Raw genomic sequence first — 121,896 nt, 5'->3', positions numbered from 1 at the left:
TTATGAACTGCAAGAGATGTCGCAAGTTAACCAAAAGCGCTGACGAACACGGAAGGGAGAGAAGCCACGGTTCCACGTTGGAGGTCGAGCCCCCAGGCATCCCTAGCACAATGTGCGTTGCAAGCCGTCGCCCACAGTCTCTCCACCTCACGGCGCCCCGCCCCCCGCCCTTTGACCCGCGCCGTTTCCGGTTGGAGACGTGGCTCGAGGACGCCATCTTGGTAAGAGGCGAGTCGGCGGCGCTCCTGTCAGGGGGGCAGCAGGTCCGGAGCGGCCGGTCCTCCCCTTCCCCCGACCCCAGTCCTAGCCGCAGTGGAGCCGGAGCGCGCGGGTGCGCCCCACCACCGCCGTCACCATGGTAAGACTCGAGCCGGGCTCAACTCCCGCGTCCGGCCTTGCTCGACCGTTCTTCCTGCTACCGGCCTGTGCTGGGGCTGGAGGAGCCCCGCCCCAAGGGCCGGGAGCCGAACACTTCCTCGGGGCTCTGGGGGCTTCTCCACCCTGTGATCGAATCCCCAGGAGATCCGAGGGACCTGACTGCAGTCCCTCTAGGGTCGCGCCCACACCCCTCCCCCGCCATCAGCTAGGCACCCACCTCTGCCGGGATCCGGGCCCTAAAGCGGGCTCGGGGTTTTTGCTCTGCAAGAACCTACCTCTTAGTGATGGGTCTTGGACCCCACGCTGCGGACCTGGCCTCTGGTGTCCAGCAGGTTCAGTGGGTGCCTCGGCGCCCCAAGCTGGGCTTCTGTCAGGGATTTACTTCGTTCTGTAATCAACTCACCTCTCGTCCCCGGTGTTCCGTAGGAAGTGGATGTTTGAAATATAAATCATTAGTGTTGAGGACTTTTTCTTTAATTTGTTCGAAAGGGAGAAATAGAGGCAAGTGGATAGGGAGGCACAGAACGGGAAGGAGTAACTTCTGACAGTGATATGGCAGTAATTGTAGGACCCAGCTAACCCAGAAACCTGCTACCCGCTTCTGTAGATCTTAGGTGTGTCCATTTGTTGCTGTGATTGGGTATACTCTGTGTATAGAGCATTGGGAAGATGGGAGCCAGTCATGGAGAACACAGGTTTTCTGTCTTCAAGGAGCTTATAGTTCAGGTGAAGTGTGGATGTGGCATACCGTAATCAGATGTCTCACAGGAGTGAGAGGGATTTATTCTTTGGGACCTGTTACTTGCCTTCAGTTGAAAAAATTATCTTCGTGTTCTCATCTGTGGTGGTGGTGGTTTAGTGGCTAAGTTGACTCTTCGGGGATCACATGGACTACCAGGTTCCTCTGTCCAGGCAAGAATGCTGGAACGGGTTGCCATTTTCTTCTCCCATCTCATCTGTAGTAGAGAAGGTTAAAATTAATGTTTGTAAGAGATGAAACAAAACATAGTGCTCACTCCACTACATCTGGCTTCATCACTACGATTTGTGAATATTTATGAAGTAGGAGAAGTTTTTTGGTTCCAAACAAGCTAGTAATTTTTAAAGTGCACTTCATGTCCTTTAATCTTTGAAGGAAGTACTTTTCTTATTTCTCTTTTTGTCACTAGATTAATAATTTGATTTAAAACATCTTCCTACGCACTTCATAGATGACAATATAATTTGATGCCAATTATACTAAGTTCTGTTCACAACCTTTTTAGATGAAAACTTGGTGAGGAGATTCAGGCTTGGACTTTAAATCACTTAACAGTTTTTTTCAGCTTCAGGCATATAAATTGCATCAAGCAGGTTTGTCTCATAAAACTTTTATGTTGGACATAAAATTTCCAAAAACTCCTTTCTTCATTTCCACTAGGAGGCTTAGTATTCGGGTAGTGATTTTAAAACTACTTTCTTTTTACATCTTGGATGTACATGTAGTGCATTTCAATAACATTAAAAGCAAAATTAAAGGCTTTATTATATAAACCAAATGTAGATAATCTTAACAAAAACCTTGTTTGTTGAAAAGTTTGGGAACGTCGTGCTGCTTTTTTCCCTAGTAGTATTTTTAATTCATCAATAACCAGAGGGCCCATAGGGCCCTAGGTGTTACATGGTAAACATAAAAACATAAATTTTGCATGTTATTTGGACACTGCATATACATACGGTTGTGTCACGTTTAAATATGCCTATAGTTCTGAATTATTTGGAACTTGGCGTGATGCAGATACCTACAGATTTGTGTACTCTGGAGAACAACTTATCTCAGTACATTCCGCTCTGTTGAGTCTTAAGGCATTGTTAAGTATTTTTCTGTGTAATATTTATGGGTTCCGTTCCTTTACAAAGAGATCCCTGGACAAAGAAATGTCCAAATAGGGTAACATTTTGCAAAGATTTCTTGAATCTAAAAGCTGTATCCAGAGTTCTAAAAGTTGATCTATAATAAAATTTTCAAACATGTAAGAAAGTTGAGAGCTTTACAGTGAACACCCATGTAATCACCAGCTAGTCTGTAATTAACTTTTCACTATTTTTGCTTTATCACACATCTAATTATTCACCCATCCTGTGGTCATCTTTTTTTTAATGCATTTTAGGAGCTTCACTGGTGGTCCAGTGGCTAAGACTCCATGCTCCCAATGCAGGGGGCCTGGGTTTGATCCTTGGTGAGGGAGCTAGATCCCACATGCTGCAATTAAGAGCTCATATAGCCAAATAAATATATATATATAAATGCACCTTAAAATAAATTGTAGATATCAGTATGTAAATGTTGGTTTTTGAATAGTGAATTTCCTTTAGCTTTAGTGACTGAACTTGGTGCAAAATGTCCTATACTGCAAAGTCCTCGTAGAGAAATAAAATGAACAAATGGAAAAAAATAATGATTTATGATGACTTTGTTATAAAATCAAGTACAAAAAAATCTTTTTTAAAATCTTTTTTCTAGTTTTCATCAAATTAATGAGAACATGTCTTATTTTCTTAACATTTGTCAGGTATCATTATAGTCAGTTTTTTTCCTTAATAAATTTATATTTGAATGAACTTGATATTAAGTCTCATTGTAGCCCTAATCTGTGAAGTCTTTGCTTATCTACAGAGTGCTGTTCTTTTCTTATTTACTAAGTATGGGGAGTGAGTAAGTTTATTATAGTGATCTCATTAAATATCAGTGATCACAGTATGTTCAGTTCCCAAGAATCATTAGTTACTAGAAAGCTAGATTTGGGTTTCTATGGCTGAGATTGGAGGCTGGGACAGGGGGCACTGAAATCCTACACAGTAATAACTAATTCCCAATTAGGGTGTATTTTTTTCTTTTTCATATGCAATACAACAGCTGCACACCTGTTGTATTCTTTATGTATCTTTTTGATTGTTGTTTCAGAGGAGAGCAAAGAATGAAAATAATTTCTTGAGTTTCTGTTGATTTGCCATCTTGTTTATTCTCCAAATAGAAAGTACACTGCAGAAACTGAGAACAGTGTCCTTTTATTTTTATACTCTACTACAAGTTTTTTGTTTTAAAACAGGAACTTGGTGATGAGCTTAAAACTCTCACTGAGTAACTTCTAGTTTTGGCTTTGTTTGGTGTTCTATGTTTTATTGTAATCTCCCCCGATTTGATATTATCTGTAATCACTTCATGCAAGCAAGAAAGACAAAATGATCCTCTATGACAGTTGTAGAAACTAGCCATAATATGATCATGAATTATATAGAGATCATCATTACAGTGAATTACAAAGAACAGAGTTACTGACTAATGGTAGAAGTGAGGAATACTGAAGCATTTAGAGGTTCGAGGAAGTCTTTGACTTTTTTCTTTAGGGAATTGTTCGTATTTTTCCTGTTATTTTTGGACCTCTATAGCTAGTGGAGATGAAGGGATGATATGGCAGCTGTCTGACACACATGTACTATAAACATACATATGATTTGTTTTGGTTAGGCAGTTTGCCTTTCAGCAGCTTAATATTAATGCAAAACATGGTTCCAAAGTAGTTATCACTGGAGCAGTGGGTGTGAAATGGAAGCATTGCAAATTTTCTGTTGCTATAGTTTTCAAATGCTTAGAGTTACAGTATCATAGAGATGCAAAAGCACTTTTGCATAAACTAACCTCTATTTTGGTCTTCCCTGGTGGCTCAGAAGGCAAAGAATCCACCTGCAATGCGGGAGACCTGGATTCAATCCCTGGGTTTGGGAACAGTTTGGGTTTTCAATTCCTGGAGAAAGGAATGGCTACCCACTCCAGTATTCTGACCTGGAAAATTCCATGGACAGAGAAGCCTTGCAGGCTACAGTCCATGGGGTCGCAAAAAGTTGGACACTTCACTTCAACCTCTATTTTAGGTGTATTTCAAGAAGCGATTAAGTGACATCTAATGTAATATAATTAGTGGTAGAGGCAGAACAGAAATCTAATTCTCCAGCTTTCTTTACTCAAGGAACTTGGATAGGAGAGTGTTGTTGTTTAATCTAAAAACAAATGCTAATATATTCAAAGTATTTTAAGTATATTAAGAGAAAAGTTGTCTAACAAAGTTTAACCTATTGGGGAACTTTATTTTTTAAAACAATCCTGAGGAGATCCATAACTCTGGACCCAGAGCTAAAACTCTGTGCTCCGGATGCAGGGGGCCTGGGTTCGATCCCTAGTCTGGGAGCTAGAACCCACATGTTGAAACTAAGATCTAGCATGCTGTAAGGAAAATGTTAAAAAATCCCTTGTCAGCTAAGACCTGGCACAGGCAAATAAATAATTAAAAAAAAAACAAACACAAGGACTCTTGAAAGTTTGTTTTAGGTCTAAATGCTCTTTTCCAAAAATGTAAAAAACAAGTAAAATAACTGTATAGAGAATTACACTTATTCACTGTTTCCCAAAGAAAATCAGGTCAAATTACAGTAGGAAAAATTAACCTACCTTTTAGTGTATACTGTATTTTAATAATTGGTAAACATTGATATGAAGAGAAAATTATTTCAAGGCATTTAAGAAGACGAATGTTGATTTAGAATAGGTTAAATTTATCTTGTTGACCATACCTCCCAACCAAATTATTAACTGCTGCGTTAACATGATAATAATGAATAGAAATCTATGTCAACTTTGTGGGAACTGTGATTGTGATGTCTTGGGTGTTTTGAAGTTGACAGTCGTACTGAGTCTTGGGCACTTCGGTCCTACTTTGGGAGCCTTATTTGCTTGTGTCTGAATAATGGAATGACTCATAAGAGAGGACCTACTATTTTACCCTACAGTTTCTTCATCTTTACATACTCAAATTTCCTGATTGATCAAAGCATAATTTAAGTAGTGTTTCTTCCATCAAATCTTCATGATCTTGTGAGCTAGAAGTAATCTCTTCTTCCTCTGAATTCCCATAGTGCATTACTTTACACATTCTGCCTAGTTTGGGTCTTATCCCTGCTAGGCTGCTGCCGCCTTATAATTATTTAGTTAATTCTTATAGTAATACAGCCAGAATGGAGATTGCCAGTACCTATAGTTAGCCTTTGACCATGCCCAATTGATAAAGCAAAGTGAATGGATTGCCCGCCTCCATAGCATACACCTTTCTGGTCACAGGTTGTCTTTAATTTCTTTTTCCCTTTAATGTTGCCTTGATGTTAATTTTTACCTAAATTCTTATCCATATGGTATGGAGGTGTTTTGAATTCAAGCTGCCTGAGAAGTACCCTGAAGCCTATAAACATTGTTTCTAATAGAGTTACTGTTATTAGATATATTAAATATGGGCTTTGTAGTTAAACAGCATATATATATAGGTCTGAAGGTTTGGTCTTAGCAATCCTTTCTCTGGGTAGATTTTTGACTTCAAGTGTTTAAATTGTGCTGTGCTTAGTATTTCTACTGTGGCTTATTTTATTCATCAAAACATTGTAAAATTCTCAGGTGGGGGAATCATACTTCTAAGACTGTGATTCTCAGCCTTTTTTTGGTGAGGAGGGCCTTTGTAAGTATTAAATTTATAATGTGCTCCCATTTATTAGTAATATTTCTCACTGCATAAAGTAATTTCTCTATGGATCATTTGAGGATTACTACTCTAGAGGATCTATGAATTTTCTGACATTAAACATAAAATTTTTTTAGGGAGTGTGTGTCCATTTTTAATCTGGTAAAATATTGCCAAATCCATAAAGGTAAAAATCCATTGCTTTGAAATGACAAAGGTTTTAATAAGGTGCATTTCTTGGTAAGTTTATTATTAATAATGATGCTGCTTTACATTGTGAGTATATGTGGTATAAGTTGTATATAAGTGTTGTGGCTTACAGTTTTATTATATTCATTTGGTCCTCATAATAACTTGTGAGATTGTCAGATGATGCTCCATTTTCTAAGGGAGGAAACTGAGGCTGAGAAGTTCAAACATAACTTAAATCAGACAGATAGTAAATAAAACAAAAACTAGGATCCAGATCTTCTCAATTCCAGTCATTTAACTTTCCTGGTATGTTAACTTGATTCTTTGCAAATTTGGAACACTATTTCTAATTCACATAGTCTTTGGGAAAAGAAAAAACCAATGTGAGATCATCTCAAATATGAGGAAATTCTTCATTTTCCTGATGAGAATATTAAGGAAACCTTTCTGGAGTATATAAACTTTTAGGACTGTAGCACAAATATTTAAAGTATTTAAAAATTTTCATATGTTCTTAAAGTATTTAATAATTTACTTAAATATACTGTTGATTTTTAAATTGAAAAATAATTCATTTTTTTTCTGTTCTTATGTTCATGAAACAATTTATCCAAATTCCTCACAGGCATCATTGTCACTAGGTGTGCTTTTTGAATTACGGTTTCCTAGAACTTTTACATACAATTTTTAATATTTAGCACTTTTTGAATCCATATATCATATTGATACTTTTGGAAACTGTATTATGATTCATAAAAACCCATTTGTATTACAGTAGAGCGATTGATTTTAAAAGAAATATTTATTGGGAATTCCCTAGCAGTCCAGTGGCTGGGACTCTGGGCTTTCACTGCCAAGAGCCCAGGTTCAGTCCCTGGTTGGCAAACTATTTTAAGATCCCGCAAACCACATAGTACAGAAAAAGAAAAAAAAATCATTACTGACATCCAACACATGAAATTGTGAGTTCTGATCCTCCGGATAATTTATAAATCAGATGGCGTTTTATTAGTACATGTAAAACTAGCACAGTTTGAGACTGAGGATAAAATCTACCCTACACAATTCATTTAGATGTTCAACGTAATGTGATTGAGAGAAAATCTTTAATATGAAAGACTGTAGAAGAATTTGAATCTATACAACTCTTTTTTTTAAATAAATATTCCATGTCTAAAAAATACTTTTAACGAGTAATTAGCCTCCAATTAAAATAAATAAATTTATATTAAAATACTTTTAATGGATATATCATACCTTAAATTTATCAATAATTTCTTAATGTCATTAACTGTTCATTCACTGTTCATATTTTCCCATTTGTCTTATAATTTTTTTAAACAAGTGTTTGAATCAGGATTCAAATAAGATTATACATTGAGATTGGTTGACATTCTCTTAAGTCTCTCTTAATCTATGGGTTTGCCCTCCATTCCTTTTTTATTCATGGACTTCCCTGGTGGCTCAGACGGTAAAGCGTCTGTCTACAATGTTGGAGACCTGGGTTCGAGCCCTGGGTTGGGAAGATTCCCTGGAGAAGGAAATGGCAATCCACTCCATTACTACTGCCTGGAAAATCCCATTGACAGAGGAGCCGGGTAGGGTACAGTCTGTGAGGTCGCAAAGAGTCGTACCCAGCCCCTGGTAACCACTCATCTACTTTGTCTCTCTGAATTTGTTTATTCTGGATGTTTCATGTAAATGGAATCATGTGAGATGTTGCCTTTTGTATCTGGTTTCTTTCATTTAGTGTAATATTTTCAAAGTTCATCCATACTGTAGCATATTCTTCATTCCTTCTTAAAGCTAAATAATATGCCATGGTATGGATGTACCACATTCTGTTTATCCAGTCATAGGTTGGTGGATATTTGGGTTTTCACTGTTTGTTTACTTATTTAAATACACAGATTTTTAGTTTTTTTGGCCCTGCCTTGTGACTTCAGGATCTTAGTTCCCTTACCAGGGATTGAACATGGGTCATGGCAGTGAAAGTGCCAAATCCTAACCACTGGACTGCTAGGGAATTCCCAGTTTTCACTTTTTATTATGTATTAGGTATTTTGAATAATGCTGTACAAATTTTTATGTGATGTAGCTCTTTTATGAGGGCTCCTATTAGGGCAGAAATCTTACTTTATTTGGATATATGTGTCAAATATGACACATACAAAGACATACCTGCTTATCACTCATAAACTAAAGCAGCAACTACCTTTTCTTTTTTCTTTTTCTGCCAGAAATATGCAGATGGTTGAAACATGAACCTCATATGATAAAAATTAATGTGAAAGCAAATTTTTGAGTATATTTGGTTTTATCTTCTAAACAAGTTTAAGTCTCTTGCTTGGTGATAATTTTAGGTCAGTTTCTTCTCCTTGAAGATTAAGGTATTACTATGTGTGTACCAAGGCTTCCCTGGTAGCTCAGCTGGTGAAGAATCCGCCTACAATGCAGGAGACCCCAGTTCAATTCCTGGGTCAGGAGTATCCCCTGAAGAAGGGGTAGGCTACCCACTTCAGTATTCTTGGGCTTCCCTGGTGGCTCAGATGGTAAAGAATCTGCCTGCAATGCGGGAGAGCTGGGTTCTATCCCTGGGTCAGGAAGATCCCCTGAGGAGGAAATGGCAACCCACTCCAATATTCTTGCCTGGAGAATCCCTGTGGACAGAGGAGCCTGGGGGCTACAGTCCATGGGGTTGCAAAGAGTCGGACATAACTGAACGACTAAGCACGCGTATGTACCAAGAATTATAGGAGTCCTTGCCCTTTTTTGAAGAAATTTTTCTTTATTTCACACTATTAAAAACATGAATGGGGACAATGTGGGGAATATAGTCTATAATTATGTAATATTTTTGTATGGTAACAGATGGTGACTAGGTTATCATGGTGAATGTTTTAAAATGTATAGAAATACAGAATAACTATGTTGTATACCAAAAACCAACATAATGTTGTAGGTCAGTTATACTTTAAAAATAGCCGATGCAATATTGTAAAGCAATTATCCTCTAATTAAAAATAAATAAATTTAATCTTATTGTTAAAAAAATAAACTCATAGAAAAGAGATCAGATTTGTGGTCACCAGTGACAGGGACTTGAGGAGGAAGGGAGATTGGATGAAGGTAGTCAAAAAAGTGCAAACTTCCAGTTATAAGCTAAGTACGTACTGGACATGTGGTGTACAATGTGCTCAATATAACTAACAGTGCTGTATCATGTATATATGAAAGTTGTTAAAAGAATAATATCACGAGGGAAAAAAGTTTTTTTCTATTTCTTTTTAGCCATGCCAGCCAGGTTACAGGATCATAGTTCCCCGAGTAGGGATTGAACTTGGGTACTTCGTAGTGAAAGTGTAGAGTTCTAACCACTGGACCATGAGGGAATTCCCTTTTTTATATTTCTTTAATGTTATACCTATATGAGATGATGGATGTTCACCAAACTTGTGATTTATATTAAGTCAAATCATTATGCTATACACCTTAAACTTTCAGTGCTGTATGTCAATTATATTTCAAACTGGAAGAAAAAATAAAATTAAAGATGTGAAATCACCATATACACTTAAAATACCTTAGAACTTTATATGTTAATTCTGCCTCAATAAAGCTGAATTTAAAAAAATTCTATAGCAACAACAGCAACAAAATAATAAAGACATGGAGTGGAAGATTTCTTTTGAAAAGAATAGATCATAACCTTGTTGCATTTTTATTCTTTTTTGGGGATCTTTTACTCCCCTCAGTATATTTTCTTGCCTCTTGCCTGGGTAGTTGTGATGGTAAATGATACATTTCTTAAGTACAAAACTATTTACTTATTTTAAAAAATTATAAGTATTTTGGGGAAAGATGACTGTTCTGGGACTTTTAAGGAAGCTTATTTACCACTTTTAAAGTAATCAACTGTAATTCTTATACTCTATACTTTTCCATATATCTAAAATATCATCTTGTATTTTTAAATATAAGATATAAAAATATATTTATAAAATACAAAAATATATTTTTGACATACAGAGGCTATTTTAGGGGCTTCCCTGTTATCTCAACTGGTAAAGAATCCACCTGTAATGCAGAAAACCCTGGTTTGATTCCTGGGTGGGGAAGATCCCCTGGAGAAGGGATAAGCTACCCGCTCCAGTATTCTTGGGCTTCCCTGGTGGCTCAGAGAGTAAAGAATCTGCCTGCAATGTGGGAGACACTCCAGTATTCTTGCCTAGAGAATTCCCATGGACAGAGGAGCCTGGTGGACTAGAGTTCCTGGGGTTGCAGAGAGTCGGGCACAACTGAGCAACTGAGCACACATATTTTTAAAAGAATATAATTTACAAAGCAAGATTCTTACTGAATGTATTTATTTATGAAGTAGAACTACTTTAAAAAAAACCCCAACTTTTGAATTCTATATAACTTTATGCCAGCATAATTAAGGTAAGTTTCAACATAGAATTGGTAGACTCAGGAGCATAAAATTGTATTACTCTCTTAAATGTGTTTCTAAACTTGCAGTTGTTGATAGGATTTATTCTTGAATTTCATGTGAGAAAATTTGCAGTGTTCATGGGAAGTATATCAGTCAGTAAAAATAAAGATCTGTTTGGTAGAAGAAAGTTATTTGTGCAAGATATAGATCAAACACTTTTTCACTATAAATTGTTTTTACCTAGCTGCTTGGACATAAGTGTGATGGCAATTGTCTCTCAAATACCCTGATGACCTATTCTTGATGGATAAGGACATTATGTTCTCCTGTAATCACTATAAAACTATATTGATGTTTTGAAACTAAAAGAATATCTACTCAAATTGACTAACTTGTTTTTTTTTTTCCAGCTGCTCACCTGTAGAGGAAAGATTTCTGTAAAACTGAGGAACCTGACCAATAGAATGTTAATATTTCAGAAGTTGTATCCTAGTATTGAGGCTTCCAATATGTGTAAATAGTCTTTCTGTTACTTGTCCTTATAAACTTCTGGGTTCCTGCAATGAAGAGACTATTAACACTAAACTTAATTTTCTTACTACTCTGCTAATGACATTTGGTCATATCTTCTTTGGTGCTTTGCTTTGTTTAACGAAATGCCAGACTCTGGAAAAAAAAGGCTATTGGTCTTGATCATTGCCCACTGTCAAAACCTGTGTGAAACATTGAGCCACTTAGTTTTTCATTTTACAGATTGTTTGTGTGTCTGGAGGTAAGTTAGTGTGGGTTAATCTAAGAGCAGAAGATAAATTTAGACTCACTAGATTGGTTCCATATTTTAGGTAAAAATGAAAGGAAAGTTTGGGGGCCTTGTATAACTATTCAGCCTGCCTGATCAGACCTCTGTAGAAATTTCTGTTTTTCCTTGAATAAGTTTAAGCTGTTTATGGGTCTGCCAAAGCAGAGAGCAGCCCAGTTTTGAGTCACAGGGGACCCATTAATAATGTGTGTAGACTTAGAAAAAATTATTTCTTTACTAAGTTTTTCTCTAGGTGTGTTATTGAAAAACAGGAGTAATAGCTTCATTTTCCTCTACTTCACCTTTTATCTTAGGAATGACATAGTATAATTAAAAGGCAATGAAGTAGAGTCTGAAAGTCAGCATTCTAGTAGTAGTTATATCACTAAATAACTGAGTGTGGCATTCTACAGATCTGAGGATGTTGAGAAAACACATGTTAAAAAAATGATTAGTACTTATTTACATGTTCCTTGCAGGTGCTGTTGGCAGCAGCGGTCTGTACGAAAGCAGGAAAAGCTATTGTTTCTCGACAGTTTGTAGAGATGACTCGAACTCGGATTGAGGGCTTGTTAGCAGCTTTTCCAAAGCTCATGAACACTGGAAAACAACATACATTTGTGGAAACAGAGAGTGTCAGATATGTTTACCAGCCTATGGAGAAATTGTACATGGTACTGATCACTACCAAAAACAGCAACATATTAGAAGATCTGGAGACCCTAAGGCTCTTCTCAAGAGTGGTAAGAGTCCTGTAATATTGGGTTAAGGTTTTTGAATTTTAGGTTTTTTGTATGAAACTATTTTTTCCCCAAAGCAGCTGATGCTTATCATTTTGCGTGTTCTATGCACCTAGTCCCCGTCCCAGCATCTTACATCACATCTCCTTTTACTGGATATCCTAAGACTGTAAATATTACAAAGGAGAGTATGAAAATTGCTCTTTTGTTTCCCAGTTCTCTAGCAGTAACTATAACCTGCCCTTGTGGTTCTGACACTTGTTTGGCCATATTTTTAGAGAATATTCTTTCGGTGAGACTTGCTGATGTAGCCACACACATACAAAGGCTGATGCCAGAGACTTGCTTAAAGAGTAGTGGAAGGAGCTAGTAAAGCGATTCAGGCATATTGAAATTTATGTATTTTACAGGATAAGAATGGGAAAGCATAACTGCTGATACATTCTAAATATTTCTTTTCCGTTGTTCCTCATGATTAGATTCCTGAATATTGCCGAGCCTTAGAAGAGAATGAAATATCTGAGCACTGTTTTGATTTGATTTTTGCATTTGATGAAATTGTTGCCTTGGGATACCGGGAGAATGTTAACCTGGCACAGATCAGAACCTTCACAGAAATGGATTCCCATGAGGAGAAGGTGTTCAGAGCAGTCAGAGAGGTAAACAGGGTCTTCTTTGAGACTGCTGGTTTGTGTCTTTCTTTTAGGCTTCTCTGTCTGACTTTCCTGTTTTTATTTACTAGTTTGGTCTGAACTCAAAGCTGCATCCAAGTATGTCTCTTTTCGTAGACTCAAGAGCGTGAAGCCAAGGCTGAGATGCGGCGTAAAGCAAAAGAATTACAGCAGGCCCGAAGAGATGCAGAGAGACAGGGCAAAAAAGCACCAGGATTTGGGGGCTTTGGAAGCTCCACAGTGTCTGGAGGCAGCACAACTTCTATGATCACAGAGACCATCATTGATACTGATAAACCAAAAGTGGCACCTGCACCAGCCAGGTATAATCTAGTGTAATCACCTAGAATACAGTTCTAGAATGGCAGATGAAGGCTATATGTGTGTATCTCAGAGCAATATCTGATTTCTAGGCAAAATAATGAGTGCCTTGATAAAGTAAGTTGTAATATTAAATTTGGCTGCATATTGATAATATGGGGATAAGGGAGAAATCTGATTGCGGTGTTTTTCCTTTCGTGTGAAAGAGAGTTGTTCTACAAATTTTACCGTGAAGCTCAATTTCCTATGAGAGTTGCCTTATATTGGAAGAAGAGTTATTTAACTGTTTAAGGGACACATACTTTTAATCTAGTGTTCATAAATGGATTTCAGGGAGAATCTAAACTACCTAAAATTATATGAAAAAGTTTGTTTGTACATAAGTATATTTATCTGGACAGAAGGTACAAAGTTTTCCTCAGCTCATACATGCTTATCAAAGTATACCTTTGGCCTTTGGGTGCTTGAAGCTTATGTGGCTCTTCTGTTTGTTTGTTTTCTGGTCATGCCCCTATAGCATGCAAGATCTTAGTTCCCCAACCAGGGAGTGAGCCTGTGCCCTGCAGTAGAAGCACAGAATCCTAACAACTGGACCAACAGAGAATCTCTGAAACTTACATGTTAGTAGTGATCCAGCTGCCAGTTCAAACAAGAAATAGTTTAGTGGTCCACTAAACACTAGGAAACTGTAGTTTTTCCCTTGAGGTAGTCACATTTCTCTTAAAGATCAGCTTTAGGGAAAGCTTTAGTGATAGGGAATTATTAATTAGTTTTTAACTTTAAATCATGTGTGAATTTTTTCTTATTTTTGCATTCTTCCACTTAGACCTTCAGGCCCTAGCAAAGCTCTGAAACTGGGAGCCAAAGGAAAGGAAGTAGATAACTTCGTTGACAAATTGAAATCTGAAGGTGAAAATATCATATCCTCCAATATGGGCAAGCGTACCTCTGAAGCAACCAAAGTGCATGCTCCACCCATTAATATGGAGAGGTAAGTGGTAACTTTTTCAGTAGGAGCACACCACATGGTGTTAAAAATTTTTTTATCTCAATACTTTATAAATTCTTTTTGTGTTTTTTAATTTTTCCAGATTTCAAAGACTTAAGAGTTCTAAACAGTAGGGTTCTACTGTATATTATCACACAGGGAACTACATTCAATATCCTGTGATAAACCATAATGGAAAGGAATATGAAAAAGTAAATATGTATAACTGAGTCACTTTGCTGTACAGTAGACATTAAACACAACATTGTAAATCAGCTACACTTCAGTAAAATTTTAGGTATTAACATGAGATATTCCCCCTCTACCCTCTTCGAACCATGGCTGGGGACTCTTAGCCATCTATTTTCTGTTTAGAACTTAACCTTTCTACCAACTCTGTGGTGGTTAAATTAAACAAAAAATAACTTTTCTTCATGCTTAGTTTATACTTTGTCTCTTAAAATGAACTTGAATTAGAGTACTAGAACAGTGATTAGCTCTGTATTGTATTTTGGCATGTCTTTCTCTAATTAGGACAAAAATTATAAATATCTTTAGTAGCAAATTAATGTGTTATTTTTGCTTTTTAAGTATTTAAAGCCAGTATAGAATATTTTGATTTGTCTCTTATCTCAGGACTATGGTACTGGTTGGTAACATTTTTAAGTGGTAGTTATCAAGTTCACATTTTCATGACTCAGATTTCTTGTCTTGAAGCCCAGACTTTCTACTGTTACTGATGATTTTGAGGTCAAGTGAAAGATGAGTCTGGGAGGATACCTCTATCAAGTGTGCTTCAAAGAGGAGTATATTGTGTGTCTTATTTTATATGAAATGAACAGGGTTTTATTGGGATAAATCTTTCAAATCAATAAAGCTCCTGTGTTATTCCTAGTGGTTGCTCTGAAGGAGACAGGTTTGACACTATTTTAATAAGATGTTGGAGACTATCATGTACTAGAGAGAGCTTGAAACTTTTCTGAATGTTGGAATACTTGAGCATGGAGAAAATGCTTATGAAGGTAAATGATACCATGCATTGTCTTCAGATACATGTCTCTGTGGTCTTGAGTCTCATGATTTTGTTTCTGGGAAGACTTAGAGGTTGGAACAGAATAAAGTAGGACGCCAGCATAGTTTTTTAAACCACTGAAGTTCACCCAGCTAAAAGCTGTTTTAGTGAGGAAGATGGATAGATTGTACTTAATAATGGCCCATAGCAGCAGTACCTTTTATTTTATTTATTTTAAAAACTAGATTATACATTCATGTAGTTGTTCAAAATTCAAAAGGTTCAAAGGATGTTGCACTAAAACTTCTTCCCACCCAGCCATTCAAGGTTCTCTCTTCAGATACAACTAGCATCAAATAGTTTTTGTGTATATCTTCCAAGAGAGATAATGTATGTATAGATGAATCAAAATATTGTATAATTTCTGCTTTTCTCTTGTTATACATAAGTGGTGGTGTACTTAACACATTTTCCGCTTGCTTTTTTCACTGCAGTTCAGTCACTCAGTCGTGTCCTATTCTTTGTGACCCCATGGACTGTAGCATGCCAGGGCTCCCTGTCTATCACCAACTCCCGGAATTTACTCAGACTTATATCCATTGAGTCAGTAATGCCATCCAACCATTTCATCCTCTGTCATCCACTTCTCCTGCCTTCAATCTTTCCCAGCATCAGGGTCTTTTCAAATGAGTCACTTCTTCACATCAGGTGGCCTAAATATTGGAGTTTCAGCTTCAGCATCAGTCCTTCCAGTGAATATTCAGGACTGATTTCCTTTAGGATTGACTGGTTGGATCTCCTTGCAGTCCAGGGGACTCTCAAGACTCTTCTCCAACACCAGAGTTCAAAAGCATCAATTCTTTGGCACTCAGCTTTCTTTACAGTTCAACTCTCACATCCATACATGACTACTGGAAAAACCATAGCTTTGACTAGATGGACCTTTTCAGCAAAGTTATGTCTCTTTTTAATACGCTGTCTAAGTTGGTCATAACTTTCCTTCCAAGGAGTAAGCATCTCTTAATTTCATGGCTGCAGTCACCATCTGCAGTGATCTTGGAGCCCACTGTTTCCTTCGTTTACCCATCTATGTGCCATGAAGTGATGGGGCCAGATGCCATGATCTTAGTTTTCTGAATGTTGAATTTTAAGCCAGCTTTTTCACTGTCCTCTTTCACTTTAATCTAGAGGCTCTTTAGTTCTTCTTCACTTTCTGCCATAAGGGTAGTGTTATCTGCGTATCTGAGGTTATTGATATTTCTCCTGGCAATCTTGATTTCACCTTGTGCTTCTTCCAACCCAGTGTCTCTCATGATGTACTCTGCATAGAAGTTAAATAAGCAGGGTGACAATAGCCAGCCTTGATGTACTCCTTTCCCTATTTGTAACCAGTTTGTTGTTTGATATCTGGTTCTAACTGTTGCTTCTTGACCTACATACAGATTTCTTATGGGGCAGGTAAAGAGGTCCGGTATTCCCATCTTTTGAAGAATTTTACAGTTTGTTATGATGTACACAGTCAAAGGCCTTGGCATAATCAATAAAGCAGAAGTAGATTTTTTCTGGTATTCTCTTGCCTTTTCTATGATCCAACGGATGTTGGCAATTTGCCTTTTCTAAATCCAGCTTGAACATCCAGAAGTTCCTGGTTCACATATTGTTGAAGCCTGGCTTGGAGAATTTTGAGCATTACTTTGCTAGTGTGTGAGATGAGTGCAGTTGTGTGGTAGTTTGAACATTCTTTGGCATTGCCTTTCTTTGGAACTGAAATGAAAACTGACCTTTTCCAGTCCCACGGCCCCTGCTGAGTTTTCCAAATTTGCTGGCATATTGAGTGCAGCTCTTTGACAGCATCACCTTTTAGGGTTTGAAATAGCTCAACTGGAATTCCATCACCTCCACTAGCTTTGCTTGTAATGATGCTTCCTAAGGCCCACTTGACTTCATATTCCAGGATGTCTGGTTCTAGGTGAGTGATCATACCATCGTGGTTATCTGGGTCCTGAAGATCTTTTTTGTATAGTTCTTCTGTGTATTCTTGCTATCTCTTCTTAATATCTTCTGCTTCTGTTAGGTCCATACCATTTCTGTCCTTTATTTTACCCATCTTTGCATGAAATGTTCCCTTGGTACCTCTGATTTTCTTGAAGAGATCTCTAGTCTTTCCCATTCTGTTGTTTTCCTCTATTCCTTTGCACTGATCACGGAGGAAGGCTTTCCTAACTCTCCTTGCTGTTCTTTGGAGCTCTTCATTCAAATGAGTATAGCTTTCCTTTTCTTTTTTGCCTTTAGCTTTTGTTCTTTTCACAGCTATTTGTAAGGCCTCCTCAGACAACCATTTTGCCTTTTTGAATTTCTTTTTCTTTAGGGATGATCTTGATCCTTACCTGCTGTACAGTGTCATGAACCTCTGTCCACAGTTCTTCAGGCACTCTGTCTATCGGATCTAATCCCTTGAATCTATTTGTCACTTCCACTGTGTAATCATAAGGGATTTTATTTAGGTCATGCCTGAATGGTCTAGTGGTTTCCCCTACTTTCTTCAATTTAAGTATGAATTTGGCAATAAGGAGTTCATGATTGGAGCCACATTCAGCTGCCAGTCTTATTTTTATTGACTGTATAAAGCTTCTCCATCTTTGGCTGCAAAGAATATAATCAATCTGATTTCAGTATTGACCATCTGGTGATGTCCATGTGTAGATCTTCTCTTGTGTTATTGGAAGAGAGAGTGTTTGCTATGACCAGTGTGTTCTCTTCGCAAAACTCTGTTAGCCTTTTCCCTGCTTCATTTTGTACTTCAAGGACAAATTTGCCTGTTACTCCAGGTTTCTCTGAACTTCCTACTTTTGCATTCCAATCCCCTATGATGAATCTTTTTTGGGTGTTATAAGGAAATTTTTGTCTTCAATTAAGTGAAAAATCAATTGATTGCTGGTAGAAACATCAATAACAGATATGCAGATGATACCACCCTTATGGCAGAAAGCGAAGAAGCACTAAAGAGCCTCTTGATGAAAGTGAAAGAGGAGGGTGGCTTAAAATACAACATTCAAAAAACCAAGATCATGGCATCCGGTCCCATCACTTCATGGCAAATAGATGGGTAAATGATGGGAACAGTGACAGACTTTAATTTTTTGGGCTTCGAGATCACTGCAGATGGTGACTGCAGCCATGAAATGAAAGACACTTGCTCCTTGGAAGAAAAGCTATGACCAATCTAGATAGCATATTAAAAAGCAGAGACATTACTTTGCCGACAAAGGAATGTCTAGTCAAAGCTATGGTTTTTCCAGTAGTCATGTGTGGATGTGAGAGTTGAACTGTAAAGAAAGCTGAGCACTGAAGAACTGATGCTTTTGAACTGTGGTGTCGGAGAAGACTCTTGAGAGTCCCTTGGACTGCAAGGAGATCCAACCAGTCAATCCTAAAGGAAATTAGTCCTGAATATTCATTGAAAGGACTGATGCTTAAGCTGAAACTCCAATACTTAGGCCACCTGATGCGAAAAAGTAACTCATTTGAAAAGACCCTGATGCTGGGAAAGATTGAAGGCAGGAGGAGAAGTGGACAACAGAGGATGAGATGGTTGGATGGCATCACCAACTCAATGGAAATGAGTTTGAGCAAGCTCCAGGAGTTGGTGTTGGACAGGGAAGCCTGGCATGCTGCAGTCCATGGAGTTGCAAAGAGTTGGACATGACTGAGCAACTGAACTGAACTGATAAATTTATGAAGTTAATAACAGAGCTTTGGTTATGTGAGAGAATATCATATTCTCACAAAGTATATTCTGAAAAATGTTTAGGGATAAGGGGCCATGATGTATATGATCTGCGTGTAAATGGTTCAGGAGAAAAAGTAAAATATAGTTACATAGAGTATGTGAATGATCAAACAAATGGGATAAAATATTAGCAACAGATAAAAAGGGGTATGCATATATTCCTGTTACCATTTTAATCTTTTTTTTTCTTTTTTGGCCACACCATGCAACGTGTGAAAACTTAGTTCCCTGACCAGGGATTGAACCCACCCACTCTATAGTGAAAGTGCAGCGTCTTAACCCCTGGACCACCAGAAAAGTCCCTGATTTTTAAATTTTTGACATTATTTTCAAATAAAAAACTTGGTCAGTTGTTCCTCTTTTTCTTGTAATTGCCCAGTATTCATTTTGTCGACATACTTTTATGTATTTAAGTCGTCCTCCTGGTGATGGACATTTATTTCTAAACTTTTGCTATTGCAAACAGTTTTTCAGTGAATAACATACATTGTTTTACACAGGTGCAGACTTACCTGTACGATGAAGAATTGCTAAACCAAAGGATATAATGCTTTATTTTATTTTCTATAGTGATAAAGTATTCTTTCCCTTGTTTGAAAAGTTGAAATGTAGTTGATTTACAGTGTTGTATTCTTTTCTGTTGTACAGCAGAGTGACTCAGTTATGCATATATAGATACAGGAAATCTTTTCCATTATGGTTTATCCTGGGAGATTGGATATAGTTCCCTGTGCTATACAGCAGGACCTTGCTTTTTGTCCATTCTAAATGTAATAGTTTGGCATACAGCAAGGAAGACCCAAAGCAATAAAAAATAAATTTTTAACAAAATGTAATAGTTTGTTTAATGCTATAAATTTTGATACATATGGCTGCAACACCTTAAAATAAGTTGCTGATGGCTAATCAACATCCCCAGAGAAAGGGAATTCTGGTTTTTACCTTTCTGAACAGATTTATTTTTCTTTCTCTACAGTGTGCACATGAAGATTGAGGAGAAGATCACATTAACCTGTGGCCGAGATGGAGGGTTACAGAACATGGAGCTGCACGGCATGATCATGCTTAGGATCTCAGATGACAAATTTGGCCGAATTCGTCTTCATGTGGAAAATGAAGACAAGAAAGGAGTACAGCTACAGGTGCATAGAGGCTTTTAATAAGGGATTATCAAGGCTGTTGTCTACTTAGCACAGTCTTGTGCAGCTGGAGTTCCTGTATGAACCATAGAACACAGATGATTATTTATTTTATGTAACTAATCCCAGGGACAGAGGAGCCTGGTGGGCTGCCGTCTATGGGGTCACACAGAGTCGGACACAACTGAAGCCACTTAGCAGCAGCAGCAGCAGTACCATTCTAAATGCATAGGAAAAAAGTTAATCTGTTATCTACAGTGGATGCCTTGAGTCGATAAATGCCTTCCCAAGCCCGTTGTGAGTGATTGACAGCAGCTGTATTAGTATGACCTTTTAATATTGAAATTGAGTGAAAGGTCATTTTGAAATCTAATAAATGACTTCATGCAGAGGTACAAAGAGATGCTTATCTGTTACTATTATGCAAAAGTAAATTCATTTAAGATTTTGCTTGAAGTATAGTTAAAGAAACAACAAGTTTTAAAATTTAATGGGCAGGTATTTTATTAACTGCTACTCTATAAACTGCCAGTGCTTGTTTTGTTAGCTGAAGGGCAGTATCTAATGGTATATTCGAAACGTACATAGAATTCTTAAAAATAAGTATGTTCCACCTATGTGGCTTCTTTCTAAGAAACCTTTATAACGGTTGTTCTTGGTACATTTTATTTACTTATTTTCGAAAATTTCATTTATTGATGGTTTGGGTGAGTCTCTGTTGCTGCATGGGCTACTCTCTAGCTATGGTGTCCAGGCTTCTCATTGCAGTGGCTTCTTTTGTTTCAGAGTACAGGCTCTAGGTCCACGGGCTTCAGTGGTTGAAGCTTCCAGGCTCTAGGAAATAGGCTCAATAGTTTTGGTGCACAGGCTCAATAGTTGTAGCTCACAGGCTTAGTTGCTTCATGGCATGTGGGATCTTCCTGAATCAGGGATTGGTCACCTGCATTGGCAGGTGGATTCTTTACCATTGAGCCACAGGAAGTCCTGTCTTATTTTATTTTTAAAAATTTTTGGTTGTGCTGTGTGGAGTATGGGATCTTAGTTCCCTGACCAGGTATCAAACCCACCTCCTCTTCATTAGAAGTGGGGAGTCTTAACCACTGGACCACCAAGGAAGATTGTTATATTTTATTTAGATAGTTGATCTTACATCTCTTGTCACAAGAACCAGGCCTTTTCAGAGAAGATGATTTTGTCTACTTTTTTCCCTGCCTCATAGTTGAATTCAGTTCAGCTCAGTCATGTTTGATTCTTTGGGACTCCATGGACTGCAGCATGCCAGGCTTCCCTGTTCATCACCAACTCCCTGAACTTGCCCAAACTCATGTCCATCAAGTCAGTGATGCCATCCAGCCAACTCACCCTCTGTCATCCCCTTCTCCTCCTGCCTTCAGTCTTTCCCAGCATCAGGGTCTTTTCAAATGAGTCACTTCTTCGCATCAGGTGGCCAAAGTATTAGAGTTTCAGCATCAGTCCTTCCAATGAATATTCAGGACTGATTTCCTTTAGGAATGACTGGTTGGATCTCCTTGCAGTTCAAGGGACTCTCAAGAGTCTTTTCCAACACCACAGTTGAAAAGCATAACCAACACACAGTTGTCTTTTGGAAGTAGTGCTTATATTATTTGACAGTAGCATTGCTGGCTCATAAACTGTATGTAGTCATCAATGCAAAAGTTTCTTCTTTTTCCTTTTTTCCCCTAATATGACTTCTTTAAAAAAGATTGGTCCATCTTATTTGGCCTGAGTTTGAACAACTTTAGCTCTCTACACAAAATTGCAAGTAAACTTTGCACAGAGCTTTTCCCTCTCCTTCGTTAGTGTAAGATGAGGACTACTGTGTGACAAAGATGGCGGATCAAACTTTGACCCTTCTCTTCTATTTGGCAAGCTTGGCCTCACCATGAGACTGCTCCCCCTAAAGTATTTTTGTAAAGGACTTGGCTGATGGTCTTTTAACTTTTTCAGTTACAAAATTACTAACTTGTTACTTACAAACAAAATGGTTTAGAGTAAAAATTACTTTATTGCTATTTTTAAAATGTCTTAAACCTTTAAAAGTCTTTCAGGGACCTCCCTGGTGGTTCAGTAGTTAAGATTCCACCTTCCAATGCAGGGGATGTGGGTTCAATCCCTGGTGGGGGTACTAAGATCCCATATGCTGTGGGGTTGCTAAGCCTGCTCACCACAATGAAGACCCAGTGCAGTCAACATTTTTTAAAACACAGTCTTTGAAGAAGGGAAATCTTTCTTCAAAATAAAAAATAATTGGAATTTTTTTACGCACCCTATTTTAGATGTTTAGATTATGGGCCATGTAAGACCAAAAGGAATTTATTTCCTGTCTTGTCATGTCTGAACCTCAGAAATTTTCTTTCCTTTCTCATTTCAGACCCATCCCAATGTGGATAAAAAACTTTTCACTGCAGAATCTCTAATTGGTTTGAAGAATCCAGAGAAGTCATTTCCAGTCAACAGTGATGTAGGGGTGCTAAAGTGGAGACTACAGACCACAGAGGAATCTTTTATTCCACTGACAAGTAAGTGCCTCTGGCCAGTCCTACTAAGCTAGTCTGCACTGAAAATTAGAAATAGCTCTACTTGTGCACTTTTATCCTTATTGCCATAATTCTTTTTGACAAAATGACCTTTTAAAATGGACTGTATTTTAGTGATTAGATTTAATTTTTAATATCTTTAATTTTGAAACCATTGTTTCTAATAGTTTACATTAGAATGTTTTAAGGCTTGCTGGTATCGGTTTTGATTTGCAGCCTTAACTTTGCTTCATTCTTTTCCTAATGTTCTAGTATACTTGCTTTGCTTTTGTCTTCAGTTAATTGCTGGCCCTCAGAAAGTGGAAATGGTTGTGATGTCAACATAGAATATGAGCTACAAGAAGATAATTTAGAACTGAATGATGTGATTATCACCATTCCACTCCCGTAAGTTCCCCATATAATCACTTTTTCTATAGTGAGCTTATGGAACTAGTCTTTTAGAACTCAGTTTTGGAGGCAACACTTAGCTGACTGTCCATGCTAAGATATATAAGATACAAAGGCCAGTTGTGAAAGAAGCCTGGTACAAAAGACTGCATACTAACTGTATGATTCCATGTATAAGGCATTCTGAAAAGGTAATACTCTTGGGACAGAAATCAGGCATTTGACTGCAGAGGAGCACAAGGAAGCTTTGGAGATGATGGAGATATTCTGTGACTTGATTGTAATGTGCTTGCATTACAATGTAATGTCAAAATGTATCCAACTGTATACTTTTGAAGGAGTGCATATTACTGACTTTAAAGCCAAACATACAAAGCTGGTTGTAGTTCTAAAGCTGTGTTTTCAGATGTTGGTCTTCAGTTTGTTCCTGTAGTAATGAAGGTTTCCAGAAGGAGGAGCCAGTTCTCTGTTTCGTTTTGCAACTCTTAAATAAGAAATTGAGTCTGTCAGACTGAATTCTTTTTTCACCTTCTTTGCTAAGTTACCAGCTAAAGATGAGAGTGATTTCAGGGTACTATTCTTGGTGAAACAAGATATTTGCATTAGTTTCAGGAAATTTTCTGACAACTTCATTGAGGTATGGTTGACATGCAATAAACTACATATGTTTAAATTGTTCAGTTGGATAAGTTTTGACCTATATGCACCTGTGAAACCATGATCACAATTAAAATAACAAAAATCCATCACCCCCAGAAGTTTAGTTCCAGTAAGTTTTGATGTATGCTTAAATGGCATACTTTCTAGGATCACCTAGAAAACTTTATCTCCTCACTAGCATTTCTAGTGACTGAACTATTATTATTTCACCATTGAATCCCTGCTCCTCTCCTTTGCCTCTCAGCATCCCCATGATTAAATACAGGGCTTAATAATGAATACCTAGTAAGTATATTCTTAGTGTGTTTTTACTATTAAATTGCTCAGTTATTATTACAGAGAAAATAGTTCTAATTTAATATGCAGGTTTATTCAAATTAATTTTAAATTAATTTGAATTAAAATTAATTTATAGTTTGATTCAGGTCCTGACATGGCCAGGTCTGGTTTTCGTCATTCTTATTTCCATTTTTTAAAACATGATTTATTACCAGTGTCCCCTTTAATGGGCTAATCATCTTAATTCTTCACAGCTTGGTTGTTACTTCAGAGCAATAGATGTCTGCCTTGAACCATCCTGAGACTTGGGCGTTGGTGACAGGTGTGGGTTTTATTTTGTCAAGATTTATTTTGCTAGACTATTTTTAGGATGCCACAAGTTTTAGGCCTCTCCATCTACCCTATAATTGTGGTTATGGTGGTTTCCTGTGTCTTAGTTCAATTTTGCAACAGTCTCCAGAAGAGACCCTTGGACAGCACTTTACCCTTTTGTCTAGAACTGATCAAATTAGAGCTCAGAACCAGAATGGGAACAAGGGGAAAGGGAAGAAACATATATACAACGGGGACCATAAAAGAGTTAATTGTGTTATCTCACCCTTTATCAAAGTTTTTCTGGTCTCCCTTATTTACCAAGCCCTAATGCAAACATTGGATGTCACTGGTGAATTAAAAGGTGATAAATTTAGAATGTGTAGGAGTAGGTGACACTGCCTGTCAGCCATGTGTGCGGGTGTGAAATACATCCTAACTAGCCCTGGTTCTCCTGCAGATTTAGGACAACTGTGTATCTCTCTTTCCCATCATGCTCACGTTTGCCCAGGGGCAACTGTTCTTTCACTTGCCAAATAAAAGTTGATTTCCTGGATTGTAAATCAAATAAACCCACTGGCATCAACTACAGTAAGTTTTGAAACATTCTGAAATCTTTTGAAAACATTCTCAGAGGTCCAAATTCATTTCCATTCTGAATAACCATAGGCATTTTAAGTTCTCCCCCACTGTTATTATCAACGTGTTTTTCCCCCCATTGGCATCTATAAAGAGAACAACACTATATTAAAATTGCTTCTTGACAGTGCAGCAAAGCATCAGTGCAGGATTTTTTGAAATATATCCCACTTCACACATTTGTCAGTCTCAGTCCCCTGCCAGCTCCAGATCTAGTCCATAAGTTGGAACACCTCATGACTGTGTGCTAATTACTTATGGTTGTATATATCTGGACCTACAGAAGGGATGAGTGAAACCCTTAGCCAGTGTAAGGGTCCTTGAGGTTATTAGGGAGTCTAATTTTTTCTAGGACTGTATAAAAGCAGGAAGAATTTGAGAAGCATAATCATATTTGGGGCTGGTTTTCCTTGGCAGAGTTTTTCTAACTCTGGACAACTAACTTGACATGGGTATTTCTTGTGGCAGATCTGGTGTTGGCGCTCCAGTGATTGGTGAGATTGATGGCGAGTATCGACATGACAGTCGACGAAATACCTTGGAGTGGTGCCTGCCGGTGATTGATGCCAAAAATAAGAGTGGCAGCCTTGAGTTCAGCATTGCTGGGCAGCCCAATGACTTCTTCCCTGTTCAAGTCTCCTTCATCTCCAAAAAAAATTACTGTAACATACAGGTATTCCCTTTTAATAGAAATCTTACACGGGGAAGGTGGTAGAACAGATGTTTAATAGGCAATATGACTTCATAGACAGAGCAGAAAATCAGAAAAAATGATGTCCCCCATGGATTCCATTGCTGTCTCATTGTATTGCGTGCGTGCTCAGTTGCTCCAGTCATGTTCGACTCTTTGCAGCCCTTTGGACTGTAGCCAGCCAGGCTCCTCTGTCCATGGGATTCTCCAGGCAAGAATACTGGAGTGGGTTGCCTTGCCCTCCTCCACGGGATCTTCCCGACCCAGGGATCAAACCCTAGTCTCCTGCATTACAGGCAGATTCTTTAATGCTGAGCCACAGTCTTGGTCAAATTCTTCACCTGCTTTATTTCAGGTTTTTTTCTCTAGATCAGATAAAGAAATTGAATGTGACTGTGTATAAAAGTATTATGGGTTGTGCAGGAGTCATATCTCTTAGTTGCCTGTGTTTTCAATAATCTCATGTATCTTAGAATCCATTTACCAAAGCATTCAGCACATGACTTATAATCCCTTTTGTAGTATTGTCACTTGATTTGAACCCAAAGACTGCTTCCCATCATTAATATGGATCATTATAAGCCATTTCTGCTGTAAACTCTGTCCTTTAGGTGAACAAAACAGTGGAAATCTGTGAACTGTTCCTTATTTATTTGTTTAGGCTGTACCACATGGCTTACATGATCTTAGTTTCTCAACCAGGGATTGAACCCAGGCCCATGGCAGTGAAAGTGCCAAATCCTAACCACAGGACTGCCAGGGAATTCCCTGTAAACTGTTTAGGTCATTATTTTTAACTCCTTGTTTTTCTAGTTTTTGAAATTGCATTACAAGCACTGAGTTTATATTGTCATCTTCCCCTCTGACTTGTTGATTTGCACTCTTACCTTTCCAGATGGTCTCTGTCTCTCCTCTAAGTGCTTAGGAAGTTATAATTTCCTCTGTCAGTTTTCTCTCTCCCCTGCCCCCACTCAGTTATTGGCTCAACCCCATCAGTATTGGAGCACATTGCTGAACCTGAGACATTTTCCTGTTAGGGACCATTTGAAGAACAGGACAGTGTAAATTGCTCCATCAGAACTTCATTAGAAAATGTGAGTCAGTGCTTCAAGTTTTGTGTTGGTGCCATTACAGGCACCATTGTTACAGGTAATTCATTAAACTGGATGTTTATTATTATTAATAAAAAGAAATCTCATTGGAACAACCCAGCCATATCTAGAAAATAAGTATGATAGAGTAGCTTAGAGAGACTTTGAGAGCACTTTTAACAAGTACTGTTGAATATTGCCTTTTGGGTCAGAATGTTAATTGGTCATCCTTATAGAATGTCTGTGACCTAATGGGTTTTATAGGGCAGGGCCTGGACAGTGGCCGCTTGCTCTGGACCTTTTACTTAATACCATTCTACTTGTTATCCCGAGAGTTATCTTTTCTGTCAAAGAACAGATTAATTATGTTGATGGGGAAGAGTGATGCTGTGAGCTACAGTTGTGAATTGAACTTTTTTAGTATTTCTGAGTTAAACTTTTAATGTTGCTTTAGTGAATTTAATCTGTTCTGTACTGAGAATTTAGCCAGCACCCTGAAGACCCGCTGTTCTTCTGCTTTACCTTACTCCTTGTTTGTTTTCCTAGGTTACCAAAGTGACCCAGGTAGATGGAAACAGCCCTGTAAGGTTTTCCACAGAGACCACTTTCCTAGTGGATAAGTATGAAATTCTGTAATACCAAGAAGAAGGAACCGAAAAGGAAAATTTTCAAATAAAGAAGAAGCCAACAGTGGCTGAAGAGTTTTTTCCAAACCCACAAGCCATTGGAGACCCTTTTTTTTTTTCAAACACAGTGCACGATTCTCTGAGCGCAAGGACCCTCAACTCACCCTCAGTGTTTCAGTGTCACAGAGACGTTCTTTGGCAAAGCAATGACACACCATAAAGGGAAAGGCTGCTGATTTCTTTGGCAGATTTACTGGCCAGCAGGAAAGCAAGCTCTCCAGAGAATGCCCCCAGTTAAACATTCTCTCCCTTTGCCTAAGTTGTTCTTTTATTTGAATCCTTAAATATATTATATTTCATACTTTGTTTTTAAAAAGTATTCTCTGCGGAAGATTTTAATCTTTCACACTTCTTTACCTTCAGTTTTTTTCTTTTGTATATCCAATCAAGCCCTGGGATCATCTGCATATAGGCATTGTATTTGGCACTCCCGTACCTCGGTTTTTGGACTATACAAGTGAACTGCTTGAGAGGTATGAGGTCTACACATTAAAAGATAAGGTTGTCTTATGTTGTTTTCCTATATCTATTCATCCCTCCATTCCTTTGCCAAGCTGTTTTCCTTTCAGGCTTGTCACTCTGCTTTAGAACACTACTATGAATCCTATTGTGTCGATAATAAAGACAGCTGAGAAACAGCTTTCAGATGGCATAGCCCCCCAACTTCAAGGTGTCCGGGAGGAGAATGGTCCTGTCCAGTTGTGGATTTCACACCGCAGGTGATCATGTTTGCTGCTGGTGCCACCCAGCCTTCGATCCTCCACATTTTGGGTGCTTCAGCTAATACATGATCGCTCATGGTCTTTGTAATCCATTCACATTCCTGAGATTCACCACCTTCCTCTTCCTGAATGTTCTCTAAATGTCATCAGCTTTTTCCTTTCCGTCTGAAATAAGGTTATGATTTTGGAGGCTGAACCCTCAGGGAGTCTTTGTGCCAATCCCGTGGGCCCTAAACTGTCAGGGAGACTCCAGTCTCACCACCGGGTCTTTAGCTTTTCAAGATGCAGCTGATTATATTGCTATATAGGAATTGCTGATAATACTCCTTTCTAGCCTCCTCAACATTTTTTTCAGCAGCCTGTCCTTCCCATCTCTGAAACCCTTCCTTTTTCTCCCGTACGTCTTTTCTGATGAGGATCATCGTGTAGTGGTTGTTTCTCAGCGCCCCCCTCATCCATTATTTCTTCAGTGGAGAAGACTGCATCAGCCAGCCTAGCTTTTAACCCATTGTTGCCCTGGGGATTGGTAGAGTTGTTGCCAGGCTGCAGCCACAGGCGGAGGAAGAGACAGATGACAGTAGACGACCTCCTGCACTTTCAGCTGGTTGGAGAGTACCACTCCCACTCTGAACAACATTTGGCCTTCCCTGCAAAGAGTGTACTGTACTGCAAGCAAAGCAGGCACACACAGATGGCCATGGATGGAATTGTTTGCCAAAGAAATTGCTGGCCTTTCCCTTCCCCTTAATCGCATCAGGGAAGAATCCTTATCTCTAGTTTGGTTTCCACATAAGGTTTTTTGAGGAAGGGGACTGGGACAAGAAATCTGTCATGTAGTTACGTAGACAAGGAATCTTATTAATTCAGGTTTGTTGGAGAGTTGCTTGTCCATATGATTTTTTAAAAGTGAGATTTAGTTTCACAAAAACTTTTTTTTCTGAAATTACTTTTGGGGTAATATTTAAAATGAGAGACATTTTGTAACCCTGTAAAATACATAGGGAATATAACATTCCAGTGTACACAAAGAAGGCAGATTCTTTAATCAAATAAAGTATTATAAAATGAATGTTTTTTAGACTGTTGACCCTCATACTTTGGTGTATTCTTGCTGATTCAGAATGATGTAATGGGATCTAAGATTAAAAATTAATGATATGTTTCTTTTAAGAGGAAATAATCTCTAAGAGTATTCATTACCTTTTCTCCCTGTAACAAGTATTGTGCCTCCTTGTGTACTTTTCTACATTTGAGAACACATACACATGTACTCCTGACAGTGTAGCTTTTGAATTTGATGGCACTATGGGCTTTTGATCCTCATTTTGTCAGGGGCAGTTGTAGAATCAGAGAAATGAAGCTTCATCTTGAAGGAGTAACCATAGGTGGTGATATTTTGGTGCATCCTCTTCTCCATTAGACAAACAGTGGTAAGAAGTAAGTGATGAGTGATGAATGCCTTGGAAAATGCCTCAGAACAGGCTGCTTCCTTACTCTATTTAAATTTAAAAACTATTGAATGTCACCAAATTGGAAGGCAAATCTCTGATGAATAATAAGTTTCTGGAATGAATAAGTTTTTATTTTAATGGTGAGAGGAAAGATTTTGAATATTTTTTCCTTAGAACTAGCAAGTATCTTGTCTAATGTTGCTAAAGTGTAGCTTGGCTCCCTGAGGCTGTAACGTTAGTCCAGTGAAATGAAGCACACCAAACCCATACCACACCCTCTGGCAGCTGATACCTCCATGGTGTCAAGTGGACTTTTTGTTGGCTGCTTGTGAGGGAGACTAACAAAATAATTAGATCTGACTGAGCATTCTGTTTGATGTAGGAGGTTTGTGGTTCCTGCTCTGGGTTAATTAATTCCACATAGAGGAGGTAGGGAGGGAAGTGAGTTCCTTTTAAGAAATGGTCTGTCATTGGTCTACTCAGTATCAAACCCCAGATCAATCAGCCCATGCACTGCTGCGGGAAACATTGCCCTCAGTTAACATCATACACGCTAGGTAGCCTCTCAGAGATTTCCAGAGTCGATACAGAATAGCTTTTTAAAAAGTTACATGGGACTTTTTTGGCATCCGGGTAGTTAAGACTGCCCTTCCGCTGCAGGGGCTGCAGGTTCAATCCCTGGTTGGTGAGCTAAGATCAAAAAAAAAAAGTTTATATCTGCAGGGCTCATTGGAGGAAGAGAGGAAAATAGAAAGTCCCCATCCTCAAGAAGGTTGAAACTGAGCTGGAAGCAAAAGCTGTACCTCCTTAAAAGTGTAGCTTTCTTGCTAAAGCAGACACACATCAACTGCAACCAGGGATACTCAGTGTGGGTCTCTTAAGGGTGAGGGCTTTGGTCTGGTAGGTTTTAAAGGAATTAAGGAAGCAAAAATGCAGAATTGACTCCCCTGTATTATGCACAACTCATTGCAACCATCCTTTCTCGGCATTCCACCTTTTTGCCCTGTTTGGTAAATATACCTGAAGCTGTAGAGCTGCTCTGAAACTCCTGGAAAATCCGCAAGTAGGTTGGCTGCTGTGTACTGCTCCTAACCCAAGAGCAGACAACATCTCTACAAGAGTCAGTTTCACCTCTCACCCTAGGGAGTTAGTGATTGATGAGGAGACAAGTCTTTAGGAAGTTTAGACTACTTTTCCAAACTGAGTTGTTGTCCCCTCTAAACACAAGAGGTAAAGCAACCAGGCAGTTTTTAGAAGCTTACTTAGGCCACTCCCCTATCCCCTACCCCCACAGGCCAGAAAGGAAAGTTTTTTGCCTTGCTGTTCATAGGGCAGGGGTTATGGGAAGTTCCCATAGGTGTAATTCTGTGATCAGGTTGATGTGCTGTTTGGGAAAGAAGTGTTACAAATTCAAAGCCCTGAGAGAAATGGAAATAGGTCTTGTTTCCCATTTTTTGCGGGAATGAATCCTTGTTCATTTCTGCTCATAGGAAGGTCCAGAGCCACAGAAGGTAGACTAGTCTTCCATCCTACGCAAAATTTCCACTCAGCTTGGAAGTATCTTAACTGTGAATAGAAATGTGGATTGCATAATTTCAAAAACAGGCTGAGAAGAGAGCTTCTGCTCTTTTCAGCGACTGAAGAAAGATTTGAAGTTTCTCCCCAGGTTGGATGCAGTGAGGAGTTAGTTACTTGGCATCATTGGTGCCACACCTACACTAATGATGCCTGAGTTCAGGATCCAGAGACGCCAAAAGGGATAGCTTCCTGGGTTAGGGTGTGTATCCACAGGGACTGCTTGCTGTAATGAGCACTAATCACCTCTTTCTGAGGCTGGAGGGAGTACAATTTGAGAGGAGGGACAGCTGGGAAATGTGCTGTGGCTAGGACAGGCTGGGTGTGGAAATCCACTCCTGACATTCATAACCAAGTGCAGAGGGCCTTCAAAAATCCACTCTTCCTTCCACACCCAGCCTTTGCCCTCTCCCCCTGCTTCCACCTCGGAAAGTCTGAAGCATGGTTGGAAAGCTGTTTTCTGCTTTCTTCTCTCTTCCTCCCCCTTTCTGAGCTTCCAGCTGCTCGACCTCTTGCGTAACTCTGCGAGAGCACTGAGTCTTTTTGATGGGCTCCAGATGTGCAGCGGGGTGGGGGTGGCGGGGGTGATGGTAGGTCTGAAGTCCCCTGAGTGCTCTAACTGTGGGAACCCAGGGCCCCAACACAGAGGGAGCAAGGACACACTGCACAGAGTGTTTGTCATGGGCTCAGCGGACTGCTGGGCTGGGGGGACAGCAGTTGGGTGATATTTCACCCCCTGCTTTAGCATCAGCTGCCTCCGTGGCAGGCTTGATTATTCCCCCAAATTCCTCCTGACCAAGACAGTAAGGAAGAGTTGGATTTATGAAGCACAGTTAAGTGAAAAGTCTGTGAGGCACCCCAATCTGAGCCTCAAATGCTGGGTCTTGGCACATAAGATACAACAAGTTTGGGGTTGGTTTCCTTTTCTTTTTATTTAACAGAATAGCCTGAAAATTACTGTTGTGATCTGCTTCATGAAAGATGGTCAGAGTTAAAATGCTTTTATGATCCTCAAACGGTATGAAGAAAGAATAAGAGCCTTCCACTCTCCAACACTGCTCCCCCACCCCCGGAAAGATCCTGGGGCTTCCTGATACCCATGGCACATGCTGAAGCCTGATAGTTTGACCTCTGTTAGCTATAGCAGGTAGCTGCAAAGAGCCAACCACCCCTTCCTGCTTCTAGTCCCGTTGGTTCCAGCCTCCAGCTGGCCGTGGGGAGGGTCCCCTGCTAGTGCTGGCCCTGTCAATGAGTGACCAAAGGTTCCTGCAGTTCAGCCTCCTGCTGTTCCTGGGTTAAACAGGGAGGGTGCACAGTAAAAGCACTGAGTCAGAACAAGATTTGTCCACCCAAAGAGGACAAATTATTTTCTGCTGTCCTCTGCTCACTGGAATGTCACAGCCTTGGGGGCTTTCTGCTTCGTATCCTTCAGGAAGGAAGAGTCTCAGGGGTCCCTCCAGTGCAGGTTTAAAAGGTCCAGTCTAGCTGAGTTCATATCCCTAGGTCCTCCTCCATCAGCCTCCTGGGGCAAGAGCTGGCTTTACAAGGTAAGGATCGGCTGTCAGCTTGGATTTCGGGTGGTGGTTGAAAAGGAGAATGACTTTCTCCCAGGGTCAGTTGCCAGGCTTCTCTAAGATTTTCAGGTCCTCCCCACCCACTTCTTCCTTATTAAACCCTTACTCCTACGGAGACCCAAACTGCTACAGGATGCTGTGCTCAACCAGTTTGAGCACCAGTTTGCCTCCCAACTGTAATCCCGGGCGTTGTGGTGGAGGTGGAGTGACACGGGGGCAAGATGATAATTCCATTCGGTTTTCCTATGCTCTACAGTTTGCGTGGCATTTTACCATGACTTTTTTATACGTATCTTTAGAAACGCCCCTATCTGGACGGTTATTAACTCCATTTACAGCTCATCCTGGCGGAGGGGCTTGGAGTAGGATGAGGAGAAGGGGCGACAGAGGGTAGATAGACCTGGATACCTTCAGCAGATATTCGGAGATGTTAAGAATATGTTGTACGGCTGCGACCATGAAGTTCACTAGGAGCTGATGGAGGATTCAGGCGTCTAAAGTGAAAAAAAAAGAGTAGGGGGCGGACTAGAGAAAAAAGGGAAAACACCCTCAGAAGAGCCTTAAGGCCTAGGGGTGGAGGGTGGTCCAGGAGAGTCCGGAGGGGAGAGCGAGTGGGGCCAGGGGTGCGCACTCGGTGGTGGTGGTGGAGAGCCCAGCTGCAGAGATGAACAAAGCGCGCGCTGTGCAGGCGTGGGGGGAGGTGCTGCTATGGGAAAGGCTGGGTGGGGGGACCTTGGGCTCCAGTCCCACAAGGGCGTCTCCTCTGGCTGGCCAGGCGGACGGGACGGGGGGACGGGGGCGGGGACTAGCGGGGCGGGGGGTGGGTAGGAAGGCGGGACCCACTTGCTCTCCTCCTACTCAGCGGGCTTCCAGGGAAAAGCAAGAGTGTCCTTCGAAGCCTGGGGCCGCGGCTGCCGAGCTGGGCGAAAGACCCGGTGTGCCCCTCTCCCCTCGAGGTGAAGGCGCTCCCTCCCGCTACGCCTGCGGGTCCCGCTCGCTGCGCGGCTGGGACGGGATAAGAGGAAGTCCCGGGGACCTGGCGAGAGCCCTCAGACCAGCTCTGGGCTGGAAGATCCAGGAAGAAGCCGGTCGGGGAAGAGGGGCGCCGCAGGTGAGTGTGTAGGGACACGGGGTCTTTGTGCTGAGCGGGCTCCGCTGCTCTCCCGGGAGCGGCTTGCTCCTGCCCTCCCGAGCCGCTGCCGGCGCCGCCGCCAGAGGGAGCGCTTGCGCTCCGCCCCCCACCCCCCCACCGCCGCCCGCCGCCCCGGGGGGAACGCGGATCCTTGTCCCAGGACTTTCCTGCGGGCGACTGGGCCACACTCGTGGGGTCTCGTCCGCCTGCTCCCCACACCTCCCTTCTCCCGCCGACAGAAGGACTGAGAGCCCTGCGCCAGGACAGCGAGGTCCCCTGGGGGCATCTCATCTCCCGTCCCGGGCTGAGCCGCCTTGATGGGACAGGAAAGGGATGCGGAGTCGGGCTCGGAGGCAGTGCTGTCCGGAAGGGACCGCTGGGTGTGTTCAGGGGATGGGTGGCACATCTGGGGCCTCTTGGGCCCTGCCAGGGCCCCGCGTCTTTAGGGGTCCCGGAGGCTGGAGGGGGGACCGTGGGAGCCGTGAGTCTCTGGCCCTTGCCACGCCCGCATAGTCCAGATTCGAATCCCTTGCGGAGTTCCCCCGTACCCCGGCTGAGCCAGGTCATCCGGGCTCCTCGGGGAAGGGGAAGCGCGCGGGCGGGGGCGGTGAGGGACTGGGAGGGGCCGCGGGGTTGCCGAGGCTTCCACGGACGCTTCCGCCGAGGCGCGCGCGAGCGGAGACTGGGCCGGCGGGGGACCCAGGGCGCCGGGGCGGAGCTGCATTCTGGGCCCGTTAGCTCAGCCGTCCCGGAGGCTCCGGGGACTGACTCATAGGGCCGGTTACACACAAACACAACCTCCCCCACCACGTCAGGCATCCCACGCGCAGACACACTCGGCGCCCCACCCGGCATTACCCACGCACCCTTCCCACCGCGCACGCCACGCGGACACGCCCGTCTCTCCGCCGTGACACGTGTGGGGCCCAACACACACCTAGACCTCTACCCACTCCGCACGCACGCCAAGCACCCGCCGCCCTCGCAGGAAGCCCACATCCACACCTGCGGCCCCTGCGCCCACGCAGCCCGCGATTCACACACCCACCTGCCGCTCACGCCCATCACACGCTCAGTCCGCACACACGAATGCTACGCGCGCGACCCCCTCCCGCAGCCGCCCGCGGGGAGCCGGCGGTGTCTGGGGGCCGCGCCTTTCCCGGACCGCGCAAACAAGCGGCCCCTTCTCCCGGCCCGGCCAAAGAAAGGCCGCTTGTCCGGCGTCAGCGGCGGGCGGGGCGGCCCAACACTGAGGCCTTGTCCCACCTGGCGGCCCTGGGGAGAGCGGCGAGGGGCAGCAGGGAGCCCTCCGTGAGGAGGCACCCCACCTCCACTCCGCACACAGATAAAATCACAGCCCCAAACTACACTCGCGCCTTGTCCCACCGCTTGCTCCAGCCCCGGCTGCCCGCCTACCGTCTCTGTCCAGAGCTAGGTCCCCAGGCCAGCCCTCCGGACCCCTTTCATTCCAGAGCCTCACCTCCCGTCCCCACGCCGGTCTCCTCCTCCAAGGCCCTGAGTACCTTCGACTGCTCCCCCGGACCGTCACCCCCTTACCTTGAGCACTCGTCTGTCCCCAGTCTCCCCCATCTCCTTCGTCCCCCAATCGTTCTCCTTCCCAGTCCCTGTCTCTCCTCCCCCGCTCCGCCTCCCCTGCGTCCCCTGGACTCCATCCTGCTTCCCACCTTCTTCCCCTCCTCCCCACCCTCTGCCCTCAGTCTTCTCTCCGCAGCCCTCCTTTTCCCTCACTCTTCAGTCTCCCTCTTTTATTTTTCCTCTCCAAACCCTTAATCTTCCCTCCCGTCCCACCCCTCCGCAGACCCCCGATTTTCCATCTCCTAAAGTTCTCTGAGGGCTTCCCAGGTGGCGCTAGTGGTAAAGAACCTGCCTGCCAATGCAAGAGATGTAAGAGACGCGGGTTCGATCCGGGGTCGGGAAGATCCCCTGGAGGAAGAAATGGAAACCCACTCCAGTATTCTTGCCTAGAAAGTCCTGTAGACAGAGGAGCCTGACGGGCTACAGTCTATGGGATCGCAGAATCGGACACGACTGAGCGACTGTCAAGTTCTCTGCGTCCTTTCCCCTACGTCCGGCCCCTGCCCGGCTCCAGCTCCGCGCCCGCTGGGCTCCCGGCCTCAGTTTCCTTCCCTTCCCAGCCCCTTCCTCTGCCAGCGGCCCTTGCTCTAAGGCAGACGCGCGCCGAAACGATCCCAACTCGGTTTCGCTCTTGGGCCGTGCAACGCCCGGGCTGCAGGGGACCGTTCTCGCTCCTGGGCCGGCCTCCGGCCTTTCTTCTGGGGCCCGATTTGGAGGCTGGACTTCCTCCAATCCCTGTTGGTTCTGGACCTTTCCAGTCGCTCGCCAGGGCCTCCCGCGCCCCTCGTTAAGGGACCGACCGAGTCCTCTGAAGCGGTGACTCTGGGAGCCCCACGCGGTCAGAGAGCTGGGGTCCAGGTAGGGCAGGGGATCCCCGGTGGCCTGGATGCCCGGGCGTTCGCGCTGGGCCGGGAGGCCGCAGGGCCCGGCGCGGGGTCACCTGCCGGAGCCCCTGCCTCGTCTACAAGGGACTCTCTAGACACCCGGGACTCTCTAGACACCCAGGCCTCTGCCACCTTGCGCCCGAGGAGGCGCTTGGACGTCTCAGCTCGCAGTGGGAGACCTCTACCGAGAGCCGGGGCTGACGGCGGCGCTTCCCCAGGCCCTCCTCCCAGAGAGCCCGACACGCACCGCAGGGGCCTTTTTTTGGCAGCGGGCGGGCGGGGTTTCCCAGGACAGCGGCGGAGGCCGGAGGGGTGAGTCGGCTGGGTATAATTACAGCCCCGGGGCAGTGGGCAGCCCGGTGGGACGGAAGCAGGTCGGCCGCTGGGGCCGCTGGGGGGCGCCCCGGCGCAGCCTGCTTGGCTCTCCCCGCCGGGGAGCGGCGGAAAGAGAGGGCGCCCCCCGGTGGCGGCTCTCCGGGCCGCGGTGCAGCCCTTGGGTCAGAGCACCGCCCGCGGGCTGGAACGCCTTGGTCTGGTGTATCTCCACTCCACCTGGATTGAGTTTTGGACCTGGAGCCACGGCCTCGCGCCTCCCTGTCTCTACATCTTTTCTTATCTTCTCCGTCTCTCCCTACACCTCTCTCCTTATCTCTTCCTGTTCTTTCACCTTATTCTCTTCTCTCCTCTCCTCCAGTCACTCTTTTCCCCCCATCAACCTCATTCCTTTACAGGCTTTATCGCCACTTGAAATCCTTGGTGTAAATAAATGAACACACTCATTGCTCCCTCACAGAGTGATGATGACAAACTTGACAGATGAAGAAACTGAAGCCCAGAAAAGTGAAGTGACTTAAGTTCAGGAAGCTCATACTAGTAATTGGCATATTTACAGTGCTTTGCACTTCACAGAGTGTCATTTGATATAATACCTGAATCTCTAGGGCTTTCCTTGTGGCTCAGCTGGTAAGGAATCCGCATGCGATGCTGGAGACCTGGGTTCCATCACTGGGTCGGGAAGATCCCCTGGAGAAGGAAATGGCAACCCACTCCAGTACTCTTGCTTGGAAAATCCAGTGGATGGAGAAGCCTGGTAGGCTACAGTCTATGGGGTCGCAAAGAGTCGTGGGACACGACTGAGTGACCTCATTTCACTTCACTTCACCCACTCCAGTATTCTTGCCTGGAGAATTCCATGGACTGTATAGTCCATTGGGTTGCAGAGTCCAACAGGACTGAGCAGCTTTCACTTTCTGAATCTCTAAGACATTCATCTTAAAAAAAAACACAACTAACTAGTAGTTTTATTGAGGTATGATGTTCATACCATAAATTCACTTAAGTATACATTCAATGATTTTTAATGTATTTACAGATCTGGGCAAACCATCATCACAAGTTTTAGAACGTTTCTATCATGCCCCCCAAATCTGCCCATTTATAGCCCATTAGATGGTCCCTCTGACAGGTCTAATGGGTTCACCCATTCCACACCTGGCCCCAGGCAAGCAGTAATCCAGACAATCTTCTTTTTAAATATAAATCATTATTCCAGTTTTATAGGGAACGAATTGACACTCAGAGAAGTTAAATAACATGTCCAAGGTCTCTCAGCTAATAAATAAGAAAGTCAAAATTAGAATTTAAGGCTCTTGCATCCCAGTCTAAAGCTCTTTCTGTTACCCAGTGATGCCTTTCCTTCACCATTGTTCATTGTTTTTTCTTACCCTCTTTTATATACACTTATATCCCTAACCCACTCTCTTGCCTCTCCTCCCTCAGAAAGCTGAAGGACTTCCCTGAATTGAAAGAAGCAGTACAGCCATCTTTGTCCCTGGAAATTCCTCCCCCTGGCCAGATCTCCTGGGGAGGTGCCAGGCCAGCTTGAGCCTTGGTGTAGGTTAACGGCCTTTGCCTTCCCTCTTCCCAGGCAGACTTGGGGTGGGCCTCAGGCCCTGTTCCAGCTTCTCTTCCTCCAGCTTGGGTGGAAATGGTGACGGAGACGATGCAGTCCAGGTCCGGAAGGGTGGAAGCTGGGAGGGTAAAATTAGTAACACTATTGCTAAGGCCTTTGGGCCCCACTGCCAGGGTCAGACACTCCTTAGAGTGCTGGCTCCTGCTCCCACTTCCTCTCCCAGTCTCTTAGAAGATGGCTGGAAGAGAAAGTGGAAGGGAATCCCGCCTTCCTGGGTCTCCCTCCCTCCCTTTGGTCACACTCTCTTCAGCTTCCCCAGTAACATTTCAGCAGTCAATAGGAAGTTTCTCACCTCAGTGAGCTGGCCAAGGGATGGGCACGTAGGCACATATTAGTACACAAAGCTCCTTCCTCACAGTTCTCAGGTACCAAAACTGTGATCCACGGAGGGGAAGGCTCTGGAGCTCTGGAGTCTATTTTACCTCTGGTTCTAAGGACCTCAGCTCCCTACAGTACCAACTTAGGTTGAGAACCCAAGAGTCCTATATTCTCACCACTGGGGGTTTTTATTTTTTATTTTTCCTGATTGTGGAGGGGGCGGGGGTTAAGATGCTTTCTGGGGAGGAGAGGATGCAGGAATTGAGACAGAGATGGCAGGAATCGTGGCATTTCCCCCTCATGTCTCCTTTAAGAAAACATCCTCTGAGACCCCTGGGGAAAGAAAAGGGGAGAGGCTGTGGAAGAGAGTGCCCACTCAGCCCTGCCACCTGCCTGGGGTCCCCTGTCTACCAGTGTCCCTGGAGGGGCCGTGTTGAGCTAGCTTTCCTCTCTAAGGTAGATTTTCCCCACCTTCTTGTGGCTTCAGATGCCCGAGGGTCCTCAACTGCCAAGGCCTGGGTCCTGGCTGTCAGAGGCAAGAGAGATCAGCATACGGTCTGGGCCCTATAGGACTTCTCAGGGGAGGGGTCAGGGCTGGTGTGGTGGGGTAGCATCCACACTGACCAGTGTTGTGGCTGAAGACGTGGCACTGCCCCTCTTCCCCCCTCCACGGCCCCCATCGACCTCCAAGCTCCTGAACTGCCTCCAGGTCTCCTCAGCAGGAGCTTGCTGCGAGCCAGAGCCATGGTGCCATTGCCCCCGCCCTGAGAACGCTGCTACAGAACCCACTCCTTGCCCCTTTCTGCTCTGGCATCCCTGCCTCACCTGTTTTCTGCTGTGTCCACAGGAGCTCTGGGGCCCCAGGAACATGGACACTCTCAATAGGAACCAGGTGGGCCCTGGATGTAAGACCCCGGGCCTGGTGCAGGTGAGAAAGGTCGGGGCCATGGGGCAAGAGGGAGGTCTGGTGGGGACAGGTCAGCTCCTCTCCCTCCCTGTGGTCCCGGCTCAAGAATGAGAGCCACACTACCTCCATGCTCGTTCCCAGGTCCCCACAGCTAAGTCTTTAGCTGAATTAGGTTAATTGGTTCACCCAGAAAATACCCTTTGAAAGTCAGGAAGTGGTTTACAGATTAACTTGGAGCTGTTTATCTGCTTCCGCCCTGCCCTCTCTTGTAATTCAGTTTAACAGGGGCAAGCCGTGGCCAAGTGGATTGCCATGGACAAGTCTACAGGGATAAGTCTTGATTGGTCCCCTCTATAGCAAATCCCCCCCAACTCTTAGCAAGCACCTCCCAGATCTCCTTACTTTCTCCTTGTTTCTGTCCTAATAGACAAAAGGGGTAGTTAAACCAAGACTTGAGATAAATCCAGTGGGACGAGTTAGTGGCCTAGATTCAGGTCTAATTACAATTTAACGGAATACTGCTCTGCACAAGATTTTGTGCTAAACCTTTCAATACCTACAGAGCCCTTTAGAGAGGGCAGGTGCTGGAGAGAGTGCTGATGTGACTGGGACTAGGGTGGTAAGGTGCCAGCCTGGACTCTCTCATGATGCTCATCCCCTACCTCCACCACCTGCAGAAAGGACCCTTGGACCTGATCGAAACAGGCAAAGGGCTGAAAGTGCAGACGGACAAACCCCATCTGGTGAGCCTGGGCAGCGGGCGGCTCAGCACAGCCATTACCCTTCTGCCACTGGAGGAAGGTGAGTCTGGGGTGCATCCCACTTGCTACCCCTCCATCCTTACAGACATTCCTGCTTGGAAATCCAGGCATGCGGGGGCCCCTCTTGCTACCTGCTGGCAGTGTTCACCTCCCCCAAATAGGAGGCCATGTCACAATGCCCACCCCACCCCTGCCCCCGAGCTTGCTTGCCTTGTCTGTGCCTCCCCAGACTAATTCTGGCTCCATGACCAGGATTAAAGATCAGCTTAGAAATCAGGAGAGAGCCCTGAAATAGGAGAGCTCATGGCTTTTGGCAACCAGTGTGGCTCTGCTCCAGGGCCATATCTAGCCAGGGAGAAGGTGCTGGTGGAGCTGGAGAGATGGGCAAGATGGGCATGGGGCACACCTCCGAGTTAGGCCCTGGCACAGCCCCCTCCACCTTGCAGCTTCTGCCCTTCCTGTCTCCTCTCCTGGCTGCACTTGTTGCCCGGGTGATACTACATTCCCGACATTCTCCAAATACCAGTCCAGGAGCTCTCTCCCTCCAGGGGCCAGGAGAGAGGGGGTGTGAGGAGGGCAAGGGTTGCAGGTGGTAGAAGGGAGGGAGAGGAGTGGGGAGGGAGAGCTGGAAGAAAAGATGGGGGAGGATAGGGAAGGAGAGAAAGGTCCTGGGGAGGAGAGCCTGGAGGGACTGAGGGACTTCTGCAGAAGAAGCTCCTACTAAGTTTGCGGATCCTCGGTGTCCTCTGGGCCTTCCTGTTTCTGGGGCCGAGAAGGGCTTATACCCCTCACTGTCTCCATCAGACTCAGGGGCGCCCCATGGGGCAGGCGGTGATTCTCCCCAGAGTAGGAGGTGGCAGTCGAGTCCCACCGTGGCCCTCCCAGCCCCTCCCTGCCTCTGCAGCCTGGACCGGACTTTGACAGTTGCCTCCTGTCTTCAGGGAGGACCGTGATTGGCTCTGCAGCCAGGGACATCTCACTGCAGGGCCCAGGCCTGGCTCCAGAGCACTGCTACATCGAGAACCTGCGGGGCACCCTCACCCTCTACCCCTGCGGCAATGCCTGCACTATTGATGGGCTCCTGGTCCAGCAGCCCACTCGGCTCACTCAGGGTAAGGTCTGACAGCTCTGAAGCCAGGGAGCCTCTGTTTAAAAGCTTGTGCGTGACAGGTGCAGGGGAAGCCTGCTGTTTTGGTTGCCATGGTAACTGCCTGAGTCTCCAAGTTGGGGGTGGGGTGCTCAGGTGCATCTGGATCAGGTGCGTTTCAAAACCCCCGCCAGCATCTAGACCGGCTTTTCTCTGGTCGTCCCACCCTACCTCTCACACCGTAGTGGGAAGAGAGAGAAGAGGTTCCACTGCCTGCTCTGGAGGACACGGGGAGCTGTGCAGCGGTTGCTAATGGTTGTTAGGTGAGAAGAGCTGGAGGAGCAACAAGGGGAACAATGGGAGGTGTTCTAAAAAGCCGTTGAGGTTGGAAGAGCAGGACAATGGGGATGGGACAAGGGCAAAAAAATCCGAGGACATGCTCACTCCTATTAAAACACTGTTGACAACAGCATCTGGGTCAGGAATGTCTTTACCACCCTGTTTCCCAAAGGAACAGGTCTCTGTGTGGTAAACGAGAGCTCTAAAAACTGGGCCTCCAGTTACTGTGGTGACAAGGCAGGTAAGGAAGGGCTTGGCCCAGGTGGCACTCTGATAGACCAGGTGTATTTGCCCTGGGCATCAGTGTATACAGTGAAGCATCATATTAGGGGGATGTGAAAAGTGGGCTTGGGTAGCCATAAAGGACAGGAGCTTTGGGCTAAGCCTGGCTGTAAGTAGGAGGACCAATGTCCTGGCAGTGTTTTCTGGGGACTCTTACCTCTTACTGGGCTTCCCAGATGGCTCAATGGTAAAGAATATCTGCCTGCCAATGCAAGAGACACCGGAGACGTGGGTTCCATCCCTGGGTCAGGAAGACCCCCTGGAGGAGGAAATGGCAGCCCATTCTAGTATTCTTGCCTGAGAAATCCCATGCACGGAGAAGCTTGCTGGGCTACAGTCCACAGGGTCGCAAAGAGTCATACACGTCTGAGCCACCAAGCACACTCACACCTCTTACTGGCAAGAAGCTCCTTGGCAGTGGAAATCCCACTCACTCCACTGTTTCCCTCTCTCCTGCTCTTCACACCCCTTGGGGTCTCTTCCTTCAAGGCTGACCCAGAAGACCTGCCCTGGGGTGTGTGATATGAGGGGACAGCTGACTCCATCAGCAGCAGCAAACAGACCCTCGTCTCTTCCAGAGGGCCTGTTATCTCTCGCTCTTATCTGACTCCACCCCCCACCCCCAAACTGGCGCTTTGGCTGTACTGCCATCTGGCTGCAGACTGTCCTCTTCCATTTCAAAGACAGCATCTTACCCAAGATTTGGGTACATGAGAGTGAGACAGCAGAGCAGCAAGGAGAGGCAGGGGCAGAGTTCAGAGAAGGCTGGAGAAAGAGCCCACCCCCAAATCCCTCATGTTCCTGGGCAAGAACGCTCTGCCCTTGTGTGTTGTGAGCAGGGTGGAGGAACCCATGCTCTTCCACCCAGTCTTTCCAGGGCAGCACTTAGCTTCGTGGGACGGCCTGGGCTGAGATGGAATTCTCAGGCATTTCCTGTGGCCCAAGTGACCCTCAACTCTTCCCCAGCCAGAAGCCCACCCTGCCAAGTATGTACCCTCCCACTCTCTCCTGACCCTAAACCCCCTTCCCTTTCCCTGCCTCCCACCCCATAGCCGCCTTGTCTAGGCTAGCCTGTCTCTGAAGCCTGGCAGCCTGGGGAGGGGTAGGCAGAGGCACAAAGGAACGGGTGTTCTTCTCCCCAGCACTACCCCTCCCCTGGGCTCCAGGAGCTGAGGGTTTCCTTGTCTCATCTCTGGAGCAAGGCACCAAGCCCAGCCCTGCCTGGCCCCACTCCGGACATTCTTGGGAGTGCGTTTCCCTGGAAACTGGGTGGCTCGGGGGTGCAAGTGCTATCTCTGTAACTGTGTAACTGGAGTGTGTTTATGTATCTCCGGATGTGTTTGTGACTCTGGATTTGTGTATCTCTGTGTTTGTGTCTTTCCCTGTGTTTATGGATCAGAGTGTTCAAGTGGGAGGCAGGGTAAACTCAGGGCTGGTGGTACCAAACTGTCCACGGGTGTGCTCCGTGAAGATAGGAGAACTCACTGACCACTGGCCTATCTGTGGGCATATGTGCAAGAGAACCATTTTCCCTGTCTTGTTCCCTGAGCCAGCCTTGGTCGGGGGCGGGGGGCGGCCCTCTGAAAAAACCAGAGGACTACCCTAGAAATAACAAGGAGCCCTCTCTGCCTGGGCTGGTCCCTGGCTGCATCATTCTGGGCACTGTGCCCAGCCATAGGCAACTTGGAGAGGCACACGTCATAACGAGCAGAGTGGCAGTGACAGGCTCTTTGAGCAGGAATATGTCTGGGCCAGGGGCGGGGTTGGGGGGAAGCAGGCAGAAAACAGATGCCAACGCCAACTTGAGTGAAAGCTCTGGCCATGGGGCCCTGATGGGAGGGAACCAGGAAGATCCTGCTTCCAGTCTTGTCCCCAGGTACCTTGGGACATCCCAGGAGGCCCTCTCTCTACAGAGCTGGGAAGACGACCAAGGAAATGAGGAGGAATCTCAATCTGGGTCAAGGCTGCCCCACCCTGAGACCACAGTGCCAGACCACATGAAAGATCCGGGAGGGGACCCAGTAGGGAAGGACCCAGAAAGCCACGCAGCGTGGGGCCCAGGCTGTCTAGACAGAAGGTCCCCTACCCTCTCGGAGCCATTCACTGCCAGCCCCTGCCTCTGAGCCTCCTCTGAGTCTCCTTCGCTCCCCAGGCCCCTTGCTGGTGGGTAGGGGCTTCTGGGAGCCAGGATTCCTGAGTAATACAGCTGCCTCCCTCTGGGATCCAGAACGATGAACCGCTTCCTCTTCCACCCAGCTGTCAGTTAGTCCTTCCGTGAAATAGGAGGGAAGCCTCCCACAGACTGTCCTCTGTGATGAGACTGATAAAGATCTCAACTAATAAAGCTCAAAGGAGGGAGAGAAAAAGCAAAAGCTCCTAACTCCCCACTTCTGTGTGCCTGCCTCCTGCCCTGTTTCCCCCTGGCAGTGTCCTCTGTGTCTGTCTGGGTCTGTCCAGCTGGCCGTCACAGTTTCCAGACCGATGAATCACATTTCCTGAGGAGGTTTTTTTTAAGCCTCCCCCTATTTTGCATTTGACCCTATATGGTTTTCCTTTTTCCTTCAGAAGGGGAATGAACTGCCTGTGCACATGTGAGTGTGCGCGTGCATGTGCGTGCATGCGTGTGTGAGTGTGCATGTAGTATGGCAGTGTGGGTAGGTGTTCAGCGAGGGTGGAAAAATTGTTTGATTGTTTCTCTAAGGAGGTTGACTTTTTTTTTTAAGTTATGGAAGGAAATGGCTTTTTAAAAATATTTCTTTATTGGGACTTCCCTCGTACGTAGACTGGTAGCTAAAACTCTCTGCTCCCAATGTAGGGGTCTGGGGTGTGATCCCTGGTCAGGGACCTAGATCTGGTGTGCTGCAACTAACACCTGGTGCAGTCAAACAAATAAAAGTATTTTTAAAATATTTGTCTATGTGGCTACTCCAGGTTTTAGTTGCTGCATGTGGAATACAGTTCCCTGACCAGGGATTGAACCCAGGCAAGTCCCAGGAGGTGGACTTTTGATTTCAGAGTCTCTCCAAGACTGAGTGGAAGGCGATGCCTGAGTGAGTGTGGAACCACAAGAAGGACTGGTGCCTGAGGGGTTGTGTGCTGGAGAATAAACGTGTATGAGACACATTAACCAGGGTGTTCTGTGTGATTCAGACAGAGCGTGCACAGTTGAGTGGTGTCTGGCGGAGCAGGTGTTGGTGTGTATTTGAGAGAAAATGTGTGGGGGTGTGTGAGCTCTGAGTGTACAGAGGACATCTGAGAGAACACAGCGTGTCCCTTAAGGTTCTGGTGTCCAGAGGCCAGGTCCTGGAATGTGAGGAATTTTCTGGGACTGAGGCTGGGTGGTGGTTACTTGCCTGGCCCAGAACCTCAGCATGGTCCCAGGAGCTCCAGGGGTGGGTGGCACTCTTTCCAGATGGATAGGTACCTCCTTGGGGTGGGTGAGCTCTTTGCTGGAGCTCTTTGCACACTTGGTTGTGGCTGGGAAGGGGTGAGTTGGCTTCTGGAACCCAAGGAAATGGGTTGGCTTGGAAGAGGCAGTGCCTGGGTCCAGTTTGGGTCATTAGGTGAGGTGAACTGCTGACAGTGTGGGGAGTGGGGGTCGGGGATGGGGGTGGGGCAGAGGAAGAGGTGTATAGGGTAGAGACAGGAGCTAGACTCAAGACTGTTCCCAGAGCACAGCCTCGGCCTGAACTCCCACTTGTCACAGTGGCAGACTGAGGGCCAGAGCTGGACCCAGTCACCTGGCTGGATTCCTGGAACTTTCACTCTTCTCCCTAATATATTGTTGTTCAGTCGCTCAGTCGTGTCCTACCGTGACCCCTCGGTCTGCAGCACGCCAAAATTCCCTGTCCTTCACTATCTCCCAGAGTCTGCTCAAACTCATGTCCATCCAGTCGATGATGCCATCCAACCATCTCATACTCTGTCGCCTCCTTCTCCTCCTGCCCACAGCCTTTCCCAGCATCGGGGTCTTTTCCAGGGAGTCAGCTCTTCACATCAGGTGGCCAGAGTACTGGAGCTTCAGCATCAGTCCTGCCAATGAATATTCATTCATGGTTGATTTCCTTTGGGATTGACTGGCTTGAGACGTCTCTCTAATACGTGGAGCCGAGGCCAGCCTGCCCACGCTGACCTGGGGGCTGGCCTGGCCCCTTCCCGGCGCCTCGGGCTCTCAGTGAGACCCCCGCATCTCCTCACTTCTGCCTCCTGGCTCCTCACGCTCTGGCCTCTGGGTCTGTCCCTCCCCTTTCCTTCTCTGTCCTCTCTCGCGAACGCTCCCTCCCTGCCGCACTCCTGCCCCTGCCCCGGGCTGCGGGACCCCGGCGGGCTCCGTGGGCGCGTGCCCCGCCGCGCCCCGCCCCGCGCCCTCCATCCCGCTCCCTCCATCCCGCTCCCCTCCGCGGCTCCATCACTTCCTCTTCCCCTCCTCCTCTCCTTTGTCCCTCCCTCCTGGCTCCCTTCCCCCGCCGCCGGTGGCCGGCCCGCCCCTCCCCGGGCATTGGTGGCTGCTCGCCGCCTCGCTGCCTCGCAGCTCCGAGCCGGGAGCCGGCGGCTGGAGGTCGGCCCGCCCCCTCAAAGGCCCGGGGCGGGCCGGGGACCTGCAGGGCCGGGGCTAGCGGGGGCGAGCCGTGCGGAGGTCCGAATTCGGTGGTGAGTCCTCAGGCCCCCGGCCGCCGCAGCCCCGGCAGCCTGGCGAGGAGCAGCTCGGGCTGGGAGGGGCGTCGAGGGGGTGGGGAGGCATGCCAGGAGGGGGATCGGGTCCCCAGCCCCACTTTGGGAGCCTGAGGCTGCGAGACTCGGGTGTGTGTGTGTGTGTGTGTGTGTGTGTGAGAGAGAGAGAGAGAGACACACACACAGAGAGCGAGCCCTGAACATATCCAAGTGGGGCGTCTGGGATCGGGGCCACTCCTCAGCGGGGCAGGCTTCATCTTTCCCAACCCCGCGCTCGGTGGTCGCCTCCGTGGGACCTGCCTCTCCATGGGGTAGAGGGCTCCTGGTTAGGACTAGGGGAGCCTGTCTTACAGCGAAGAGGGGTCTCTGATGGAAGGGGCCAAGGCCCTTTCTCTGGTCTTCCCCACACCCAGCCTCCTTTCGGCCAGTTCATTCTGTTTGTGTGGCCAGCAGGGCAGTTGACTGTTGCTCTGAGTGTGTGAGCCTGTCTGCTGTCTCTGAGTATGTCTGTGTGTTTCTGAGTGTGTCTGTGTGTTTCTGAGTGTGTAGGTGTGTTTGTGTGCAGGGTGCATCTCTCAGAGAAAGGACCCACCCTCTCCTTGGCCGGGTTTCTTCCCCTCCAGATGTGCAGCTCCTTTACCCACCTGCATGCAGCTGGGCCCTGAGCCCCTTTGCGGAGGGGGGACAGGAACGCAACTTTGCCTGGATGAGGAGGGGTTCTGGGGTTTCCTGCATGGGCTGACCTTTGGCAGTGCAGGGCAGGAGTGAGCAGAGAGAAGGTTTCTTCCCAGAAACAGGCTGACCAGGCCCCTGGGGAAACGGGACAAGAGTAGGGGTAATGCCTGGGGCCCCTGAGTGCAAATAGAAAGTTAATTTGGGCAGGAGCTGGGCTACAATCAGTCCTGCTGCCCTGCTGCCTGCTCTATTAATACAGATCCAGCTCTGCTGCCTGGCATCACCTATTTATAGCCCAGGAGGCAGCATGGCCACACCCCTTGTATAGAGGAGGGTGAGGGGCAGAGGAGGGACAGGGGACTCACAGCTAGAGGAGCCAGAGCTTAGGGTCCCTACCTGCCTACAGCCTCCTTGGGTGGGCCTGGCACTGATGGGCTGGAATCCACCCAGACTCCCCAGTCCTTCCCAGTCTGGACTGTGTGGTCAGGCTCCTGAGCTGCCCCACTCTGCCCCCACCCACCCCCCAGTCAACCCAGGGTTGAGTGGGTCTGTCTAGACCCTGCGAACTCATCATTAATTAGCTTGTTAAATGGCTGGAAGGAGGGGGATGGGAATGGCAGGGTTCTGTCTGAAACAGCTGTGGTTGTAATTAGGTGGACGGTGTGGCTGGCTAATATTTATTCCGGTTATAATTACTCTGTGATCAGCTCCTCTGATTGGTGGCTTGGCAGGGAAGTCTCCCTCCTTTCCTAACCACCCATCAGCCTTTAGAATTGTTTGTGCCCGCCCGCCTGGGAGGGCCTGTGGGTATACCAGCGAAGTGGGCGGTTTTGTCTACTATGTTATCTGCTGTGGGCTTCTCAGCCTGCTAGCCCCCCATCCATGGCAATACCTAGGATCCCCCTGACAGACTGCTGAGCTTCTCAGTGTGGGGGCCCGCCAAGGTACCCCACATGGCCCGGGATGCCCCATGCCCCTGTGGCCTGCCTGAGTTGAACTGTCTCAGCGTCCAGGAATGTAGAATTCCCTGCCAGTCTTAGCTCAGACTGGCATGAAGCTTGGGGTGCCAAGTGGCAGCAGATTGGGTAGACAGGAGCCTGGGGCCAGGGGCCAAGGATGTGGACAGATTGGAAGGGTGGGTGGTAGAGAGCTCCAGGTCTCTGGCTTATCCCAACAGAGCATCTTAGGCAGAAGCGCTCCAGCCCCTGGTGTGGCGGGAAGAGGAACTCTGCCAGACAGGGTTAGGTGCTGTGGGCACACCTGTTGCCATGCACACTCCTAGTGCCCCTGGCTATGTTTTCTGACTCCCCTGTGCCCTCCCCCTTCCACGCACTCGCACTTCCTGGGCAGGACTGGGCTTGTGTCTACTGCCTGGGAATGTGCTTGGCTGAGGCTGGGCCCATTGGCCTAGGCTTGGCTACACTGCAGGAGAGTCCACGGAGTGGGACAATGTCAGGCCGCAGAATGCTTCGACAGAGGGAGAGAGGGTAGCAGTCTCTCTCGATGGTCAGAAAGGGTGGCCGGTGCATCTGACGGATCCATGGTGTGTTTCCCCATTTCCTATCTCAGAGCTTGTTTGTGATCCTAGAAGTTGCCGCCTCTTGAACTGGCCCTTCCACCCAAGTGGCAGATAGATGGATCATGAGTCCATGTTGGGTGGGGGCATGTGAGGGTCTGTGTTCTCTAGAGAACCTTCTCCGTTGACAGAGCATTGACATACACTGTCTCTTAACTCTGCAAGTCAGTGGTATTGTTCTCATTTTTCTGCTGAGAGAATTAGACTCAGGGAGGTGAAGTGACCTTCCCCAAAGATCTCACAGGTGGTAATGAAGAAAATTTAGGACTGGGACTTAGAAGCCAGTGCTCTTTCCATTCGGCTGTGTGCTGTGGAGCCAGGCTGGGGCCTCAGGCATGGGCTGAGTCAGGGGTGGACCATGTGGCCGCTGGGAGTGCAGGTGGGGATGGCTCTTCGGAGCCTGGGTGAGCCTGCAGGTGCTGCGGGCTAAAGGCTGCCTCAGCCCTGCCCTGCCCCTCTGAGCGTGTGCTTTCTCTGCAGGCTGCATGTTGTGCCTGGGTCAGTCCACCTTCCTCCGCTTTAATCACCCAGCTGAAGCCAAGTGGATGAAGAGCATGATCCCGGCAGGGGGCCGGGCCCCTGGCCCCCCCTATGGTCCTGGCCCAGGTAGGTACCCAGTTGGGGCAGGTGGCTGGTTTGGTGGCACCCCGTGGACAGTCCTCCCCCTTGCCCACTCCAGCCACACTTGTAGTGTCAGGGCGAGACAATAGCCATGATCTGGGCTTGCTGCCACCTGCCATGGGCCGCTGGGGGAGAGTGCCAGGCAGTCTGGCCACGGGGAGAGATCCAAGAAGTGCTGCTTGGCTGGAACTGGGGAGAATCATGTGTCTGAGGGATGGGGGGGGCTCTGCCAGCCTGTGTCCCACTGCCCTGGACGGTGTCACCTCAGTGTCTGGGACCCTGACCCTCATATGTCACCACCAGGGATCCTCACCCTTGAGGGCGGCCTGAGGGGGCAGAAGGAAGCATCAGACTGAGATGCTGTAAGCTCTGGGGGGGGTTCCCACCTGCTTGTGATCGTATCTTTGGGCTCTGCCCCACCCCCAGGCCATGCCATGCCATGCCATGCCAGCTGATGACTCAGTGGAGCAGCTGCACTTTGTGTGTGAATTATTGATCCCTAGAGGAGAGTTGGTGATTGTCCCAGGGAACCAGCACAGCCCCCCACTCAGCCCAGCTGCCTTGGGGGTGGGGTGCAGACCAGAAGGCTGCCCATACGCCTGCCACCCCAGACTTTGCACAGGCATTCAGATGGCTGTGGGGTGACAGGGGTCATCGTGGTGCTGGGACAGGTGGGTATGTGTGTTAGGGACATCTAGTGGGCTGGCATCAGTGGTTTCTATGGATTGCCTGGGGATATGAGGAAAGATGGGTGGTCACTGGGATCACCAGTATCCATGGCAACTCCTCTTCCTTGGTCCCACACAGCCCCCATAATTTTGGACCAGACTCAGGCTTGCAGAGGCTTTCCCTTCTCCTCTGCCTCCTGTATACTAGGCCCTTGGGGGCTCAGAAGCTTGGGTTCCCAGTCCACTCCCTGGGTGGCTTTACCTTACTTTAGATTGTCATGCCACTCCCTCAGCTGTTTGGGACAGTGGTTCCAGAGACTCCTGGTTGGTTGACGAGGGCTGGGGCAGGGCAAAAGCAGGCTCTTGCTGGTGTGGCTTAATGGTCTAATTGGAGGCCCTAAGCTGCATCTAGTTGCTGGCCAGCCTGGCTTCCAGGAACTGGCCTTCAGGGCCAGGCCCCTCCCTTGCCTCTGATTGGATAAAGTGCTGCCGCACACACCGTCACCCAGTCCTGGAGGCAATGTGTGTGTGTGTGTGTTTTCCTGGGTCTCTGCTGCGTGTTGGGAGGCGCTAATGTCCTAATAAACGGGGACCCCCTGGAACTTCTGGCCCGCTCCCTAGCATGCCCCGCTGCTCTTTGTAGAATGCGTGCCTGCCTTTCTGATGGAGAGGTCAAGGAGGTTGGGGAAACCAAGACGGGGAGGAACCTAAAAGTGCCTGGCACTGTTGCCAGCTCTGTCCTAAGTCATAAAATGTTAGAGCCGGAAGAGCCCTCTTCCTTTAGAGAAGGCAGAACCAAGGGCAGGCGATTTGGGGAAGGTGGTGCAGCAGCAGTCAGTGGCAGGGCTGGCCCCAGGACCTCCGGGCTGCTCTTCCAGGGCCTTCAGGCTGCTCTTCCAGGGCCTTGGCAGTCCCGCCCTGCTCGCAGGAGGTGGGGGGCGCTGGCTCTTTTGTATATAAAGCTCCCTAGGGCCCAGGAGGTGAAGATGGGGCCTGAGGCTGTTTGCATTCCCTTCACAGAATCAGAAAGCCTGGTGAATGGGAACCACACCCCACAGCATGCAACCCGGGGACCCTCTGCCTGTGGCAGCCACAGTTCCCTGGTGAGCTCTATTGAGAAGGACCTGCAGGAAATCATGGACTCACTGGTGCTAGAGGAGCCTGGAGCTGCTGGCAAGAAGCCTGCCGCAACGTCCCCACTCTCACCAATGGCCAATGGCGGGCGCTACCTGCTGTCCCCCCCAACCAGCCCGGGTGCCATGTCTGTGGGCTCCAGCTATGAGAACACTTCTCCGGCCTTCTCTCCACTCTCCTCGCCAGCCAGTAGTGGGAGCTGTGCCAGCCACTCACCCAGTGGGCAGGAACCAGCACCTTCCCTGCCCCCGCTGGTGCCCGCCCGGTCCTCCAGCTACCATCTGGCCCTGCAGCCCCCGCAGTCCCGACCGAGCGGCGCTCGCCCCTCTGAGAGCCCTCGGCTGGGCAGGAAGGGGGGTCACGAGAGGCCTCCCAGCCCTGGTCTCCGAGGTCTGCTGACAGACAGCCCTGCAGCCACCGTTCTGGCCGAAGCCCGCAGAGCCACAGAGAGCCCACGGCCGGGTGGGCAGCTGCCCGTGGTGGCGATCAGCCTGAGTGAATACCCGGCTTCCGGTGCCCGGGGCCCAACCACCAGCATTCCTGGCAGCCCCAAGTTCCAGCCGCCAGTCCCTGCTCCCCGAAACAAGATTGGCACGCTCCAGGACCGCCCTCCCAGCCCTTTCCGGGAGCCGCCAGGCGCTGAGCGGGTGCTGACCACCAGCCCCTCACGCCAGCTGGTGGGCCGAACATTTTCGGATGGCTCAGCCACACGCACCCTGCAGCCTCCAGAGAGCCCCCGCCTAGGCCGGCGGGGCCTGGACAGCATGAGAGAACTGCCTCCCTTGAGCCCATCTCTGTCCCGCAGGGCTCTCTCCCCCGTGCCCGCCCGGACCACCCCAGATCCCAAACTAACCAGGGAAGTGGCAGAGAGCCCCCGCCCCAGGCGCTGGGCAGCCCACGGGGCTTCACCAGAGGACTTCTCCCTGACGCTGGGGGCCCGGGGCCGTAGGACACGGAGCCCCTCGCCCACACTCGGGGAGTCCCTAGCACCCCGCAAGGGCAGCTTCAGCGGCAGGCTGAGCCCGGCTTACAGTCTGGGCTCCTTGACTGGGGCTTCACCCCGCCAGAGCCCCCGCGCCCAGAGGAAGCTCTCCAGCGGGGACCTGCGCGTGCCTGTCACCCGGGAGCGGAAAAACAGCATCACGGAGATCAGTGACAATGAGGATGACCTCCTGGAGTACCATCGGCGGCAGCGCCAAGAGCGGCTTCGGGAGCAGGAGATGGAGAGGCTGGTGAGCGCGTGCCAGGGAGGCTGTGGGCATCACGACAGGGGCTCTGCCAGAGTGTGGGCGGGCCGGCTGGCAAGGAGGGAGGGGCACGTGGACAGAGCCTGGGCTTCCCAGGCTTCTCCACTTCCAGGATACAGTGCAGTGACCTGGATGCCAAAGCTTTGGTCCCCTGAACTTCCTTTGAAGTCTCTAAGGTTACTTCAAATGCATGCTAACTTTTCATTTATTCTGTAACACAGTGTTTGTTTTCATGTATAAGTTAACGTTTCACATGATTTATTGGAATACAGGGAAGCTCTAGGAAAGCACACCATGTGTAGGATGAAGCTTGGTACCTCTCAGTTTGAGAACGCAGGGCTTAATGATTAGAAGTTTGAGTCCAGAGAGGGGAGTGGATTTGTTCAAGGTCACACAGCACGTCCTGGCAGAACTGGACTTGGAACCCATACCTCCTGTCTTTCTCTCCTGTCTTCTCCAGGCTTTTCTTTAAAAAAGCCTCTGGTCCTGTTTTCTTGCTTCCCTTTGTTGTTGTGGTCGTTTAGTCGCTCAGTTGTGTCCGACTCTTTATGACCCCATGGACTGTAGCCTGCCAGACTACCTGTCCATGGAATTTTCCAGGCAAAAATACTGGAGTGGGCTGCCATTTGTTTCTCTTTGGCCTCTCTCAGTGGGTGGGAGCTGCTCACCTTGGCCTATGCAGGATCTGGAGATGGGGGGAGAAGCAGAAAACATGATAGGCAGCCCTGGCTGATCCGTGGCCAGTCTGTGTGATAGTAATTGTGTGTGTGTGTGTGTGCGCGCACACACATGCATGCATGGGTGTATTTGGGGGCTGGGTGTGGCTCTGGGCAGCTGTCCTGGAGATGGCATCTGAGCTGGCTGGGGGCTGGGATTCCCCAGATAGCACAGGGAGCATGGGGGCTCTGGCTGTCGTCTGTACCCTGGAGCAGATGCACAGGGAAATAGCTCCTACCCTCTCTCCCTTGTGAGCAGGAGGGCAGGGTCCCTGGGGCCCTGGGACCCAAGGATTGGTTTAAGGAGGAGAGTCAGAACAGAGGAGGTTTGTCTGGAGCCCTTTTGGAAGAAAGAGGCTGGGACAGCTTTGGGTGAGGTGAGGGTGTGGGACGGTGTGTGTGCTGGGGGGGTGGCGTCGGGAAGGACGAGGCAGGGCCCCCCACTCTCTTCCACGGCCGTAGCTTCTATGTTTTGGCCTTGGCCTAGATGAGAATGCTAGACCCGCCCTGGGGTCTCATCCTGGAAGGGGGACAATGAGCCTGGAGCAGGCAGAGTGGTGGGCCCAGCCTCCTTTAACTCCACTCAGCCTTCCCCCACCGCGCCACCCCACCCCCAGGTGCCTCACCAGCCCTGACCTGCCCCACCTGCCACTTTAAATCTGGAGGCTGCCTGCCCTGCTCCTCCCACCCCAACCGGGCTGCTTATCTGTGTCCTGGGGCAGGGGCGGGGGCGCTGGCCCAGCCTCCTGGGTGCTGAGACTCGGTTCCTGGTTTTCGTGCCATGGAACTGGGCAAGCAGCAGGAGGGAAGCTGGGTAAGTGTCTGAGGGGGTCCTGACCAAACCGTGGTGAGAGACACCAGAGGTGGTGGGATGCCAGGGAGTCAAGGGAGCCTCGGGGAGGCGCCAAGTCTGGGGTGTAATGAGTGGGAGATGGGGCATGCCTGTACTGTCCCGTCTTCACCTCTAAGGGCCCTGGGAGGTGTCTGGGTGGGCTTTGTACAGGGACGGGGCAGATGGAGTGGCTGGGCCAGGGACCCGGGCAGCAGCTCCCCGTGCTGGCAGGGAGCCGAGAGCTGCCAGGAGGTGGCGGGGAGCTGAGACGGGAGTAGGGCCGCGGCAGGGTGTGCGTGCACTGAGCGCCTCGCTGTGTGCACCGTGCCAGGCCCTGTGGGCCCCCACGTCTGCGTCCCAGCCGCGTCTGTGTGGGCGCCCACCTGTCTGTGTGCTAGACTGTGCTTATCCGTGTGAGTGTGTGCCAGTGTGCGTCCGTGCGTGTCAGGGCTGGTGGCTTTGTGTGCGCCTGCCTGTTGCTGCAGGCCGGGGCTCGTGCTGTGTCCTTGTGTGTCAGCGCTGCTGTGTTGGGGTGTCTCTGTGGGTCCCGGCGTCTTTGGATCAACGTGTATCCGTGTCAGCCCGAACACCGGAAGTGTTTGTCTGTTTTCTCACCATGGTCTTTAGTGAGAACGTGCTCACCAGTGTGCGCTCCTGAGTGTGTCCCTGTAAACCCACCTTGGGGCAGAACGAGAAGGGAGACAGGAAGGCAGGAGCTGCTGGTCACCTGGGCAGGGGGCACACAGCCTGGTTCCCCTCGCCTGCCTCGGGGGCACCCGCCCTCCCTCCATCAGCCTCCCCAGACGTTGGGGCCGGGTCTCTCCTGATTTGATTCTGAGTCTGAGCTCCTAGCGACCGCATCCAAGCTCCTGACAAGATGCCGAGCTTGGTTCTGGGCAGCCTCCTGGCCCCAGGACCGTCCGCTCATGCCCTGCTCTGTCTGCCCTCCCAGGAACGCCAGCGCTTGGAGACCATCCTGAACCTGTGCGCCGAGTACAGCCGGGCTGACGGGGGACCTGAGGCCGGGGAGCTGCCCAGCATAGGGGAGGCGGCCGCAGCCTTGGCCCTGGCCGGCCGGAGGCCCTCACGAGGCCTCGCGGCGGGCACTGGGGCCCTGGGGCGCGGCAGCGAGGAGCCTGGAGGCGCCGCCCAGCGCCTGTGGGAGAGTGTGGAGCGCTCGGATGAGGAGAATCTCAAGGAGGAGTGCAGCAGCACTGAGAGCACCCAGCAGGAGGTGGGACCCAGCAGGGGGCTGGAGCGCCGGTCTGTAGCTGGGGGCTGGGGGCCGAGGAGGCAGGCATGCGGTGGGTACCAAGGCCTTGCGAGGGGGCAGTAGCGGAAGTCGGGGACACCCAGGGCTGCAAGGTGTAGAAATGAGGAGGCAAGGAAGAGTGGCAGGTGCTGATGAATCTCCCAAGCCATAAATATGCTTTATGACCTACCTTTCCTCGGGCCCCACCCAGGCCTGGCTCTCAGTGTTGAGTCGTTATTCGCTGTAGCCGAGCCGTGTTGCTCTCCTTATAGGGAGGGGAATTTCCTCCTCTCAGTCCAGCTGCTCCTTCTCAGTGTCCTGAGACACAGCGATCCATTTTCTTAGTCTCGTCCTGGGAGGCTCTAGGCTCCCCCAAGCTGACGGCCCCCCTCCCCTTCAGCACGAGGATGCCCCCGGCGCCAAGCTCCAGGGAGAGGTGCTGGCCCTGGAAGAGGAGCGGGCTCAGGTGCTGGGGCGAGTAGAGCAGCTCAAAGTCCGGGTGAAGGAGCTGGAGCAGCAGCTGCAGGAGTCGGCCCGAGAGGTGAGAGCAAGGGCCCTGGGCGGGACTCCTCCCAGGCTCGGTGATCACCCCAAGCATGGCCTGAGCTGCCCTGAGTGGCCTTGACATGGACCCTGCTGTGGCCTGCAGGCTGAAATGGAGCGGGCGCTGCTGCAGGGGGAGAGGGAGGCTGAGCGGGCGCTGCTGCAGAAAGAGCAGAAGGCGGTGGACCAGCTGCAGGAGAAGCTGGTGACCTTGGAGACGAGCATCCAGAAGGAGAGGGACAAGGTAACCCACAACTTGGCCTGGCTCCGTGCTGGGCGCCAGCGGCCTGGGAGAGGAGGAGAGGGGCTCTTTACCCCTTACCTCATTGTCCATCCCACAGGGGCAGGGGGCCTTGTCCTCAGTGGAAAGTACCAGCGTGGAGGGTGCTGCCAGGGTCTGGGCTGGTGTGTGGGGTCTCCTCTGCCTGGGTTTCTGTTCTCCCTCTGGGTGCCTGGGTACCTGCCGTTCTGGGCCCTCCGTGCCCCTTCTTGGAAGTGTCGAAGCCCCTTCTTGGGTGGTGAGCACTGCTCAGGGGACCGGTGCTGGGGAGTGATTCAGGTCCAGTCCCCACATTGGAGGACATCCCCTCCAAGCAGGGCTCTGGGACTCAGGACATGAACTTTGGGAGATGGCCCTCGAGTCTCTGCTTCCCCTGAGCCTTCAGGATCTGCAGCCTCCCATCCCAGGGGGTCCCAGCTCCTGACCCTGCCCCTTTCAGATTTCCTGCCAGCCTGCAGGGGCCGCTCCATCCCACAGGGGCCGTGCCAGCCACTCCCAAGATGTCCAACAACGTGCCAAAAGCTCCGAAGTGGAGAGGGGCCACCACTTTCTGGACTTGACAGTATTTTTCCAAGAATTAATTTTCCTTCTGGATTTTTTGGAGAGTGTCTTCCTCCTGCCCCTCAATTTTGAAGCTCTTAAAAATTCGTTGACCCTCCCATCCTTTTTTAATTATTTTATTTTTTGAGCTTTGGCTCTGGCCCCCAAAACCACACTCCCAAATTCTGTGCCAAATTAACTCCATGCTTACCAACCAGGCCTGCACTAACGCCCTCTCTAATCACTGTCCTGGGCTCTCCGCATGCCCCTAACTGCCAGTGCCACCCACCCAGGCAGGGCTGAGCCGTGCCTGCTTTTGCACTAACTCCATGGGCACCTGTGTGCCCTTGGCCTCTCCCATCTAATGTTGCCTCCTTCCTTTCTTGGTGTGGGACCCCAGGGTTTTGATCAGAAAGGAATGGACAGCGGGTGCTGCTGAATCTTCTCAAGGGGGCATTGGCAGGAGGGGTCCAAGACTGGGGGAGGCTGGCTTGGCTGAGGAGCCTCTCAGCCTGAAGACCTCCTCTCAGTTGGAAAAGCCAGGGTGTGGCCTCCATGGCCTGTTGGCAGTTTCCTGCACAGAGGAAGGCAGGCTGAGTTCCAGCCATCGTCTGTCTTCCCTCCTGAGCAGAGGGGTAAGGAGGTCAGTGGTGGTGGCATGGCCAGGGAGGCTCTCTGCCACCCAGTGGCTACCCTTCTGAGTTTTCGTCTGGGGCTTCCCAATTGCAGATACTCTAACCAGAGGGTGGGAAGAAGGGGTAGGTCTCTTCCCTATAGGGCATCGTAGGCTGAGTCCAAGCCGGGGGAGGTGCTTGGATCTCAGAAACTGGCCTGATCATGTCCCCCTCTTCTGGATGGGGATGGGAACCTCATGGATCAGAGGGGTGGGTAGAGGAAACAGGAGGACTCCATGGTGATGCTCAGCATTTTAGCAGGAACCTGCTAGCCTCATTTCTCATTGCCCTGGCATTGCCTGGAGGTGTGGACTTTGCCTTCTCTCTGGGCCCAGTTATTTGAGGTGGTGGTGGTGTTGGAGATGGTGGTAGCCACGGTGGCAGCAATGGAGAAGGTTCCCTTAGCTGCCCCACACACACACCCCCGCCTCCGCCCCCGCCCCTAGCCCCAGCCCCTAGCCCCAGCCCCAGCCCCAGCCCCAGCCCCAGCCCATGGCCCCACTCTGGCTTTGGAATCAGTGATCACAGTCTCTCCTCTGCCTGTCCTTCGGAGGGGGTGACTCACCAGCCCCTCCCCTCATCCCCCTTCCCGCCCTCAGAGGTGTCATCTCACCCCAGACAGAGCCATCCACCTCCTCTCTGTACCCACTCCTGGGGCTCCTATTACCATGGCGACGGCCGAACTAATTGCAACCCTCATCCTGCTGAAGTTCAGGCTGCAGAGCCAGCACCCCACCCCCACCCTGGGCAGGAGTGGGGGAGGCTAAGGGGGTTGGGTTGGGGTCCCCTCCACTGCACTGCCGTAGCTTTAACATCCTCGGCTCGCAATTCACACCCAACCCCTGGATTTAACCCTCACCAATTCTACCCTTTTTTTCCAGGGCTAAATTTTGGTCTCTGGGCAAGTGGGAGAAGGGGAGGGGCAGGAGCTGAAGGCTCCAGGTTTGTGATGTGGAACCAGCTTTGGCTTTGAGCGGTTTGGAGAGAAAACAGAGGGCCTCTTCGTAGGACCCACCCCTCGCCAAACCTCTCTAGTTCAGGGGACTCCAAGAGACCAACATTTCTGCCCGGACCCACACCCTTGCTTCGGACGCCGTCGCCTGCACCTGAGTCCGGTCTCGCACCCCGGCTCCTTGCCTTCCCCAGTCTGCACCTCCTCCTCTTGGCTGTCTCCTCTTCCGATCCTGCTGCTCCCCCCACCCCGCCTTCTCGGCTCCCGCCCGCCCGCCCCGCGCCCCGCCCCACCCCGCCCCGCGCCGCCGCGGCCCAGGGCCGGAGTTGAGGAGTGTGTGTTCTGTTTCTCCCCTGTGCCCGCCCCCTCCGCCTCCGGCGACCAGGAGAGGGCGGAGCTGGCCGCGGGACGGAGGCACCTGGAGGCCCGCCAGGCGCTCTACGCCGAGCTCCAGACGCAGCTCGATAACTGCCCCGAGTCAGTGCGGGAACAGTTACAGGAGCAGCTGAGAAGGGTCAGTTTCACCAGCCCCCCTCCCCGCCCCCGAGGGCCGCCCGCCCGGAAGAGAGGAGCGGTGGGCCGGGAGCGCCCGGGCCCTGCAGTACCTGCCAGACGCCAGGGTCGGTGCTGTGGCTTGGAGGGGACAGGGAAGGATGGGGGTTTGGGGATGGAGGTTCTCCTTTCTGCTGCTGCAGGCCGCGCTGCCCGGGAAAGCGGCAGGGCCGAGCGGAGGAAAGAAGACAGGGTGGGGGCAGGGCCCCTCCTCCGTTTCCCCGGGTCCAGCCCCCAGATCTCTCGCCTCTGTGGCCTGGCCTTCCAGGCGCAGAGTGGGATCGTAAGCACCACCCGACCCCCTTTGTCACTGTCATTCAAGGAGGCCGAGGCCCTGGAGACGGAGACGAAGCTCTTCGAGGACTTGGAGTTCCAGCAGCTGGAACGGGAGAGCCGCGTGGAGGAGGAGCGCGAGCTGGCGGGCCAGGGGCTGCTCCGGAGCAAGGCCGAACTGCTCCGCAGCATCGCCAAGAGGAAGGTGCGCCCGCCCCATCCCGGGCACTGCCGGCTTGACCTCGCCTGGCTGAGCCTCGGTCTCATCCTCTGTAAAGCAGGAACAATAACAGGCTCTTGTGAGCATTAAAGGAGATGATGTATGTGGAAACAGCATAGGATGTGGTGATCATAGTAAGCACTCAGAAAACAACAGTAGCCGTTGTTCAGAAGCTCAGACACGCGCCCCCCCCACCCCCTCCCGTGGAAGGTGGATGGGACTCACATTCGGAGCTGGGCACTGGCTGGGCCGGGAAATGAGAGATAGAGATGGTGGACGAGGAGGAGGGGGCTGAGGAGGAGTTGCCCCTTGTGGAGCTCTCTGTCGGATGCTGAAGTGCTGGGACACAGACCTGAGATCTGGATATTAGAGCCAGCCCGGGGTCCTAGAAAGGCATCACTTGGGTTCCAGTCACAGCTCAGCCCTGGTTCAGCTGAGCTGTGAAACAAGGGGCTTGGGTATGGCAACTGTCTTGGTCAAGTCTGGTGCTTTAGTTGCTATAAAATCGACTCCTGATCTCAGCCAGACCTGGACAGGGTGATGGATGAGGATGTGTTAAGCAAGAGTTAGGAAGATGTGGGTGAGGAGACGGGCTCGGGGGGCCCAGGTGTGTTTGTGTACATGTGCACTTTGCCAGGCTGGAGAGAGTAGGTGGGAGGCGAATGCAGTGAGATTGGGGGAAGGGTGTCAAAAAGTGGGGCTTGATGGCTAGTCTGAGTTTGGTGGAAAGTGGGGGAGTCACTGAGCTTCCCCCTAAGTCCAGATCCCTTGCTTCTCTCCCTGAGCTGCTCTGTTTTGCAAATGCATTTGCCTATCAGTGAAATGAGCATAAGGGCACCTGCCTCATAAGAGAGCTAAGTGAAGTAACACATGCAAAGCATTTACCAGTGTTTTTCGGTCCTGACAGGTTCTCAGTAAATGGCAGATCTTGCCCGATTACCACTTGGTCTGCTTCAGTCTGCTTGGACTGACCCCAGATTTAGTACAGCTCCCTTCTTCCCTCCTTTCTCTCCTGTGTCTTGCTCTTCATGGTGCTAGTTTAAGGCCTCCTCTTTCAGGAAGGTCTCCTGGGATAAACACAGCTCGTTTCTACTAGCCCCCATCCTTCTCTCTCACTTAATATCTTTTCATTCCCTTGGCACAAGATTGTTGAGCCAGGCACTACACTAAGCCCTGTTGGGGATATGGAGACAGAAAAAACACTGACTTTGTCCTTGGATCAGACAGCTAGGGTGGGATGGTGGTGATGAGAGATACATATTCACCGGTATAGGCTGCGGTCCATGGGGTCCCAAAGAGTCAGACACGACTGAGCGACTCCCCTTTCACTTTTCACTTTCATGCATTGGAGAAGGAAATGGCAACCCACTCCAGTGTTCTTGCCTGGAGAATCCCAGGGACGGGGGAGCGTGGTGGGCTGCCATCTATGGGGTCACACAGAGTCGGATATGACTGAAGTGTCTTAGCAGCAGCAGCAGCAGTAATCCAAGGCAAATGGTGATATGGAATAATTTGAGCATAGAGCAAGGGGCAAAGAAATTGAGGGATAATCAGGGGAGATGTTGGAGAGAAGATAGCGTTAGGTCTGGTCTTGGAGAAGTAAGCTCCCAATGGGTGGAGAAGACAGGGCAGCATTCCTGGAAAAAGGCCCTGTATAAGGCCGGCCTGGGAGTGGACACCTGAACCGCCAATGGTACAACAGGGCCAAGCTGCGGGCATGCCAAGGGCTCAGGGTGGGAGGGAGGCTGGAAAGCAGGTCCAGGTCCAGGAGCCCTTGAGTGCTGGCTGAGGGGTTTTTGCTTTATCCTGTGATTAGTGAGAAGTCGCTGAAAGATTTTGAGAAAACTGATCTACCCTTATTCATGGATTTAAAGAAAATTATTCGCGTAATATACATTCTGGGCTTTCCTGGTGACTCAGATGTAAAGAATCTGCCTACAAGGCAGGAGACACAGGTTCGATCCCTGGGTCAGGAAGATCACTTGGAGAAGGGAATGGCAACCCACTCCAGTATTCTTACCTGGAGAATTCCATGGACAGAGGAGCCTGGCGGGCTATGGTCCATGGGGTCGCAAAGAGTTGGACACAACTGAGCAACTAACACACAACTAACACACATTCCAAAAAGGCTAGAAAATTCAGACAAACAAACGAATGAACCTCAAAGGCCATTATAGGAAGCTGTTTGTGGGGCGGATCAGAAAGGTAAGAGAGTGGAAATGGGCTGGTGAAAAAAGTTGAGGCCAGGAAAGCAGGGGGCCTGGCTTGGTGTGGTGGCAGTGGGTTGGGGGCTTGGGGTCGGTGCAGGACCATTCAGCATCTCCAGGATTCAGGACCTGTTGACTCTGGGGGCCGGGGGATGAGGGGTTTGAGAACTTTAGTTCTGGCCGGTATGCCTGGTGGCCAGTAAGAGGAGGAGCTGACCACACAGCCTGCGTTTTCTGGGGGTGAGTGGCTGAGTGGAAGTGCAGGTTGATTCCCTTCACCCAAATCCAGGGCCTCTGGGCAGGAGAGACAGCCAGGCCTCACCTTGGGCTGCCTCACCCATTGTTCCCATCCTCTCCAGGAGCGCCTGGTGGTCCTGGACAGTCAGGCTGGGCAGATCCGGTCCCAGGCTGTGCAGGAGTCTGAACGCCTAGCCCGGGATAAGAATGCTGCCCTGCAGCTGCTGCAGAAGGTAGCCCTGTCAGACTGGGAGTGAGGGGGGAGGAGGGCCGGTGCGGGGCTGGGGGAGTGGGAGGTGAGTGCAGGGTGCTGGGTGGAGACTGGCCAGTCGTGTGGGATCCCCCTTTATTTGGGGCTCCTTGCTTCATTCCCACTCCTGATTCTGCCCCTTTGGACTTGCAGGAGAAGGAGAAACTGGCTATGCTGGAAAGAAGATACCACTCGCTCACAGGCGGCCGGCCTTTCCCGAAGACCACGCCCACCCTCAAAGAGGTAACGTGGTTGGGTCAGCCCCAGCCTCATGAGCCCACGGGTCTCCTGGGAGGCTCTGGAGAAACAGGTGGCACCTTCGCCCCAGGGGCTGAGGTCTAGTGTGGGGACGTTTTCCTGAGCTGGAGGGATGCAGCAGGAATGGCTCTGAGGTCTGGGATCGGATCCTCCATGGCCGCTAGCTGCTGCTTTTCAGCTACCTCTCTGGCTCCCAGGAGCCTGCTGATCTTACCGTTTTGGGTGACTGCGTATATCTGGGGGATTCAGGAGCTGTGGGTGGGGAAGATGGCAGCTCAGGATGGGGCCGGGCAGACCCAAGTTGAGGGGAAGTGTGTGGATCTCGGGATCCTGATCTTGGAGCTCCCTGGGCTTCTGTCTAGAGCTGGGCTGTGGGCTCAGACGTGGGCATTGAGGCTCCTCCAGCCTTTCTTCCCTGAGTCTTTGCACGCCTGGCGTGTGAGGTCCCACCTCATGCCTGGCTTTCCGCCTCATTGCACGAGCAAGTTAGGCCTCAGGTAGGGTGGCTGGGCTGAGTGTGAGGGGCGAGGCCCCTCACCCGTACCCTCTCTGTAGGCTGACCTGCTCATCTCCGAGTCCTCAGAGGTGGGGCTGGGGACGGCAGCTCTGGGCCCCTTCCCAGAGTCTTCTCAGGCTGGGGCCTCCTCTGTTCCCTTAATCCCACCTGCTTCCACTCAGCTCTGCCTCAAAGCACAAGAGGTAATCACAGCTCACTGCCTGTCTGCCTGCTTGATGAGCTTCTGCCCGCGACTCCTCCCACTGGCCATGCTGAAGGGCACGTGGCAGTAATCCTTTGGCCAGAGTTTGTGGTTCCATAGGTGCCTGGGCAGCTCATGCAAAAATCAGAGCATCAGTTTGCACATGGTCAGCATGCCATTCATCAGTTGCCACAACACACTGGACCTTCCAGCTCATTTTCCTGTTCTGTGACCCCTGGAGGACAGTCTGCCTCTGGAGCTAGACCAGGGTGGGCTCCCCTGGGTGGGGCAGGCTTAGGATCCTGGGCTTTGATTCCACATGCATTTTGGGTGCCTGCTGTGTTCCCCAGACCTGGATAAACTCAGGATTCTAAGGATATGCTCAGGGAATACAGCAGTGTATGTCTTTCTAACCCACGATCTACCGTGTGAACATCTTTCCAAGTCCTAGCCTTTGCACAGTGGGCCTGTTTATCTGCCTGGGCTTGTAACTGCTCCCTGCTCAGGTCTCTTTCTCAGGGTCCACCTTGCTCAGGCCCTCATGGTGCCTCCAGAGGACCCATGGGGATGGTGTGGCTGGTGCTCAGTAGTGCATGTGTGTGCCCCACTGGGGATGCCCAAGGTGTTGGAGACAGAAGGGTTCTCTGGGAGCTGGGTCCTGATCCCCGGTGGGCTCGTGACTTCTTCATCTACCCCTTGTCCAGGGCAAACTCAGGAATGGGTGATCAGGGGGCCCATTGAGGGCCGCGGCAGGGCCTGGATGCCAGGGCAGCCTCATAAGTGGAGGTCAAGAAGAGCCTTCTCTGGAAGTCCCAGTGGTCAGGACTCTTGCTACTGAGGCTGTGGGTTCAGTGCTTGGTCAGGGAACTAATATCCCACAAGCTGTGCAGTGTGGCCAAAAAAAAAAAAAGACTTCAGATAGTTCTGCCTGCCCTTTTCTGCCCTCCCCCCAACCCCCCTGACAGCCCTCTGTGGCCACAGTGAGCTCCCCACCCCTGCCTTGGATTTTGTGTGGAATGGAGTGTTGGCTCTTTGGCATGAAGTGTGGTGTCTGGTGCCTGGCGGAGTCCTGTTAACCTGTTCTCTGCCCGTCCCTCCCCTCGCACTGGGCGCCCTAGGAGTATGTGAGCCTGGCAGAGGTTCTCCACCTGAGCTCCTGCTTGGACCCCCATGCTTCTGCCACTTCCCCCAGCGCACTCGCTCAGCCCCTGCCCGACAGTGAGGTACCAGCCACCGAGTGAGCCCACCTGTGCCCACGGGCCTGCTCGCGGGTGCCCTGTGTTTCCCCAGGGTGTGGGGCAGGGGGTGGGCAGCAGGGTCTGTTTTCAGCAGTGACGGAGAAGGGCCGCTGGCATAAGGGGAGTTGGGAGCGGTTCCCTCTCTTGCCTTCTCAGCTCCTGAGGGCTTGAGGAGGGAAGGCCTTCCGCTCCAGTGTGAGGGCCTCCTGCTGAGAAGACCCTGGCTTTCCTGGGCTCTGCAGGCCTCCTTGGCTCCGTGCTTGAATCCTACCCTTGGGCAGGGCCACCTCTTGGGTTCCAGTCCCATTAACCTCTTGTATTCCCTCCCGCATCCGGCCTTCCCCCAAGTACGTGACGCTTGAGCAGCTAAAGGCGATGTGGGGCACCTCGCCAGTGCCCACGGCCCCTGCGCTGGGCCTGCCTCCCTGGGCCCCTGCCTCCCAGGACCTGGTTCCCACCACCTGCCTTCCTCCCGCGCTGCCCTCTTCCTCCTCCTTCGCTTCTGTCACGCCTTCGCCCCAGGTTGGTGGTCTGTGTCCCTGCCGCCCGTGCAGCCCACTCGCGGTGTGGCTCTGTGTGTGCTTGCCCCCCACGCAGTGGTGTCTCCGCCCTCGGCCAGCCCCAGGGGCGCGCTGTGTGCCGGGCGGGCTGCGGCTGGCTGGCCTCATGGTTGGCGTAGTCCGTGTCTGTGGTCTGGGAGCTGTGCCCCGTTTCTCTTTGCCTTCAGCACGTTCGTGGCAACGGTTTCTCACTGTGTTTTCTTCTCTTTGTGCTCTCCTTTCTCCCATCCTCCCCGTTTCCCTTGCCTTCCTGTCTCCCCATAATGGCCTGCCTTTACCCTTCCTCCGACCTGGCCCTTTCTTCGCCCTTTCCTCCCTCCTCCTCCTCTCTCCGCTCCCCTCGTTTCTTGATTTCCTGACCTTTTCCTCTCCGTCCTTGCCCCCAACCCCGTCCCCTGTCCTCCTCCCCCGTGCCCCCTCCAGATGGAGAAGCTGCTGCTCCCCGCAGTAGACTTAGAGCAGTGGTACCAGGAGCTGATGGCCGGGCTGGGGACGGGCCCCGCTGCCGCCTCCCCTCGCTCCTCCCCCCCGCCTCTGCCCGCCAAAGCTTCCCGCCAGCTGCAGGTAACCCCTCCCTACTGCCCAGCCCTGCTCCTCTCGGCTCTGGGTACCTCCTTCAGACCCTTCAGCTGCACAGATGATGGGGGATTAATCCAGCCGGTGCAGCAAGGGCTTCTGGACCCCGAGCGGGAAGTGAGGGTCCCCTCGAGGGCGGCCGTCCTGGCCCTCGGGGCACGGAGGGCCAGCCTCCCGAATCCGAGGGTGATGCGCTGGATGGTCCGACGGAAGGGGGCTCGGCGAGCGGCAGGGCCTGTGCGGCACTCAGCACACCCACTCTGTCCTAGGCAGCTCTCACCCCGGAGCTTCTCGCCCAGTCCTCACATGCTCCTGAGCCTGTTGCCCCTGGCACTTGTGTGTCCTGGGAGAGTCGCCGGTCTTTGTTCTCCTGGTCTCCCCAGGGATGACTCTCGGAGGCAGGAGAGAGTGGGTCAGAGACTCTCAGATGACAGCCTTGAGTTCATGCCCCGGACTCAGAGTCGCCATGAGGGGTCTACTGGAGCCCCAAGCAAGCTGCTGACCGTGGTGTGGGGCAGGGTGTTCAGGCAGTCTTCTGCCCCAGGTTCCACTCCAGTGACCGGCCACGGTGCCTGATCAACCCCCTGCCCCCGCCCACTCAAGATTCGTTCCTAGAGTGAAGACATGGCACCTCGAAGACTGGTCTCAGCTGAAATTCCACGTTCCCTTTAGAAGGTGTTGGCATGGCCCTTCTATTTTGTGCCCAGCTGGGTTGAGGTTTTTACATGTTTTGATTCACGTAATCTCTACCACAGGCCTTTGAGGTAGATAACGAGAACTCTCATTTCACAGATCAAGCACTTGGGCCCACAGCAGATAAGTAATCTCTCCAAGGCCGCACAGCTAGGAAGTGGCAGGGGCAACACGGAGAGTCAGGGTTCCTGACTCCAAAGACTGCTGAGAGGGAGGCTGGCAGTTATTTAGCCTAGCCCTGCCCCCTCCTTCTGCAGATAAGGAGGCCGAGGCCCAGAGTGGGGAGGTGCGTGGCCCAAGGTCACCTACGCCGTTAGTTGGCAGAGCTGGGACCAGAGGGAGCCTTGGCCTCCAGTCGGCCTCCTGTAGAACTCAGCCTGTCGGTGTGAACTCCTCATGTGGGTTGATTTACAGTCCTTTCTACCATGCGGGGTTGGCCCCAAGAAGGAACAGCCTGGAAAGGAGGCTTGGCAGCCCCCAGGAACGTCTGCCCACTGGGCTGGCCCCGGAGGCTCAGTGCTGTGGTCATCGAGAGACCGAGGCCTCAGGGGCCTGGTGCTGGGCACCTTGGATCCCAGCCCGCTCGGTGCCATGGAAGTGATGCCCGGTGGGGGAGCCAGAGGTCCCTTAGCACATGCCACCTCACCCCTCCAGGTTTACCGCTCCAAGATGGACGGCGAGGCCACCAGCCCCCTGCCCCGCACCCGCAGTGGGCCGCTCCCCTCCTCCTCTGGCTCGTCTTCCTCCTCCTCCCAGCTCAGTGTGGCTACCTTGGGCCGCAGCCCCTCACCCAAGGTCTGAGAACAGTGGGTGGGCTGCGTGTGGTGGTGGTGGTGGTTGGGGGATGGGTTTGGAGATGGCCACACTAGGGAGGGACCACAGCTATCCACGAAGCCTTGTGGGTGGGTGGGTGTCTTCTGAGCCTCAGGTCCCAGTGCCCCGTTTCCTCTGCCCGCCCCCCCCCCCCCCCCCCCCGCAGAGCACTCTGCTCGCCCAGAACGGCACCAGCAGCCTTCCTCGCAACCTGGCAGCCACATTGCAGGACATCGAGACCAAGCGCCAGCTGGCCCTGCAGCAGAAGGGTGAGTGGCCGCCGCGCCAGCCCACTTGCTGTCCCAGGGCCCCTGGACATCTGCCACACCCTGTCACCCTAGCTTATCCACGCCCACACCCTTCCCAGGATATGTTCCCTTTACATGGGGAGCAAAAGGGATCTGGATTAGAGACCTAAAGAAGAGAGACTGCTGGAGGTTTATCCAAAGGCTAAGGGGCAGGGGACTCAGGGTAGCCGGGCTGTGGCGTCTTTTCTAGAGAGCCCAGCAAGTAAGGGGAGTGCTTGTTGACCTGAGTAGAACTAGACATTGCCTATCTGGAGGCAGGGGGTTGGACCTGACGACCTCCAGGAGCGCTTCCCTAACACGTTAGTTCGTGGGAACACCGGTTGCTCGTGTGCATTTTGGTTGTTTCGAAAGCCCATGTCTGTGCCTCTCTCTCCTCTCATCCCCTCTGTGTCTCTGCCCTGCCCTCTGCCCGGGGGCCCCCCCACTCCAGTCGAGTCGCTTCCTGCCGAGCCCCTCCCAACCGACGACCCAGCAGGTAGAGCGTTGGTCACTGAGGGCATTGCTTTGGCCGGGCGACCCCTGCCCGGGCCTCCGCATGATGGATTCTGCCCAGGCCCCCTCTGCCCGCGGGCAAGACCCCCAGGCTGAGCTGGGCTGGGGTGTCGGGTTGGCCTTGTGAGCTCTCCTGCCGCAGCGGAGCTCCGCCTCTCTCCCCTCCCTCCTTTCCTGCGCGCTCCTGCTTCTGCATTGCCGCGGGGTGTGCACTGATGAGGGTGCTCGGGCTGCCGGCACCCCTTCCTCCCCTCAGCAGCAGGGTTGGGAGCATGCGCCCTGCCCACCTGTTCAGGCCTGGGTTGTGAGCTGGAGCCACTGGGCCATCATGCCGCCGGGGCGCCCCCCGGGCAGGTTTGGGGCCCCGTGTGGACTCAGCATGCGGTGAGGATGCTGAAGCCAGACCGCACGGCTGTGGTCAGTTGTGCGGGCGATGAAGCCAGGGCAGCCGGACCCAGAGCTGCGGGGGCTTCGGGGAAGCTGGTGGGGGGCGAGGGGGCTGCTCCGTGTTACCTCTCCCCGCTCGCTGCCTCCCTCCGTCTGTAGTGCTGCTGGTGTCCTCCCTGGCTGGGTGGGGTGCCCACCGTGACATTCCCCCCCTCCCCCCCCCCCACGCAGGACAGCAGGTGATCGAGGAACAGCGGCGGCGGCTGGCGGAGCTGAAGCAGAAGGCAGCGGCTGAGGCGCAGTGCCAGTGGGACGCCCTGCACGGGGCGGCGCCCTTTCCCACCGGGCCTGCGGGTTTCCCGCCGCTTATGCACCACTCCATCCTGCACCACCTGCCGGCCTCCCGGGAGAGAGGCGAGGAGGGTGAGCACGCCTACGACACGCTGAGCCTGGAGAGCTCCGACAGCATGGAGACCAGCATCTCCACGGGGGGCAACTCTGTCTGCTCCCCGGACAACATGTCCAGGTACCGCCTGGCTGCTGATGGGTGTGGCCTCTGTCCTCCCCACGCCGGGGCCTCCACCTCCACCAGCTGCCTCCTCCCCCGCCTCCCTCCCCAGTGCCAGCGGCCTGGACATGGGGAAGATTGAGGAAATGGAGAAGATGCTGAAAGAAGCTCACGCGGAGAAGAGCCGACTGATGGAGTCGAGGGTGAGGCAGACCTGGGCCCTGGGGCTGGCCTCTGCCCGCTGAGGGCCTCCTCCCCTCCCGAGGCCTCTTCCCCACATTGTTCTCACCACAGTCCCTGAGGAAGAGAGTGTTTTCCAAGCCTAGGTTCCTCAAGTTGGGGATCAGGAGGCTTGGCAAGATGACAAGTTTCACAGCCCTTAGGAAAAGGGGAGGAGCACGGTAACCATTGTCCAGCTGTGAATTTCCTGCACGGGAACTTCCAGTCTTTGTTCGTTTCTGGAGACCTTTGGCCACCAAGAAAATTTTGATGCCTGTCTACCTGAGTGCCAGGTCACTCCTTTTGGAGATGGTTGGGAATTGGGGCTTGAAGGATGAGGACAGAGAGAAGGCAGATATCCAAGCCAGAGCAGAGGTGTTGGCTGCAGGCACGTTACAGTCCCTGCCGGTGGACCTGGGCTGGGACACAGCCAGGCTGGGGAAACCGTGCCCAGGGAGAAGGCTGAGTAAAGAATCCTGAAGACGTTCGGTCTCTACTATCCGGGGCTCTCTCTGTGTCTGGAGAGGAGAGTGGGGCCCTGGGAGCAGGAGACCAACCGGGAAAGAAAGCCTCTTTATCTTAAACTCCCTTGAAAGGAGGGCACATTTGCAAACATCTCTTGGCAAAAGGAGAAAAAGGAGATTTCTCTAAATTCTGAGCTGGGAAGAAATGGTAGATGGGAGTTAGTCATGTGAAGGTTGTTACCGGTGTTGAAGACATACAACATCACCTATGTGCTCTGTATTTAATGATTTGTTTTAATGACTTAAAATCTTTTGATAATGGCTTTCATAAGTTCTTTTTTTTTTCCATAAAATCTGAAGGTCAACTGTGAATGTTTGGAGTTTCAAAGGGCCTTCACTTAGTGATTAGGGCAGGATTGCTGAATCCATTCGATGTCAGAAAAAGTTGTTTCAATAACCCATGTCCTAGGAATTCAGATACAGATTTTAAAAGCCCCTCCCCTTTTTCTTTAATTGAGTGCTTCCATCCTGCCAGCATCAGTGATGGACATTTACCTACACGATTGCATTTAATTTTCCCTGCAGTCCAAAGGAGTAGGCACTCTTGGCCGCATCTTATAGAGGCTTAGGGAGTTTGGCGGGGTCCGGCGCTCACAGTGGTGGTAGAACCAGGGTTTGAAGGCAGGGTGGTCTCACTTTAAAGCATTTACCCTTGTCAGCACGGTCCCTGGAGAGGAGGGTGGGCTTGGAGTACCACGGCCCCTCAAACCAGGCTGCCCTCTGAGGTGGGTGTCTCCTGTAGCTCTGGCCCGGCCCAAGGAGGGGTGTTGGGGCTTGGAGTTAAGAGGGCAGCCGTGGGCACTGAGCCCCAGCCTTGGGTGCAGGAACGTGAGATGGAGCTGAGGCGGCAGGCCCTGGAGGAGGAGCGGAGGCGGCGGGAGCAGGTTGAACGGAGGCTGCAGAGCGAGAGCGCCCGGAGGCAGCAGCTCGTGGAGAAGGAGGTCAAGATGCGGGAGAAGCAGTTCTCGCAGGTGAGTGGGTGTGGGGTTGGGGTGGGGCTGTGGAGGGGTCTGGATAGCCCAGGGTACCCATGCTGGGCGGTGGAGCCTGTTCTCTCCAGGAAGTTTTGCCCAAGCAGGATTCTACCTGCGACTTGCTTGGCCCTGAAGAACAGGACCCACTAGGGTCTGTTCAGGCCGGGGTGTGTGTGTGTGTGTGTGTGTGTCTGTGTGTCTGTGTGTCTGTGTGTCTGTGTGTGTCTGTGTGTGTCTGTGTCTGTGTCTGTGTCTGTGTGTGTCTGTGACTGTGTGTGTCTGTGGGGGTGTGGCAGGCCACCCTGTAGAGATGAGGGTCTGCGCAGGCCTTCCAGAGGTGGGAGCCGTGTCCAGATCAGGGTCTCCCCTCGGCCTCTCTCTGGGGCCTCGTGGGTCTGCCGCATGTCCCTTCCTGCATCCCCGTGCCCTCCTGCGCCGAGTGTTTGGTGTCTGTCCTGGCCTCACTGCACCAGACCTTTCGGCTCTCGGCCTCACTGCCAGCGGCTGAACTCACCCTGACTTGTGGTTTACGTCTCCAAAAGAGAATTGTAGCTGCTTCTCCCTGGGACCAGAACCCCATCCTTACACAGAATCCAGCCCGGGTGTGTTTCATTACCTGGGAGCCTTGAGCAGAAGAGTTGAAGGCAGAAGGAGAAGTTAGGTTAGGCAGGAAAATCTACCTGCATTTCCAGGCCCAGATCCTGGGCCCGCGGGAGAGCCCGTGAGACTCAGACAGGCCATCCCTTCCTGTGGGGTCTCCATGGGCCTCCCCAGGGGTGGGGGGTCCTACCCCACAGTGACCAGTGATCGCAGCTCCTTGATTTCCTAATGGTGCAGTGACATAAATTCGAAGGGTTAGATTGTCTGATTTGAGAATTCAGAAATGATGAGAAACTCTGGGAGTTTCGCCTTGGTGCTTGGAATCGTTGTCGTATGCCTAGTTCCCGTTTCCTGTCTCTGGTCTCTCAGGGACTCAACTTCTCTACCCGCTGCCCTGGGGCTCAGGTGGGGCTACAGAGGCCACCAGCTTTGGGAAAGCCAGTGGAGTCGGCTCATCATTTCCGGGCACCTCCGGAAAGTTGAACGTTTTGTTTCTTCTTTAAATAATCTATGGTATTTCCTTTTCATACCATTCTAACATTCTTCCTAGAAATGAAGAGTAGGAAAAAAATTCCTGTTGACTGAAAATTCTAGATAAGAATCAGAAATTTTGAGGTGGAACAGACCTCAGAGATGGTCTAGTTCAAAGCCCTTGTTTACACATGAGGACCCAAACAAAGCCCCCCCTGGGAAGGCCAGGCTTCATACTGGGCTTTTCTTCCAAGACTGCATCCTTTTGCTTTGTTGCATTTAGGACAGGAGGGGCAGGGACAGGATAGGGGCAGCTGTGTCTGGGAAACTGAGGCATAGAGCCTTTCAGCAGTTTGCCCATGCCTGGCTGGAGTCAGCACAGGCGCACCAGGTCCCTGCTTGGGCCAAAGCCCCATGAAACCAGAGTGACAGAGTAGGGGTTCAGGACTGAAGCCGAGGGGCCTGGGAAAGGGAATGACAGGAGGGAACAGCCCCTACTCATCCTGCTCTCTGTCCCCAGGCACGACCCCTGACCCGTTACCTGCCAATCCGGAAGGAAGACTTTGACCTGAAGACCCACATCGAGTCGTCGGGCCACGGTGTGGATACCTGTCTGCACGTGGTGCTCAGCAGCAAGGTACAGGCATGTGGAGCTCGGGGGGGCTTGGTGGGGACCCCACGGTCAGAAGACCCTCCTGGGTCCTTGGAAGAATGGCCTCAGCTCCTGCCCTAATACCAGTGGTCTCTGTCCTGGGACAGGCGTGCTGGCTTGAAGAGCCCCGCTGTGAATATAGGCACAGGTGACGGGCTGACATTGCTGCTCAGAGAAGAAGGTATAGGGGGCTGTGCATTTGGGTCCTGCCTCACCCCTGCCTCCCACCAGGTCTGCCGTGGCTACTTGGTCAAGATGGGCGGCAAGATCAAGTCATGGAAGAAGCGCTGGTTTGTCTTTGACCGGCTCAAGCGCACCCTTTCCTATTACGTGGGTGAGTTCCCCCTAGACTGCCCCGGAGCTAGGACCCCTGGGCTCTGTCACCCAGAAGCTTCCAAGTGGGGGCCAGGGCCTTGAGCTGGGTCTTGTTCTCCTCTCTCTGAAAATGTACAAGGCTCACCTCGTTGGCTTTGTTCAACCATTCATTTTTTTTCCAGCAGTATTACTGAGCATCTAGTAAGTCCCAGGAAGCATCTTAGGCTCTGATGATAAGCAAGGGGGCCACAGCCCTCCCCACTGGAGCCTGTTGCTGGGACACAAACAGTGAACAAAGAATGATGGGGGTGCTGTAGGGCACCCCAGATGCTGTGCGTGCATGGAGTCCTGTGGATCCCTCTTGGGCAAGTTCCCACAGAGACTCTGAGATAAGCAGCTGAGCATGCCTGGGGGCAGCACCCCCCAGCTATCCTGCTCTCTCAGCACTCTGCACCCAGCCTCCAGCTTGGTTTCCCAGCCCTGGAGTTCCCTCTGGACAGTTCCCACTTGGAGGCTAGAATGTTATATCATAGCCTCGTCAGGACAGGCTGTGCTACAGAAACAACCCCATCCTAAGATCTCAGGAGCTCAGAACCAAAGTTCTTCTTACTCCTGATCTGTATCCATGTTCGTCATGGGTTGGTGGGGGTCTGCCCCGTGTCGATTCTTTCTCTGCTTCAGAGCATGCCTTTCTGGAACACTGCTGGCTGCAGTGGCAGAGGGTAAAGAGAAATGTGATTGGGTTTGCACTGGGTTAAATTCCCCAGCTGGAGTCTGTCCCCAGGTCACTAGCAGGCCTGTTCAGCCAGTCACCCAGCCCCACCCAACCACAAAGCCAGGAGAGCCGTCCTGCTCAGCGCTGGGAGGGAAAGGGCCAGAAGTGTGTGGTGCTGGAGTCCTGCAGCCTGGGGCACCTGGCTTCCCCCACTGAACTGGTCCCCAGACAAATGCCGTCTCTTCCAGGAAGCCCTCCCCGCCCACCTGGGCCCTGGGTGAGGGGAGGCTTACGGGTGTCCCCATGTTTCCACCTAGGGTGGAAATGGACTTTGTCAGGCCTGGGAGGACAACTCCATCTTAGGCACGTTGAGGTTGAAGTGCCCCTGGGGCATCTAAGGTTATGAGAAGGGTCAGGGTTAGAGGCAGAGTGAAAGTCGAAGCTGTTGGACTAATAATAATGATGATGGTAGCAGATCATACTTACTGCACACGTGTATGGCCAGATGCTGTGCTCAGCCTTCCACATGTATCGTCTCATTTAATCATCATCATAATCTTGTGAAGGAAGCACTGGTTTTACACCTGTTTTGCAGATGAGGAAAATTAAGCACAGAGAGGCTAAGTAACTTGCCTAAGGTGTCTCAGCAGCTGAGAGGCAGAGCTAAGACTGAGCTTGGACAGTTAGACTTCAGAGAAGAGGGAGAGACAGAGCTGCACCCCAGGGCAGGGCCACCCTTGTGAGGGAGAAGGAGAAGGAGGCTGCAGTAAAGCAGGGTGCAGGAGGCGGGAAGTCACAGGCCAGGTGCTGAGCTGGCGCTTGGCATGTGTGACCTTCCTTCATGTCCATGAAACCAACCGGGGAGGGGAGGGCAGGGCAGAAATGGAGAAGGCAGAGGAGTGGATGTGTGCCTGCCAGCAGGGGCTGTCATGGAATAAAAAAATATAATTTACGGAAGAAATTGAGACATTGTGGTGATGATGGACACTGCAGAAAGGCCAAGGGTAATGTGCACCCAAAGGCCATTCGATTCAACGATTGGATCTTGGTGAGAGAACGGTTTCCACTGTGTGCTGGGCGGGAGCCAGATTGCACACAATCCATCGAGGATAGGTAGGCGGCGAGGAAGCGGAGGCAGGAATGTGTTACTATTTCCAGTGAAGGAAGAGCCAGGAAAGAACAGAATGCTGCCGTTCTCCCTGGCCTTCCTGGATCCTGCTCCCTCCTCCTCCGTGAAACCCCTCCCTTCTACAGGGTCCACATCAGAAAGCACCTCTGTGAAGCCCCACCTCACTGGGAGTGGTTCCTGCCCTCCTCTGGGTAACTCCTGCGTCACACAGGGTCCCTCTGCCATGTGACGTCAGCGCTGGGCATAATGATGTCACGACAGGTCCACGTGTATTGTAACAGACACTGTGCTGAACCCTGGGAGTGTGTCCTCTCGCTTAACTCCCATGATCAATCATACCTTGGAGCCCTAATCATACCCAAGTCACACAGCTAAGTGGATGTGTGTCTGTGCTTTCTTCACCCCTAAATCGTGGGCTCTGACTTCTTTGGATCCCAGTTCCTTGAACTCATTTATTCTGCATCAATTGAGGACCTGCTCGGTGCATAGCAGTCCAGATCAGAGGAGCTTGACCTCTGAACAGATAAAGGAGGGTTCATTAATGCTTTATTACTGTTGTTCAGTCACTAAGTCGTGTCTGACTCTTTGTGACTCCATGGACTGCGGCACACAAGGCTTCCCTGTCTTTCTCTATCTCCTGGAGTTTGCTCAAATTCATGTCCATCGAGTCAGTGATGTTATCTAACCTTCTCATCCTCTGCCGCCCTCTTCTCCTATTGCCTTCTGTCTTTCCCAGCATCAGGGTCTTTTTCAGTGAGTTGGCTCTTTGCATCAGGTCGCTAAAGAATTGGGAGTTTTAGCTTTAGCATCAGTCCTTCCAATGAGCATTCAGGGTTGATTTTCTTTAGGACTGACTGGTTTGATCTCCTTGCTGTCCAAGGGACTCTCAAGAGTCTTGGTCCAACACCACAATTCAAAAGCATCAGTTCTTCAGCACTCAGCCTTCTTTATGGTCCAACTCTCACACCCGTACATGACTCCTGGACTATATAGACCTTTGTTGGCAAAGTGATGTCTCTGCTTTTTAATATGCTGTCTAGGTTTGCCATAACTTTTTTTCCAAGGAGCAAGCATCTTTTAATTTCCTGGCTGCAGTCACCATCTGCAGTGATTTTGGAGCCCAAGAAAACAAAATCTGTCACTGCTTCCACTTTCTCTCTGTCTGTTTGCCATGAAGTGATGGGACCGGATGCCGTAATCTTAGCTTTTTGAATGTTGAGGGTTTTTAAAATTTTTTATGAATTTATTTATTTTCGTGCTGGGTCTTCAATGCTGTGCAGGCTTTCCGTTGATGGCAGCGAGCAGGGGCTGCTAGAAGCTGCACAGACTTACTGTGGTGACTTCTCTTGTGGAGCATCAGCTCTAGAGCTCCCGGCTTCAGTAGTTGTGGCTCCCAGGCGCCAGAGCGCAGGCTCTAGTCAGTTGTGGTCCAAGGGTTTAGTTGCTCTGCGGCATGTGAAATCTTCCCAGACCAGGGATCGAACCCGTGTTTCCAGCGCTGGCAGGCGGATTCTTCACCACTGAGCCACCAGGGAAGCCCTGAACATTGTTTTAAGCCAGCTTTTTCACTCTCTTCTTGCACCTTCAGCAAGAGGCTCTTTAGTTCCTCTTCACTTTCTGCCATTAGGGTGGTATCATCTACGTATTTGAGGTTGTGGGTATGTCTCCCAGCAGTCTTGATTCCAGCATGTGATTCAGCCAGCCTCGCATTTTGCCTTACGCACTCTGCATATAAGTTAAATAAGCAGTGTGACAATATACAGCCTTGTCATACTCCTTTCCCAATTTTGAGGCAGTCCGTTGCTCCATGTCTGGTTCTGGCACTTCTTCATCTGCATACAGGTTTCTCAGGAGACAGGCAAGGTGGTCTGCTATTCCCATTTCCTTAAGAATTTCCCACAGTTTGCTGAGATCCACACAGTCAAAGGCTTTAGGGTAGTCAATGAAGAAGTTTTTCTGGAATTCCCTAGCTTTCTCTATGATCCAGCGAATACTGGCAATTTGATCTCTGATTCCTCTGCCTTTTCCAAACCCAGCTTTTACATTTGAAAGTTCTCGGTTCACATACTGCTAAAGCCTAGCTTGAAGGATTTTGAGCATTACTGTACTAGCATGTGAAATAAGTACAGTTGTGCAGTAGTTTGAACATTCTTTGGCATTGCCCTTCTTTGGGATTGGAATGAAGACCTTGTCCAATCCTGTGGCCACTGCTGAGTTTTCAAAATTTGCTGGCATATTGAGTGCAGCACTTTAACAGCATCATCTTTGAGAATTTTAAATAGCTCAACTGGAATTCCATCACTTCCACTAGCTTTGTTTGTAGTAATGCTTCCTAAGGCCCACTTGACTTCACACTCCAGGATGTCTGCTCTAGGTGAGTGACCACACCATTGTGGTTATCCAGGTCATTAAGATATTCAGTTCAGTTCAGTCACTCAGCCATTTCCGATTCTTTGTGACCCCATGAACCACAGCACGCCAGGCCTCCCTGTCCATCACCAACTCCCGGAGTCCACCCAAACCCATGTCCATCGAGTTGGTGATGCCATCCAACCATCTCATCCTCTGTCGTCCCCTTCTCCTCCTGTCCTCAATCTTTCCCAACATAAGGGTCTCTTCAAATGAGTCAGCTCTTCACATCAGGTGGCCAAAGTATTGGAGTTTCAGCTTCAACATCAGTCCTTCCAATGAACACCCAGGACTGATCTCCTTTAGGATGGACTGGTTGGATCTCCTTGCAGTCCAAGGGGCTCTCAAGAGTCTGCTCCAACACCACAGTTCAAAAGCATCAGTTCTTCGGCACTCAGCTTTCCTTATAGGCCAACTCTCACATCCATGACTGCTGGAAAAACTGTAGCCTTGACTAGACAGACCTTTGTTGGCAAAGTAAGGTCTCTGCTTTTTAATATGCTTTTTAGGTTGGTCATAACTTTCCTTCCAAGGAGTAAGCGTCTTATAATTTCATGGCTGCAATCACCATCTGCAGTGATTTTGGAGCCCAGAAAAATAAAGTCAGCCACTATTTCCACTATTTCCCCATCTATTTGCCATGAGGTGATGGGACCAGATGCCATGATCTTAGTTTTCTGAATGTTGAGCTTTTTAAGCCAACTTTTTCATTCTCCTCTTTCACTTTCATCAAGAGGTTCTTTAGTTCCTCTTCACTTTCTGCCTTAAGGGTGGTGTCATCTGCATATCTGAGGTTATTGATATTTCTCCCGGCAGTCTTGATTCCAGCTTGTGCTTCCTCCAGCCCAGTGTTTCTCAAGATGCACTCTGCACATAAGTTAAACAAGCAAGGTAACAATATACATCCTTGACGTACTCCTTTTCCTATTTGGAACCAGTCTGTTGTTCCATGTCTAGTTCTAACTGTTGCTTCCTGACCTGCAGACAGGTTTCTCAAGAGGCAGGTCAGGTGGTCTGGTATTCCCATCTCTTTCAGAATTTTAATGTTTACTTATTTGACTGTGCCGGGTCTTGGTTGCAGCGTGCAGAATTTTTTAGTTATAGCATGTGCGGTCTTATTTCCTTGACCAGGGACCAAACCTGGGGCCCCTGCATGGGAAGCTCAGAGCCTTAGGCACTAGATCACCAGGGAAGGGAAGTCTCCTGAAGGAAGGTTCAGATTTAGCACCGTAAGTTCTGCACAGAGGAGCACCGTGCTGCGGGGGCATGGGGGAGCACAGCTGGGCGCTGCAGTGGTGACATTCGCAACAGGTGCTGAAGGTGACTTAGCAGTTTGCTAAGGGAACGTGTTGGAGGCCATTCCAGTGTCAGCAGAGTGGATTGATAAGGGCCCGCGAGAAGCTCAGCCTGGCCAGAGAGACCCAGGGTTGGTGCAGGGGAGGGAAGCGAGGCAAGGCTGGAGGGACGTGTTGGCACTGGCCTGTCAGGGACCTTTGCCAAAGCCAAGGAGGCAGCGGGTTCCAGTGAGGGAGCTGGCAGAGAAGCCCGTGAGCTGAGGCAGCAGGATTTGATTTGCTGTAGGAAACTCCCCCCTCGGCACCAGGGCAGGGGGTTAAGGGGCAGGGGTGGGACGGGGCGAGTGAGGAGGCGGCAGCCCAACCCAGGACCCCTGCCTCAGGCCTGAAATGATGGGATTGGGGGAGGGTGGTGCTGCCACCTGAGTTTAGTGACTCGGCTCGCTGCCCAGAGCTGTGGTGCCTGCTCGGTGTCCGCCCCCAGACAGGGTGGCCAGGCCTGTGCTCGCCCTTGCCAGCGCCCCGTCCCTCCCACCCCAGCGATCCTCTGCTCTGCGGGTTTACCCACCTCCTTCCTGGCACCCCAGCCTCCAGATGCTGTATGCTGCCTTCCATGTTTTTACTGTTTGAGTTGAATAGATAAATGCATTCATGTCGTTCAAAACTCAAGACACGTAAAAGGCTTAAATTGAGAATTACACCCCCTCTGACCACAGGTAACTACATGTGTTAATCTCTTGTGTGTCCTTCTAGAGTTTCTTTAAGGGAATATAAACATATGCAAACGTGTATTCTTACCCCTTTTCCTGGGTCGTGAAGATCCCCTGGAGAAGGGAGTGGCAACCCACTGCAATATTCTTGGGGCTTCCCTGGTGACTCAGATGGTAAAGAATCTGCCTGCAGTTCGGGACACCTGGGCTTGATCCCTGGGTTGGGGAGATCCCCTGGAGAAAGGACTGGCAACCCACTCCAGTACCCTTGCCTGGAGAATCCCATGGACAGTGGAGCCTGGCAGGCTACAGTCAATGGGGTTGCAAAGAGTTGGACATGAGTGAGTGACTGACATTTTTCTTACACAAAAGGTAGCACCCAACACACTCCTTGTTTTCCTGCTATGTTATCTTAGAGGTCTTTACATCTCAAATATATCAATGTCTAGAAGTTGATATCCAGATGTATTTTATAGATTTTTTAAAAATATTTTTTCTAATTTATCTTAAAACTATTTTTGGTCATGGATTATTTGAAGTGTGTTGTTTGTTTTTTAAATATTTATCTGGCTTCACTGGGTCTTCATTGCGGCATGGGGGATCTTGTTCCCCACAGGGATCGAAACTGGGCTCCCTGCGTTGGGAGCACAGACTCTTCACACTGCACCGCCAAGGAAGTCTTTGCAGATTTATTTCTAAATGTGCATATCAGATACTCGTTATTCTGTTGAATAGCTAGGTGTATTTCATCACATGGCACACTCTGCTCAGCCGCCTCCACTTGATGGACACTCGGGTTGTTTCTAACCTTTTATGACTATAATTACAAGATGGTGAATTTTGTAAATGTTTTCTTTTGTACATGTGTGGGGCTTCCCCGATAGCTCAGTTGGTAAAGAATCCGCCTGCAATGCCGGAGACCCCGGTTCAATTCCTGGGTTGGGAAGACCCCCTGGAGAAGGGATAGGCTACCCACTCCAGTATTCTTGGGCTTCCCTTGTGACTCAGCTGGTAAAGAATCCCCCTGTAATGCAGGAGACCTGGGTTTGATCTCTGAGTTAGATCCCCTGGAGAAGGGAAAGGCTACCCACTCCAGTATTTCGGCCTGGAGAATCCCATGGACTGTATAGTCCGTGGGGTCACAAAGAGTCGGACACGACTGAGTGACTTTCCCAGAGAGAGAGGTACAGGTGTAAGATAAATTTTCCCAGTGCTGAAATTGGCTCAAAGGGCAAACACCTTTCTAACTCTGGTCGAAGAAGCCGAGTCATTCCGAGAGGCTCACCAATTTATGACCCTCATCAGGTTGATTATACTGCCCGTCTCCCCCCAGAAGTGTCACCTGCGTGCCATGTTTTGTGTTTATTTTTGCTGCTCTGATAGGTGAGCAGTGGTATCTCAGGGGAGTTCTGATCTGCCTCCTCTGTCATTCTGGGCAAGGCTGAACACTGATACAGAATCTGGGCTCTGTTTCGGAGTCCTGGGAGTCACCCCACTTCCCGGGTGGGACGTTCTGTGTCTGCTGAGCTTGACCTAAAGCACCACAGGCCAACTGAGCCCAGCCCGTCTTCCTTTGCAGACAAGCACGAGACGAAGCTGAAGGGGGTCATTTACTTCCAGGCCATCGAGGAGGTGTACTATGACCACCTGCGCAGTGCCGCCAAGGTGAGGGCCAGCTCTGGGGAAAGAGGCCTCCAGCCTGCCCACTTCAGAGGCTTGGACCCCTTTCTCATTCTCTTGTAAACTTTCTCTTCCTCTCTTCCTCTCCCAGAAGAGGTTTCTGAGCTTCACTATGGTGACTGAGGTACCCCTCCCCACACACCTCTAACCAGAACTACCGCGTATTAACGCCTCCTGGCCCCGAGGCCCCTGACCCTTCCTTGACTCTCCCCTAAGTCCCTCCCCTCCCCACCGGCCGGAGTGTGGAGTGCAGCGGGGGCAGAGAGCAGGGAGCCCCTGTGAGCTTGAGGGGGCTCACTGGCCTCCTGGCCCTGAGATGCCAGCAGGCCATCTCCCTCCATGGGGGCGGGCCGTGCGGCGGGGAGGCTAAAGGGGGAGTGGGTGCCCTCCGAGATGAGGTCTGGGTGGGAGGACTTTATGGACAGGGGCTGCGGGAGGCTGGGGCCGTTTGCCTCCGTCCCGCCAGGCCCGCGACGCCTGCTCCAGTCCTCGTCTCTGCTCCACTGGGGGCCTGGGGCCAGCACCCCGCTCGCAGCTCTTTCCATCTGTTCCTTTCTTACTGGGAGGGGACTCTGGTCATCCCTTTGCATCTGATTCTTTTGGTATCCTCTTTGTGCCCGAGAGCGCCAAGGAATGGTGTCCTTGCCTGGCAGGGTATGGCCTTGCTGAGGTCTGCGGACTGCCCCATATGTGAGGAGGGGACATCCCAGCCTGGGATGGTGGGGACTGGGCTCCAGGCCTATGGAAGACTCAGGGCGTCCTGGAGGCAGAGAAGGGTGGATGACCAGGCGGGTGTGAGATGCTTCGGGCTGAGCTTCAGCGGTGGGCCCTGGCTCAGACCTTGCTCTCTCCCTCCACAGAGCCCGAACCCGGCCCTCACCTTCTGCGTGAAGACGCACGACCGGCTGTACTACATGGTGGCCCCCTCTGCAGAGGCGATGCGCATCTGGATGGACGTCATTGTCACGGGGGCAGAAGGCTACACTCAGTTCATGAACTGACTGAATGGGGCCCCCTGGACCCAGGAGCCATGCCCAGCCGCCTGCTGCCCTGCCTGCCTCCAGACAGGGAGTTGCACCCTGGGCTCCCAGAGGCCCTGGAGGGCGGAGCACGACTGGGGCTTTTGTACAAGAAGAGACTCTGTAATGTTCTGGAAGGAGCTCGTCCTGTGGGTTTCTGAGCTCTGACCCCCCCCCGAAAAACCAGCCAGGAGATAAAAGTTGAGGAGGGGGCTTTGCCGCCTCCTGGGAGCCCAGAACTTGCGATAGCCTGTTAGGGTCCTGCCCCAGGGCCCACCCAGGCTGAGGCGCCGTCACAGAGGGGCCCCCCGGCACCTGCGCTCCCTGTGTTCTCTTTTCTAAAGGACACGTTATGGTACCAGAATCTGCCAAAGATCCCCTCTTGCCTCAGCCCCCATTGCAGGGGCCTTGAGGGCTGAGTAGCGCCGTATCCAGAGTGGGGTAACAGCTCAGGCGGTGTAATTCCCAAACCCTGCTCTGTCCCATTCTTGTGCCGCGTTTGTATTTTTTATGATTTTTGCTCAAGGACCAGAGACTGAGTGTCATCCTTGAGGTCCCAGCCCAGCCCCTTTTTTCAGACCCACCACCACAGTCACCATAGTGACTGCTTCATCGCCATGGTTACATACTAATTGCCATGGCTCTGTGGCTCAGCCCACTGCTTCAGCTGTGGGCCCATCTGAGGGTACGTGCCATCATCTCTCCAGCCCAGGGCCTTGGGCATCTCCTGCTGGGGATGGGGGGAGGGACTACCTTCACCCTGCCCCCCTGCCTGTGTCTCCAGGCCCTGATACACAGCCTGCTGGCTCCCCCGTCCAGCCCTCCCCTTCCACTCGTGCCTTGCTTAGAGCCAGAAGGGACGAAGCCGGGAACTGGAGGCCAGGGGAGGGGCCATCGGATGGGAGAAGGAGCTAGAAAGGCCGTCCTCAGGGTTCTGGTATATGGCTGAGTTTCTGATGGACAGAGGGCTGTTCAGATGCTCCCTGGAGGAAGTCTTGAGCAGGAGGGGGAGCCCGAGGGTCTGGTTGCCCTCCCCTCAGAATGGGGATGAAATGAAGAGCAGAGGCCCAGGCCTCCAGGTGTCTGGGCTCAGCCCTTTGCGCCTTAACACTAAGCCCACCTCCCTGTCCCCCTTCCCAGCCCTGGACCATGGTTGCCAGGCCTGGGCTGGATGTTTTTCAGTATTTGCAAGCATCTCAGCAGAACAATAAAGCATTTGGACTATGTGTTTGGGAGGCCTGGTTGGTGAGCAGCGTGGGGTTGGGGCTCGTGGGGAAGGAGACTAGGTCTGATCCACGGGGCAGCATCTCTAGCCTATTAAATGTCCCAGGAGGGACCCAGGGCCCAACCATGACCCCCAGGTCCTTGCCCTGCCCCCACTCCACTGTGACCAAGGACTGGGCTGGGGCAGGGGCCGGGAGGGGGTGGGCTGTCCAGGAATAAAGGATCGAGGCACAGGAGAAGGTAGGGATGTGTGTGGAGGTTGAATCGGCAGGAGCTGCAGCCAGATGGAGACCTGAAGACCCGTCACTGTGGCAGGAGGCTGAGCAGGAGGGCGGCTGCGAGGCAGTAGGGCGCCAGGAAAGTGGTCTGGGCCCCTGAGCTCAGCCGGTCCCCATAGCGGTCCAGCAACATCAGGGCCACACCATTGGTCCAGTCAAACCCCTCCTGGAGAAAGGTAAGGTCCATGGGGCAAGACCCCTGGGCCAGGCCCCCAAGTCCTCTTAAGGGTTGTGGGATCCCCACCTAGAGACACAGGCCCACCAGCCCCAGGGGTACCAGGGAGCACCAGTTGGGCTCCTCCCTGGGATCCAGCCTCCACAGAAGAAACTGAGGCCCAGAGAGGGGAGGTCATGGCCAGTTATGGGGACAGCAGAGCCCTGAAGCTCCCTGGAGGACGTGGCCCACTCACCTGAACTTCATACTCCCCTCCACCACCTGGCTGTCCACCATTGCTGATGTCATACTTAGGACAAGAGGATGAGCTTTAAGGTCAAGCCCTGCCCCAGCCCCCAACCCCAGGCCTCTAGGGAAGCAAGAAATGGGAGCCCCTTACAGGGAGAAGCTGCTCTGGCCAGCGGCTGAGCCCTGCAGTGCCCAAGGATGACCACCAGGTGCCACCACTGCCCCAGGTATACTGGGCACGGGCTTTGCAAAGCCTGACAATTCCCCATCTCACCCTGGGCAGGAGAACCCCAGGGACTGGGCTTATGGCCAGCTCACCTTCTCATACATGGCTGACTTTTTGGAGTAGACATCAAAGTTGGTTCGGATCCAATTCTGGGCCAGCTGGAAAGCTACTTCCTGGGCTTTGGCTGAAGGAGACTTGGCCAGACCTAGACCCCACCCATGGTAAGACCCTGAATCTCCAGAGCCCCCATCCCAGGGGTAGCAGAGTCCCGAACCTTATTCTCCTCAATGAGGGAAAGAAGCCCAGGTGCTAAGACCTCCTTCCTGGAACCAGAAGCCAAGCTGCTCTTAATCTAGGTTGGCCTAAGGAGAGCGGAGGGTTGGTTCCCCTGACAGGTGGGGGCAGGAGTAACTGTTTGCTGGGAGGCTGAGAGAGCAGAGAAGCTAGAGAAAGGCCTCTGCATCCTTTGTTCTCGCCTCCCCAGTGCCAGGGAGGCCAAGCCTCTACCCTCGTGGGGTTGAGGTGGGGTAGGCCCCATCCTTGCCTTGCTACCTCTGATGACCAGGTCCTGCAGGGGGGCCCAGGCATTGGGGAAGTCCCATTGCTGTCCTGTCTTCTGGAGAGAGGTCGGGATTCCATACTGGTAGGTGAGGATCCGGCTGTCCTAGAAAGTTCCAGACATCATGACTGTGGGCGGGGGCTGGATAGGGAGCCAAGAGGCTGGGCCCTCCTAAAGCTAGGTGACCTCTCCTGGGCCTTCTCTTCTTGGCTCACAGCCGCCCCCTTGTGGCCGACGTGGGGCCTGCAGGCTAAGGCACTGGGTGGAGTTGGGGTGTGTGGCTGCCACTTACCAGAGGTCACAAGTCAGGGAGCAAGCAGGTGGTCCTGCCCCTCGTGTAGCAGCCCACCGTGCTCCAGGTATGCCTCACCTCCAGGTATTTCAGAGCTTTATCCACATCGTCTGGGTCAGAGAAGCAGCCGGCCCAGAGAGGAGCAAAGTTGGATGGGTAAAACTCCAGATTCTTCTTCTCATTCTCAAGGTCATAGTCAAACCAGGCCCCTTTGTCCTCATCCCACAGCACGTCCTTCAGGGCAGCCATGCGCTCGGCTCGCAGATTTCTGTACTTTGCTGCTTCAGAGTCATTCCCTGGGGCAACACTGCCTTTAGGCTAAGCCACAGGGCCCCCCGCCTCCCAGGGGGTCTAGTTTGACCCCCGGTTGTCCTCCCTCGGGCTCAGAGGTCCTGAGCACCAAGGGGCCATGCTGATGTGGAGCAGAGCCTACCGCATTTCATGCCTCTAGCACCGGGACTTCCCTGAGCACATGGTCCCGAGCAGCTCCCAGGCCCTGCACCGGCCTGTCCCAGGTTTGTCCTCACAGGGACGCCAGCCGGCTGTGTGGATTCCCCTGGCTCTGAGGGGTCAAAGGGCAGGGAGAGGGGACAGAAGGGTTTGGATCTGTGGGGTAGGGTGTCCCCTCCTAGATCCTTGCAGTGAGAAAGGGAGGGACACGGCTGCTTTGGGGGTGCGGGGTGAGGCTGGGGAGCTGGAGGTCCTCCCCTCATGGTCCTCCTTGCAGCTCCACTGCCAAGGCCGAGGCAGGGACCCGAGCTGGGCTAGCGCCCTTCTTCCCTTCCCCGTGGGCATGCGTACCCAGTCTGGAGTAGAAGTTGCTCATGAGCCCCTCCACCTGGCACAGGAAGGCGTTGAGGTCAACCGGCACCAGCTTGCTGGTTCGGATGCTGCTGAGTGAACTGGGGTTCCGGCCTCCCACGAGCCAGCGTGAGGAGAAGTCCCAGCCAGACTCGGCCCCGGCCTTGAGCTCGGCCAGCAGAGCTTCCCGGTTCCCTGTGAGGCCAGGGCAGCGGCAGAAGCGGGGCCAGGGCCTGACGCGCCGCCCAGGCCCATGCTCAGCCCCTCCCTTCCTGCTGCTCACCTTCCGGCAAGGTGGCGGCCAGCTCTGCGTCTTTGCTGTAAGACTCTGGCCTGGTGAGGGGAGAGTGGGGGGGCCTGGCACTGCGGCTCTAGGCCCTCCATGCCCGCGCAGGAGGCCCAGCCATGCTGGCTCAGCCGTCCTGGGGCCCCAGACTACCCAGGGCTATCAGCTCACCATCTGAGAGGTGGGACTCAGTCCCCTACCCTCCTGCCCAGGGAAGTCCTGACACTCAAACCAGACGGAACACACAACAGGTTGAGAGGCTGGCCAGGTGGGTCCTCACCTAGGGCCCCCGTAAGGGACTTCATAGCGATTCAGGCTGTAGCTCTTTCCCCCGGAACTCACGGAGATGCTCCTGTTCTTAGTCCAAAAGTCCAGCTCCGAGGCCAGGGTCTCAATGTGGTCCCTGGGGTGAAGCCGGGCACTCTCTCCGTCCAGGCGCCCCGCACCAGCCCCGCCCCAGCCCCGCCCGGGGGAGTCTCAGGAAGGGGGTGCAGGGCAGCACCGGGAGGGGTGCCTACCGTAGGAAGGTGGTGTCGTTGGTGTGGGCCACGTAGCAGTCCATCATGAGGGTCAGGAGCGGGGGCTGGCTCCGTTGCAGGTAATACACGCGGGCCCCATTGGGGACGTTTCCGTACCTGCCGAGAGGAGGCCTGCTGACTGGCCCACCTGGCTGCCAGAGCCGAGGCAAACCCGCCCCAGGCCCACGGCATCTGCTCCCCCCACCCTGTCTGGATGCCCACCCTGCCTCATGTCTGCACCAGGTCCAGGAAGTTCTGCAGCATGCCCTTCACTGTCTCGGGCATCTCAGAGAGGAGCAGACCCTCCATCACCCAGTAGGAGTCCCTGGCAGGGGGACAGACAGCTCAGGCATTGCTCACACCACCCTCTGCCCCGCACACCTGGGCCAGGCCAGGGCACCCAGCCCACTCAAGATGTCTTGCTGGCACTGGGCTCCCCTCCCCACCCCTCACCCTCCTGCAACCCCTGGCTGCTCACCAGTAGTAGAATTCCACAAAGCGCCCACTGGGCACAATGAAGGGGTGTCTTGAGTAGATCAGCGAGAACTGCTCGGGGTGGCTGAAGACCTCTGGCTTCACCTGGAGTCAGGAGAGAGGACATGGGCACCCGGGGCCCATGTGGCTTTCCATACTGGCTGGTGGCCCTGCAGCCTGGGCTTGGACTCTGGCTCTGGCGCTGCTCAGCCGTGTGGCCTTGGTCCAGGCCTGGGCCGTGGGGAGTCTAGTCTGCTGACCCCCACGTGGCGGCCTCTAGAATCCCAGCAAAAGCAATGGTGTGCAGGAGCCTGGACCCCCTCAGCCCAGCATCCCAGTGCTCACCACACAGCAGCCAGTATTAGCAGCCAGCTGGTAGGAGTTTCCTCTGGCTCCCAGTGCCCCTCGAATCTCTGTGGCCACCATGAAGCCAGGCCCAGAGGCTCAGGGCCCCCAGTTCTGGCCCTCAACAGCTTTCTCCAGTGAGGCGGGCGTGGATGGGCGTGCCCGGGGAGAGCGTGGGAGCGCCAGAGCAGGGCTGGCTGCTCTACATCAGGTGTTTTCTGTTCATCCCCTCCCAGCCCTACACACGTGAGGGGGTTTAGTGGGAGAGAGGTCAGCCTGACAGAGATTTGGAGGGGAGCAGAGGAAGGGGCTGAGGGTTTCCCCTTTGGGTGGGGGCTGCTGAGGAAGCAGCCCAAGCCGGCACATGCATGACCCTGGAGCACCACTCTGTGCAGTGGGTGCCTGGGTCCTGGGGCCGGGCTGGAGGACAGGAGCTGTGCAGCCTTGGGCAAACGGCTACCCTCTCTGAGCCTCAGACAAAGGGGAGAAAGTGCGTAACAGACCGTGCTGAGCACAGGCCTGGGCCAGAATCAGAGGGAGCAATTATGGTTCCTGAGCAGAGGCTTGGCCCGAGGAGATCAGGCAAGAGGGAGCCCAGCAGGGGAGTGAACAGTCACCGTGGGGTGTGAAGGGCAGGACGGGGCAGCTAGGGGTAGAGGATGAGCTCGGTTTGCCTGGGGGAGGCTGGGAGGGCTTCAGGGAGGAGGTGAGGAGTTAGAAGTAGATGTTGCCCTCCTCCCTCTCAGAAGTTCTTTTTGGAGAGTCCTGTTCAAGGACTGCGTTCTCAGGAAATAGGTCCCAGTGTCTTGCTGGGTCCACATCAGGTGTTTTCTGTTCATCCCTTCCCAGCTCTACACAGGTGAGGGCGTAGAGGGAACAGGAAGGGCCCTAGGCGGCTCACCCGTTCCCCACCTCCATCTCCCTCTGCCTGGTCCAGGGCACTGATACCTTCTTTCCCAGCTTCTTCCAGAGTTGGTGTAGCTGCCCTGCCCAGGCTCGCAGCTTGGGGTCCAAGATCTTCTGCAGAAACTGGGGGCTGAAAGACCACGGGGCCCATAGGGTTGAGGGTGGCAGCCCTGAGCGAAGGCCCCTCTCCTGTTCCATGTCCAGGGTTGTACCTGTCTCTCCAGTCCTCAGGGGTCCAGGGCTGCAGTTCCTGCCCCACAGCCCAGAAGTGTTCTTGGACAAACACTTGCAGCTCCTGCAGGGGGATGCTGAGGTTGTAGGCCTGGGCCAGCTCGTGGAAGTGCCTCAGGACTTGGTCTGGGGGACAGGCAGCAGGAGGGGTCAGCGGGACCCTAGGGAGCCTTCCCTGATCAGATAACCCCTGCCTGCCTGGTCTTGCCCCCTGCCTTTTGGTGGAAGGTTCAGGAGAAGGCGGGGCCCCCAGGGTTTTCACCTGGAGCTGAGGACAGTGGCATGTCCACAAACTGCTTATCATCCTGGTAGAGTCTGGCCATCTGAACTTGCCGCAGGAGCTCCCCATGGCAGTAAATCTGGCTGCGGGGAGAGTCAGGGAGGGGAGTAGGATGGGTCACCACCAACAGGGGAGAAGGAAACGGGAGTCTGGGGCGTGTTGACTGGGAGGGGCGAGAACTGTGTGTGTGCCAGGGCACGTGCACGTGTGTGCCTGTGCACGTGTGTGCCTGTGCAAGTGTGGTAGGGGTTTGTGGGTGGTGGTGACGTCAGGGCTAAGAGAACGCAGAGGGTCCTTGTGCAGTAAAGGACCTAAACAGCTGCCTGAGCCTAGCTCATTGGTTAGTTTGAAACAGTATGGAAAGCCAGGTGGACAAGAGGAGGGAGGGCGCTGTAGCTCAGAGCGTGTCCACACCAGGAGTCTCCTGTTCATCCTCTCCCAGCTCTACGCAGTGTGAGGTGGTTTTAGTGGGAGAGAGGTCAGCCGATCAGGGATTCAGAGGGGAGGAGCAGAAGGGGCTCGGATCTGTTCTCACTGGGCTGGGGGGCTGGCGAGGAGCCCGGAGCGCTGCTCAGTGGCGCTTTGATCAGCGATTGTGGGGTGGACCAGCTCTGTGTTCAGTGGCTCCGTGTAGACCCAACTAGAAGGGCTTGTGGCAAAACCCTGTGGGTTGTACTCAGTGACTGCAACGAAAAGTTTAAACCAGGAAATTTCCAGATGCAGTGTACGATACTCACCATATGGGAGAGGATTACTAGCTTGCTATTGGATATTGGTGGAAACATCCTCTGTGATTGAAAAACACAAAACATTCTTGAAACCATGAAATGCCCATAATGCCTTGGGTGATGTCAGAAACACTCTGATAAAGAAGGCAATGCCCCGGGAGTTCCTGAACGATGGAAATGGTTTCCGCAGGAGCACGCTGCTGGGGGAATGCAAGGAGGTACTTTCTGTATTCAAGGGCAGGTGGCCTCACTTCCTGCAGGGCTGACTGGGGAAGCAACAGAGAAGCCACTAGGAGGTGCTCCATGAATAGCTTTTTATTGACCAAGCAAAAACTTGGTCATTTACTGATGGCAGTTCAAAGTGGACAGACAGTATCTTGGTTGGAAAGCCACTGCACCCTAACTGCCTGATGGAGATCTTTGGAAAACATAAGAACAAGCCAGCCCCATGGGCTGAATTGCAAGCTGTTTCCCTTGCAGTGGGGCTTCCCCTGGTGGCTCAGATGGTAAAGAGTCCACCTGCAATGCAGGAGACCTGGGTTCGATCCCTGGGTCGGGAAGATACCCTGGAGAAGGAAATGGCAACCCACTCCAGTATTCTTGCCTGGGAAATCCCTTGGACAGAGGAACCTGGCAGACTACAGTCCATAGGATCATAGAGAGTCAGCCACAGCTGAGTGACTAACACTTTCACTTCCCTTGCAGTGATGGAAGAAGTGAATGAAGAAAGCCCCTATGTTTGGCTTTATATTGATTCATAGACATCAATGTGTTCTATTTTAATGCACTATTCAAATTCCCATAGTGTTTCCATGGGACCATGCCACAAAAGGGCATCATTGCCCTTCTGTCTGACCATATGGCCAGGCCATTGGCCCCTGACCGAGAGTAGGCAAAAACCCAAACACAGCGACAAACAGTATGTAACTCAGCCCACCGAGCTGATTTGATTTTGTCTTCTTTGATAAGAGTGGTAGTCTTTCAAACAGTATGTTGTATGTTCACCTTGGAACTGCCATCCATAAACCAAGCAATTCATTGTCAGTCAATCAGGAGCTGTTCATAGGGCACTTGCCCAGGTGACAGCTGAATCTGGTAGTTCCTTAGGTGGTTTCAGCATCATCCCTAGGGGAAAAGAGTCTGCCTGCTCTTAAATACGCTGAGTAACTCTCCATTCCCCCAGGAGCATGGTCCTGCATAAACCGTTTCCATTTTCTTATGGAACTCCTCTGGGCCTCTCCCTCCGCCTTAGACCATTTTCCAATATCACCCAAGATAATATGGGCATTTCAGGTTTCAAGATTATCTTTTGACCTTCAGTCATAGGGAAAGCTTCAATTAATATCTGATAGCAAACTAGTACCTGCCTCTCCAGTTACCAGAAATTCTTTAGTCCAAAGTCTCAGCTGGGAGATGCCCAAAGACTTTTCCTCTAAGTCCCAGTCTGTGCTCCGCAGAAGAAGGCTACAATCTGTGTGGACTCAGGCAATCTTATTGGTTCTCATTTGGAACAGTCAGTTAATATTGCTTGAGGCATGGCTTTACATGTCTTCTGCTTTGTAATACTAGACAGTGGAAACATCCCCCAGTCAGGCACAATATCCATTCCCGTAATACATTCAGGTAAAATAGATGCAGTCACTTCCCAATAGAACTGTTCAAGCACCAACTTTCATTCAAACTTTCATCTTGGTTGCACCAACCCTTGCATCCCTCACTGTGCACCACTTAGAACTTCAGCAAGGTTTGGGTTTTGAGTACCAGGGAGGGTAAGCGTTCCTCATCAATCATGACATTCATTTCCATAAAACATTCAGGCAAAGGAGAAACAATCCTTTGACATAAAGCCTGTTTAAACATTCCATTTTTTTAATATTACCTTTCACCTTCATCCCATCAACTCTTGCATTTCTATATCCTCTTAATCTGACTGTAGCCTCTTTTAGGTCCTCACCAGTGGCTTTTGGTACCTCAGTGCATGGGGTTCCTATGTCACAGAGTCCAGGAGCCTCCTCTACCCTCTGGCCATTTTGCCCACTGCTATGTATCCGGTTTTGGGTCTCCAGTGTGGGACAGAGCTAAGGGATCCTGACCCAACCATCAACCTTTATCTTGATTATATTTTGGCACCATTGCCCCAGCAGATTGGAGGTCAGGCTTCGTGTTGCTGCCTGTGTCTTGCTCCCAAGTTGCTCCCAAGTAGGGTGAATAGATTTTTCTCAGGCCTTTTCATTTTGGATGACCTGCAGGGGTTCCCATTGGTTCAGTCAACCTTGAAGGATGCTGCATGGAAACCTTTCTTTCGACCCTATCCACAGTCCATGGGGACGCAAAGAGTCAGACACGAATGAAGCCACTTAGCGTGCATGCCCATAGTTGCTTTATTCATCCCGTTTCTTGAAAAGAAGTCAGTCCTTTGACTCTCCCTCTTTTCTTCCTCTTTTGTTTTGCTCCCATAAATGTTTGCTTTATTTACTCCTTTTTTTTTTTTTTTTTTTTGGTCATGCAGCAGGGCTTGCAGGATCTTAGTTCTCCCACCAGGGCTCGAACCCATGCCCTTGACACTGAAAGTGCAGATCCTAACTACTGTGCTGCCAAGGAATTTCTTATTCACCCCATCTTTAAAAATTTTTATTCATTTACTTATTTTTGGCTATGCTGGGTCTTTGGTGCTCGTTTCAGAGCATGCGCTGTAGGGCTCTCCGGCTCAGTAACTAAGGCTCACAGGCTTAGCTGCTCTGTAGCATATGGGATCTTCCCGGACCAGGGATCAAACCTGTGTTCTCTGCATTGGTAGGCGGATTCTTAACCACTGGACCACCAGGAAGTCCTCACCCCATTCTTAATAACTGTTTCAGGATGCCTATCCTGCTGGGACGAGACCACTGGCTCTGTCCTCTGTCTATACATTCTCTTGGGAATCAATCTCATTTTCTTCATTATTTGTTGTTTCAGAATAATTTTTTCCTTAGGAAACGGCTCTGGGGCTAGTGGCTGCACATCAGGGCAGTCAGAAGCAGGACCTTCCCCAATACATCCTGTTAGCAGAGGCCCTGAGACCAGAGACTGTATTTAGGACTGACCAGAATCTTAGTTTGGCTTATCTCTCACTTTCATTTTTGCTATTCTAGATGACAATAACCAAGAAATTCTATTTTTTATTTTTTTCTTCTTATTTTGAACTTTCTTATGAATTTGGTCGGCTAATACCCCAAGAGCTGGATCCATCAGCTCTAACTTCCATTGGTAACTTTTACCTCCAGTAACTGATCACAACAAAACCGCTATTCTGAACACATGGGTGACCCTGTGGCCATCCAGGAATGAAAAGACGCTCATTCCTTGCCCTTTCATCTTGCACTTTCCAAACCACGTGTTTTAGTGAGACAAGATCATCCTAGCAAATCACACATGTTCTGACAACAATTACAATAGTGCAATAAAATTCTGTCACCAAGAGTTAGCTTGGATGCCACCCCCAGGTCAAAACGATAGCCCCCAACAAGATTGCCTGCACTCCCAGCACCTGTTATGAGTTTAGGGGTCTTGAAGTTTCCACCACTTCTGACCACTGGCTACAAGTTCAGGGGTTCCCATGAGAATTTGCTAGAATTAAAGTTTTAGTGATTTACAAGAACGGTTCACAGAACTCAGGAAAGCACTATATTGTGATTGCAATATAATTCTCATAAGGGTACAAGTCAGGACTGGCCAAACGAAGACACATACAGGACAAGGTCTGGGAGAGTCCTGAGCACAGAGCTTCTGTGTTCTCTCCCCATAGAATCAGGACACGTCAACCTCCTGGCACATTAAAATGTCAACCAAAATGAGGCTGCACTGAACTTTGGTGTCCAGAGTTTTTCTTGGGGTTTCATTGCATAGGTGCATGCCCAGACGTGTGCTAGTTCGCTTCAGTCACGTCTGACTCTGCGACCCTATGGACCGTAGCCCTCCAGGCTCCTCTGTCCAGGGGATTCTCCAGGCAAGAATCCTGGAGTGGGTTGCTGTGCCCTCCTCCAGGAGATCTCTCCAACCCAGGGGTCAAACCTGTGTTTCTTATGTCTCCTGCATTGGCAAGTGGGTTCTTTACCCCTAGTGCCACCTGGGAAGGTCCATTGCATAGGTACAATTGATTAAATCATCAACTATGTGATTAAATCCAATCTTCTGCCCTCTTCCTTCTCCAGAAGTCAGGAGGTCAGGCTGGAATCAGGTACCCCAAAGCCCCAACCCTCTAAGCACTTCATCTTCTAACACGACCTATCCTGCTTTCGTCATCTTATTAGCATGACTCATCTAGGGACTCACCACGAGTCACCTCACTCATAGAAGCTATTTGAGCTTAACCTGAACACCAAAGACACTCCTATCACTTGGGAAATTTCCAAGATCTTAAGAGTTGTATTCCAGGAACTCAGGACAAAGACTGGACAAATTCTTTGTTATACAATATGTTGTTTGTGCAGTAAACAGTTGACATAGCAGATTGTGTTCATACCCTGTACATTTCAAAGACAGTCTGATACATGCCTAAGAGATACCTTCTAAGCTCCTGGGGCCCTACCTGATACATTTTTGTTTACTGGGACCTTAGACCATGCCAGATATTTCATCCTATTAATGTGATTTAAGGTGGGGGCTGAGGGCCACCCATTATCATTTTGACCTTTAGAGACCTGGAGAATGAGTAACTAGGGTCACCCTGAGGATACACTACATCCCTGTAACTGATCCCCAGTAAAAATTCACGGATGCCAAGGCATCTGGCTGGCCACGCCTCATGTTGTGTATTAAACTGTAACCATGAGTATAAACATTTGGTGAGTACTAGTGGAAGATATGGGCTCCCCCAGTGGCCCAGGGGTAAAGAACCTGCCTGCCAACGCAGGAGACATGGGTTCGATCTCTGGGTCGGGAAGATCCCCTGGAGAAGGGCATGGCAATCCACTCCTGTATTCTTGCCTGGAGAATCTCACAGACAGAAGTCTGATGGGCTATAGTCCATGGGGTCCCAAAAGTCAGACACAGCTTAGAGACAACAACCATCACCAGTGAACTTCTATTATTACTTCTCTTGCTTGTTATATAATAATAACCTTAATAATAACCTTCATGGACCTCATTTTCTACTTCACTGCTGCAACCCAGGAGGCATAGCAAGAACTCAATAAACCCATGATGAAGTGAGAGTGGCTGCCCTGTGAGTTCCAGAAGCAGGATGAGGTCACTCATCCCTGCTATTTGGAGATGGAAACTGTGGCTCTGAAAAGAGGTTTGGTCATGGAGGTCAGAGGTCAAACCCAGGAGCTCCTTGCAGGTCCTTACTCCCACTCTCACATCCAAGGCAGGGATATTAAGCAAAAAGTTTCCCAGAACAACCCTGAGAACACGCCTGCACAGTTCAAGGAGCAGCTAGAAGGGAGGGCGGAGGGAGGAGGGAGGGAACGCTCCCTGGGTGGCAGGCTCCTGGCCTGTGTCCAGCCGCCCACAGGCCACCCCATCTTTTCCCAGCGCTGGGGGTCAGTGCCCAGCACAGAGCCTGAGACCTGATCTCCTTCCCTTCCCTCCTCTCTGGAGGGCTGACCCCGATGCTTGAGCTCTCCCCACGGCCCTCCAGACCTGGCCTTCTGGCTGCAACCCCAGCTGCCTTCTCCGCTTCTACCTTTCACAGGGTGGGGGCAGGGCCTCCTGGGACTCCAGCCCCAACCCCAGCAGGAGCAGCAGACGCAGCCCCCAGGTCCTCCCCTGCATGACGCTGTGGCTGCGGCCAAACGGGAGCGCCAGGTGCCTCCTGCTAGCCAGGGCGCAGCCTGCTCGCCTCGCCCGACAACCCGGGGCAACCAAAGTCCAGGTCTGAGGCGTGGCCACACGGAGCTGGACCACGCAGACCGCTCGCTGCTCCTGCTCTCAGGGGCCGCCCCTGCCCCCTGACTTTGTCTTTTTCCTCCCCTTCTGTTTCTCAGCCTCAACTGGGGCCTCCTGCTCAGGCCCTTCCCACAGAGGCGGGGTGAGTGTGGGGAGACGGGACAAAATTCGGCCACACATCTGTGACCGAGATGCCAGTCCCTTACATGGCCCCGAGGCTCCCACCTCAGGGGGTTACCATTTCCTTTAACATTTCAAACAGAAGGGCTCAAGAGTCTGTCCCAGGTACAGTGTGAAAGCCCAGGACCCTTGCGATTATCTACCAGGAAGGCTGTGGGGGCACAGGCGGGAGGAAGACCTACCATACTCGGAACATTTGCTGCGGGTGTTGAAGACAACATAGGAGTTTGCCAAGGGGATGGACTGGAGACCGTTCTGGTGTTGGCAGGGCAGCTGTAAGAAGCTCAGCCTGGCCAGAGAGACCTGGGGTTGGTGCAGGGGAGGGAAGCGAGGCAAGGCTGGAGGGACGTGTTGGCACCAGCCTGTCAGGGTCCTTTGCCAAAGCCAAGGAGGCAGCGGGTTCCAGTGAGGGAGCTGGCAGAGAAGCCCGTGAGCTGAGGTAGCAGGATTTGATTTGCTGTAGGAAGCTCCCCCCTCGGCACCAGGGCAGGGGGTTGAGGGGCAGGGGTGGGACGGGGCGGGTGAGGAGGCGGCAGCCCGACCCAGGACCCCTGCCTCAGGCCTGAAATGATGGGGGGTCAGGTGGGGTGGGAAGGTGGTGCTGCCAGCCGGCACCGCCTGAGTTTGGTGCTCGTACAGCCTTGCCTTTGCGACTCGGGCTCGCTGCCCAGAGCTGTGGTGCCTGCTCGGTGTCCGCCCCCAGACGGGGTGGCCAGGCCTGTGCTCGCCCTTGCCAGCGCCCCGTCCCTCCCACCCCAGCGATCCTCTGCTCTGCGGGTTCGCCCACCTCCTTCCTGGCACCCCAGCCTCCAGATGCGGTATGCCCCCTTCCACCCTTGCTTCCGTCTTTCCTTCCTTGAAAGTTTTTTCTTGTCATTAAATAGACACAGTATAAATACAAGCCATTTCAACCGTTTTTAAGCGCACAATTGGATTTACATTACATTCATGATGTCTGGCAACTATCACCATTATTTATTTCCAAGCCTTTTTGTTTTTATCATCCCAAACGCACACTTTATAACATGTAAGCAGTCACTCCTCAATCCTCTCTTCCCACCACCCCTGGAAACCGCTGTTCCCCTCTCTGTCTCTGGGAATTTGCCTGCTCTTGATACTCTGTGTAAATGGCATCATACAGTATTTGCCGTTTCATTAGCACGTTTTCAAAGTCAGTCTATGTTGTCGCATGTATCTGGATTTCCTTCCTTTTTTTATAAGCTGAATAACATTTCATTGTATGTTTAGACCACATTTTCTTTTAGAGATGAGTGTGTTTTGGGGGAATTCCCTGGCAATCCAGTGGTTAAGACTTGAGCTTTCACTGCCCACAGGCCTGGGTTCGATCCCTCGTTGGGGAATTAAGATCCTGCAAGCCTAGCAGGGCCACCAAAGCAAAAAACAAACAGCAACAAAAAAGTAGAGATGAGTATATTTTTTAAACATTTACTTTATTGAAGTTGATTTACAATGTTGTATTAATTTCTGCTATACAGCAAAGTGAGTCAGTTATACACATAAACACATTTTTCTTCTTATTTTTTTCCATTTGGTTTATCACAGGATATTGAATGTACTTTTCTGTGCTATACAGTAGGAGCTTATTCCTCCGTTCTGTGTGTAATAGTTTGCAGCTGCTAATCCCAAATGCCCAGTCCATCCTCCCCCATCTCTCCTCCCCCTTGGCAACTGAAAGTCAGTTCTCTACGTCTGTGAGTCTGTTTCTGTTTCATACATAAGTTCCTTTGTAGACCACATTTTCTTTAACCATTCGTCTGTCATCGGACACTTGGTTCACTTTTACTGTTTGGCTCTGTGACTAATGCTGCTATGAACACGAGCATGCAAGTATCTGCTCCTGTCCCTGCTTTCAGTTCTTTTGAGTATGCATCTATCTAACAGTGGAGTTGCTGGATCATGTCAATCTATGTTTAATATTTGAGGAGAGGTCAGGCTGCAGTCCATGGGGTCGCTGAGAGTTGGAGACGACTGAGCGACTTCACTTTCACTTTTCACTTTCACGCATTGGAGAAGGAAATGGCAACCCACTGCAGTGTTCTTGCCTGGAGAATCCCAGGGACGGGGGAGCCTGGTGGGCTGCCGTCTCTGGGGTCGCACAGAGTCGAACACGACTGAAGCCGACTTAGCAGCAGCAGCAGCAGCAGCAGATTGTTTCCCACAGCAAGTGGATTTTATATCTTCCCACCCCCGAGGCAGGATGGCTCCACTTCCTCCACACGCTCCCAGCGCTTGTTACTTTCTGTTTGTTTGCTCTTTGTAATGGCCACCCTAAGGGGTGTGCGGTTATGTCTCATTGTGGTTTTGATTTGTGTTTCCCTAATGATTACTGATGCTGAGCATTTTTTATGTGCTTATAGGCTGTTTGTTTATCTTCTTTGGAGAAATGTTTAGTCAATTTTTTTGACCTTAAAAAATTTGTAGTAAGCTTTGAAATCAGAAAGTGTTAGTTCTCTGACCGTGTTCTTTTTCAAGATGGTTTCAGTTATTTAGGGTGTCTTTCAATTCCATATGAATTAGAAGATCGCCTTGTCCATTCCTGCAGAAAAGGCTATTGGAATTTTGGTAGGAATTGTGTTGTCTCTGTAGATCCCATTAGGTATACAGGATATCTTAACGATATTAAGCCTCCTTACTCCCAGACACTGGATGCTTCTGCATCCACGTAGATCTTACTTAGATTCAGCAATGTTTCTTAGTGTTCAGTATACAGGTCTTTCATCTCCTTGGATAAACTTATTCCTGAGTATTTTATTCTTTTAGATGCTATTTTTAATGGGATTCCTTTTCAAGTTTCTTTTTCAGTTTATTCTTTGCAAATGAATAGAAACTCAATTGGTTTTTGTGTGTTATCTCGTACCCTGCAGCTTTACTGAATCTGCTTATTAGATCTAGTAGCTTTCCTATGGATCCTTTGGGATTTTCTATATGTAGAATCACATCACTTGTGAATAGAATATTCTTCCTTTTCAATTTGAGTGACTTCTGTTCCTCCCCCGCACACCCCCCCCCCCCTTTACTCTGGTTAGAACTCTGGAATAGTGTAGGATAGCAGTGGTGAAAGTGAACATCTTTGTCTTGTTCTCTGATTTTAGGGGAAAGCTTTCAGTCTTTCACCATGAGTATGCTGCCAGATGTGGGTTTTTCATAAATTCCCTATATTATACTGAGGAAATTTCCTTCTATTTCTAGTTTTTAGGTGTTTTTTCTCTGGTGGCTCAGGGGTAAAGAATCTGCCTGCCAATGCAGGAGACACAGTTTGGATCCCTGGGTCAGGAAGATCTCCTGGAGGAGGAAATGGCAGTCCATTCCAGCATTCTTGCCTGGGAAATTCCAGGGACAGAGGAGCCTGGCGGGCTACATGCAAGTCCATGGCGTTGCAAAGAGTCGGACACCACTCAGTGACTAAACAACTATTAATGTTACACATACTATTAATGTTCTATCGGTGTTACATTGATTAAGATTCTTATGTTGAAGCACCCTTGCATTCTTGGGGTAAATCTCACTTGCAATGATGAATAATCCTTTAAATATGCTGTTGGATTTGGTTTGCTAGTATTTTGTTGAGGGTATTTTCATCATGTGCATAAAGGATATTGGATCACAGTTTTCTTGTGATATCTTTATTTGGCTTAGGCGTCATAGAAGGAGTTAGGAAGTGTTTTTTCCTCTTCTGTTTTTGGAAGAGCGTGAGAAAAGATTGGTGTTAATTCTTTAAACGTATGGTAGAGTTCACCACTGGAGCCCTTGTTCTTGGGCTGTATTAAGGTTCTCCAGAAAAACAAACAAAACAAAACGAAGAAAAGAAAACAGGGAGATTTGAGAGAGGGAGAGAAAGAGTTTATTTTAAGGAATTTGCTTACATGATGGGGAGGCTGGCAAGTCCAAGATCTGCAACATAGGCCAGCAGGCTGGAGACCCAGGGAGGAGGCGCAGTTCAAGTCTACAGACTCTCTGACGGTGGAATTCTCTCCTTTTCTGAGGAGGTCGGTCATTTTTCTATTAAGGCCTTCAACTAACTGATAGTAATTACCTTATGGAGGGTAATTTACTCAGTGTCTACTGATTTAAAGGTTGCTGCTAAGTCGCTTCAGTCGTGTCTGACTCTGTGCGACCCCAGAGACAGCAGCCCACCAGGCTCCCCCGTCCTTGGGATTCTCCAGGCAAGAACACTGGAGTGGGTTGCCATTTCCTTCTCCAATGGGTGAAAGTGAAAAGTGAAAGTGAAGTCGCTCTTAGCGACCCCAGGGACTGCAGCCTACCAGGCTCCTCCATCCATGGGATTTTCTACATCCTTGTTATATCTGAATCTGATTCTGGTGCTTTCTCTGTTTCTTCAAACTGGTTTTTCTTGTTTCTTTTCGTATGCTTTGTAATTTTTTGTTGAAGCCTGGACATGGTGTACCGGGTAAAAGAAACCTAATAGTTACTCCTATAAAAGTGTTGACTTGCCAAGTTTTTGCTCTAGTAAGTTGTGATTCTCTGTATCCACTTGTCTCTCTGATTTGGAGGCTATCAATTTGCCCTATTACTGCAATCTCTGACAGATCTGAGAGCTGTTAATTTTCAGTGTTGTTAAAACAGAGTGATGACGTTCAAGTTCCTTATGTGCTGAACTAAAAACTGGAAACCCTTGTTTTTGTTTTTAAATAATTTCTCTATATTCTTTATTTGGTGCAACACTATCATCTACTTCTTTTTAAAAAACATATAAAGGAGTCTGGATGTTAACCTTTTTTTCAATTATTTTTTAATTGAAGGATAATTGCTTTACCGAACTTTACTGTTTTCTGTCAAACACCAACATGGATGTTATCTTTTTAAAATTAAATTGATTGATTAATTGTATTTTTGGCCACGCTGGGTCTTCATTGCTGTGCACGGCTTTCTGCAGCCACGGAGAGCGGGGACGGCTCTCCACTTGCGGGGTGGGGGCCTCTCCCGGCAGTGGCTCCTCTTGCGGGCTCTAGAGCACACAGGCTTCAGTGCTTGCGGTGCACGGGCTTATTTGCCCCGCGGCTCAGGGGATCTTCCCAGGTCTGGGGTCCAACCCACGTCCCCTGCACTGGCAAGCAGATTCTTAACCACTAGACCACCAGGGGAGTCCTATACTTTACCTCTTTAAGTATTTTACCTCCTTGAACATATTCATGGTGGTCACTTTGAAGTTTTCACTTTTAAATCGACATTTGTTCCCTCTTACAGGCAATTTCTCTTCTCTGCTTTGCGTGCATGTGTGATGCTTGTGTCTTTGCATGTCTCATAATTTTTGTTGTTGTTGTTGGGAAATGGACATTTAGGATAAGAGAAGGCAATGGCACCCCACTCCAGTACTCTTGCCTGGAGAATCCCATGGAGGGAGGAGCCTGGTAGGCTACAGTCCATGGGGTCACTGAGAGTCGGACACAACTGATGTGACTTAGCAGCAGCAACAGCAAATCGGGAGACTGTCTCCCTTTCCCCATGCCCTCCAACCAGGGCTTGTTATTGTTATCTGTATGTGTGTGTGTGGAGTGACTGCCTAGTTTATTTTAGTGAAGGCTATTTCCCTCCCATGGTGTTAAGCGTATGTTGCTTCTAGGAGGCTCAGCTTTGATTATACCCTTTGTAATCCTGGGATGACAGTGGTCTTCCTTTCTTTCCCTGAGTTCATTCAGCTGATAAAACAACTGCTGGCTGATTGCTCTATTTTAAAAAATCTCTAAAGACATAAAGTGATCTAGACTAATGCTTTCAAATTTGAACTCCCTTGAAGGGCTAGTTTAGGAGGGCAGTGTTTGACACTGTTCTGATTCCACTTCTTAGGACTTGTGGCCCCTGGTTTCAGGGACCCCAGGCTGGGTGATTTTAAGCATTTGCAAGCATCTCAGCAGAACAATAAAGCATTTGGACTATGTGTTTGGGAGGTCTGGTTGTGAGCGCCGGGGGGTTGGGGCTCGTGGGGAAGGAGAGAGACTAGGTCTGATCCACGGTGCGGCATCTCCAGCCTATTAAATGTCCCAGGAGGGACCCAGGGCCCAACCATGACCCCCAGGTCCTTGCCCTGCCCCCACTCCGCTGTGACCAAGGACTGGGCTGGGGCAGGGGCTGGGAGGGGGAGGGCTCTCCAGGCATAAAGGATCGAGGCACAGGAGAAGGTAGGGATGCGTGTGGAGGTTGAATCGGCAGGAGCTGCAGCCAGATGGAGACCTGAAGGCCCGTCACTGTGGCAGGAGGCTGAGCAGGAGGGCAGCTGCAAGGCAGTGGGGCGCCAGGAAAGTGGTCTGGGCCCCTGAGCTCAGCCGGTCCCCATAGCGGTCCAGCAACATCAGGGCCACACCATTGGTCCAGTCAAACCCCTCCTGGAGAAAGGTAAGGTCCATGGGGCAAGACTCCTGGGCCAGGCCCCCAAGTCCTCTTAAGGGTTGTGGGATCCCCACCTAGAGACACAGGCCCACCAGCCCCAGGGGTACCAGGGAGCACCAGTTGGGCTCCTCCCTGGGATCCAGCCTCCACAGAAGAAACTGAGGCCCAGAGAGGGGAGGTCATGGCCAGTTATGGGGACAGCAGAGTCCTGAAGCTCCCTGGAGGACGTGGCCCACTCACCTGAACTTCATACTCCCCTCCACCACCTGGCTGTCCACCGTTGCTGATGTCATACTGAGGACAAGAGGATGAGCTTTAAGGTCAAGCCCTGCCCCAGCCCCCAACCCCAGGCCTCTAGGGAAGCAAGAAATGGGAGCCCCTTACAGGGAGAAGCTGCTCTGGCCAGCGGCTGAGCCCTGCAGTGCCCAAGGATGACCACAAGGTGCCGCCACTGCCCCTGGATGTGCTGGGCACCGGCTTTGCAAAGCCTGACAATTAACTCCCCCATCTCGCTCTGGGCGGGAGAACCCTGAGGACCTTCCCATACAACGCTTTTTTTTTTTTTTTTAAGTCTTTTTCTGTTTTTTATTTAATTTTTATTTTATATTGGATTACAGTTGATTAACAATGTTGTATTAGTTTCAGGTGTACAGCAAATTGATTCAGTTATCTATTCTTTTTTCAAGCTCTTTTCCCATTTAGGTTATTACGGAGTACTTAGCAGAGTTCCCATGATATACAGTAGGTCCCTGTTGGTTATCTATTTTATCTATTTATTAAAAATTGGAGTATAATTGCTTTACAGTGTTCTGTTTCAGCTCATATATATCCCTTCTCTCTAGAGCCTCCCTCCCTCCTGCCCAGCCCCGATCCCACCCCTCTAGGTCATCACAGAGCTGAGCTCCCTGTGTATACAGCAGCTCCCCTCCAGCTCTCTGTTTTACACATGGTAGTGTATTTATGTCAACGCTACTCTCTATTTGTCCCGTCTTTTCCTTCCCTCCCTGTGTCCACAAGATCATTCTCTGTGTCTGCGTCTCTATACCTGCCTTGCCAATAGGTTCATTAGTACCATTTTTCTAGATTCCATATATATGTATTAATGCATGATACTTGTTTTTCTCTTTCTGACTTACTTTACTCTGTATGACAGACTCAGTGTTCATCCACATCATTACAAATGACCCAATCTCGTCCCTTTTTACTGTTAAGTAATATTCCATTGTATGCATGTACAACATCTTTATCCAGGCATCTGTGGATGGACACTTAGGTTGCTTCCATGTCTTAGCTATTGTAAACAGCACTGCAGTGAACATTGGGGAGCATGTATCCTTTTGAATCATGTTTTTCTCTGGATATACGCCCAGAAGTGGGATTGCAGGGTCATATGATAGCTGTTTTTTAAATTTCCTAAGGAACCTCCATACACCCTCTCCAGCGTTTGTAGGGTTTTTGATGATGGCCATTCTGGCTGGTGTGAGGTAATATCTTATTGTAGTTTTGATTCACATTTCTCCACTAATCAGTGATGTTGACCATCTTTTCTCGTGCCACTTGGCCATCTGTATGTTCTTTTTTTTTTTTTGGCTGGGGCAGGTAGCATATGGGATCTCATTTCCCAGGCAGGACCTTAAATCACCAGAGCCCCCATCCCAGGGGAAGCAGAGTCCCGAACCTTATTCTCCTCAATGAGGGAAAGAGGCCCAGGTGCTAAGACCTCCTTCCTGGAACCAGAAGCCAAGCTGCTCTTAATCTAGGTTGGCTTAAGGAGAGCGGAGGGTTGGTTCCCCTGACAGGTGGGGGCAGGAGTAACTGCTGAGAGGCTGAGAGAGCAGAGAAGCTAGAGAAAGGCCTCTGCGTCCTTTGTTCTCGCCTCCCCAGTGCCAGGGAGGCCGAACCTCTACCCTCGTGGGGTTGAGGTGGGGTAGGCCCCATCCCTGCCTCCCTACCTCTGATGACCAGGTCCTGCAGGGGGGGCCCAGGCTTTGGGGAAGTCCCATTGCTGGCCTGTCTTCTGGAGAGAGGTCGGGATTCCATACTGGTAGGTGAGGATCCGGCTGTCCTAGAAAGTTCCAGACATTATCATGACTGTGGGTGGGGGCTGGACAGGGAGCCAAGAGGCTGGGCTCTCCTAAAGCCAGGTGACCCCTCCTGGGCCTTCTCTTCTCGGCTCACAGCCGCTTCCTTGTGGCCGAAGTAGGGCCTGCAGGCTAAGGCACTGGGTGGAGTTGGGGTGTGTGGCTGCCACTTGCCAGAGGTCACAGGTCAGAGTCTGGGAGCAAGCAGGTGGTCCTGCCCTGGTGTAGCAGCCCATCCTGCTGCCTCCTCACCTCTAGGTATTTCAGAGCCTTATCCACATCATCCAGGTCAGACAAGCAGCCGGCCCAGAGGAGTGTGGTAAATGCGTAAAACTTTCCAATCTTTGACACCGAAGGCCATATTTGAACCAATCACCTTTCTCCTCGTCTCACAGGACAGCTCTCAGGGTGACCTAGCTCAGTTTCTGTAAATTTCAGTATTTCACAGCCTGGGAGTCATTCTCCTGGTGGCACTGGGTTTAGAAGGAGTAACCAGGGCCCCTCCTCGGACCCTACAGAAACTCTCTCCAAAGGACTTAGCAGGAGGAGGGCAATCTACTTCTAACTCCTCACCTCCTCCCTGAAGCCCTCCCTGCTTCCCCTAGGCAAACCGAGCTCATCCTCTACCCCCAGCTGCCCCGTCCTGCCCTTCACACCCCACGGTGACTGTTCATTCCCTGCTGGGCTTCCTCTTGCCTGAGCTCCTCTGGCCAGGCCTCTGCTCAGGAGCCATAATTGCTCCCTCTGATTCTGGCCCAGGCCTGTGCACGGTCTGTTATACACTTTCTCCCCTTTGTCTGAGGCTCAGAGAGGGCAGCCGTTTGCCCAGGGCTGCACAGCTTCTGTCCTCCAGCCCGGCCCCAGGACCCAGGCACCCACTGCTCAGAGCGGGGCTCCAGGGTCATGCATGTGCCGGCTTGGGCTGCTTCCTCAGCAGCCCCCACCCAAAGGGGAAAACCTCAGCCCCTTCCTCTGCTGCTGCTGCTGCTGCTGCTGCTGCTAAGTCGCTTCAGTCATGTCCGACTCTGTGAGACCCCATGGACGGCAGCCCACCAGGCTCCCCCGTCCCTGGGATCCTCCAGGCAAGAACAGTGGAGTGAGTTGCCATTTCCTTCTCCAATGCATGAAAGTGAAAAGTGAAAATGAAGTTGCTCAGTCGTGTCCAACTCTTAGCGACCTCATGGACTGCAGCCTACCAGGCTCCTCCGTCCATGGGATTTTCCAGGCAAGAGTACTGAAGTGGGGTGCCATTGCCTTCTCCGGCCCCTTCCTCTGCTCCCCTCCAAATCTCTGACAGGCTGACCTCTCTCCCACTGAACCCCCTCACGTGTGTAGGGCTGGGAGGGGATGAACAGAAAACACCTGATGTAGAGCCAGCCCTGTTCTGGCGCTCTCATGCTCTCCCCGAGCACGCCCATCCACGCCCGCCTCACTGGAGAAAGCTGTTGGGGTTTCATCCATACATGGGCCAGAACTGGGGGCCCTGAGCCTCTGGGCCTGGCTTCACGGTGGCTACAGAGATTCGGGGGGCACTGGGAGCCAGAGGAAACTCCCACCAGCTGGCTGCTAATATTGGCTGCTGTGTAGTGAGCACTGGGATGCCGGGCTGAGGGGGTCCAGGCTCCTGCACACCATTGCTTTTGCTGGGATTCTAAAGGCCGCCACGTGGGGGCCAGCAGACCAGACTCCCCATGGCCCAGGCCTGGACCAAGGCCACACGGCTGAGCAGCGCCAGAGCCAGAGCCCAAGCCCAGGCTGCAGGGCCTCCAGCCTCTGCTCCACATGGGCCCAGGGTGCCTGTGTCCTCTCTTCTGACTCCAGGTGAAGCCAGAGGTCTTCAGCCACCCCGAGAAGTTCTTGCTGACCTACTCAAGACACCGTTTCATTGTGCCCGGTGGGCGCTTTGTGGAGTTCCACTAGTGGCAAATGGCCGGGGACTGCAGGGGTGAATGAGGGGTTAACCCGGTGAATGGGGTGGGCGCCCTGATGTGGCCCGGGTATGCAGGACAGAGGGTGGCAATGGGTGATGCCTGAGCTCTCCTCCCCCAGGGTCTCCTTGGGTGATGGAGGCTCTGCTCCTCTCTGAGGTGCCCGAGACGATGAAGGGCATGCTGCAGAACTGATTTCCTGCACCCACATGGGCACCATGGGGAGGGGCTGAGACCTCCCAGGGCGGGGCTGGGGCAGGGTGTCTGGGCTGAGATGGAGCCCATCCCGGCTCCAGTCCAGGGACCACATTGACACCTTGGCCTTGGAGCGGACCTTTTTTTTTTTTTTTTGGCTGTGCTGGGTCTTAGATGTGACATGTGGAATCTTTCGCTGGGGCATGCAAACTTTTAATTGTGGCATTTGGGATCTAGTTCCCTGACCAGGGGTCAAACCTGGGCCCTCTGTACTGGGATCCTGCATGGGTCAATCTTAGCCACTGGACCACCAAGGAAGTCCCTAGAGCTGGATTTTGGGGTTAAGAACAGGAGCATCTCCATGAGCTCCAGAGAAGAGCTATGTTCAGCATTGCTATGAAGTCCCTTATGGGCCCCAGGTGAGGACCCACCTGGCCAGCCTCTCAATCTGTTGTGTGTTCACTCCGGTTTGAGTGTCAAGACTTCTCTAGGCAGGAGGGTGGGAGACTGAGTCCCACCTCTTAGACGATGACCTGATAGTTCTAGGCGATTTGGGGCTGTGGGCCCCAGGACAGCTGAGCCAGCCTCCTGCCTGGGCCTGGAGGGCCTAGAGCCCCAGTGCCAGGCCCCTCCTGGCTCCAGGAGCGCCGGTGACTTAGCTCCTCCTCTCAGATCGTGTTACTGTGTGCCTGGGCTCCCAGGAAAGGGGTGCTAATCTGTGCTCTGGGGGCTGGATCACATCGACCTGGATGCTCATGCATCCTGGGCCAGGCCCTGCTCTGGGCCATACCTGGGGCAGGAGAGGCCCCAGAGGACCATGGGAGCAGGCAGGACACCACTGAGACTGGGGGCAGGGGCTGCACTCTGGTAGGAGGAGAGGAGGGGGGCAGAACACCCTGGCACTAGCTTCTTTGTAGCTCAGCAACGCAGCACTGCCCCTCCTCCCAGAGCAAGGCCTGGAGTGAGACAAGGGAGCCTCAAGTCCCCTCCCCCACCTGCTCAAACCACAGCCACCTGTAGATCAAAACACGTCTTTTTTAAAATCCTCAGCTGCCTGAAAGATGTACATGGTTGGGGCTGGGGCTGAGACTGCACACACACGGTGGGGACACTCCTGAGCGCCCTCAGACTTTGCACGTTTCCTCATTTCTGCACATGACAGCGATTTTTGCAGAAAGGGTGTGGAGGGTGCATCTGGGCCTGGCACCAGCCTGCGGCAGCTGTCTGTGGCTGCCTTTGTCCACCCAGGGTGCCCAACCTCTTGTTCTCACCTCAACCACTGTGGCAGCTTCCTCTCCCCGTGAGAACAGGGAATCCCACGGTGCCCAGAGGACTGGCCGTCTCCCTGCCTGGCCTGACGTTCCAGGGCCACTGCCCAGTATTAGCAAAATTCACAGGCTCCCAGGTGATCCACTCAAGCCACATACCCTTTCTCCCGCCCAGGCTCTGTAATTAAGGGCATTAGCAATGTTTGTAAATCTCCATGAGAGAGGATTTCAAGCAGAACTGGGCCCCAGGAGCCCCTGATTGAAGCCATTCAAGGCTGTGGGCTCCTGAGTGGCTCACTGCCATTCCAGGTCATCTGTATATCACCTGAAGGCTTTGCTAGCCACAAGGGGTTGCAGACTCAAATTCCGGGACACAATTATGGGATGTAGTTGAGACTAAGGAACTCTAGCTATGCAAGGGGCAAGATGCTTGGTGGGGCTGGGGTGACCAGAAAGCACATTCCTTTTTTAAATTTGATTAATTAATTAATTACTTTGGCTGCGAGTGGTGGCACTCGAAATCTTTGCATCATGCAGGGTCTTTCACTGTAGCGCCCAGAATCTCTAGTTATGGCACGCAGGCTCAGCAGTTGCAGTGTGCTGGCTTAGTTGCTTTGTGGCAGCCGGGATCTTAGTTCCCCAACCAGGAATCGAACCTGTGTCCCCTGCATTGCAAGGCGAATTCTTAACCGCTGGACCACCAGGGAAGTCCCCAGGGAAACACATTCCTGTGTAACTGGGGTCTCTGCTGCTGGCTAGTGTAGGGCAATGTGGGGTCCTGGTTTGCTAGATCTTCCAGTTTCTCAACATAAGATGGAGATCCATATTTTACACGAAATATTCCAATTTTTAAATGTCTCGATGTCCCAAATTCTGACTGTACCTCTAGAAGTGCAAGCCTGTGTGTAAGTGAGGAGTAGGAAGAAGGCGACCTGAGCCCACTAAAGGGTTCCCTTTTCCCCACAGTGTCCAGAGCCCCACTGTTGAATGAGTCAGCCTGGATGCTGACTCCAAGTCATGTGTTGCCCTTTACTGTGTAATGTAATGTGTGTGTGTGTGCACACTCATGTCCGACTTCGACCCCTTGGACCATAGCCCACCAGGTTCCTCTGTCCGTGGAATTTTCCTGGCAAGAGTACTGGAGTGGGTCACCATTTCCTACTCCAGGAGATCTTCCCGACCCAGATACCAAACCCACATCTCTTGTGTCTCTCGCGTTGGCAGGTGGATTCTTTACCACTGTGCCACCTGGGAAGCCCTTTCTAGTGAGATACTCTTAATACATGAGGACTGAGATCCTTAATACGTAAAGGTCTCTTGTAAATCAAAAAGGAAAAGTAATATCGTCATGCTTGGAAAAAATCTACAGAGTGACTTTGGATGGCCGATAAACATGATGCTCTGTTCTTGGCACGATGCTCACTCAGCTGGGCACCTGCTGGCCTACTGCCCACTGCAGGTTTGTGTCATACAAGGCTCAGAGCTGAAGGGTCTGGAAGGACAGCCTCATGGGGAGTAGCTGACAAGATCTTCCAGGGGAGGGTGGGGGCTGAGGGAACACTAACCTTATCTTCCCTGGAGCCCTCGGGGACCCTCATCGGCATGGTGTGAAGCCTGCAGGGGGCCTCGAAGAGAACAGTCCCGCTCCCGCCCCTCCACTGCTGGGATGGACTCAACTGTGTCCAGCTCTTTGAGCCTCCACGGGTTGTAGCCTGCCAGGCTTCTCTGTCCATGGAATTCTTCAGGCAAGAACAGTGGAGTGTGTTGCCATTTCCAGGGGACCTTCCCCACCCAGGAATCAAACCAGGGTCTCCCGTACAGCAGGCAGATTCTGTACCGTCTGAGCCACCCATGAAGCCTTCACAGCCCTGGGCTCCCCTCAGACGAGAAGAAAAACAAAAATGCTTAGTTGTTTAAGCTGCTGGTGTTCAGATTTCTGTCCCTTCTGGCTGACTCCAGCTCTGGCAGGTCCTCTTCCAAGGCCTTCTGGTCAGTACTTTCTCCCTCATTCCTAACGCAGTGCCCTCCTGGCCCGGCAGGGCGGCAGTGCCACTGCCTGCCTGGTCTAACCTCAGTCCAGGTCTGTGTGGAGGGTCTGCTGCTGCTAAGTTGCTTCAGTCGTGTCCGACTCTGTGCAACCCCACAGATGGCAGCCCACTAGGCTCCGCCGTCCCTGGGATTCTCCAGGCAAGAATACTGGAGTGGGTTGCCATTCCCTTCTCCAATGCATGAAAGTGAAAAGTGAAAGTGAAGTCGCTCAGGGGCAGATCAGTCCAAATAGGACCAATCTCAGCACACTGTCCGCACAGTCTTGGAACCGAACCCCAGACCCCCTGTGTCTTCGTGTCAACAGCTCCTGGCCTCCCCACGGGCGGTGAAGCCAGGGTGGTGTGTGACTACAGATGGAAAGCGATGCTCGCAGCTCTGGGGGTGCTGGCGATGTTCTATTTCATGACCCACGACAAGGTGCTTGGTTTACGTGATCTGTTCACTGTCGTTTGTGTTTTATGGACGTTCTCCCTTTGCATCTTAATTCACAGTAAAATCATTTGAAAATTTCAGAGGCCATCAGTCAGCTGGATTTGGCCCATTTGGATAGGAGGGGAGGGTCGGCGGTGGCTGCAGGCTGGACTGTCCAGCAGTGGCCTGAAGAGCCAGCAGGGGGCACCTCCCGGGGAGGGGCAGGGTGAGCGGGCAGGACCTGAGCCTTCCATGGACTGGAGTGTCAGCCAGTTGATTCTCTCAGAATAGCTGCACACCTGCAGATCAGCAGTTTCTGTTGTGGTGAGAAGTAGTTAAAAAAACAAATGAAAGGGCAAGCTTGCCTCTGACACGCCAGCCGGCACAGCCCTGAGACTCCTGCCGCTGTCTGTCGCCACCCACACGTCTTCCTCCATCTGTGCTGCTGGCACGTGTAGGGCCCGTGACCCGCGACCCCACTCCGGCCCCCCAGGGTCACGGAGCCAAGTCTGCCTCTGAGTGAGGGGTCTCAGTCACACACGGGCTCCCCTGTATGGGCAAGTCAGGTGACCATTCTGAGTCTCAGTGTCCTCATTTGTGAAGTGGCGCTATTGTCTCTCCTGCAGGCGTGTTGTAAAAATCAGACGTGATGTGTTTTCAGGTACAGAGAGTCAGCCAAGGGCAGCGTCTGCTGTGTTCGTGAGTGGAGATGCCCTAGTTGAGTCCATCCCAGCAGTGGAGGGGCAGGAGCGGGACTGTTCTCTTCGAGGCCCCCTGCAGGCTTCACACCATGCGGATGAGGGTTCCCGAGGGCTCCAGGGAAGATAAGGTTAGCGTTCCCTCAGCCCCCACCCTCCCCTGGAAGATCTTGTCAGCTACTCCCCATGAGGCTGTCCTTCCAGACCCTTCAGCTCTGAGCCTTGTATGACACAAACCTGCAGTGGGCAGTAGGCCAGCAGGTGCCCAGCTGAGTGAGCATCGTGCCAAGAATAACTGGCAGTTGGACAAGCAAAGGCCAGTCTCCAGGCAACAAAAGAAGGCTGTTCTGGGGGCCTCGAAATCTGGGTAGAGTGAAGGGTGGCAGGGAGGCTGCTCAGAGCCAGCCACCCACAGTGGCCTGCAGCCCAGCATGGGGCCATAGAGACCCTGGACTGGAAGGCTTCGGGATTCCCCGCAGACGGCCTCCTGCGGCACTCACAGTCCAGGCTCATGGCTTGTTAATAGCTGCATTCCTCAGACTGTCTCTCTGCCCCTCCACTCCTGGGGATTCCTGCAAGAAGGATGTGGTTTGGTCAGCCTGGAGAGGATGGGCCTGGAAGGATCTTCTGACAGTGAAAGTTCTAGGCTCTACAAAGGAAGACATGCGGATGGCCATTAGGCACAGGAAAAAATGCTCAACATCACTAATTATTAGAGAAATGCAAATCAAAGCTATCTCACACTGGTCAGAATGGCCTTCATCAAAAAGTCTACGAGTAACAAATGCTGGGGAGGGTGTTGGAGAAAGGGAGCTCTCCTACAGCTTCAGGGGGAATACAATTTGGTGCAGCCACTATGGAGAACTGTATGGAGAGCCCTCAGAAAACTAAAAATAGAATTACCATATGACTCAGCAATCCCACTCCTGGGCATATACCTGGACAAAACTATAATCAAAAAGATACATGCACCCTAAGTTCATAGCAGCACTACTCACAATAGCCAAGATATGGAAACCTAAATGTCTGATGAATGGATAAAGAAGATGGGGTATATATATATACACACAATGGAATACCACCCAGCTATAAAAAAAGAACAAAATAATGCCATTTGCAGCAACATGGATGGACCTAGAGATTATTACAGTAAGTGAAATAAGTCAGAAAGAGAAAGCCAAATACCATATGATATCACTTATATGTGGATTCTAAAATATACCACAAATGAACCTGTCTACAAAACAAACAAGACTCCAGACATAGAGATCAGACGTGTGGTTGCCAAGGGGGCGAGGGGTAGGGAGAGGGATGGATGGGGAATATAAGGTTGGTAGATGCAAACTACTGCATTTAGAATGAGTAAACAAGGTCCTACTGTATGGCACAGGGAACTATAGCCAGTCTCCTGGGATTTATAGAAAAGAATATAAAAGAATGTATCTATGTCTAGGAGTCATTTGCTGTACAGTAGAGATTGGCACAATGTTGCAAATCAATTACACATCAATTAAAAATTTCCAGGCTCTGCTCTACACGTGGCAAATCAGTGGAGGTTGCTCTGGACCCGAGGAAGGAGGAGTTAATTCCTAGGTCTGAGTCTCCAAAGAGGCGATGGGTCTGTGTGGAGCCAGGCAGGGCTGAGTCACGACTCCTCTTTAGCAGGCATACCTGGTACCCTGTACTTCAGCTTGCGAGAAACACAGAGTATTGAAAAGTTGAGAGTGTAACGGCAAGAAACATGCGAATGCCTACCACCTGACTTTGCCCTATTTTCTTCTTTGTCTTTGGAGCTGAAACAGGTCCCTGCTTGCATCCCTGACCCTCCCAGGCATCGCTGCTCCTCTGAATCTGCAGTGTCCTATTCTCACGCACGCCTTCATACTTTTGCTGTGTGTATCGACCAACTACATGTAGTATTAGCTTTGCATGTTACTTTTCACTGTGGTAAAACACATAAAATAACATTTCCCATTGAACATTTTCACCACGGTTTATTGCACGGTTCAGTGGCACAAAGTATGTTCCCATTGTTGGGTAACATCACCGCTGTCCAGCTCTAGGAATTCTTAATCTTCCAAAACTGAAACTCTGTGTCCATCAGTCAATAAGTTTCCTATTCCCTCCTCCCCCACAGCTTCTGGAAACCATCATCTTACTTTCTATCACAATGAATTAACGGTTCTTGGTGTGGATAGAATCATATAATATTTTTCCTTTTGTGTCTGATTTATCTCACCTAGCATAGCATCTTCAAGGTTCCCATATGTTGTAGCATGCGTCAATTTCTTTCCTTTTAGAGGCTGAGTAAATTCCATTGCATATATCAGCCAAGCTTTGTTTATTCATTCCTTGATGGACATTTGGGTTGTTTCCACCTTTTGGCAACTGTGAATAATGCAACTGAACACAGGTATGTAAGTATCTGTTCAAGTGCTTGCTTTCAGTTCTTTCGGGGACATACACAAAAATGGAATTGTTGGATCATATGGTCATTCTGTGTGTAATTGTTTGAGGAAAACCCCCTACTGCTTTGCATGTTTTAAAATCTTATGTACTATGTATGGAGGGTATTGTACTGTGTCATTTAGCAATTCATTGCTTTTTTTTTTCTTTTTTCTTTGGTGCTTGTATGTTTCTCAGTTTCAGCCATATTAATGCATAGATCTAATCTGAGAATCTGTGTCCTTTAATTTACAAGTTTAAGTATTGTCATTACTTGGACTTATTTTTACCGTCTTATTTTGTGCTCCTCAATTTTCCCATGGGTTTTCTTTTTCATTTTTCTCTTGTTTCCTATATCAATCTAATCTAGTGAGCCTTTTCAAATTTTTTTATTTGTTTTATTTTCTGGCTGCACCACTCGGTAGGCAGGACCTTAGTTCACCAACCAGGGAGAGAACCTGTGCTCCCTGCATTGGTAGGCAGATTCTTAACCACTGGACCATCAGGGAAATCAGAGCCTCTTTTGTTATTTTTTTCTACTTTTATTCCTTCCTTTTTTCATTCATTTTCTTGGAAATTGTAGGTTCCATTCCTACTCTTTAGGGCTCCTCTCCCCTTCTTTTCACATGTACACTGGTTCTAGTTAATTAGGAACATGACTGTCCCCTGATGGGGGAAGGGCCCTTGGAATACTTCGATCACCTCCTCCACCTTCCACAGCACCATCCAGCATTGTGGGTCTGCCTTAGTTTTCACGCCTCCAACTCGCTGCCATCACAGTTGCAGTTTTCCATAGCTGGTGCTTATATCCATTTACCCACATGTTTACAAGAGTGTATTTTCTCTTCATTGCTTTTTTTTTTTTTAATTTAAGTGTAGTTGATTTTTAATGTGTTAGTTTCAAGCGCACACCGAAGGGATTCAGCTACATACACATGCATATGATTTTTTCTTTTTCAGACTCTTTTCTGTTACAGGCTATCACAAGACATTGAGTACGGTTCCCTGTGCAATATTGCTGCTCTTCACTGCTTTTTCACATCTCACACCTTCTCAGTTCCATTTCCTTTCTCTTAAAATAAACATGTTGGCAGCCCTAACCCAGTGATGTTATGGTGGAGTCTTTTCAGCCTTCATCTGAAAAGGTCTTTATTTCACTTTCACTCCTTGTGCTGGATTGTCAGCAAAGGTGGCCACCAACAGTTCTGTCCGCCCCTGTAATGGCCATGTCACTCCTCCCAAGGAGATGGAGTTTATTTCCCCTGCCCTTAAACGTGGGCTGGCCTTGTGACTTGCCTTGATCAGTAGAATGTGGAAGTGACACCGTGCCAGGTCCAGCCTTGGGTCCTAAGAAGACTGACTGATTCCACTTTTACCCAGTTGGGGTCCGACCACCGTGAAGCTAAGCGCAGTTGCCCCACTGAAAGAGAGAGGGAGCCTGGAGGATGAACGAGACAAGGGGGCATCCCTTCCACATCCCTTCCGCTGAGGGCCATGCATGTGAGTGAAGCAGCCTCGTTTCTTCCAGTCTCAGATGGGCCACCCTAGCCAACGCCACACAGAATGTAAAATGAGCTGTCCCCGCTCTGTCAAATTACAGAACCGTGAGCGAATACCCAGGGGAGGTTGCCTTAAGCCACTATGTTATGGAGAGGTTTGCTATGCTGCAAGAGCCAACTGGAGCCCTCTCGAGTGGATTTTAGGGGAGTTTGAACTCTAGGGTGAGTTCGAGGGTTTTGTCAGCACTTCGAATGTAGCATGCCTCTGACTTCCGTCTTCTGTTCTGCTGTCGAGAAGGCTGCTATGAATTGTTTTCCTGTGTAGCTAATCTGTCAGGTGATTTAAAATAATCTGCTTGTCTCCATTGGTCTGCAGTTTCTCTAAAACATATCTGGTAGAGTCTCCTTTTTCTTTTTCCTATCAGAAAGTAGGCTGATATTCCTGCTTCTGCCTTCTCTTCCTCTTACTCCTACAAATATTTTTGGAGTATCTATTATGTGCTGAATACTATTATTCTAAGTGTTGGGAATTAAACTGTGAACAAGAAAGAGGAAGACTGTATTCTCACATGGGGGGAGACTCTGTTCCCAGGCCCAGAGCCTGAGAATGAAGCCAGCGTGCAGAAGAGCAGAGCTGAGGTTTTGGAAAAAGCAAAGCTTGATTGTGTGGTTGAAACCTGCATCCTGCTATGCCTAAAGGCAACCCTACTCTTATATTTTCAGTAACATTAGTGATCATTGACCCTAGTTTCTTTCTTTTTTTTAATAAATATTTTAAATTATTTTGGTTATTTGTTTACTTTTGACTACATCGGGTCCTTGTTGCTGTGCTCAGGCTTTCTCTAGTTGCGGAGAGTAGGGGCTACTCTCTGGTTGTGGTGTGAAGGCTTCTCACTGTGGTGGCTTCTCTTGCAGAGCACAGGCTCCAGGGCACAGGGGCTCAGTAACGGCAGCCTGTGGGCTCTAGAGCACAGGCTTAATAACTGCGGTGCACAGGCTTGTTAATAGTTGCTCCTCGGCATGTGGGATCTTCCCAGGCCAGGGATCCAACCTGGCAAGGTGGATTCTTAACCACTGGGCCACCAGGGAAGACCCGCCCATGGTTTCTTAAGACAATTTTTAAAAAAATTATTTAGCTGCACCAGTGCTTGGTTGTGGCATGCAGGATCTTCGTTGCCTTATGGGGTCTTCATTGCAGCGGGCAGGCTGGCCTCTCCCGTTGTGGCGCTCTACCTCGGTAGTTGTGGCACGTGGGCTTAGTTGCTCCACAGCATGTGGGATCTTAGTTCCCCTGCTGCTGCTGCTAAGTTGCTTCAGTCGTGTCCGACTCTGTGCGACCCCATAGACCAGGCTCCGCCGTCCCTGGGATTCTCCAGGCAAGAACACTGGAGTGGGTTGCCATTTCCTTCTCCAATGCATGAAAGTGAAGTCGCTCAGTCATGTCTGACCCTCAGTGACCGCATGGATTGCAGCCCACCAGGCTCCTCTGTCCATGGGATTTTCCAGGCAGGAGTACTGGAGTGGGGTGCCATTGCCTTCTCCGGGGAAGTCCCTTAAGACAGTTTTAAATGGATTTTACGCCATTTACTAGCGCCATTTACATACGCCATTTCCCAGCCCAGCCTGATCCAGGTGTCCTTCCTCTGTGAAACTTTACATTCATCTTTTCATTTAATTTATTTTAAAATTAACTAATTAAAATTTCTGTTTCTATTTGATCTTGTTCCAAAAAAGAAAAAAAAAAGATTTAAGTACATTAACAAAGATGGACAAAACACAGGTAGCAGAGCTTAGAAGTATTACTATTCTTACCAAACCTGAAGAGGTGTATGTTTCATTAACTCTGAAAAATTATCAATTATCTCTCAATAATGCCTTGGCCCTTCTCTTTTGAAATTCCTGTTAGACAAATGGTAGACCTCATCTTATTCTTTGCGTCACTTAACCTCTTTTTCGTAATTTCTATTTCTTCTTCCTCTGGGTAATATTCTCAGACCAGTTTCCCAATTCACTATTTTTCTCTTCATTTGTAGTGAATCTGGTGTTTAGCCTATTTATTGAATTGTATATTTCAGTTATTTTTTCATTTCTGGAAATTCTATTTGGTTCTTTTACATCTACTCATAGTATTTTATTCTTTTCTTATGCTTCCAATGCCTTACATGCATCTAGACATTTTAATGATATCTATTGTATAATATCTTTAGTCTTCATATAACATCTCAGATGCTTGAGACTCTAATTCTGAGGTTAAGTCTGCTGAGTCTTTCATTATGATGGCTTATTTCCCCTTCCTTTCTTTTTTCCTTTCTTTCTTTCTCTTTTCCTCCCTCCCTCCCCTCTCCCCCACCCCCCTCTCTCTTCCTTTCTCCTTTCTTTCTTTTTTATAAGTCTGAGTTGCAAGCTCATGTTCAGTGGGGCTTTATCCTTTGGGATTCCATGTGATCTGAGTTGAGAGCATGATATTCCAGAGTTACTTTGTGATTGCTTCTTTTAGGAACCCCAACAGTATCACTCACTATGAAAAGGTTTTTTTTTCCTTTAATGTTATTCTCTTTTCTTGTTGCTGGATCCTATTTAAATAATCATGAAGGCAGCATCAACTCAAGCCCCAAACAGGAAACACAGACCTATGTTTAGAAATTCTAAACAGGAGAATTTTATTTTCTACCCAGAACCCAAGCTGAGACATCCTTTTTTGCTATTTTCCTGGGCTAGGGAAGATTTGCTTCCCTAGATCACCTTTTCATTGAGGCTGTAACTCTCTGAGGATTATGGATCTAGGTGAGGACTCAGCTCCGTCTTTCTACTTCACAGCCCTTGGGTATTATTGACTACCTTGCAGGATAATTTTCTAAGTGATACGAGAACTAGAAGCATGTTTTGTTCTACTGAAGTGCCTCCAGAACGGGCTCCTGGAGGCTCCTGGATGGGGGCTGGTCATCAGAAAGACCAACCAATGATGAGAAGCTTGGAATTTTCAGCCCCACCCTCATCTTCCAGAGAGGAGGCAGGGGCTGGAAATGAAGTTAATAATTGATCATGCCTATGTCACGACGCCTCCATAAAATCCCAATAGTACATACAGAGCTTGGAGAGCTTCCAGTTGGTGAACATATGCACACTGAGAGGTTCTTTAGCAAATTAATTAAACCCAAGAAGGGGGATCGTTGAACTTCAGATCAATGCCAGTTAGTCAGAAGCACTGGCATCTGAAGAGAGTGTGTGTGTGTGCATGTGATGGTGGGGCAGTCTTGTGGAACTGAGCCCTTAGGCTGTGGGACCCGATGCTATTTCTGGCTAGTGTCAGAACTGAGTTAAATTGTAGGACCAAAGCTGAGTGCTAAAGAATTGATGCTTTTGAACTGTGGTGTTGGAGAAGACTCTTGAGAGCCCCTTGGACTGCAAGGAGATCCAACCAGTCCATTCTGAAGGAGATCAGCCCTGGGTGTTCTTTGGAAGATACGATGCTAAAGCTGAAACTCCAATACTTTGGCCACCTCATGCGAAGAGTTGACTCATTGGAAAAGACTCTGAGGCTGGGAGGGCTTGGGGGCAGGAGGAGAAGGGGACGACAGAGGATGAGATGGCTGGATGGCATCACCGACTCGATGGACGTGAGTCTGAGTGAACTCCGGGAGTTGGTGATGGACAGGGAGGCCTGGTGTGCTGAGATTCATGGGGTTGCCGAGTCGGACATGACTGAGCGACTGAACTGAACCGAACTGAGTGTCATAGAGGTTTGCTCCACATATTTATTGGCCAGAAGTGTCAGAATTGAAGTGTTTTCTGTGAAGGTAAAAGCGACACAGAAAAGACAAATACCCAGGAAGAAAAAAATCCAAGCTTTTCCTTATACTCAGAGGATAGCTTGTTGGTTTTAAGAGGTGAGGGGGTGGACAGTGGGCAAAATGAACGAAAGGAGTAAAAAAGTACAAACTCCCTGTTGTAAAATAAGTCATAGAGATGTACTGTATGGTATAGTGATCATAGTTTATAATACTGTATAGTTGAAAGCTGCTAACAGTGTAGATCTTAGAAGCTCTCATCACAAGAAAAAAAACTGTATCTACGTGTTACCGAGAAGATTCTAGGGTTACCTAGACTTACTCTGATGATCGTTTCTCTCTCTCTATATATATATAGATTCATTATGCTGTATGCCTGAAATTAATATAATGCTATAGGTCAGCTCTCTCTCAGTAAAGAAAAAAGGATCTTTGTTACATTTTATCCAAAATTTTAGGCAATTGTTTTGGGAGGGTTTTTTATATTTTCAGAAACAGAAGTCTAGATTTTTCTTTTTAACTCCATTGTCTAGGATTCCATTTTTATTTATTAAAAAATTTTTTTATTTATTTGGCTGCCCTGGGTTTGGTTGCAGCATGCAGGATAGTTTTAGTTGCGGTATGTGAACATTTTGTCACAGCAAGTGGGATCTAGTTCCCTGACCAGGCATTGAATCAGGGCCTTCTGTATCAGGAGTGCAGAGTCTTAGGCACCAAGGAAGCCCTTCCATTTTAAAAAAGTAATGAAAAATATTAATCTCATTTACTGATATTCTTCTCTTTAAAAATAACTTCTTACATGTTCATTGTGGGAAATTTAGAAGCATTTAAATAAACAAAATGAAAATATGCTCTAAGACGACCATCTTGGGCCAATATTTTGGCATTTGTTCTTTCAGGGTTTTTCCTAAGCAGATGTCAACATCTCATTTTCTAAATCAAAATGGGATCATGCTATACATATTATAATGTGCTTTTTTTTCATGTAACAACACATCATCTGTGTTAGTTTTCTACTCCTGTGTAATAAACCACCACAAAGTTAGTGGCTTAAAACAATACACATTATCTCATAGTTTCTGTAAGTCATAAGTTTGGGCACAGCTTACCCGTGTTATCTGTCGCGAGCTCAGGTGTCGGCAGGGGCTATGATCTAAACAGAGGCTCAAGTGGAGAAACAGTCCTTTCTCAGTTTATTCAGATTGTTGGCTGAATTCATCTCTTATGCTTGTAGAGTCTGTCTTTTGCTGGTCATCAGTTTGGGTGACACTCAGCTTGCCACAGTACGGAAGCTTCAGAACCAGCACTAGAGAGAGTCTCTGACAGCCTAGATCCTCTTTCAGAGCCTTCCAACGGATTAAGTCAGGCTCACCCAGCCACAGTAACTTCCCTTTGACTATAGTAAGTCTCCTCCCTATGAACCTGCAAGTTATGAATTTTCAAACATGCAAACATGCACTCACATGTCCAAGCACATGTTAGTTCACCTGTCTGGGGTACCATGTCATGTGCGCGCAACATCTGCAAGTGGCTGTGCATTTGCATGCTTTACTGAGCAGTACTGCAGAGAGTACAGCGATGCAGTATCTGTATTTCAAGCCCAGGATGTCTGGAAGCCAGCACAGCATCAGCAGTGATGTAGCTGGTCCTGCTGAAATTTTCGAGGTACTGTACTGCAAGATTAAAAATGTTTTCTTCATTTTTTTGTTTGTTTTTAATGTATTATATGTGTGAAAAGAATTATAAACCTATTACAGCACAGTATAATATAGCCAATTGTGTCAGGCTAACTTTATTGGCCTTATGAACAAATTAGACTTGCAAACGTCCTTTCAGGAAGGAACTCATTCATATAAAGGGGACTTACTGTACTCCAGGTGGCTCAGTGGTAAAGAATCCACCTGCGAATGCAGGAGACACAGAGTCGCAAGCTTGATCCCACGGTTGGGAAGATCTCCTGGAGTAGGAAATGGCACCCTACTCCAGGATTCTTGCCTAGAGAATTCCATGGACAGAGGAGCCTGGCGAGTTAGAGTCCATGGGGTCGTAGAATCAGACACCACTGAGCATGCACACACGCTGTACTTCAAAATCAACTCATTTAGGACAGTAATTACAAATGCAAACCCCCTTCATCTTTGTCACATTCTGTTGGCTACAGGAAGTCACAGGGTAGGATTCATGAGGTCCCGCCTAGGGTCTGTCCACCACAATGTATTTATCATTTCATATTATTATGTATTCTATTAACACTTCCGTGTAATGTTAACAGCCTCACCACATTCTATTATATGGATGGACCATGAGTTAATCAATGCTTTATCATCAGCCACTGAATAAACGTAAACATTGAAGTTTATTCTTTTTTCCTATTATAAACAATGCTAGAGAGAATGCCTTTATACTGATTTCATTATAAACAGTAGTAGTATTTCCTCAGAATAAATTCCTCCACATGGAATTGCAGGGTCAAAGGATTCACAGAAGGTTAGGCTTTGGAGGCAATGAGCCCGCTTGTAGTAGAGGACAGTTCTCATGCGGTAAAGTGAAGCGGCATGGGTTAGAGGTGGTGATGGCCACGGTGAGGAACTCGTTCTCACTTGGAAGTCGAATAATGTCTATGCTCTGAAAAGTGTCTGCTTGCAGTTGCAGAGCCTGCCCCGAGAAGGTAGGGAAGAGTTTGTGTCTACAGTCTCACACATTCAGGTGTCTTGATTGTAGGTGAAGCTGAGACCAAGAGCTCTCCTGTCATGGTGGCAGCTGAACCACTGTCCCTGAGCACAGATCACATCTGCCCGCGGCCCTTGGTTTATTTGTGTTCATCCAGAATGAGTGACTTCCAGTGGCTGTGAGCTGGTCTCTCAGTCTCCTGCATTCCACCTGTCCCAGAAAGGAGCCCAAATGTAATAACTTCCCAGCAGCGTGGGTCCCCAGGTATCACAGCACCTTAAACAACCTGGACCCCTTAAGCCTAAACAATTTGGACTTCTCCTTTAAGAAAAGGAATCAAGTTATGAGTGCAAAACTAGGCATAGAGCTGTAGAGAGGCCCTGGGTTTACGTGTCATTGACTTGGCAGGAAACGCATCCCTGCTGGCCCCAACTAGGTGAGCCCTGCCTAGAGTTCGATTGTTTATTTCCAAACATCTTAAATTAGATATGTTTCCTCCTTGCCTTTTGTGGTGTATCAACATTTAAGAATTGAGCAGGACTTTAATAAAATAGTTATTTGGAGCAAAATCTCTCTGGTTTAACCCTCTCTACTGAAATCACTGACATGCATGACAGGTACAGAAGATGTCAAACCCCACTATTCTTGTTTGCAGTGCAGAGGCTGGTGCAGTGGGGAGGGTGATTCTTCTAGCATTTATTGAGTCTGCACCAGGAACTGTGGTAGGTGATTTCATTGTCTTATTGCACCCTTTTGCCTGCCAGGGCTCAGACAGTTCTAGGAGCTCAACGCAGCTCCCATTTAAGGCCAGAAAATGCCAGGACACCACAAGTTGACGTTCAAACACAAAACTGTTAGCAGAGTAATCGTGACATAAATCCCACTGCATCAGTCTGTCTCCCAACAGGAAACAGATGGCACATTCAAAATAGGATAATTTGAGGAGGGTTTATTTACAAAAACAGACGTGGGTATTGGGGAACCACAAGGATAGGGCAGTAACCCAAGTTTAGGAGCAGCCAGGCATGGCCATCATGAGGCTGGGAGTGGGTGGAGGAGAGCTGTGCTTCAAGGCTGTGGTGAGAGAAGTCGTGGTCATTGGTTGAGGGACATGGCCAGCTCAAGGAGAGGGAATAAGTAACCTGACCACACTCTATTTTCTCTCTCTCTCTCTGATCTGTTGGGCTCTGCCAGCATGCTGAAGACACAGGATGTGGACCATACAGATCAGCCTCCTGGGTCAGAGGGCAGGGCGAAGGGGATGTGGGCTAGGGTGACAGGGGGGTCTGGAGGGGCAAACAAAAGATAAATGGCACAGTCTACCCCTTTGACCCTCAGCATCCACTCTAGACCTTTGTCCACAGGAAAATTTTGTTTCCCCAACACAAAGGACTCATAAAGTCCCATCAGCTACTGTATCATCTTGGGGTGATGCCAGTTAGTTATGCTTCCAGCTGAAAGCACTGGTGTTCTTCAGATAAGGTAAGAAAAAGAAACAGTTATAGTTCATCAAATGTGGCTGCTACATTCCCATCTCTGTAGCTGACCCCAAGACCAAGGTAATCTTAGCTGCCTTCTTACACCTTCCATTCTCTGCTCTCCTTAACCTCTGACAGGATGTT

General features: G+C 50.2%; 3 protein-coding genes across 5 annotated transcripts; 2 read left to right on the top strand and 1 right to left on the bottom strand.

The window, feature by feature from the left end:
• Window positions 215–29,109, top strand: ARCN1 (archain 1). Its single transcript, XM_018059714.1, has 10 exons — window positions 215–358; window positions 11,827–12,090; window positions 12,567–12,746; window positions 12,876–13,081; window positions 13,906–14,070; window positions 19,846–20,011; window positions 22,401–22,548; window positions 22,845–22,953; window positions 25,315–25,519; window positions 27,175–29,109. Exons 1-10 carry the CDS (start codon window positions 356–358, stop codon window positions 27,262–27,264), a joined length of 1,536 nt encoding a protein of 511 aa, XP_017915203.1. The 5' UTR covers window positions 215–355; the 3' UTR covers window positions 27,265–29,109.
• Window positions 33,492–82,503, top strand: PHLDB1 (pleckstrin homology like domain family B member 1). Of its 3 annotated transcripts, XM_018059710.1 has the most exons (27): window positions 33,492–33,747; window positions 39,386–39,466; window positions 40,123–40,246; window positions 41,148–41,318; window positions 49,317–49,442; window positions 51,146–52,491; window positions 55,007–55,288; window positions 55,707–55,847; window positions 55,956–56,093; window positions 58,681–58,809; window positions 59,170–59,325; window positions 61,907–62,017; window positions 62,188–62,277; window positions 62,848–62,991; window positions 64,109–64,213; window positions 64,577–64,750; window positions 65,212–65,352; window positions 66,712–66,852; window positions 67,037–67,139; window positions 67,609–67,653; window positions 68,289–68,583; window positions 68,678–68,768; window positions 70,133–70,279; window positions 71,874–71,990; window positions 72,237–72,339; window positions 80,158–80,243; window positions 81,119–82,503. In XM_018059710.1, the coding sequence occupies exons 2-27, from the start codon at window positions 39,407–39,409 to the stop codon at window positions 81,257–81,259; spliced, it is 4,707 nt and encodes a 1,568-aa protein (XP_017915199.1). In that variant the 5' UTR covers window positions 33,492–33,747; window positions 39,386–39,406; the 3' UTR covers window positions 81,260–82,503. The 3 variants fall into 3 exon arrangements, with proteins under 3 accessions (XP_017915199.1, XP_017915200.1, XP_017915201.1); XM_018059711.1 differs by lacking the exons at window positions 58,681–58,809; window positions 62,848–62,991; window positions 64,109–64,213; window positions 64,577–64,750; window positions 67,609–67,653 and having other exon boundaries at window positions 33,493–33,747; XM_018059712.1 differs by lacking the exons at window positions 58,681–58,809; window positions 62,848–62,991; window positions 64,109–64,213; ... (1 more) ...; window positions 65,212–65,352; window positions 67,609–67,653 and having other exon boundaries at window positions 33,494–33,747.
• Window positions 82,559–94,582, bottom strand: TREH (trehalase). The gene is made up of 14 exons (XM_018059713.1): window positions 94,494–94,582; window positions 88,083–88,183; window positions 87,802–87,946; window positions 87,632–87,719; window positions 86,343–86,443; window positions 85,865–85,981; window positions 85,627–85,749; window positions 85,344–85,393; window positions 85,061–85,255; window positions 84,338–84,555; window positions 83,961–84,072; window positions 83,501–83,613; window positions 83,190–83,243; window positions 82,559–82,945 (listed from the first exon to the last, which is right to left on the bottom strand). Exons 1-14 carry the CDS (start codon window positions 94,580–94,582, stop codon window positions 82,805–82,807), a joined length of 1,647 nt encoding a protein of 548 aa, XP_017915202.1. The 3' UTR covers window positions 82,559–82,804.

This window comes from Capra hircus, chromosome 15, assembly GCF_001704415.2.
Source record: "Capra hircus breed San Clemente chromosome 15, ASM170441v1, whole genome shotgun sequence".
NCBI classification, from domain to species: Eukaryota; Metazoa; Chordata; class Mammalia; order Artiodactyla; family Bovidae; genus Capra; species Capra hircus.
This window is presented reverse-complemented; position numbering and strand designations above follow the sequence as displayed.

Coding starts and splice junctions, on each gene's coding strand:
- PHLDB1 (XM_018059710.1), top strand. CDS start 39,407: ATGGACACTCTCAATAGGAACCAGGTGGGCCCTGGATGTAAGACCCCG. Junction 58,810..59,169: donor TACAGGAGCAGCTGAGAAGG/GTCAGTTTCACC, acceptor CTGTCATTCAAG/GAGGCCGAGGCCCTGGAGAC. Junction 62,278..62,847: donor CCACGCCCACCCTCAAAGAG/GTAACGTGGTTG, acceptor CCCTCTCTGTAG/GCTGACCTGCTCATCTCCGA.
- TREH (XM_018059713.1), bottom strand. CDS start 94,582: ATGCAGGGGAGGACCTGGGGGCTGCGTCTGCTGCTCCTGCTGGGGTTG. Junction 85,256..85,343: donor GGCCGCCACCTTGCCGGAAG/GTGAGCAGCAGG, acceptor CTGGCCTCACAG/GGAACCGGGAAGCTCTGCTG. Junction 83,244..83,500: donor AGTCAGCCATGTATGAGAAG/GTGAGCTGGCCA, acceptor TCTTGTCCTAAG/TATGACATCAGCAATGGTGG.
- ARCN1 (XM_018059714.1), top strand. Junction 12,091..12,566: donor TAAGGCTCTTCTCAAGAGTG/GTAAGAGTCCTG, acceptor CCTCATGATTAG/ATTCCTGAATATTGCCGAGC. Junction 20,012..22,400: donor AGAAAGGAGTACAGCTACAG/GTGCATAGAGGC, acceptor TTCTCATTTCAG/ACCCATCCCAATGTGGATAA.